Genomic DNA, 144179 nt, shown 5'->3' with positions numbered 1-144179 from the left:
GAAGCCTGGGATGCGTTTCCAGGCAACAGAAGCCTGAATGTGATTCGCCAGCCCAGCCCTGAAAGACAGCAGGGTGGCCGGGGCACTTACCTGTAAGCGGTTCGGTACCCCGTGATGGTGATCTTCAGGTTCTGGCCTTCCTGCACCTCGATCATCTGTGAGGATGGCTCAAACCGGAACTCCTTCATCATGGGTTTGAAGTAATACTGGCCAGGGCTCTGCCAAGATAATCACACTGAACCTCAGCAGCCACATCTAGGCATGGTTTAAAAGTGAGGGGTGAAGGTCATGGTGGACCAGAATTACACCAGAGGAGTGCCATGGCTTCCCAGGCAGCCAGAAATGGTAACCCTCTCTCTACAATCACCACTCACAGTCAGGTAACGGCAATCACAACTCTAACAATGGCAGCTGCCGGTATCACCTGCCTGCAATGACTCTGCGAGGTAGAAGTCATATTTTTTTTTTTTTTTTTTTTTTTTTTGAGACAGGGCCTGACTCTGTTCCCTAGGATGGAGTGCACGATCAAAGCACACCATAGCCTCTGGGCTCAAGAAAATCTCCCACCTCAGCCTCCTGAGTACCTGGGACCACAGGCATGTACTGCCATGTCCAGCTAATTTTTTTTATTTTTTGTAGAGACGGGGTCTTCCTATGTTGCTGGTCTCAAACTCCCAAGCTCAAGCGATCCTCCTGCCTCCCCCTCACCAAGCGGTGGGATTACAGGTGTGGGCCACCATGCCTGGCCTGTATTTGAATTTAATGAATAAAGAAACTGAGGCTCAGAGAGGCAAAGTAACTTGCCTGATAGGACACAGCAAGTAAGGAGCAGTCTGCATCACTGCAAAGTGGTGTCTTCAGATGCCCCCGCTGCCCGGTCTGCAACAGCCCCACCACAGCCACTTTGTTACCACGACTGACGAGATGACCAACTAACACACACTTCCTGAATCCCAGCAGTCAGGGCCTCCGACTGCATCTCCAAAGAAAAACTGCTGCTCTCTTTCCACTAGGTGGAATGTGCTTTTCAGAAGAAACGCAAGCTAACCACCAAACAAGACTCAGCATCATAAACATGATTCCGTAGCAAAACAAGAAGCTGCCAGAGAGAGGAGCCGTTGTGGCCAGGGAAATTAATTACACTGTCTTAGTGACAAGCGGGTGATCAGAAAACAAGAGGCGCGTGGGGAAGAGAACATGAATCAGCAGCATTAAGTGTGAGTAAGAGCAATACTCTAATGATTGTGGGCCCCCAAGAAACTGAAACCACTCCACATTGGTTTTCTTTTCTCACGTTGTCAAGCAACATGTAAGTCTTGCATGCTGCATCGTGGCTCTCTCTCGGGGAAGACAGGCAGGCGGTAAATTGCAGAAACACGTTACCAGGTTTGAGAACGTCAGAATGCCGTTGTCCTGGGTCAAGAGGTTGGAACGAAAGACGCCACCGCTCAGGGATAAGAGGACTCCCGGGAGGGGCTGGTCATCCTCAGCTTTTATCTGGGGATGAGAAGGTCAGACCAGAGCAAGGTTAAACTCCTACTAACCATGAAGATAACAATTCCACAAGTCAAGAGGTCATTCTTTTAAGGTATTTTTTCTTTTATTGTTACTCAAAGGAAGACAGGGGACCTAATCCTCCTCCCCACAGGTAACTAACGTTATAAGTTTTATAAGTTTGGTGTGTAGCCTTCTAGAACTTTTTTTTCTTTTTTTTTTTTGAGACAGGGTCTTGCTCTGTCACCCAGGCCAGAGAGCAGTGGCACAATATGGGCTCACTACAACCTTCACCTCCCAAGCTCAAGCAATCCTCCAGCTTTAACCTCCTGAGGAGATGGACTATAGGCACACACCACCGTGTCCAGCTAAATTTCTGCATTTTTTTATAGAGACAGGTCTTGCCATGTTGCCCAGGCTGATCTCAATCTACTGGGCTCAAGCAATCCACCTGCCTAGGTCTCCCAAAGTGCTGGGATTACAGGCATGAGCCACCATGCCCAGCCCAGAACTCCGTCTATGCCCACATAAATTTTATAAACATTATGTAGTACCGTTCACAGACTGGCAAGTTCATTGAGTGGGTGGAGGAGGTGAAATAAAAATGGCATGTTACGTGTACAGTTCTGCAACTTGCTCTCTTCCTCAACAATTTATCCTGGTTCTCTTCTGCCAGCCAATAGAAATCTGCCTATTTCTTAACTACCGCGTAGCATTCTAAGACAGGGGTTGACAAACCACAGCACCTATTTTTTTGGTACACAAGAGACAATCGGAATATCCCCAAATATATATCTTTATGCACTTAGGTTTCTTTTTTTTTCCCTGAACAATCAATTCCTAAAAGCAGAATTGCTGGATACATGCACTTTAAATTCAGAAAGATACTATCAAATCGCATTCCAAAGTGGCTATAACCACTTACCGTCCCATAAATTATTTATGCTTGGGAAAACCCATGCTTACCAAAAAACAGAGATTGTCTTAATTACGGCAAATCTAATCCCCCCAAAACAGTGTTTCGACTGTAATTTCCTTAGCACATTTCATCAGTAACTACGGAGGCTTCGTGTTTCTGTATTTATTAGTCACCTGCGTTACTTCCATGAATTTCCTTTTCATAATCTTTGTTCATTTTTTTTCTAGCGGGTTGTCTTTTTCCTACCGATTCTAAGAGCTCCTTGTAAAATGGGGATATTATTTATGATACAAACATTTCTTCCGAGTTTGAGTATCTTTCAGTTTGGTTCCAAATGTATTCAGCAATATAGAATTTTAAATTTTTATGCGATGTAATCTGTCCCTCTTTTCCTTTGGCCTACGGTTTATAAATATTCATTCTCAACAATCTCCAGACCCACTCTGTACAATCGCAGCACTCTTCTTCCCAGGAAGGACCGGTGGAAGGCAGCTAGGCGGCAAACGCCTCAGTAAGAACATTCTGTGTCCTTCAATATGGAGCAGTTATGGATAAGAGCTTCAACTACTTCCCAGAAGGTACACTAGCATGCTGAAGTCAACAGCTCTCCAAATTATGCTGCGTGAAAGAAGCCAGGCCAAAAAAACAAAACAAAAACAAAAACAGTATATCCCATATGATTCCATTTATATATAGGTTGGTGCAAAAGTGACTGCGGTTTCTGCCATTACTCTCGATGGCAAAAACTGCAATCACTTTTGCACCAACCTATAAAAACTCGAAAATGCAAACTAACCAATGGTCATGAAAAGCAGATCTTCAGCTCAGTGGAAGGGTGGGAGGGAGGGATTACCAAGGGGCAAAAGGAAACCTTGAAGGTCACGGATGTGCTCACTATTTTGACTGTGGAGGTGTTTTCGTGGGTGTTTTCATAGGTTAAGACTACCACACTGTACTCTTTTTGTGCAGTTTATTATATGTTAATTATACCTCAATATAACTATCTTTTGAAAATACAGTGTTAGTTACCTCAAAGCTTACACCTGCCAGGGCATAGGCCTTGAAGTCTCCAACAGTTCCTTCCACCGCAGTCAGAACATAGCCCTCCTTCTGTGAGGTCACCGTGTACTCCAGGTCACTGTGAAGGGGGCCAACACTGAAGAAGAGAAAGCAGAATGCTAAACGGCTTTGTTCACACCCTACAGGAAGCCTTACCAAGCCCAAGGAAATGTGGGTCCCAGTTTCTTCAGAGGACTCCCACACTGATCCCAGGCAAATGTGTCTCTATCCCAGGCTCACCTGTAGGCACCTTTGTCATCAGTAAAGACTGTGATCAGGGGCGAACTCGCCCCCTTTTCACTGATGACAATCTCAACTCCTTCCAACTCGGGGTGGATCTGGCCTTCTAAAAACAGGCCTGCCTTCCCATGGATCTCGATCAGCTTCCCTGGGCAGCTTTCTAAGAGGGGAAGAAATAAACACAAGGATGGGGCTTGGTTGCAGACAGACAGGAGCCTGTTCGTTGGGGTCTTCCCATGACAGAAGCAGCTAAAGCAGATATTAGAAGCTAGTTCCAAATGCGGTTATTTAATACCCCAGGGAGCTCAATAATTGGATACAGCCCAAGCCTCTTTTTATCCCTGAAAGGCCTTTCTCAGTGCAAAGGACTTCAGCAAGAGAATCAAAAAATGTTGAAGGCCGGGTTTTTACTACTACTCTTGCTAGGTTCACAGGAGGCCGCAGATCAGGAGGGATCCCTTTACAGCAGACAGGAGGCCGTACTACTCAACCTCCAGAGGACCCACTGAGAAAGACTGCCCCAAAGAGCCTGCCTGCTAGAAGTCACACTCTTCAACACACTCCACTTCCAAACACGAACCACGTAACACCCACAACTTAATGAAGCCATAGTGCTAGAAAAAAAGATAAGTAGCAAAAGACAAATACTCCACAAGTGATCACTTCAGTCATCCATTCCCCAAAAAAAGACCCTCCTATCATGCTCTGCCAAAGATCATCAAAGATCATCAATGGAGGCTTTGCGCTTCATCTACCTTCTGGTGTCGACCTGATAATGTCAAAGAAAACCAAGTCCTTTTCCAAAAACATCAACTCAATTCTAACAGCAAAAGTTACTTTTATTTGTCTAAATCATCCATCCATTCATCCATCCATCCATCCTTCCATCCAACAGTAACATCTGTGTGCCAGAGAGGATGTAAGGTGGCTTACAAAGATGGCTTCACTATAACATCACAAATCTACTTGTAAATGTAGGCAAGGGAACAATTGCAAAGGTGTGTGTGACATTCGCTCACTGAGTTGACATTTACCTCCACTGACGATGGCTTCCATCGAAGGCGGATAAAAGAGCAGCTCTTTAGATGATGGTGTAACGGTGATTTTCTCTCCAGACCTAAAATAATTAATACACTTCAGTTTGGCAGGTCCTGTCCCCCCAGAACAGAGGACACTGTAGGGAAATGCACAAGATGGCTTACCGTGCCCAGTAAGAGAAATCATACAAGAAGGGGCCTTGTAACTCATCTACCATCTCCTGCACGGGAGGCTTGGTCATTCTTTCTTCGCCTTCCTCTTTGCCGTTCTTCTCCCTCTCCTGCCTGCGGGCCTCGATCTCAGCCAGTTGCTGCTCCCTCCGCAGCTCCTGCACAGACTTCAGAGGGCCTAAGACCAAGGCGGGTTCACTGTCGATGGATGACCTGGAAGAAAGAAATGGTGGCTCCTAGGACATAATTGCGTATCCCTGTCGTCAGTGGGAATTTGACCTTTCTACAAGTACGGACTTGCAACTTAAAAATTAGACAGCTTATCATGACACCACAGTGGCCGAGTCTTCAGTTTTAAATAAACTAGTAGTTTCACAAAAAATAACAACTGAGCTTCGCAGTGATGGTGGCAGTATCTGGTAGATCTGGGCTGGAATGAAATACCATTGATTTTATGGCAACTGAATATAAACTTGTCAGTTTCCATGTAGGACATGGAGTTTTCTCCACACCACCATCTTCTGTTCCTTCAGTCTATCTGCACTGAGAACTGCTCTGATAGAGAACTAAGCACCAGGGATACAGCATCGACAAAACAGACCATACTTCCTACCTCTGTGGAATCCACGTTTCAGTGGGAAGGGGCAGAAAGTAAACAGATAAAACAGTACCTGAGGAAAAGTGCAATAAAGAAAAATAAAGCAGTGTGCGAAGACAGAGAGCCCGGAGCACTGTTTTACATTAAAGAATAGTCAAGACCTTTCTGATAAGGTGACACGGAGCAAAGGTCTGAAGGAAGGGAGAGAACGCGCCATGCAGCTCTCTGGGTAAACAGTAGCTCGGGCAAAGCGATGCCAAGTGCAAAGTCCTTGGAGAGAAAGCTCACTCAGATATTCGAGCAATGGCAAGACCAGCCCAGCCTGGGGCACAGGGGCCCACGGAAAAGTCATATCCATCGGAGAGGTCCAAGGGGCAGCAGGTGTCAGACTGAGGCTTCACAGGCTTGGTGCCAACCCGGAGCCACTACAGTTTTCAGTCGAGGAATGGTATGATCTCTGCCATAAAAGAAATTGCTCGCTGCTTCACAGGAAACACACAAAGCAATGGCGGAAACAGGAAAGCCAGCTGGGAAGCTGATGCAGTGATCCCAGAGCGGGTCAGACCAGGGCTGAGGGCCACGTGGTAAGAAGGGAAAGCCAGCTGGGAAGCTGCTGTAGTGATCCCAGAGGGGGTCGGATCAGGGCTGAGGGCCACGTGGTAAGAAGGGAAGGCCAGCTGGGAAGCTGTTGCAGTGATCCCGGAGAGGGTCAGACCAGGGCTGAGGGCCATGTGGTAAGAAGGAAAGGCCAGCTGGGAAGCTGCTGCAGTGACCCCAGAGTGGGGGTCAGACCAAGGCTGAGGGTCACATGGTAAGAAGGGACTAGATGACGGGTGTATTTTGACTGTAAAGCCAAGACTTTGTTGAGGAATTGGCTGGGCCTAGAGTACAAGGGAAAGAAGAATCAAGAAACAAAGAGAAAGCGAGAGCTGCCATCTCTGAATCAGAAAAGACCACAGAGGGGCTCTGTGGAGGGCAATTCTCAGCAGTCAGGTTTTGGGTCTGCGAAATACAAGATCCCCGGGGGGATCCGAGTATCTGTCTAGCTGGAAGATGCATTCCATACAACCTCCGGCACAAGGAAGCAACACAAACACCCTTGTCAAGTTACAAAAATGAATGTAATCAAGCTGCAAGGAGGTAATATGGAGTTACTTCTGGTAAGAAGGTAGATTGCTAGTCCTATCAGTAATTCATACTTTCCAAGCAGGAAGACAGTAAACGACAGGAAAAGACAGCAACAGGCGCCTTCTGGGCACACAACAGACCCTCAGCAAACCCACCCCCAGCTAAAAACCTGGCTCCCCATCACCCGGAACCAGGGCTAGCCCTGACATTTCTCCCGCCCTGACCCAGCGGTCACTTTAGCGCCATGTCTCATCAACTCAGTCTGTCAACTACTCTCTGACCAGTCCGTCGCTCTCCACCTCTGCAGCCACCAGTCTGGGGCCCCCATCACCTCTCCCTGCCTCCACCATCTCCCACTCTCAGGCCTCTTCTGTCTGTTCTCCACTCAGCCGATAGGGGGACCTTTCAGGAAGAAAAATCATTCCTCTACGTAAAACACGTCAATTGCATCATGGGACAAAGACTAAGGACCTTAATACGTCCTCGGCCCCAGCAGCCTACCTGTCCTGCATGCCCCCAAGGTCAAGCTCAAAGCACTCAGCATAGCTGTCATTTTACAGTTCTGGATGTGAGTCTCTGACCACTGTTCCCCGAGGAGACCGTCAATCCCATGAGTGTAGGGGTTGTGGCCTCATAAGCCCAGTGCCTAAACACCGAAGACTCTCAAGTTATTCAGTCATCATGTGCTCTGCAGGGATGATGGATGAATAAACAGATGGTGGACAGAAACATGGAAACATAGCTGGAAAGGCGACTTCAACCACGGGCAGCGGGGGAGACAGTGACTCCAATTCCCATTCTACTTGACAGAGAGGGTCATGTTGCCAAAACTCTTTCATTTCTCAAGAAAATTGGGGTGTCACAGGTACCTCACCACACTGCAAAAAATTCCCTGGAAGGCGACATTCACATGAACGTGACCCTCGGTGAGGGACTTGCCTTTCAAATACTTCCTCTCTCATGACCCTTCTTATACCAGGTGCCATCTCTATTTCCCAAGCCTTCAAGCAAAAGTCTAAAGAAAAATAGGCAATTTTTTTTTGAATTTGCTAAAACACTTGAAATACAATGCACAAACCGCAGATTTTTTTTTCCTTAGCAAAGACGAGAAGTACAAAAAGTTCAAAGAGAAACTGAAGACAATGAAACAGGCTGTCGCAACGCACTTCCTCACCCACTGGTAATTTCTGAATCAGAAAAGAAAGAACCAAGCATGCTGGGAATTGACAGCAATGTCCTATAAGAGAGGGAAGGCCATTTGTATATATGTCTAGAGATAAGAAATCAAAACTAATTTCCAGAGAGTCTATTAGAGACTCCTTAGGCCTCATCCACACCCTCCCCTGCCACTCTCAGCCCACCGCAGAATGCTCGTCTTACTTGATAGTCACAGTGACATCCATCATTTTGTCGGTGGTGATAGTTCCAAGGACATGGTGGCGAATGGCTGTCAATGTCAAGATACTAGGTGAAGACCTACAAATCAAAGGAGAGGAAACACTAGAACCCGCTCATTCTCGGAAGATCATCAGCAATACCCTTTTTGGGCATCCTTCCTCACCCTAAATATACAACAGAAAATTGCTCTTAGACTGGGGTAAAATAACTCTGGAGATCCAGAGAAGTATTTTAAAGAGTAAACTAATTCTCCACTCCAAAATTTTACACTTCCAATTCCCAGTGAAACCCACACACGTCTGTAAAAATATAAAAATGGTAGACTTGAGTTTGACAGATGCTCATCAGTGAGGGCTGGGAGATTTGACAATGCTTCTATTTAAGCCACTTCAAAAACACAGTCCTCTATCCTGGGGTTACAGAATTCTTGGGAAACGGATCCTATCCCTGGTTCCTCAGTAACCAATCCAAGTGTCTTAAAATTCTTATCTAGAAATTCTGTTGAAGGCCTAACCTTGCCTCTTTCAGAAAAAAATTAAAAACTCTTTCTGTTCTCTGAAGTAAATGAAGACTCCTCCATGGAATGTACACAAACACCAGAAAGCATTCAATTTCCAGGCTTACGTGTCATAGGTGTAGAACGCTTGCTCAAACCGGTGGCAGGAGCGAGGGGTCACTTTGTACACACCTACAGACAGGAAATCCAAAGTAATTTTCAGAGAACGCATCTATTACACTGAGCAATTCCGACATCTGAAATCGAGTGGCAGCTCTTTGCATGTGAAAACTCAAACGTATCACAGATCTGCAATAATGGGATCAGAAACACTGGGCAGGCATCGTTTTCACTGCCTATGAAGGCTTCTTACCAATGACCCAATCCATGCAAAGGCCCAATCACAGGCACACGGTTTTCATTTTCCACGATGTAACAACTCACAGTAGTTAAATCTGCACAGACCAAGGGAACGGACCCATGCACCAGAAGGAACAGAAAGTACATTTCTACTGCAAATTGGACTGAGGATAATTTTCTACCTAAAAGATTCCATTAAGGATCCAAGAGATAACCACAGCCTCAATTTCTTCCTATAGCTATTCCTAAAAAAGGAGGTAGGAGTAAGGGAAGCCCCAGAAAAGTATGAGTCTATGTGGGAGGACATTCCGAGCGGGGTACATTTTATCACTTGCCAGAGGAACACAGTCAATTTCAGGAAGATACAAGGAATAACAACGTATTTCCCCCAAATCATTATTAACCAATATTTTGGCCACACTTCCTACAAAAACCTGAAATTAGCTAAAACCACCCTGCTGTTTTCATTGCACTCAACAAGCCCCAGAGTAGTTACCATTAAAAAAAAAAAAAATCAGGTTTCTGTGTTCCTTTTGTTTGGTCTTTCATTGAACAAATATCAACAGAGCACCTCTATCCTGGCCAGGTATGGTGCTAGGTACGGGTACACAGTGGGATATGACAGAGCAGTGGTCCCTGTCTTCATGGAGTTTACCATCCACAGAGAGAGGGGGGCATTTGACAGTCACAAACATATCAATTGTGGCACATGCAAGAAGGAGGCAGAAGTGAGTGCTGACAGCAAGAGCATAGGAGGCAGGCCTAAGTGGTCCTGGAGGCCATTCTCCCCCAGGGAAGCAACTCTGAACTGATGGGTAAGAAGGCCCCAGACAAGACAGGCAGGAGGACACGTCCACAGAGAACAGGATCTGCCTCACAGGCTGGCCCACTGTTTCCTCGACAGGCATCCTTCCTGCCTTGAGAACAAACCCTGGTTATGTGGAGGGTGGCAACATGCTCAGCCTTGGGCAGCACATCCAACTGTCCCAGCCTCCCTTGCAGCTAGAAGTAACCATGTGATATGGTTCTGGCCAGTAATACAGACAAGTAGCTTACTGGAGGAGGGGGCACAAGGAAATCTTTGCCTGCCCCCTCCTTGATTTCCTCCTTTAAACATAAGCTTTCTAATCCTAGCTGTCGTGAAAATGAAAGGCAGAAAATACAAGGGAAAGGCCTAAAGAATCACAAAGACACCACAACTCTAACATCTACCAGCTGCTGAACCCATGCTGGCAGCTACACACTGCCACATTTCTTTATTGAGCCAAATAAACTACCACTTGCTGATGGCACTCCTGTATGAATTTTGTTACATGTAGCCAAAGGCAGCTGAACTGACACCCGGAAGGCCAGAGTGACTGGAGTAGAGAGAGTGGCAGACAGGGCTGGGTTACACAGGAGCTAAGGTCAGGTTAAGGACTTTGTATTTTATCTTGGGAACCAAAAGAAGGAGCCACTTAATTATTCATTAGGAAAACGCAAAACAAAACTGAGAGGTGACAGTGTGCTAGCACCCCTCACTCTCAGCGCCTCCTCAGCCTCAGCGTCCACTCTGGCGGCACTTAAGCAGCCCTTCAGCCAGCCACAGCACCGTGGGAGCCCCTCTCTGGGCTGGCTGAGGCAGAATCCGCCTTCCTCCACTTGCGGGGAGGTGTGGAGGGAGAGGTGCGGGTGGGAACTGGGGCTGCGCACCGCGCTCCCAGGCCAGTGTGAGTTCCGGCAGCCATGGGCATGAGCACTGGCTCTGCGGGCCCCGCACACGGAGCAGCCAGCCGGTGCCACAGGCCCAGGGCAGTGAGGGGCTTTCCGTAGCTGCTGGCCCGGGTGTGGCACTCAAATTCTTGCTGGGTTTAGCTGCCTCCCGGCGGGGCGGGGCAGGGCTCAAGACCTGCAGCCCACCATGTCTGAGCTCCTACCCCTGGAGGGGGCTCCCGCGCGGCCTGAGCCTCCCCAAGGAGCGCCGCCCACTGCTCCGTGGCGCCTGATCCCATGGACAGCCCAAGGGCTGAGGAGTGCAAGTACGGCTGGGGACTGGCGGGCAGCTCCACCTGCAGCCCAGGTACAAGATCCACTGGGTGAAACTAGCTGGGCTCCTGAACGGGATGGGGACTTGGAGAACTTTTAGATCTAGTCGGAGGATTGTATGTGCACCAATCAGCACTCTGTATCTAGCTCAGGGTTTGTAAATGCACCAATCAGCACTCTGTGTCTAGCTCAGGGTTTGTGAATATACCAATTGGTACTCTGTATCTAGCTAACCTAGTGGAGACTTGGAGGACTAGCACTCTGTGACTCTGTGTCTAGCTCAAGGATTGGAAATACACCAATCAGCACTCTGTGTCTAGCTTAAGGTTTGTAAATACACAATGAGACACGACTTCACATTCTAGCTTAAGGTTTGTAAATACACAATGAGACATGACTTCACATCCACCAGGATGGCTATAACAAAATAGGTGAAGGAGGTGAAGAAACAGGAACCCTGATGCATTGCTGGTGTGAATATCAAATGACACAGCCTCTGTGGAAAACAATTTGACAGTTTCTTAAAAGATTAAACATAAATTTATCACACAATGCAGCAATTCCATTCCTAGGTATCGAAACAAGAAAAATGAAAACATATGGACACAAAGACTTGTACAAGAATGTCCATAACATTAGTCATAACAGCTCCAACCTGGAAACTACTCAAATATCCACCAACTGGTAAATGGATACACAAAATGTGATATAACCACACACCGGAATACTATGCAGCAATGTAACGGAACAAACTACTGATATGTGTGCTATGATACAGATAAACTTCAAAAACATGTTAAATAAAAGCAGCCAGACAAAATACCAGCATCGTATGATAAACGTCCAAAAAAAGCCAATCCATGGGGACAGAAAATAGATCAGTGGCTGGCCATGGCTGAAAAACAGGGATTAACTGTCAACAGGCACAGAGGATCTTACGCTGTGGGTGACGAACAGGTCTAAAACTGGATTCTGGCCATAGTTGTGCAACTTGGTAAATTTACTACAAATCATTTTATTGTACATCTTAAAAAGGTGAGTTTTATGATGTGCAAATTCTGTCTCCAAAAAAAGCTATTATAAAAGAGAGAGAGGGCTGGGTACAGTGGCTCACACCTGTAATCCCAGCACTTTGGGAGGCCGAGGTGGGTGGATCACTTGATGTCAGGAGTTTGAGACCAGCCTGGACAAGTGGTGAAACCCATCTCTACTAAAAATACAAAAATTAGCTGGACGTGGTGGCGGGCACCTGTAATCCCAGCTACTCGAGAGGCTGAGGCAGGAGAATCGCTTGAACCCAGGAGGCAGAGGCTGCAGTGAGCCGAGATCGAGCCACTGCACTCCAGCCTGGGTGACATAGTGAGACTCCATCTCAAAAAAAAAAGAAAAAGAAAAAAAAAAAAAGAACGAGAAAGAGACAGAAGCCACTGAAAGATTTTAAGCAAAGTGGGAAATGATGCAAATTTTAAAACAGCACTATAAAGAGAGGTCATTGGCCAATGGTATATGTTTGGAGGTGAAGGGCCCAGTGGTCTCTGCCCAACTCAAACCCAAGAGAGACAGAAACACAAGCGCAGGTTGAACACACTGAAATTGAAAGCTTGATGCAAACAGAACCAAGATAGAAAAAACTGCCTTCAAAACCATCCTCTGGTGCCTTTCCATTTTTCTAATTCATGGCACATCCATCCTTCCAACCTTACCAGGCTTGGACAGGCAGAATCGGTTGACTCCTTTGGAGAGGTTATAAATCCCCACATTCTCACGTCCATTTCCATCCTGATAAAATTCCTAAGGGAGCAAAGCCAATACAATGACTTATTGGGAGAGATGGAGACACCAAGATGATTAATAATATTTCTCTTTCCAAACCAGTCATCTGTTTTGCCCATTAATCATCAGAGCAGTTGGGGGCCACAGGAAAATTAAAAACCTCCCAAAACTTCCAACGAAAGTGTGCTATTTTTCATTCAATCAACTAATATTTATTGAGCGCCTGCTATGTGACAGACACAAGGCTGGGCCTTGGGAGGCACGACCATGGCTCCTGCTCTCACGGGGCTTATGTTCTAATACAAGAAGACAAAATCAATGCGTCAACAAATAAATTAGTGATCTCAGCTGGTCAGTAAAGAAGCTGTGAAAATAAACAAGAAAGCAAGAAAAGAACAATCCCTGCCTAGGGGTCTTTAGCATGCTGGTCTCAGGGCACATCTCTCCTGAACACGGGCTACAGCCTGTATGAGAAGGAAAAACCAATGACACGTGTTTCTGGAGAAGACACAGCATTCCAGGCAGAGAGGAGAGTGTGTGCAAAGGCCCCGAGGAGGAAGTGAGCTTGGTGTGGGACTGGAGAGGACCACTGTGGCTGGGGCCTGGCGAGTGACGGGAGAGTGGGAGGAGATAAAGAAAAGGTTAAGGAAGTGTCAAAAAAAAAAGAAAAAAAAAAAAAAGATCGCCGGGCACGGTGGCTCACGCCTGTAATCCCAGCACTTTGGGAGGCCGAGACGGGCGGATCACGAGGTCAGAAGATCGAGACCATCCTGGCTAACACAGTGAAACCCCGTCTCTACTAAAAAAAAAAAAAAAAAAAAAAAAAAAATACAAAAATTAGCCAGGTGCGGTGGCGGGCACCTGTAGTCCCAGCTATATGGGAGGCTGAGGCAGGAGAATGGCTTGAACCTGGGAGGCAGAGCTTGCAGTGAGTGGAGATTGTGCCACTGCACTCCAGCCTTGGCGACAGAGTGAGACTCCGTCTCAAAAAAAAAAAAAAAAGAAAAAAAAAAGGTCTTATTACAAGGGAGTTGGAAATTCACTCCACTGCTGGAAGGGAAATGTTTCCTAAATATCTAAAACTTATTATGAACCGAATATTTATCTCCTATACAAATCAGCCTGTCGAGTTTTTGTAATTAAGCAGTTAGGGGAGGAAGCTGGCACATGAAACACCAGTTTCAATTCTTCTAGTTTCTCTACAAACAAACTAAGAGCTGACAATGACATCTGCCACTGCTTGACATCAAAACATTATAGAAAATTCATGACGGGATCAACATAGGTGCTCCTGAAGCCCATGTCACACTGCCTTTCAGGCCACAGAGACAACAGTCAACAAGATACTAAGATCCTGTTTACAGCTCCATCCTCTGTGCTGGAATAAATATACCAGAGAAGGTGAGGCACAGTGGCTCACACCTGTAATCCCAGCACTCTGGGAGGCCAAGGCGGGTGGATCCCCTAAGGTCAAGAGTTCAAGACCAGCCTGGCCAACATGGTGAAACTCTGTCTCTACTAAAAATACAAAAAAAAAAAAATTAGCTGGGCATGGTGGCACGCACCTGTAGTCCCAGCTATTCGGGAGGCTGAGGCAGGAGAATCGCTTGAACCCAGGAGGCAGAGGTTTCAGTGAGCCGAGATCATGCCACTGCACTCAGCCTGGGCAACAGAGCGAGACTCCATCTCAAAAAAAAACACAAATATATATATCAGAGAAACTCACTTGGCAGCATCTTAATAAACAAGAGCAGTGTACACCAAGGACACTTTGATACCTAAGAGGGTCACTTAAGCCCTGCCATAACCCTGAGAAGTAGGTATTAAGATCTCAATTTTCGGTGAAAACTGAGGCTGAGACGAAGTAAATGAATTTACCCAAACCTATTATTACTAATAATATAAAGCCAGCATGCTCTGTACTATACCAAAGGCCACCCCGAATCACCAGTCACATTTAATGTGTGGCCAGGACAAGGAAGTCTCCTAAATACAGGGGTCCTTCCACTGAGAGATTATAAATGCTTCCTGCTTATGCCTTGCATAAGAGGTGGGCGAGTGGAGAAGCAGAAAAGGAAATCTGACTTGACTACGTTTACAATATTCCTGGCATGTTAGGCTTTCTTGATATCCACAAGGCGAGCGTTCTTCCAAATAAGAGACTCCGTAAGTCGTACATACCAGAGTGATGGCGTGAGACAAGGAACATCTCAGCATGTAGCCCGTCTGCCTGAACTCAACTGCAGACACGTCATCCTCCAGCACTTCCACCTCCAGGCTCTTGTTCTTCCAGCACCAATCCTCATGCATGATGCTTACTGCAAAAGCAAACACCAAAAACAGACACATGGGCATCGAGCACACCACCTCCCTGCACACCACCAGAAACGATGATCATGAATTAACTAATTTTAAAAAGCGGTGTGTATGTAGACATAAAGATAGAAATATACACATATATATATATTTATAACTAGCAGTACTTGGAATAAATTACTGCTAAAGAAAACCCGGAACCGAGTGTGGTGGCTCACATCTGTAATTCCAGTACTTTGGGAGGCCAAGGCAAGTGGATGGCTTGAGGCCAGGAGTTCAAGACCAGCCTGACCAACATAGCAAAACCCCATCTCTACTAAAAATACAAAAATTATCCAGGTATGGTGGTGCACACCTGTAATCCCAGCAACTCGGGAGGCTGAGGCAAGAGAATCTCCTGCACCCAGAAGGCGGAGAGGTTGCGGTAAGCCAAGGTCGCACCACTGCACTCCAGCCTGGGTGACAGAGCAAGGCTAAATTTCAAAAAGAAAAAGAAAAACTGGAACCAATGTCCATTACATCAAGAAAGAAATCCAATGTGGCCTGTAAGATCAGGCTACAATAAGGTATTCAGGGATCCACAAACTGTTTCTGTAACTCTTTTCTGCTTTGCAGGCCACATGCTTTGTCGGTCTCAACCACTTGACTTGGCCGCTGTTACACAGGAGCAGCCATAGAGAATCCATAAACAAACGGGCAAGGCTGTGTTCTAAGGAAACTACGCTTATAAAAATAGGCAGTTTTTGGAGTCTGCCAAGCCCTGCCATAACAGAAAATATTAATATAATTTCAGAAAAAGCAGTCTGTTTTATAAGCTATCCACTGCCAGCAGCTCCAAGCTGATTTCTGAAAAAGCGGAAATACAGGCAAGAAGTGGTTGAGAAGGGCAAGGAAAAGGGAAGTAACATTTGTGGACACCAGCTACTTAGCTGGCTCTCTGCACAACGGGCTTTATAAACTTAACTTTAGTCTTGTATTCTGCAGAAAGGTTCTATTATGTCTATTTTACAGATGGGAAAACTGAGTTTCGGGGAGGTCAAGTACTTTGCCATGGTCAGTACTCAGCACCAGTACTGGTGCTAAGTTAGTAGAACACATCAGTGGAGCCATTTCACACTTCCTTTTTCTGGCCTTTAGAAATAAAATGCTGTACATCGAGCACCCTCCCTTAACAGAAGCAGCCAGTGGGCTGTGCAGACAAGGTGGCGGTCAGCTCAGGGCCTGGACTCCTCCATGCTTGTCCAATGCTAAATAATGCAGTCAAGGTCATGAGGCAGAGAAGACTTAAACAAGGAAAGGTACATGGTTGTGATACAATTTGAGACCTGGGTTTTAGAAAGTTTACAAAGACGAGAAGTGTGGGAGGGCCACAGGATGTTGCATTCCAATTCTTACTTTTGTATTTTCCAGGGAGCACGTTGTCAAAGGTGAAAGTCATGGAGTTGACCTTGCCGGAGAGCTGGAGGCTCCGCTTCTCACCCTGGCGGCTCAGGGACTGCAGAGTCACCAGCAGGTCACCACAGGTGTCTGCAGGAAAAAAAAGGGAGGGCCCCATGTGACCCCTCACAAGCTTCATCACAGGTTCGAATCCTAACCCTGTGTAATAGCTTCTTGCTACTGCTGAGCTCCTAAGAGGCAGTGGCGGGAGGGCTTCTTTCAAACTAACACATGTCCACTTGACCCCAAGAAGCCTCCCTCGCATGCAGGTGATCAGCAGCAAACAACAAAGGCAAAAGGAAAAGTTTCCCAAATCCCACCCCTACCTGCTGACTTCTTTGAAACTATGTGTTCTTACTTTCCAGTGATATCTTACCCAAACAAGAGACTTTCCCAGAAACTGATGCCAAGAACTGTACAAAGGCCACATCCATCACAGGCCTGTCGGTCACAGTAAGAGGAAACATCTGTGGTTTCAGTGTCAGCCCTGCTCTGGTCTCTGCCTCAGGAACCATCACCTGCAGAAACGTGGATGGAATGTTAGAGGCTGCATTCAGCGGAATCTTCCCCCTGACCTACAGGGCACTAGAACATTCATCTGGGTCCACAGCTAAAGAGATTTTGAAGGCCAAAAGTTCATTTCCAGGCCGATTTTACAGTCACAACAAATCCATGAATAACTCATGTGAAGGAAACACAGTTCTACCCAGATGAGAAATTAGCCTCAACAGACCCACGTGTATGAACAAAAGTCTATCTGGCCTAATTCTCCACAGGCACACAAAGCTGACCTGCCTCACTTATATACTAGAAACCAAACTACATCCCAGTCCCTTTTCCCGGCTTCAGATCACTTGTAACGTAAGCTCTGAACCTGTCAACACTATGTGGATGACACTTTGGTAGAATTAAGTCATTTTCTTCTTCCTGTTGTTCTGTGTGCCTTTCATGGGCTAAGGAGAGGAACAGATGAAGGGAGCAGCGGCCAACTCTTTCATCCCTAGTAAAGATGACACGGCCCTTCCTTGGAAAAGTCCATCACGCTTCCGAAAGGGCTTCCAAAGGCTTGTCAATGTGGACATCTTCACAAGAAGCCAGCTACCATCTAATAAAGGCAGCTGTCAACCCACACACCATGCTGTTCTGTGGAAGCAGGGAGAATGCAATCTCCTACCCTGTTTCCCACAGAGGGAGGGGCCCCACTCTGCCCTAGAGGAGAGCAGAGTCTAACAGGGAACCTTCCTGGCCCTCTCCCTTTGTGCTACTTTCTCTTCCACAGGGAGGAAGGGCAGCTGCTGATTTGATGGGTAAGAGCCCAGAGAAACAGTCTCTCCCCAAGGGCAGGGCCACTGCACTGAAAGGCATGGTGGGCTGACCTCTGCTCTGTTCTGTCTCTTGCTTGCTTGGGCCAGCTGTGGCTTGGGCCTTTACCATGGTGATGAGACCATAGGCCAGAGCGTCTCCCCCTTCTCGGCCTGCTTGAATGGGTAAGTTGCATGGTCCCTGCCCAGCCATCTTGAAGTCAGGGCAAAGCAGGAAATGGGAAGCTCCATTTTGGCCTGGGGTCCCAGAAGCCACACACTATGGCCATTTTTGAGCTGCCATTAGTGGAGTTCATTTTTGGTCTTCTCTTGGACTCACTGATATTCTACAGCAGCCAGAAGCCTGAAGATAGAGGAGTGACTGGCAGCCTGATACTAATAAACACCAAGACTAGGAAAAAGAGAGACAGATGGCATTATTTTGTAGCTGGATGCCTATCTGGCTCTACTCTACTGGTGCAGGATTGTAAAGACTTAGACACAAGAAGTTGGAAACTGGAATGTTCCTTCTCTAACCCCATTCTAGCTAATAACCCTTTAAAAATCACTGCTTTTTCTCAAAACATTTTAAATTTAAAACAATGCATCGCACCTGAACTTTGTAAGTCCCTGGTTTTGCTTTAAAACAAAATGATCCATGAGCATCCGTCTCCACGGTGACCAAAGACTTGTCCTTGTCTTGAGATGACAGGACAACTTTGTATTTACTCATCTGCTTGACGGTGTCAGGGAAGCGAATGATTGATATCTGACCACAGACACTAAACCTGCAAAGAGAAGACCATTTATTCCAGCATGAGGACTCAATTATAACAGGGAAGGCTCTTATCAACCAAAAAAGATGCAGCCCTCTCCCAGCCCTTGTTCCTGAGAACAGTTTAATCTTCATGAAGATACAGAATGTACTCCAGATGATTCTGGTTTTAAAAAGCAACCTTCATTCTGGTTTTAAAAAGCAACCTTCAGAAAGAAGACTGGACCTTTTTCTACAGAACAAGGGCCCGTAGTGGGGCTGTTTGTGCGTTCTGGGTGACATCTGGCAATCCTCCACTGCAGAGGCAATTTTAAGAAAATCTGTAGATAATAAAAACATTCCAGGTAATTGGATCATTGACAGTGGTGCGGCCTTGGACTGAGAATGTGGGCTAGCCCTTAAAAGCAAGAGCTCTAAGCTGCCTAAGAAACTGTGGCATTAACCAGGCCATCAAATAAGGCAGGATTATCAAAGACGTCTTCCTTACTTATGATTATATATAATACATGGATGAAAGCAAACTGGGCTATTGGAACAGAAAAGGTAATTAAATTAAAAAATACAGAGCTAAAATTGAACTCCTTGGGAGGTAGGAGCCACAAACGTAACTCATAACGGAAAATCCCTATTAAGGTAATGACTCAGATTTGAGATTCTAAATAAGGAGTAAGGTGTTGCAAGGCATCCCTCAAAAAACACATGAAAGGTCCCTCTGCGAAGACCACCATCCTTAGAGTGCTGGTCTTCATTTCTGAAGCAGACGGCGCGTTAAAGTGTAATAGTACATCCTAGCTGGAGGTCACAGTTGTCTTTTCAACTGTTCATTTTGAAGGCTCTTCAAGAATCATTTTAGATAAAAATTAGTTACTTTTGACATAAAGATAATCAAGAATGTTGGATTCTGACAATTGGGATACATTAAATGTTGGAACCACCACTCTGCCTCAAATAAAAAACAGTGAAAAACACAATGGAATGGTGGAAGACTGTGTATGTGAAATCCAGGAATCATGAAAAATAGTCATTCCTTCAGAGTGAAGGGACTGCCCAGCTCTATGAGTTCACTATCTCCAGCATGGGTCAACAAACTACGACCCAAGGACCAAGTCAGGGCCCCCTCCTGTTTGTGTATAAACTGCAAGCCAAGAAAAAGTTTTTTACACTCTTAAGTGGTTAAAATTAAAAAAAAAAAATCAAAAGGAAGATAATATTTCACGACATGTAAAAATTATATGAAATGCAAATTGTGGTGTCAAAAAATGTAGTTTTGTTGCACTCTACCCATTCATTTACAAATTGTCTGTCTCAGCTGTTGTCCTAGAGACCGTATGGCTCATGAAGCCTGAAATATTTATTCTCTGGCTCTCCACAGAGAAAGTGTCCCAATCCCAGACCTAGCATATGCGTTTTGGTTCTCACATTCCCCTGCTGTGAACTTTCAGAATAAAAGGATGGGAAGCAAACACTGACACAATCATTCCCAAGGACCTTTCCTATTCTCTTGATTTGTGTACCTGTTAGGGGCCCATTGCCTTGTCTATTTCCTATCAAATCTCTTTGCCTCCGTAAGTTGTAAATATTTGAATCATAAGCTCTGTTTTAGCTCATATTCTTATTAAAAAGAAGTGCCTGTTTCCCCTAAGCCTCAAATCCATACCGGTTTAGTTTGGAAAAATAAACCAAAAGGGTGGTAGAAAAAGGTTCCGTTATACTGAAGCGCTTAAAAATTGATTTGCATCAATAAATTCTTTCAACAGCGTTTAATATCTATATGGACAAAAACAGGTAATATTGGTGGATATTGAGGTAACTCTATTTTCACAGTCATTTGGACAGAAGCCAAAGAGTTTGTTTTTAAAATAAATTGAGTTTTTTTGTTTTTTTTTTTTTAAAGGAAGATTAGGCACCATGGTTCAGCCTATAATTCCAGCACTTTGAGAAGTCAAGGAGGGTAGGTCACTCGAGGTCAGGAGTTCGAGACCAGCCTAGCCAACGTGGCAAAACCCCATCTCTAGTAAAAAATGTAAAAATTAGCCAGGTGTGGTGGAACGTGCTTGTAATCCCAGCTACTCAGGAGGCTGGGGCAGGAGAATCGCTTGAACCCGAGAGGCGGAGGCTGCAGTGAGCTGAGATGGCACCACTTTGTACTCCAGCCCGGGCAATGGAGACTCTGTCTCAAAAAAAATAAAAAGGAAAAGAAATAGTAAGAAGTATCAGTGTGCTAAAAAGGCAAATGTACTATGTTGGCCAAAAAAAAAAAGAGATTTTCCAAAAATGTTCAACAAATGCAATCTTTCTTTCTTTGACCCAAATACTCTGCTTTAAAGGAGAAAATAAATATATTTCCTCCATCTCCGTGAACAGTGCCTCCTCCATCTACCCAGTGGCTCAAATAAGAAACCTGAAACCTCAACAGCACAGGCCTGTGGGTGTGTTCTCCACGTGACCTACCACATCCATCTACTCCTTGCTCCCTCGCCTGCCAGTCGCCTGGGCCCAGCCACCACCATATCTCCTCCAGACAACCACCACCGCCTCATATCTGTCCCCTCCATTCACACCATGGCTTTCCTCCAATCCATTCTCCACACAGCAGCCAGGAAAAAAAACAAACTTTTTAAAGTACCATGATCCCTATCACTCCCTTGCCAACTGACAACTATTTTTTTTCTTGAGACGGAGTCTCACTGTGTTGCTCAAGCTGGAGTGCAATGGCACAATCTCAGCTCACTGCAACCTCTGCCTCCCAGGTTCAAGCAATTCTCCTGCCTCAGCCTCCCGAGTTGCTGGGATTATAGGTGCACACCACCATGCCCCGCCAACCTTTTGTCTGTTTAGTAGAGACCGGGTTTCACCATGCTGGCCAGGCTGGTCTCGAACTCCAGACCTTGTGATCCGCCTGCCTCAGCCTCCCAAAGTGCTGGGATCACAGGCGTGAGCCACCGCGCCTGGCCAACCGACAACTCTTAACGGGTTTCCACTGCATTAGGGAGCAAAGCCCAACGCCAAAGCAGGGCTACAAGGCCCCAGAGCTCCCTGACCTCACCCACCTCCTCCAGCTGCACAGACTGCCTTTCAGGTCCTTCCTATCCTGTGCAGGCCTCTGAGCATGCTGCTCCTCTGCTAGAAAAGGTCCTTCTTTATCTACCTTTCAGTCTTTACTAAGGTCTCTGCAACCCAGAAAGCCTTGCAGAGCTCCCAGTCTAAATGAGCTCTTCTTGTATCACCCTGGTCTCTTCCCTGCACAACACCTGCCATAATTTAGCATCACAAATATATTGTCTTTTTTTAAATCTTGTTATTTTATTTGTTAATTTTTATCTCTTTATTTATTTATTGTTAGACCAGGTTATGAGACTAGCTAGTTTTTGTATTTTTGGTAGAGATGGTGTTTTGCCAAGTTGCCCAGGCTGGTCTCAAACTCCTGGGCTCAAGCGATCCACCCACCTCTGCCTCCCAAAGTGCTGGGATGGATTACAGGTGTGAGGCACCAAGCCTGGCCACAGATGTATTTGTCTTCAGTCTGTCTCCCTGGTAGGGTGAAAGCCCCATCTCTGGAACACTAGTTTGATTAATTATTAGGTACGAAGCATTTCTCAGTGCCTCATCTAGAGTAATTGCGTAAAGTGTTTATGGAAGGTGGGAAGGACTTAAATCCAAGAACTACTTTCTGAGGGTGAGTTGCTTCCTCGTCCCCCATTCACCACTGGACTCCTTGACCTCCACCTTCATCTGTCTACAGAAAAGAGTCACCAGTGGCCTCCTCAGTGATCGAGCCAGCAAACTGTTCACCAGGGCTCCGCTCCCTGGACCTTCCTGTTGGACACTAGCTCCTACCCCAAACTTAGCTTTCTTAGCTCCTATGACCTCACGCTCCCTAGGTCCCCCTTGGGTCACTTGGCACTCTGCTTTTGACCTACTGTTCTTCTAATTCTACCTGTACATATTTGTGGTCCTGGCTGCCACCTGCAGCCGAATCTTCAGGATTTACCATCCATCCAAGCACCTATTGAAGAGCTCCACCTACTGGTCCTAGACCAACGTGGCCAGAACGGAACCTCATCACCTAACTGGCTCCTCTTTCTGTCCCCAGCCATCGCAGCTCTCAAGCTGGGCACCCTAAAGTATCTCACCAATCTGTCCTTGAGTTCCCTACAAGGCAAGCCGTTGTCGCCTCTGCTTACAGACCTCCTGTGCCCAAGTCCTGACCGCTTCAAAGCCACTCTCCCCCATGCCATTGTTTTCAGAATGCCCTATTGAAAACAATGATCAAAGCTTGTTATCTTGATGCTCAAAACTGCTCATGGCCCCTTGGCCCCAGTGGGAGAAAGCCCCTATGCCCTGGTGGGGTGTGAGGAGGTGCTAGGGGGTTGGCCTCATCACCTCCTTCACTTGCCAGTACATTCTGCTCCGGCAGCACGCAGCTTTACATCCGTAGCCACCTCGTGCTGCTTTGAGACTGCCTGATTTTGCTCATGCCGCGCTTCTCCCAAGTAGACCCTGCATTCTCCTTCTAAGCTACTGTTTTGGGAGCACCTGTTGTGTCTAAAGCTGTTCTGCAGGTGACATGCAGGTGGATCTGGGATCTGACCCCAAAGCCCGAGTTCTTGGCACCACACAATCTTGCTTCAGATGATGGTAAAACCACACGAATTCAACCACAAGATGTCCCTGCCTGTACTTCTAGTATAATGAGTGACTACAAGCAGGAAGAACTACACCAATGACCTGAAGCATCTTCCAATAAGCTTTCTCAACCAACAATATCATCTTCTAAAATTTTCAAAGATTAAGCAAAAAGGGATCCTGTGAAAGATCATGAGAGTCAGACATGAAAGATTTTTTAATTTCACGAGCTCATTTTAACTTGAAGCAAGGGACTTTTCATTAAGCATCCAACATGTCAGTACCTTCAGTTTGTAAGATTTAGAACTAATCTTTCTTGGCCGGGTGCGGTGGCTCACACCTGTAATCCCAGCACTTTGGGAGGCTGAAGCAGGTGGATAGCCTGAGGTTAGGAGTTTGAGACTAGCCTGGCCAACATATAGTGAAACCCCGTCTCTACTAAAAAATACAAAAATTAGCTGGACGTGGTGGGGCACGCCTGCAGTCAAAGCTACTTGGGAAGCTGAGGCAGGAGAACTGCTTGAACCTGGGAGGCAGAGGTTGCAGTGAGTCAAGATGGCACCACCGCACTACAGCCTGGGCAACAGGGCAAGACTCTGTCTCTCAAAAAAAAAAAAAAAAGTACTAATCTTTCTTAAGTTCTTAAGCTCAGCAAAGACACACAGATCACAGGTCATTTTGTTTTACATTGGCTGCCAGCATAAACACTGGCGCTTCCAAATCCACACAATAAGCTTACCCTGTTGCAATAATGTCAGCCAGCTGAGGTGTGTTCGGTGCAATTTTGATGGTGACCGTTTCAAAGTAGAGGTGCTCTTTCTGAGCGTGGATGGTGTATGTCCCTGTGGTTATGTTCTCAAGGCGGAATGAGCCATCAGCTTTTGTTTTAACTGTAAAACAAAAACACACAAACAGAAGATAAGCCAAAAACAACTGTGTATCCTTACATGTACACCAGAATACTTGAGACCAAAAGCTGCCATGTTTTCATATAGTCATCGGTTCCTTTCCATTTCTCTCTGTGGTCCAGAAAGAGCTCTGGCCAGCAGCCCAGGGCTGCTGTGTCAGCCCACCTTTGATTTGGTTATTCAGGGTGACAACTGCTTCTGGAACACCATCTCCTTCGGGTCCGTTCAAGACCCTCCCAGTGACGGAGAATCCCATGACGTGGAACACGGGCTAGAAAACAAAGAACAGGAAGAAGGTGCTCAAAGGTGCTCCTGTGCCAGAGCCACGAAGCCTCCTTCTGCTGCGCCGGCCATCGCCCACCATGTCTGCTCCTGCCGCCCAACTCCCAACCCTCAGTCCCCCAGTCCTGTGTGCCAGCCGGGCTCCCTCTCACTTTACCCACATCTGTCTTCTCTGTTCTGTTCCCAACACACTGCTGAGTGTCAAACAACAGAACAGAAAAGGTCTAGAGACTTACTTTCCTAGTTAAAAGGTCACTGACTCAGGCTTCTAAAAGCCCTCCACCCTTAACCCTGTGCCCTCTCCTACCCTCCAGATGCCCCCATTTTGGTGAACCACGTCTTACTCCAGTCTCCCAGGCACACCCCAGCATCACTTTGGACGCCCCCTCCCTGCTCCTCCAGCATCCATTACTCCTGCGGATTCCACCTCTGCAAGGTCTGACATGCCCCCTCCTCTCTTTCCACCACGCCCTGAACACAGGTCCTTATGAAATCCACCTAGGCCGGGCGCAGTGGTTCACGCCTGTAATCCCAGCACTTTGGGAGGCCAAGGCAGGCGGATCACTTGAGGTCAAGAGTTCAAGACCAGCCTGGCCAACATGGTGAAGCACTGTCTCCACTAAAAATAACAAAAATTAGCCAGGTGTGGTGGCAGGAGCCTGTAAGCCCAGCTCCTTGGGAGGCTGAGGCAGGAGAATCACTTGAACTCGGGAGGCGGAGGTTGCAGCGAGCTGAGATCGCTCCAGCCTGTGTGACACAGCAAGACTCTGTCTCAAAAAAAAAAAAAAAAAAGAAAAAAAGAAAAAAAAGAAATCCACCTAGACCACCCTCCTCCACTCCCATCACTGACTCACACGTGGTCCCATGCTCCGTGTCTGTGTCTGTGCCCCACTTGCCTGTGAGCAGCACACCTGTGCTTTCTCTGCAGTTACTGAGTTCCAGCCCTGATCTGTGTATCCTCAAGGTCACCACTGCCAACCCAGTTTAATATCTTCATCAAATTTACTAGTATCTGAAATGTCCTTGTTCGATTTCTTAATTGTCTCCCTCCCACTAGCTTGTTACCTCATGAAGACAGGGACCTTTTCTGTCTTAGTCACCTGGTACACAGCAGGCACTCAATAACTGACTCATGCATGAGTGAATGTGTGCAACAGCATCTGAGATGAAGCTTTAAATAACGAAATGACTTCCTTTTTATGCCAGTAGCCCCTTCTTCTTTATTTTTATTTTTAATTTAGTGTTTCAGCCAATGGTTTCTTAGTGATGGTCTCACATGACAGATATTCCTTCTTGATCTTTCCAAAAAGACATGTTTCATTCCATCTAACACCTACTTATTAATTCACATATGTACTCAACAAATATTTTTACTGGGCACCTACTATGTGCCAGGTGCTGAATCACATGTTAGGAAAACAGTAAAGGGTAAGACACTCACAGTTCTGGACCTCAGGGAACTTACAGGGCCCCATTCCCTGAAATTCATCATTTTCAAAATCTGTATTTGGCTGTAATCTGGGAATAGCTGCCTATGCTCACCAGCCCCCATCCTTCTCTGCAAGCCACGTGAAGCAAACTAAAGGCTTCATCTTCTCACCCTTCTCTTTCCCCTCCAGGGTGCAGGAGAATGGTCAAATACTCCACTGAATCTGAAAAAGCAGAGTCTGCACCCCACTGTGCATGTGACCTGAAAGCCCGCTCCTGCCAGTTTAAGCTATTTTAACACAGTACTTTCAAATGTAATATAAAAAGAAAATGATTAAAATATAATTTCTTCAATAATTCTAACACTGGGTGGTCCACTTAGGAGAGACTGTTATTTTCTTTTGGGATTTGCTCTAGCTAGCCAATTTTCTGCAATAACCATTTTCTACTTCTGTAATGAAAGGAGACATAAGTGAGATGAAAAATACATTTACCATCTATGTAAAGGTCTAGGCAGTTTATCAAGCCATGTATCACACTGCCCATTCCTACCACCACGGTCCAAGCTCTGCCAGTTCTCACCTGGTTTACGGCCATGGCATCCCAACTAGTCCCCCACTTCCACCCTGACACCCTGCAAACTCTCCTCAAGACAGACACCAGAAGGAACCGCTCCTCTGCTAGGAACCTTTCAGTGGCACCAATTCTCACCCATAGTTATAGGCAAAGTGGCCCACCAGGCCCTGCACAATCTGCCCTGTCACCTCCCTGAACCTCGCTCCACCTCCTCCTTCCTTGCTCATTCCCTCCACTCCAGCCACCCTGGCCTCCTTGGGGTGCTCCAGACTCTTTGGCACACTCCTGCCTCAGGACCTTTGCACGTGCTGTTCCCTCAGTCTTACACACTCTTCCTGCAGGAGTGAAGTATGGTTCTCTCGTTCTTTCCCTTCAGGTTGTTGCTCAAATGTCACCTTCACAGGGAGGACTTCTCAAAAACACCCTATGTACAACTGCTACCCCTGTCTCCACCCTGATACTGCACGACCTCCTTTCTTCCTTTATTTTTCTAGAGAACACTTATCACCTTCTACTGTACTTTCTAACTTATTCATCTATACATGCATGGACCCTTCCTGTCATTAGAACATGAAGTCTAGCCAGGTGCGGCGGCTCACACCTGTAATCCCAACACTTTGGGAAGCCAAGGCGTGCAGATCACTTGAACCCAGGAGTTAGAGAACAGCCTTGGCAACATGGTGAAACCCCATCTCTACGAAAAATACAAAAATTAGCTGGGCATGGTGGTATGCGCCTGTGGTCCCAACTACTCAAGAGGCTGAGGTGGGAGGATCACTTGAGCCCTGGAGGCAATGGTTGCAGTGAGCTGAGATCATACGACTGTACTCCAGCCTGAGCCACACAGTGAAACCCTGTCTTAAAAAAAAAAAAAAAAAATGAGGTCCACAGGGACAAGAATTTTTGCCTCTTTTGGTCACGGCTGTATCCCCAGTCCTGGAATGGTGCCTGAAATATATGTCACCAGCACTCAATAAATATATTTCACTGAATGAGGAGATTTAACTAGGAATCCAGCTCTCTACAATAACGACATCATGTGCAAGAATATAATACCAGATTGCACTTTTTCCAACAGCCCTTCCAGAAAAAATAATCGATTTTTTTTTTTAAACATGTTTGCAACACCTGTGCCTAGGGATGGGAACTCAAACACCTGTCCCTCCAGAAGACAGGAAAGCCTTACCTCGATTTTCAGGCTGTCATGCTCCACTGTGAAGTCAAGTCTGGAAGGCGCCACATCAAAGGTAATCCTCTCCCCTCGATAGAACGGAATCTGGAAGGAAGAGTCTGTTAATCACTAAGAACCACGAACATGATCAATCAGCAATATTAATACTCGATCTAGCAGCCCACAAATGACAAGGGGTTCAAGACAAGCCAAGAGAAATGCTCATCATAACCATTGCAGATTTAAAAAGAGGAAGCCTTGCCCTTTTTGTAGCTATTACTAAGGGGTGAGTGTCTCATCTGAAGTTACTTCTTAACAGCGTTTACAGAGAACTGCAGGCCAACCATTTTTTCTTTTAACACCCAAACAGCATTGGCTTTTACTGTATCATGAGAGTCCCAGACATAAACAGAACAGAAATCTGCTTCACTCACCACTGTGTAGCCCCCACTTGGCAAGGAGTAGAAGGAGAACAAGCCATCTTCTCTGGAGACCGTGTAACACAAATACACCAGACTCTCGTCTTGGTGTTGGAACCCAGGCACTGGTGAGACATTGCAGCCCAGGACATCCTACGCCAGGGGGAAAAAAAGACAAGACTTCCTTTTCCATTTACATGTTCTGAATACCATCAATTAGCCACATCATAGGAAAATTTCTGTAAGTTTCACGTCAATATATGTATTTCTGAAATCTAAGACACATTAATACAGATAAAAGGAACAAAAATCTTGACATTCAAGTTATAAAGTTAAAAACTGCCACAGTCTTCTCAGGAAATATGACATGACTGTCCTTCCTTATAATGGGTCATCATTCTCCAAATAAGGAAACGGAGGCTCAGGAAGGTAATGTGACTGGCCCAGGGTCACACAGCTAGGAAGAGGCATTTGTTTAAACCTGAGATTTGTTTAAACCCAGGTCTGATTTCAAAGCCTGTGTACCTTCCATCACATACCACTGCCTCTCAGTGTAGATGTGCAATGTCTTGTGAGTCAACAGAGACACATGATATTCTTGATTTTTTTTTTTTTTTTTTTTTGAGGCAGTCTCACTCTGTCACCCAGGCTGGAGTGCAGTGGTGCGATCTCAGCTCACTATAACCTCCACCTCCCAGGTTCAAGCAATTCTACTGCCTCAGCCTCCCGCGCAGCTGGGACTACAGGCATGTGCCAACACGCCCGGCTAATTTTTTTGTATTTTTAGTAGAGACAGGGTTTCATAATGTTGGCCAGGCTGGTCTAAAACTCCTGACCTCAAGTGATTCACCCGCCTTGGCCTCCCAAAGTACTGGGATTACAGGCCTGAGCCATCACACCCGGCCTGAGACACATGATATTCTTAAGTGTTAAAATGATAAATCAACCCAGACCTGCATTTATTAAAACAGTATGTTCTGGTCTATAATCCCCCACCCTCCTACCCTTCACACCATCTCCTTTGTTCTTTTCTTTGCTTACCTCTTTAGTTACTAAAGAAGAAAAGAGAAGAAACTTCACCCCTTTCATGGGCTCCCCATCACTTCGGACAGAGCCAGACACATTGTAGCCAGCAACTATGAGGGGACTGGCCGCATTGGCATTGGAGTTGGTTACACGCACTGTGGTGCTTGCCTATAACAGAAAAAGATTTTAACTGGTGAAAAAATAAACACTTGCAAAGTGTCTAACAACATGAGGACATGCTGAAGCTAAAATATTAACTGGGAAACGTAATCCATAAAATTGCTTATTAGGATGATCACTTTTTTTTTTTGAGACGGAGTCTCTGTTGCACAGGCTTGAGTGCAATGGGGCAACCTCGGCTCACTGCAACCTCTGCCTCCTGGGTTCAAGCGATTCTCCCGCCTCAGCCTCCCAAATAGCAGGGATGACAAGCGCCCGCCACCACGCCTGGCTAATTTTTGTATTTTTAGTAGAGACGGGGTTTCACCATGTTGGCCAGGCTGGTCTCGAACTCCTGACCTCAGGTGATCCACCCGCCTCAGCCTCCCAAAGTGCTGGGATTGCAGGCGTGAGCCACCGCGCCTGGCCCATTACTATTTTTCAATGCCCAAAATGAAGTCAAAGGAAATGTGCCAAAATGTAAATGACAATGATTTTATCTATACGGTGGCATTTTACTTATATACTTTTCCACCTTCCAAAATTTCTAACTTTGTTTCCACCGCTTTATATTCCTCTACATGTTCCAATTTTTTTTAATGAGCGTATTTTGTTTTTCGATGTTTAATGATACACAGTGTTAATTGAAGATTAGCCTAAAGCTGCCTTCTTACATATTTTAAGTTTGGCCTAAAGGTTTCTCTGTACATAGTGCCAAGTCTCAACCAATTGCAGCAGCCATCCTTCAACTACTCACAGGCGGCCAGCTGTTCAAACCATGTGCAAATAAGACAAACGTCCAGCTGTAACCAATCCAACTGTTTCTGTCCCTCACTTCCGCTTTCTGTCCATCACTTTCTTTTTCTGTCCATAATCCCTTTGCAATCACACAACAGTGCCACAGTTGCTGTAAACCTATTCTGGCTCAGGAGGCTGCCCAATTGACAAACTGTTCTGTGCTCAATTAAACTCTGTTTAATTTGTCCTAAGTTGTTCTTTTCATAATACATGTATATTTTTAAACATTTTTGTTAAGGTACAATTTACACAAAGAAAAGTGCGCATATTCTAAGCACACGGCACAGGGCTTGTCACAAGCTGGGCACTGGTTACCCAGCAGAATAGCACCAGCAAGCCAGAAGTGCCCCCACACTTGCTTCCGGTCACTAACCCCCGGAGAAGGATAAACATTATCCCGACTTCTACCAACATGCTTTACTTTAAAATCCCAATCTCATATTAATAAACTCAGATTCTTCTATGCAGACAATTAACATACAATGTAAACCTTAAAATCTCTTCTATTTATAAATATGTAAGCCCTTTCATTTCGAATTTTTTTTTTTTTTTTTTTTTTTTTTTTTTTTGAGACAGAGTCTCACTCTGTCACCCAAGCTGAAGTGCAGTGGTGCAATCTTGGCTCACTGCTACCTCCACCGGGTCCCAGGTTGAAGGGATTCTCCCGCCTCAGCCACCCGAGTAGCTGGGATTACAGGCACATGCCACCATTCCCGGCTAATTTTTTTGTATTTTTAGTAGAGATGCGGTTTCACCATGTTGGCCAAGCTGGTCTCAAACTCCTGACCTCAAGTGATCTGCCCACCTCAGCCTCCCAAAGTGCTGGAATTAAAGGCATGAGTAACTGCGCCCAGCCTTGAATAAAATATTTTTAAATGTTGCTGCAGAAGAGAAAAACCCCCAAAACCAAAAGTCATAAACAGTAAGAAGAGACATCTAGGTGTGAAACTATCATCAATTATAAATGCATAAAACCTACAGAGTAAAAAAATAATAAAACCTATAGGGTAGAAGCTGAAATACTGATTCCAATGCTTCTTTAGCAAAAATGAGATACAGCCTCTATACTAACACAGAAGCTAACACGTCAAGATGTCCCTTAATCTTATTTTAATTTGGTCTTTCACAGCTATTACAGAACCTCACCTGGTAGGTGGAGTTCCTTTTTTGATCTTGGACTATAAACTATTTCAGTCAAATAAAACAAGATCTGCTAAAGAACACTTACATACCTTCTAACCAACTAAAGAAATTAAAAAAAAAAAAAATTCAAGATGATGGCATACCCCCAAGACCCCCTCCTCCCTCTTTCTCTAGAAGTCAGTATCATTTTGAACAGTGTCTGCTATTCCCATGTATGTCTTCATAATTTTTCTACATAAGACTGTATCCTCCCTATCCCTACTAAAAACAAAAAATTAACCGGACATGGTGGCAGGTACCTGTAATCCCAGCTACTCAGAAGGCTGAGGCAGGAGAATCGCTTGAACCTGGGAGGCAGAGGTTGCAATGAGCCGAGATCGCACCACTGCACTCCAGCCTGGGCAACAAGAGCAAGACTCCATCCATCTCAAAAAAAAAAAAGACTGTATCCTTAGCTAGGTAAAGTGGCACACGCCTGCAGTTCCAGATCCTTGGGAGGCCAAGGTGGAAGGATCGCTGAAGGCCAAGAACCAGAGGCTGTAATGAGCCACAAATATGTCACTGTACTCTAGACTGGGCAACAGAGCAAGATCCTGTTGCAAAAAAAAAAAAAAGACCGTATCTGGCCAAATGCACTGGTTTACACCTGTAATCCCACCATTTTGAGGGCCTGAGGCTAGTGGATCATTTGAGGCCAGGAGTTTGAGACCAGCCTGGCCGACATGGCAAAATCCCACCTATACTAAAAATACAAAAATTAGCTGGGCGTGGTGGTGCATCCCTGTAATTCAGCTGCTCAGGAGACTGAAGCAGGAGACTCGCTTGGACACAGGAGGCCGAGGATGCAATGAGCCAAGATCATACCACTGCACCCCAGCCTGGGCAACAGAGTAAGACTCCATCTTATAAAAAGAAAAAAAAAAAAAAAAAGACTGTATCCGTAAATGATGTTATCACAAGTATTTAAAATCATATTTCCTTCAACTCTATTTTTAAATGTAGTTACATTGATATATGTAGCTCTGGTTCATTCATTACTGCTGACATACAGCAGCCTACTGTATTATGGAACCCCAATCCATTCTTCTCTTAAAAGGCATTTAGGTTGTTTATAATATTTTGCTATTACAAACAAAGCTGCAATAAACATTCTCATACATTCTCCTTGGGCACATGTCCCACAGTTTCTAGAATGTTTAGTATATTTACAGATTTCTGTTTCAAGCTGAAAAAAGAACAAATAAATCTCATCAGGGCCTTCTGTTGTTGATTTAGTTTAAAATAGCTATAGTTAATAAAACAGATCTATTTCACAGCAGGAAGACAACACTGTCACCTAAAACTGAAACCAACACAAGCAACATCTGCTACAGTGAGGAGTTACACCTTATAAATAACCACCAAACTAATCAATGGCACCACTGGTTCTTCATCCAGCCCTGGAAAAACCATAAATTCTTTTCATATCCTAAATTGAAAAGCCCTGCATTTGTTCCAAGACCAGCATATTATTGGCATGGCTACAGACGTAGCTGTCACACTCACCTCTTTCAACGCCCAGGTTGGATGAGTCGCGAGGATTTCATAATCTCCAGGCAGAACTTTAAAAAATGCAAACCTAAGAAATACAAAATAACCATTTAGCTTTCTCCAAACCACCCAAGTATTTCTAATTTTAGGACTAATGTAATGTAATTTTATGACAAGAAAATAATGTTCGAATTATTGCAAGCTTGCCATTAGCTTGTTAAATGAGCATGAATGAAATTCAATCCTTCACTGTGCAAATCTGCATCAAAGAGCACTTATTGAGCACTTACTGTGTGCCAAGAGGGGTGCTCCATGTGCTGATAGGAAGCAGGAGGGCTTACATCTCCCTTAATCTCAAGGATTTCTGGCATAAAACCAGTCCTTGTAGCACAGCAGCGATCAGTCACAGAACATTCGACTGGGTTTGACAGAGGTGACAGGCATGAACTGACAAGGTGAAGGGGACAGAAGTGTCCAAGGGAACATGTGGGAAGGGAGAAGTAGGATGAAAAGAACAGAACAGATGCACAGGCTGAGGGGGATGCTGACACAAGATGATGCCAACGACACAGGGCAAGGTAAACCATGACAAACGTTGAATCCCACAGAAAAAGCCTTTAGAGAAACACAGATAAGCTATTCTGGGTTTCTGTACAAAGCAACTGAGATAAGAAACCAGCAGCTGATGAAAATTACTCTCCTAGCCATAGACAGACTAACACCAGAGTGAGCAGAGCTAAGGCTGGAAATGCTGCTGCCAGTATGCTAACATGTTTATCCCCTCAAATGTGTAAGGCAACTGACAAATTAGAAGGCTAATTTCAGTGAAATGAACTAGAAAATGCATTTCATTTCTTCTTCTGTGGTATTTTATTATATCAAATCTTGCCTGTAATAACTGGATAGGGCTTGGAAATCATGTTACTATAAAGTATTGTAGACTGAGCTTCTATTTCATTTTCATATCAGCCCAGTGCCACAAGTTTCACTGTTTCAGTCAGTGCAGTTGAAAGGTATTCAGAAGGCTCAAGACGCTATGTTTTTCTAGTAAGGTCAACACCAAACTACTAGCCCAGAAAAAAAAAATTACAGCTCCATATTCCTGCTACACACCAGGGCTGGAGAGGCACCAGTCAAGCAGAAGTAAATGTTATTTCAAAAATGAAAAGTAGTTTCAACAATAGTAACTTTAAAATTGAATAACCTACTGACAGACTCATTAACTTCTATTTTGCCATTTAGTCAGTTTGTATATTAACGGAGTTAGTAATGATTTGAACGCTTTCAGAATTATCAGTATGAACTATTCTGGCATTATTCTTGGCATGTCTGTTAACATTTACAACTCAACTATATACATCCATTAAATAAATGCTTTAAATCTGATTCAGCAAGATCCGTTAAGCATCAGTTCCGACTACAAAACAGTTTTGATATAATAATGATAATGATTTTTCTAATCATAACTAAGCTAACCTATTTGATCTAATATGCCAGGCAGCTTGAAGTAATAATATTAATTTCATCTTTCCAGTAACCTTAGGAGGTAGGTTCCACAATTATCTTCATTTACAAAAGAGGAAACTGAGGCACAGAAGGGTTAAGCATCTTGCCCCAGGTCAGCCAGCCAGCAAATGGGGGAGCTGGGATTTAAGCCCAGGCTAGCAGGCTCCAGAGCCAGGCTGAGCTCCTAAATGGAGACCCACTAAGCCCCAGGCCTTGAAGCAGGTGCTTTATGGGTATTAACTCTTTTTTTGTTAGTCTGAGACAGGGTCTTGCTCTGTTGACAAAGCTGGAGCACAGCGGCACATGATCACGACTCACTGTAGCCTCAACCTTCCAGGCTCAAGCAATCCTCCTGCCTCAGCCTCCTGAGTAGCTGGGACCAAAGGAGCATGCCACCACACCCAACTAATTTTTTTCCCCCATGGGACTCTGCTTGATATAATTTTTTAAATTATTTGTAGAGATCGAGTCTCCTTATGTTGTCCAGGCTGGTCTCAAACTCCTGAACTCAAGTGATCCTCCCACCCTGGCCTCCCAAAGTGCTGGGATTACAGGTGCAAGCCAATGTGCCTGGCCAGTATTAACTCATATTTAATCATCCCATCAATGCTAGGCCAGATGGGTCAAATGGCTTCCATTTCACACTTGCGGAATGCAGCACTCTGAGGGGCATGAACTCACCCAAAGTTAAGAGGATCGGAACCCAGGACTCCCTGAATCCAAACTCCCAAACCCAGCTCCATGACCCCTGTCACAGCCTGGCTCTAAGGCAAGACTGGGAGACAGGACGCTACTCACTTTCCGCCGGGCTGTGTAACTGTGGACTGGATCTTTGCTTCGGTCCCAGTGTTTCTCAGAGACACCTGAACTCCCGCAGGACCCAGGGGCTGCCCTTTGCTGAGGACCTGCCATGGAGAAGAAGGTTAGGGCCCACCCAGCAAAGTATCCTCCTCTCAAAGCACTGGCAATCCTGCTTACAACTCCCAGGTGGAGCCAGAAACCTTCTCATTGAATCCCATTGAAAAGATGATATAAATCATGGATATGTTTCCTGGGGATGAATAGAAGAGGGAACAGTAACAGTAAAATAAGACTCTCTGTTTCAATGAATCTAAGACATCATCAGTTATAGATATACCATTATTGGCCTGGCCAGGTGTGGTGGCACATGCCTGTAATCCCAGCACTTTGGGAGGCTGAGGCGGGCAGATCACCTGAGGTCAGGAGTTTGACACCAGCCTGGCCAACATGGTGAAACCCTGTCTCAACTAAAAATATAAGAATTAGCTGGGCGTCATGGCACATGCTTGTAATCCCAGCTACACGTGAGGCTGAGGCAGGAGAATCCCTTGAACCCAGGAGATGGAGGTTGCAGTAAGCTGAGATCACAACACTGCACTCCAGCCTGGGGACAGAGGGAGACTCCATCTTAAAAAAAATAAATAAGTAAATATACATAAAAATAAAAATATAAAAATTAGCTGGGTCTGGTGGCACATGCCTATAATCCCAGCTACTGGGAAGGCTGAGGCAGAACTGGTCGAACCCAGAAGGTAGAGGTTGCGGTGAGAGAGACTGCACTACTACTGCATTCCAGCTTAGGCTACAGAGTGAGACTCTGTCTCAAAAAAAAAAAAAAAAAAAAAAAGATTCACCATTATTGTGCAAACCATTGAGAAAGAAAAAGCTACCCAAGATCCCCATCTCAACAAGAAGCCCACATACAGCTGGGATGGAAGGGCCTCCCCTTCACCGCAAAGGCAGAGGAGAAACAAGCCCATCATGAAGAAAAGGACGGGAAGGAAGGAAGCACATCCCAACCTCAGGCACAGGGCGGGTGGAAGCAAAACGACTCTCCCCCGAGAATCTGACCCGTGGGAGCTGGGACACACACCCGTTAGCACTCTAAATTCATACCACCACGGCGGTCCAAAAAACTCTCAGAATTTAAATGATGGGAATCCTCCCAGGTGAGTGGCAGAAGCAGATGCACGCTGCCTCTGGAAGAAGCTGACTTCAGTTCACCCACAGGGACAGCAAGATGCCACAAGGCTTAGGGAGTGCATCCTTCCAACTCGGCATCCCTGTAAAAGGCCATCCCGGGCATAAACACTAACAGCGGCTGGGTGCATAGCACACACCTGTAATCCCAGCACTTTGGGAGGTGGAGGTGGGTGGATCACCTGAGGTCAGGAGTTTGAGACCAGCCTGGCCAACACAGCGAAAGCCAGTCTCTACTGAAAATACAAAAATTAGCTGAGCATGGTGGCGCATGCCTGTAATCCTAGCTACTCGGGAGGGTGAGGCAGGAGAATTATTTGACCCTGGGAGGTGGAGGCTGTAGTGAGTCAAGATTGCACCACTGCACACCAGCCTGGGCAATAGCTCTAGACCCTGTCTTAAAATAATAGACAAATAAATAAATAAATAAATAAATAAATAAATAAATAAATACACCAACAGCCTATGCTCTGGAAGCAGAGGGGATGACCAGCAACCTCAATCTCACTCCTAAGTACTCCTGCTGCGTTCTACACAGAATGAAGCACAGAGTTCACAGGCTCTCTTGCCGCTTTTCCATGGGTCCCCTATGGGATCAAAGTCCCCGGGTTAAAATATCCTGCATCTTTTAAAGAAAGGATTTACCATACATTATAGAGTGAACAGGAAAAATAATCAAGTTCCAAAGACAAACCTTGCCGTTCACAGAGAACCCAGTGAAGACAAAGTTGATGTCCCCGCCCTTTGTGCAGATGTCACTGACTCCATCCACATGGAGCTCCACGGTCATCGGCTCTGAGGGATGAAGCGGGGGAGGAAACAGGGGCACAAGACACAGAGGCAAGCTTAGTTGTGGGGTACAGTGAACCTAAGTAGAACTTAGGTTCTAAGTATTTTTATTGTTAAGTTTTCATTTTACTTTTGAACACTTAATACACTCGTGTTTCCAAATCCAAAGGTACAAAAAGGTATTCAGGGAAAAGTCTCTCTCTCACCCCTATCCCCCGAGCCTCCTGGTTTCCTGCCCCAGAAGGAACTCATGTTTAGAGTATGAAATAATTTTGCAACAGCCTTTCAGCCAAGTTGTATCTCAGAGTTCCAGTGAAAATTCAGTGAGCACCAAATAATTTTATTTATTGAATACTCATCACCAACCAGGCACTGAGCTAAGTGCCTTTAATCCTCACAATTATCTTAAGAGGCAGGCAGTAATAGCTGCAATTTAGTGAGGGGTAAATTAAGGCACAGGAAGGTTAAAGGAGCTCCCAAGATCACAGAGCTTCTGAGTGACAGAGCCCCAATTCAACCCTAAAAGTCTGGCTGTGGATTTGTTCCCTTACCAAGTGCATGAGCTCAGCCATGTTAAACCAGGACCACAAACTCCAAGGCCACAGGCGCCTCACAGGTTCAAAGTGAGCAGAGCATCCTCGGGGGGACTATGGCAAACTGAAAGGGGACAACCGCCACTCAAGTCTGCCAACCACTGCCATGCTTTGCCAGACCTTCCAACTTCTCCAAAAAACTGGAAATCTGGATTTGATATACTATCTCTTGATTTTTCAATATCAGCAATTAACTCCATTTTTTTTTTAACTGAAGAGTTCATCATAATAACGGTTAAGGTTGAGTTTTTGAAAGGTTAGGAAGAATGTGGAGTAATGAGTACAGAAAAAAATGAAAAACCATGAGATGAGATTTTCAGGTAAGATGAATTGCACACATGCTTGCACACGCATGTGCACACACACACATGCAAAGACTCCAATAAAAAATGGGCAAAAGACTTGAACAGGAACCTTACAAAAATAGCTAGCCCATGGCAAATAAACATAAACATACGAAAGTGTGCAACCTCATTGGCCATCAGAGGAATGTAAATCAAGGCTACAGTGAGATAATACCACACTCCCACCAGAAGGGCTAAAATTATAAAAGCTGACGATACCAAGTGTAGGCTAGGATGCAGAGCAATGGAAACCCTTGTACACTGCTGGGAAAGCACAAACTGGCGCATCCACTTTGGATGTTTGGAAACACCTAAAGCTGAACATGTATCAACTCTACGGCTCAGCAACTTTACGCCTGTGATACACTCAGCAAAAATGCAGACACACGTGTATCAAAATATACATACAAGAATATTCACAGGAGTGCTACTCTTCAGTGGCCAAAATTGGGAAGCAACCCAAATGGCCATTAACAGTAGAAGAGATCACTGATACAAAATATGAATATAAAATATAAATATAGGCCAGGCATGGTGGCTCACGCCTGTAATCCCAACACTTTGGGAGGCCAAAGCGGGCAGATCACTTGAGGTCAGGAGTTCGAGACCAGCCTGGGACAACATGGTGAAACCCTATCTCTACTAAAAATACAAAAATTAGCCAGGTGTGGTGGTGCACACCTGTAATCCCATCTACTCAGGAGGCTGAGGCACAAGAATTGCTTGAACCCGGGCAGAAGTTGCAGTGAACCGAGATCGCACTCCAGCCTGGGCAACGGAACGAGACTCAGTCTCAAAAAAATGAAAAAAAATAAATAAAATAAAATGTAAATATTTTATAAAATGTAAATCATTTTATATTTATGCATCAGAATTCTGAACAGCAAAGAGAATGAACTAGAGCTACAAATGATACAGATAATGCTCACAATGTTGAGTAAAAGAAACCAGATATTAAAAAGTACCCTGCATGATTGCATTTGTATAAAGTTCAAAACAGACCAAATGGACCTTTAATTTGTAGAAGGTCAGGGTGGTGGTCACCTGGGGGGGTGGGGCGGGATGGCTAATGAGCACCCAGGATGGGGACTTCTGGGGTGCTGGTGAAGTACTATCTCATCATCTGGATGGTGGATACATGGGTGTGTCCACTTAGTGAAAATTCATCCAGGGCACTTTTCTGAAAGTGTAATTCAATTAAAAAGCTTCTCAACAGCACCAGTTGTGGTGGGGGCGGTGGGATGTGGCAAACACAACACTCCTCCAGGCCACCAATCTGGACTTCTGCTTTGGCCATGAGCAGGGCTGCATTCCTCTCCAGCTTTCTGGAATGTACCAGCCAGGACCCCCCTCCCCGCCACCCCTGACTACAAACTGATAAAGAGATGCTCCCACAGAGCCAAATTAGCTGTCAAGCTGCCTAAGCTTCATTTTAGCCTTTGTGATGACAGGTGCTAAATTCTTCCTTGTCTAAGGCACAAGCAAGCCTGATATCAACAACGGTGGTCCCTACTCCTCTCCCCAGGCCATGGACTGGGGTCACTCACACCTGCTCTACTGAAACATCAAGAGTCTCTCCCTTTCAAAAATGTAAACTACATCAAAACAGACCCTCTCTTCTGATCTCAACCCTATCCCCAACTCTCCAGCTACGCTTGAAGGCAGTTATATGAAGAAAGTTTGCAGCTTTTGTTGGGAGGTGTGCAGAAAGGCTGTTTCTGAATACTGAGTGCTTGCTAATTACATGCCAGCCACTCTGAACACTCAGTATTGATGTATTAATCTTCCAAGTACAGTATAGTCCCTGTGGGGCAGGGAATATAACGACCCTAGCTCGACAGTGAGGAGCAAGGCTGACAGGGGGAAGTAACTTATCCAAGGTTACTTAACTGGTAAGGCTTAAGGCTGACAGTTTTCTCATCTCGTGGGACATAAATCTGGATTTTGATGACAAATCTCACCATGTTTAAATGTTTCAATTAATCCCATAAAAAATAAAAAAACTGAGGGGGCTGAAAAAAAAGCCATCCTGGGACAGGAACCAAGTCCCCACTCTTGGTTTCTGTACTGTTCTATAGTCACATAATGAGTGAAACCGCAAGGGAAGAGTTTCCAAAAAGGTACAAGAAAAGATGTCTATTTTTCAAAGGTGACAGAAAGCCTTAAGGTAGATTAAGGTATATCCAAACTCAACCAGAGTGATGGGGGCAGGGAGAGGAGGAATACAAACCCTCCTCCATACTGGAAATGATCCTTAATATTTTAATAGTTTATGCACTCTGCTAACCTAAATTAATATTTGGCATATCAGCTAATCTTTTACAAAGAATGTCTAGTCATTCAGTTAACTTACCAAAACTCCACCCGAGGGGAGGCTCAATCTTCAGAATGAAATCCCCCTAAAAGGAAAAAAAAGAAAATGTAATTTCAAGAAATGAGAATTGTGACTCTGGTTTAATTTATTTTAGTGTTATCATCCAAACTAAAATTTTTACACCGGAAATGAAATTCTAAGGGTAAGCCTTGTTCTTCTAAATGGTACTGAGCACTGCGATTCTCTTCAGATGCTACAAGCTGAAGTTGAACACCAGAAGTTTTCATCTGGACAATCAGAAGACAGTGCTGAAGCCCATTCATGAGTTCTAAAGACACTAGGTTCGGCCATTCACTGTCTTTTAATACTAAACATAAAGTCCCATTAAGCCCTCACATGCCTACAGTTGCAAAAGTTAGCATAGTTAGCATGTATCTTCAGGAACTAAAGTCACTTCTTAAAACTAGATTTGGCCAGGCACAGTACCTCATACCTATAATCCCAACACTGTGGAAGGCCAAGGCAGGAGGGTCACTTGAGGCCAGGAGTTCAAGACCAGCCTGAGCAACATATCAAGACCCTATCTGTACAAAAACATTCTTAAAAAATTAGCTGGGTGTGGTGGCAGGCGCCTAAAGTCTTAGCTACTTAGGAGGCAGAGGCAGGAGGATCACTTGAGCCCAGAGGTCAATGTTGCAGTGAACCATAATCACGCCACTGCACTCCAGCATGGGTAGCAGAGGCAGATCCTGTCTCTAAACAATACATTAACTTATTAATTCAATAAATAAAACAAAACTAGATTTTACTTATCAACCTGCTTTTTTTTTTTTTGAGACAGAATCTCGCTCTGTTGCCCAGGCTGGAGTGAAATGGTGCGATCTCGGCTCACTGTAACCTCCGTCTCCTAGGTTCAAGCGATTCTCCTGCCTCAGCCTCCCAAGTAGCTGGGACTACAGGCATGCATCACGACACCTGGCTAATTTTTTTGTATTTTAGTAGAGACGAGGTTTCACCATGTAGCCCAGGCTGGTTTCGCACTCCTGAGCTCAGGCGATCCGCCTGCCTCAACCTCCCAAAGTGCTAGGATTACAGGCATGAGCCACCACATCCGGCCTTCTGGTTTCTTGAGTCTGATACTGATACTATGTAAAAATTAAACAGATTTCAGGACAGACCCAGCTAGTCTACCTCTAGAAATCAATCCTATGCATTCTAGATGAATAGTTAAGTTCAAGAATATTTCCTGGTGTGTTATTTTAAAATTACCATTATTTTAAAATTGGGGAAAGTCTATATGCCCAAGTAGTTAAATAAATTACAGTTTGGGTTTGACTCTGACACACTATGCAGCGATTAAAAAGAAGGCAGTAGGCCGAGCATGGTGGCTCCTGCCTATAATCCCAGCACTCTGGGAGGCTGAGGTGGGCAGATCACCTGAGGTCAGAAGTTCAAAACCAGCCTGGCCAACATGGTGAAACCCCATCTCTACTAAAAATAAAAAAAAAAATTAGCTGGGTGTGCCGGTGGGTATCTGTAATCCCAGCTACTTAGGAGGCTGAGGCAGAAGAATCACTGGAACCCAGGAGGCAGAGGTTGCAGTGAGCCGAGATCACGCCACTGTACTCCAGCCTGGCTGACAGAGTGAGACTCCATTTCAAAAAACAAAAAACAGGCAGTAGATCTATCTATGCTAACGTTGAAAGCATGCAAGGGGAAAAAACCAAATATCCCTCTGGTGTTGAAAGCATTAACACAGGGGAAAAAATGAAACTGCAGAATAAATCCTATTGTTTGATTCTATTTGTATTAAAAACTATATCAAAATCAAAACTATGTATATTGACTTTTTGCAACTTCCTATGAATCTGTATTTCCAAATAAAAGGTTTATATGTGGGAGGATGGGATTATATAGATAGAGGTGTTTGTGGATACAAATCTATGTGCATGTGTGCTTGTGTGTATTTGCATATATGCATATGCATGTGTGTCCATGGATATCTGAATAACTAGAAAGCAAGTAGAAAGCAATCTGTTAGGATGCACATCAAAATGTTATAAGAGGGCCGGGAACAGTGGCTCACACCTGTAATCCCAGCACATTGGGAGGCTGAGGCAGGTGGTTCACTTGAGGTCAAGAGTTCGAGACCAGCCTGGCCAACATGTTAAAACCCCATCACTACTAAAAATACAAAAAAAATTAGCCAGGTGTGGTGGTATGCGCCTGTAATCCCAGATACTTGGGAGGCTAAGGAAGGCAAATGGTTAAACCTGCGAGGTAGGGGTTGGAGTGAGCCAAGATCACACCACTGCACTCCAGCCTGGGAGACAGAGTGAGACTCTACCTCAAAAGAAGAAAAAAAAAAAAAAAAAAAAAACTTTCTCAGAGGTTACCACTACAGAGGGAGGTAAAATTGGAGGGAAAAGGGTACAAATTTATTTCACATACTTCTAAAGACCTTGACTTTTTTTCACAAAGTTCATGAATTCATATACTACTTGTACAATTGTTTTAACAATACTTTAAGCTGCTTGCAAGTCACGGGTTCTATGAAATCAGAGTTTCTCAGCCCTGGCACTACTGACATCTGGGCTGTCGTGGGCAGCACTGTAGCACATTTAGCTCCATGCCTGGCCACTACTCACTGGGTAACTGTAGTGCACAGCCAGATGTCACAACAAAAACGTCTCTAGACATTGCCAAATGGCCCTAAAGACACAGAGAGCCACTGTATTCGTCAAGGCAGTTTGTAAGTTGTCTCCCTCCGAATGTGCCTAGGATTACCATATTCCACCAATAATTTACAAAACAGATGAGCATTTGCTAGTGTAGGAAAGGGTACAGTGAGTGCAGCCTGGTGAAGCACACTAGTGACTTCCCATCATAAGTGACAAGCAGTCGCCTCTTACCTTATCATACAAAGGGATCATAAAATAACCATTATTCGGGGCACAGTCTGTCTGGTATTTCAAAGTCCCATGCTTGGTGTACAGCTTTATCTGGAAAGGAAGGAAGGAAAACAGAAAACATAACATTGCCTTTGGGAATGAACTACACATGTTATACCTGAATATACTCAGTCAGTATGCATTTACTGAGGACCTATTATACGCCAGTTTTTAACACGGAGCATTACTGCGGACAGAGGGAAATCCGCAAAGTCTCTCCCAAATCATGTGACTCAATGTTTTTCAGATTAGAAATCACCTACAGCCTATTACAATGCCTTATTTTTCAATGCTTTTCTGTTTATTTTAGTGGCTGTCTCTAGGTTGCTCCTGTAAGTTTCTGGGTCTAAAACAAATTTGCAAACTTTGCCATTAGTAAGGTGCTTATTAACATGCAAATTCCTGGCTGGGTGTGGTGGCTCCTGCCTGTAATCCCAGCACTTCAGGAGGCTGAGGTGGGCGGAACACTTGAGGTCAGGAATTTGAGACCAGCCTGGCCAACAAGGTGTTGGCCTGTCTCTACTAAAAATACAAAAATAGTTACCAAGGCGTGGTGGCAGGCACCGATAGTCCCAGCTACTTGGGAGACTGAGGCAGGAAAATTGTTTGAACCCAGGAGGCGGAGGTTGCAGTGAGCCAAGATCATGCCACAGCACTCCAGCCTGGGAGACAGAGCAAGACCTCTGTCTCAAAAATAACAATAAAATAAAAGTAAAGTAAAATAAAATACAAATTCCTAAGGCCCACCACTGTTTCTCAACTAAAGGTCTGGAATGAGGGCCAGAGATCTTCCTTACTAGCTCTAAGTAATTTCAAACACATGGAGCAACGTTCATCTAGAAACTTAATTTTCTCATTACTTTCATTCTCAGAAGAAAAAGAGATTATTAAAATGACACAGATATTACGTGTCATTTTATTTAATATCTGTCCACTGCCCAAGGACTCTCTAAAACTCTTACATTCTGAGCATTACCAGACACAAAGTGTTAACCCAGTAAGATGCCCAAATACCGTCTGGGTCTTCCACGTGTCATGTGGCCTTGGGCAAGCTCATGTTTGGTTTCTTCAGGTGTTGACAGAGAGCCACTCCCTTTCATGTGGTTGTACAGATTCACATCAGCGCATACTAAACACCTGCTACAGAATATGGATTCAAAGAAAAATCAGTCTGTGGCCAGGCATGGTGGCTCATGCCTGTAATCCCAGCACTTTGGGAGGCCAAAGAAGGAGGATCACTTGAGCCCAGGAGTTCAAGACCAGCCTGGACAACATAGCCAGACCTCATCTCTACTTAAAAAAAAAAAAAAAGCTAGGCATGATGGCATGTGCTTGTAATCCCAGCTACTCAGGAGGCTGAGGCAGGAGGATCACTTAAGCCCAGGAGTTCAAGACCAGCCTGGACAACATAGCCAGACCTCATCTCTACTAAAAAAAAAAAAAAAAAATTAGCTAGGCATGATGGCATGTGCTTGTAGTCCCAGCCACTCAGGAGGCTGAGGCAGGAGGATTGCTTGAGGCCAGGAGTCAGAGGCTTTGGTGAGCTATGATGGTGCCACTGTACTCCAGCCTGAGCAACAGCATGAGACCCCATCTCAAAATAAAATAAAATAAAATAAAATAAATAGAAAAAGCAGCTTGTATTACTATTTAATATCTCTCTCTCTGAAGAAAAAGTCAACAGAGTGTAACAGGCAGGGAACACACTGGGCTCAAGGAAAATTTCCTAAATGTACCTGCATGGCTCAACCACTCTGAGGCTCAGTTTCCAAGCCTGTAAAAGGAAACAGTTGGATCTGATGCATCTAAAAGCCTCACCTCCAAAATGCTAACGCTCTGTGACCATGAAACAGACCATGACACAAGCTGCAATGAAACAGTCGAATCTTACCAGCTAAGAAGATGTACAAAGTGACTAACTCATAACACCAACATTTGGGAAAGGATTGGTGTGAAATAATGTGGAACCTGTATGTAAAGTTCTCTGAGGGCAGTGACCACAACTTACATTCCACAGCACCTGAGACAGTGTCTTGCTTACTCTAGGTACTCAGTGAATTTGTTACAGGTGACAAAGAGATTCAGCTGCATGCATTTAAGGCAGGGACAGGAAATTCACCAGCCTAGAGGGGTAAGGGAGTCAACATCAAGGGGCATTCATCCAAAGGGATTCGGATCACTACACAACCCAAGCCAGGTGTGGTAACCCAAAAGCTTAGCTGGTTTTCCAGAGAAATAAAGAACCCAGTTTTTCATGTGCAAACCTCCTGATTGTTAAAGTATTAGCAACCGGTATAATTTTTTTTTAAACAGTAAGGTCCCTGTTAGAGAACAAAATGTCAGTCTCATGAGAGTAGGGCGTTTTGTCTGTTCTGTTCACTGTACTGCTATATCCACAACAGGGACAAGGTTTCAGTATGCGCAGGGGCCCAGTAAATAGTTGTTGACTCAATGAACACGATATAAAAACACCCAGGAGGAGAGAAAGCTGGAGAAGAATGAAGGCAGTTGCACAGAAACACAAAAAACACAATCAAGAAATGACGGTGAAATATCTTGATTCTTTCTACATCTTTTTTTTTTTGAGACGGAGTCTCGCTCTGTCACCCAGGCTGGAGTGCAGTGGCCAGATCTCAGCTCACTGCAAGCTCCGCCTCCCGGGTTCACGCCACTCTCCTGCCTCAGCCTCCCGAGTAGCTGGGACTACAGGCCCCCGCCACCTCGCCCGGCTAGTTTTTTGTATTTCTGGTAGAGACGGGGTTTCACCGTGTTAGCCAGGATGGTCTACGATCTCCTGACCTCGTGATCTGCCCGTCTCGGCCTCCCAAAGTGCTGGGATTACAGGCTTGAGCCACCGCGCCCGGCCTATTTCTACGTCTTTCATAAAGTACCATCAGGACACAGGACAGCAATGTAATCTATATCAAGATGGCCAGTAGGAAATGTCTGATTTCAGAATCAGAATTACTAAAGAGTGTCCCAGACCATCTGGACAGGCGGCCCTCGGGCTTAAGGAACACACTTCATAATGCGTTACAAAACCTGCTCTCTGATCTCAAGGTCACTATTAGTATGAGGGTGGGGGTGGAGGGGGTTGTCTGTCTTTTCCTTCCTTCTAGAACCCCTGGAAACTACAAGTTGCAAGAGGCCTTAGCAGGCAGCTTCTGAAATGCCCTGTGCCATCTACGGTCATACCACCCTGAACGCGCCATGTCCCCAAGGCAGACCCAGAAGGTGGCATGGGCACCCAGAAACATGTACCCAGGAAATCCTAGGAGCCCTGCCACTGCCAGTGGGTAGATTCATTCAATGCCTGACCTCTGACCTCTTCAGAGTAAAAAAGCTGCAAACAAGGGGGCCTTGAAGATCACGGATCCGCTTGTTAAGGAAATACATCTGCTGGGTTCCACTGTTTCTCTCCCAACACCATCCTATAGGTACAAAAACTGAGACCTAGAGCAAGGGCAGGTCGCAGAGCTAGTGGGGTGTGGAAATGACTCCCTGCCCCTCCCCCAATCCTCAGCAACCCGCTTTGCAGAACACAGTGCTTCACCGTTCACTGCCAGCCCTGGAACAGCTCAAAGGTGCTTTCAGAGATCTTTGGGGTCTTATTTCCCAGTCCCTCTCTTCGGCATTTCCCAGGCTCTTCCTTCGTTTTCTCCTAAATTACCTCCGAGGCGCCTGCTCTTCTCCTCTTCCTTGTCCTACCCCAATATAAATCCCCTTCCAAAAATGAGGCCCAGGCCTTGCTCTGGTACCCTCCCAACTACCCGGACAAAGGACCTTCTGCCCCTACCTCCATCCATCCCTTTCCTCTTTACGGGAACCTTTCAGGGTCATAATCCCACCGGGCTGATAAACATTAACAGGACTACAACTTAACTGGCGGGGGGGGAGGGGAACTTCTGCACAAATCTCTAGGGTAATTCCAGTAACTACTCATTAAGGCAATCAGGGCAGCTGACAACTCTCCATTTTCAGAGGCGGAGGGGAGCCGGAGAAATAAAAAATAGCTCTCCGGCCCCAGGGTTTCCAATACTGATCTACTAGGTCAGAATCTAAGGGATGGGAATCGATGCTCTTTAAAATCATGCCGCAGGGTTTGAAGTAGCAGTGGATCAGAACTTCGGGAGGGGTCTGGGCTGTGGAGTTTGGGGGATAAGACTTGTGGTCTCGAGGTTCTAGAATACGGGTTTGGGGAAATCTGAGTTTCAGGGGGTCTGATTCGAGGAGATCTCGGGTCTAAGTTTTAAAGAAATAGGGTCTGGGCTCCAAGGAATTTGGGGTCTGGGTTCCGGGGATCTGGAGTCCAGCTTTTGAAGAACCTGAGGTCTGGCACCCCTCAGTCCTTACACAACCCCATGATAAAAACCTCTCCTCCAGCGCGACTGGGGAGGAGCTGCGGGGAGCCCGCGGACAGCATAGCCTCGGAAGAGGTAAGGGCTCCAAGGACTCCACGCCGCCCAGTGTCAGAGACGACGCCAGCGCGGCCCAGAGGGGCTGAACCACCGGCCCGGTGAGTCGACGCCGGGCCGCGGGGCGGGCGCTCACCTCGATGAGCGAGTAGTTGATTTCCACGTCCGACTTGACGAAGCCCCCGCAGCCCACCACGATGTCCTCCGAGCCATGCGCCGGCCCCACGCCGCTCAGCAGCAGCACCACCGCGGCGGCGACCACCGCGGGCCCCGGCGGTCCAGCGCCCTGGCCCGCCAGCATGGCCAGACCTCCCCCAGCTAGACCCTCCGCAGGCAGCCCGTTCCCGCCCCTCACACCCCACGCCGCAGACTCTTTCCTCCTCCTAGACCGGCTGACAGTCCAGGCCCCGCCCCACCGCCGCCGCCGCGCACGCGCGCTTCGACCCCACGCTTACCGCACCAGAAGAGAGAACTACGACGCATGCTCGGCAAGAAAACTAGACCATCTCTGCCTTCTAGAGGCCTGGAGGACTCGGCGCACAGTCTGGCAGGTGCAACGCAAGGTGCGGGCCTATGGGGAGAAGCTCCAAAGATGAATTCTACTTTAGAATTCACCATCACAGCTGGAAAGGACGGGAGATTTTGTTGGTCGAATTATCTAACAACTTTCTCAAATCTTTCTGACCCACATATTTCTCAGGTAAAATATATAATCCCACAAAAACCTTTAGGGCCGGGTGTGATGGTTCACGCCTGTAATCCCAACACTTTGGGAGGCTGAGGTGGGCGGATCTCTTGAGCACAGGAGTTCGAGACCAGCCTGGGCAATATGGCGAAACGCCGTCTCTGCAAACACACACACACACACAAACACACACGAAAAACGCTTTAGGAATTTGTGTAAGCTGGTGTATTTTTCCATAATAAATGATCGATTTTTTTTAAGCGAAACGTGTTGTTAGCATGTTAAGGAAGGTATGTAAGATTTATCTTAATCCTAGCTCTAATAGCATATGCCTAGAAACAAATTTTGGTGAGTTTTCTTCCCCTAAGCGAGAAGTGCGTGCAGTCAGTTTACTTTGAATTAGCTCTGTAAAATGAAACATTTGCCTGAAAATAAGTTCAAATCCAGCATATTTTGTCCCAAGAGTGAAATCATATGTACACTGAATTTAACTACCAGTCACCACATCAAAATACACACCAAAGAGGCTGGGCGCGTGTCTCCCGCCTGTAATCCCCGCACTTTGGGATGCCAAGGTGAGCAGATCACGAGGTCAAGAGATCGAGACCATCCTGGCTAACACAGTGAAACCACATCTCTACTAAAAATACAAAAAATTAGCCGGGCGTGGTGGCGGGCGCCTGTAGTCCCAGCTACTTGGGAGGCTGAGGCAGGAGAACGGCGTGAACCCGGGAGGCGGAGCTTAGAGCGAGCCGAGAAGGCGCCACTGCACTCCAGCCTGGGTGACAAAGCAAGACTCCGTATGAAAAAAAAAAAAAAAAAAAAAAATACACACCAAAAAATTTGCTTTTCTGACCTAATATTAGAAATTCTTCCATTTTGTCTCAAAAAAAAAAAAACCTAGTGCTTTATTTTGATAGGTTTTGTATTTTGTTTCTAAATGACAAAGTAAGACTGGATTTCCCACTGCAATTTGCCATTGTGGCTAAAACTTAAGCGACAAACAACTAAGAAACACAGGTTCAAACTGTATAGTAGTCAAACCTTCATGGGGGCAACCAGGGAACGAAGGGAATGACACATTGACCTCAGGGTCATAATCATGAATGCATCTGATTTCAGTTTCTCATGCTGCATTTTCACTCAAATGCAGTAGACTCTCAACTATTCAGTGATAATGAGACACCATTTAAATAATTAGTATATTTATTGGGGTTTGTTATGTATAACCACAATTGAAATAGATGCCTTTTATGCAAATCACCAGAGGATTGAAAACCACTAGGCTGGGCGCAGTGGCTCAAGCCTGTAATCCCAGCACTTTGGGAGGCCGAGATGGGTGGATCACAAGGTCAGGAGATCAAGACCATCCTGGCTAACACGGTGAAACCCCGTCTCTACTAAAAAATACAAAAAACTAGCCGGGCGAGGTGGCGGGGGCCTGTAGTCCCAGCTACTCGGGAGGCTGAGGCAGGAGAATGGTGTGAACCCGGGAGGCGGAGCTTGCAGTGAGCTGAGATCCGGCCACTGCACTCTGCACTCCAGCCTGGGCGTCAGAGCAAGACTCCGTCTCAAAAAAAAAAAAAAAAACCACTAGTTAGGAAGTGTTGGCCTGTGGAAACCTCTCATCTTACAGGATGGGAAACCGAGGCCTGGAGGCCTGGAGAGGAAAAGGAAGTTGTCTAAGACTCTCTGCAAGCAGCCATAGGTTTTCCAGGAACTAGAGAGCAAGAATTGGGGCCGGGAGCCATGGCTCACTACTGTAATACGAACATATTGGGAGTCTGAGGTGGGCAGATCATTTGAGGTCAGGAGTTCGAGACCAGCTTGGCCAACATGGTGAAACCCTGTCTCTACTAAAAACACAAAAATTAGTTAGGTGTGGTGGCTCAAGTCTCTAATCCCAGCTACTCAGGAGGCTGAGGCAGGAGAATCAGTTGAACTAGGGGGCCACAGGTTGCAGTGAACTGAGGTCTTGCCACTGCACTCCAGCCTAGGTGACTGAGTGAGACTCTGTCTTAAAAAAAATGAATAGAAAAGGAGAAATTGGGGTCCCCAGGTTTTGTTCTGGACTCACCCCAAATGATTTCCTCTGTGTTCTTCTTGACTTTCTGACTATTTCCCTCAAATTCATCTTCAAATATAGAAAGAAACGAAGCACCAGGACTGTGACAACGCCAATTCATGGGGGTGGGATTGGGGCGTGGCTTGCAGCGAGACAGGGATTTAGCTTCCCCATAATTTCCGTCAGTTTCCACCAAAACTGGCTCAGATAAACAGACATAATTAACATGGAAACAGTAGACCTGCCACACTGAGCTGCAGGACAAATCCTTGGGTTCTTTCTGTCCCAAAGCTTCCAGAAGACTCAGGCAGGAGGACAGCTGAAGGGCAGAGGAGGCGGTGCTCCCTGGGTCCAATACTGGATTTAGAGAGACTCAAAAAGACCGGGGAAAACATGCCGTGGGGTCCCCGCAGAAGGCAAGAGTAGAAGATGAGGACAGGACCCCGAGAATTAGCAACGCAGCATGGAGAGTGCAGAGGATTTTAATTCTTCTCCCAAACTGAGCACCTGTGCTTGTCTGTCTAAAAGAACTGAATATTTCATTCCTATCTTGAAATGAATGCTTGCTCACTGCAACAACAAAGAAATTGGAGAAGAAAACCAGGATTCCCCAAGATCACTGCATTACTGCATTTCCATCTTTTTATCGATGCATTTATGCTAATATGACATCGAGTCATTTCTAAGAAGTGGTGGCTGGGTCTTTGACACTTTGCTTTAAGACCCAAGAGAGGGCTGGGCATGGTGGCTCACACCTGTAATCGCAGCACTTTGGGAGGCCTTGGCAAGAGGATGGCTTGAGGGCAGGAATTCTAAAGCAGTTGGGGCAACAAAGTGAGACCAGTCTCCACAAAAAAATTAAAAATTAGCCAGGCGTGGTGGTATGTGCCTGTAGTCCCAGCTACTCGGGAGAGGCTGAGGTGGAAGGTCGCTTGAGACCAGGAGGTCAAGGCTGCAGTGAGCCATGATGGCACTACTACACTCCAGCCTGGCAGAGCAAGATCCTGACTCAGAAAAAGAAAGGAAGAGAAAAAAAAGACTCAAGAGAGGAAGGTAAATGCCTTGGCCTTCTTCTCCGAGTTCCCTAATTTAGGCATGTCCTTTTCTTTTTTTCTTTAAAAAAACCAAAGCCTATTTTATATTATAATTTCATTTATTCAATCATCATTTAGCAAACACCTTTTCATATTAATATATGTCTTCAATGGCATTTTGTTTGTTTTGAGACAGAGTCTCGCTCTGTCGCCCAGGCTGGAGTGCAGTGGCACAATCTTGGCTCACTCCAACCTTCACCTCCCATGTTCAAGCCATTCTCCTGCCTCAACCTCCTGAGAAGCTGAAACTACAGGCACGCACCAACACACCCGGGTAATTTTTGTGTTTTTAGTAGAAACGGGGTTTCACTATGTTGGCCAGGCTGATCTCAAACTCCTGACCTCAAATGATACTCCTTCATTAGCCTCCCAAAGTGCTGGGATTATAGGCGTGAGTCACCGCGCCCGGCTGCAATGGCATTTTAAGCCACTGGTTAGTAACCCATGGCCTAAATCGTAACAGTAATAATAAAAGCTAAGTCTTATGAGCATTTAATGTACATCCACTGTGATATTGCAAGTAATATCTCCCTCAGATATTATAAATAATGCCACAGGGTATAAACCCACTGTGATATTGGGAGTAATATCTCCCTTGGATATTACCAATAGTATCACAGGGTGTACAGGGTGTACACCCACTGTGATATTGGCAGTAATATCTCCCTCAGATATTATGAATAATCTCAGTGTTTAAAAACATGCTGTGGCCGGGCGCGGTGGCTCAAGCCTGTAATCCCAGTACTTTGGGAGGCCGAGACAGGCGGATCACGAGGTCAGGAGATCGAGACCATCCTGGCTAATACGGTGAAACCCTGTCTCTACTTAAAAATACAAAAAACTAGCCGGGCGACGAGGCGGGCGCCTGTAGTCCCAGCTACTTGGGAGGCTGAGGCAGGAGAATGGCGTGAACCCGGGAGGCGGAGCTTGCAGTGAGCTGAGAGCCGGCCACTGCACTCCAGCCTGGGTGGCAGAGCAAGACTCCGTCTCAAAAAAAAAATAAAATAAAATAAAAAATAAAAACATGCTGTACACCCACAATGTTATTAGGAGTAATATCTCCCTAAAATATTACAAATAATATCATAGGGTGTACAACACGGTATACACCCACTGTGATATTAGAAGTAATATCTCCCTAAAATATTATGAATAATATCACAGGGTGTAAACACAGGGGACACACCCAATGTGAAATTAGGAGTATTATCACCCCAAGATATAGTGAATACTGTCACAGTGGGTACACACACTGTGATATTATGGATAATAATATCTCCAGGAAATGTGACGAATAATATTACAGGGTGCACACCCACTGTGATATTAGGGGTAATAACATCTCTCTAGGATATAACAAATAATATGACAGGGTGTACATCCACTGTGATATTACGGGTAATGATATCTCCCTAGGATATACCGAATAATATCACAGGGTGTACACCCACTGTATTAGGGGAAAGAACATCTCTGCAGAATATGATGAGTAATATCACAGGTTGTACACCCATGGTGATAATAGGAAAAATAATGTCTCTCAAGGATATAACAAATAATATGACAGGGTGTACAAACACTGTGATATGGGTAATAATATTTCCCCAGTACATAACGAATAATATCACAGGGTGTACACCACTGTGATATTAGAGGTAATAACATCTTCCCCAAATATAACAAATAATATCACAGGGTGTTCACCCATTGTGATATTGAATGTAATAATATCTCCCCAGGATATAACACATAATATCACAGGGTATACACCCACTGTGATATTATGGGTAATAATATCTTCCCAGGATATAATGAATAATAGTACAGAATGTTCACCCACTGTGATATTAGGAATAATAATACCTCCCCAGGACATACTGAATAATATCACAGGGTGTACACCCACTGTGATATTAGGAGTAATATTATTTCCCCAGGATATTACAAATAATATTACAGGGCGTACACCCCCTGTGACAATATGGGTAATATTTCACAGGATATTATGAATAACATCACAGGGTATACATGAGGGGTAATAATATCTCCCCAGGATATAATGAATAATATCACAAGGTGTACAGCCACTGTGATACTAGGAGTAATATAGTATCTCCCCAGGATATAACAAATAATATCACAAGGTGTACATGCACTGTGATATTAAAGGAAATAATCTCTCTTCAGGATATAATGAATAATATCACAAAGTATACAACCACTGTGATATTAGGGGTAATAATATATCCCCAGAATATAACAAATAATATCACAGGGTGTACACCCACCGTGACAATATGGATAATATCTTCCAGGATGCTATGAATAGTGTCAAAGAGTATACATCCACTGTGATATTAGGGGCAATATCCCCACACAATATTACAAATAATATCACAAGATGTACACTTACTGTGACATTAGGAGTAATATCCTAAAATATTACAAATAATATCAAGCATGTACACACATGGTGTACATTCATTGTGATATTATGATATCCATAGGGTATTACAAATAATATCACAGGATGTATGCCCACTGTGATATTAGGAGTAATATCTTTCTGGGAGGTCACAGCGTGTACACGCATGGTGTAAATTCACTGGGATATTAGGAGTAATATCTCCCTGGGGTATTACGGATAATATCACAGGAGGTACACACATGGTGTACACAAACTGTGACATTAGGAGTAATATTTCCCTAGAATATTAAGAAAAATATCACAGGTTGTACACCCACTGTGATATTAGAAGTAATATCTCCCTGGGATATTATGGATAATATCACAAAGTGTACACCCACTGTAATATTAGGAGTAATATTTCCCTAAGATGTTATAAATAATATCACAGGGTGTACACCCACTGTGATATTAGAAGTAATAGCTCCCTAAGATATTAAGAATAACATCAGAGGGTGTACACCCACTGTGATATTACAAATAATATCTCCCTAGGATATTACAAATAATAGTACAGTGTGTGCACCCGCTGTGACATTAGCAGTAATATTGGTCTATGTTATTAGTAATAATATCACAGGGTGTACACTCGCTGTGATATTAGGAGTAATATCTCCCTAGGATATTAGAAATAATATAACAGGGTGTACACCCACTGTGATATTAGGAGTAATATCTCCCTAAAATATTAGGAATAATATCACAGGGTGTACACATACTCTGATATTAAGAGTAATGTCTTTCTAGGATATTAGGAATAACATCACAGGGTGTACACGCACTGATATTAGGAGCAATATCTTTCTAGGGTATTATGAAATATATCACAGGGTGTACACCCACTGTGACATTGGGGTAATATCTTCCAAGGATATTGGAAATAATACCACAGGGTGTACTCCAACTGCGATATCAGAAGTAATAATATCTCTTCACAATATAACAAATAATATCAGAGGGTGTACACCCACTGCGATATTAGAAGTAATATCCTTCCAGTATATAACAGACAATATCACATGGTGTACACCCAATGTGATTTCAGAGGTAATAATACCTCCCCAGGATATAACAAATAATATCACAAGGTGTACACCCACTGTGATATCACGGGTAATTATTTATTTCCAGGATCTGATTAATAATATCACAGGGTGTATCCCCACTGTGATGTTAGAAGTAATAATATCTCCCTAGGATATAACAAATACTATGACAGGGTGTACAGCCACTGTGACATTCGGAGTAATATCTTCCCAGGATATGACAAATAATACCACAGTGTGTACACCTACTGTAATATTAGGGGTAATTTCTCCCCAGGATATAATAAAAAATATCACAGGTTGTACACACACTGTGACATTAGGGGTAATGTCACCCCAGGATATTAGGAATGATATCACAGGGTGTACACCCACTTTGACATTGTTGGTAATATCTGACCCAGGATATTACTAATAATATCACAATGTGTACACCCACTGTGACATTAGGGATAATATCCCCTATAATATATCAAATAATATCACAGGATTTGCACCCACTGCGACAATAGGGATAATATCTCCCAAGGATACTATGAATAATATCACAGGGTGTACACCATCTATGACATTAGGGTTAATAACATCTCCCCAGAATAAAATGAATAATATCACAGGGTGTACCTCCATTTTGATATTAGAAGTAACAATATCTCCCGAGGAAACAAGGAATAATGATACAAGTTTTAAACACACTGGGATATTAAGAGTAATAATATCCCCTCAGTATATAACAAATAATATCATAGGGTGTACACCCACTGTGATATTAGTTATAATAATATCTTCTTGGGATATAAGTAATAATATCATAGGGTATACACTCACTGGGATATTAGGGGTAATAATAGCTACTTAGTACACAATGAATAATATGAGAGGGTGTACACCCACTGTGGTACTAGAGGAAGTAATATCTCCTCAGAATATAATGAATAACGTATCAGGGTTTACACTCACCTTCATATTTGTGGTAATATCTTCTTAGGCTATAACGAATAACATCACAAGGAACACATCCACTGTGACACATGGGGTAATATTATTTCAGGATATTATAAATAATATCACAGGGTGTACACCCACTGTGATATTAAGGGTAATATGTCCCCAGGGTATTAAGAATAATATCACAGGGTGTACACCCACTGGGATATTAAGGGTAATACCTCCCCAATATATTACAAATAATATCAAAGGGTGTTCCTCCACTGTGATGTTAGGGGTAATACCCCCTCAGGATATTACAAATAGTATCACAGGGTTACACTCATTGTGACGTTAGGGATAATAACCTCCCAGGATATTATGAATAATAATATTATGAATAATAATTCATAATATCCTGGGGAGATATTATAATTACATGATGTACACCAACTGTGATATTAGGGGTAATAGCTCCCCAGAATATTACAAATAATATCACAGGATATACACACATGGTGTACATCCACTGGGATATCAGAGGTAGTATTTCCGTAGGATATCAAAAATAAAACCACAAGGTGTACACCCACTGTGATATTAGGAGTAATCTATTCCTAGGATATTAAGAATAACATCACAGGGTGTACACTCACTGTAATATTAGGAGTAGTATCTCCCTAGGACACTACAAAAAATACCACACGGTGTACACCCTCTGTGATATTAAAGGTAATAGGATCTTATGAACAATATCAGGAGGTGTACACCCACTGTGATATTAGGAGTTATATCTCGCTAGGTTATTACAAATACTATCACAGGTTGTACACACGGTGTACACTCACTGTGATATAAGGTGTAATATTTCTGAGAGCTATTATGAATATCACATTAAGTACATACATGGCATACACCAACTGTGATATTAGGAGTATTAACTCTATGAAATATTATAGAAAATGTCATAGAATGTACACAAATGGTGTACACCCACTGTAATATTTGGAGTAATACTTCCATAGGATATTATGAATGGTATCACAGGGTGTACACTTACTGTGGAATTATAAGTAATATTTCCCTAGGATAGTACAAATAATATCACAGAGTGTACACACATGATATACACCCACTGTGATACTAGGAGAAATATCTCCTTAAGATATCACGAATACTATCACAGGGTGTACACTCATGGGGTACACCCATTGTGATATTTGGAGTAATATCTCCCTAAGATGTCACGAATACTATCACAGTGTGTACACACATGGTGTACTCCAACTGTGATGTTAGGAGTAATATTTCCCTAGGATATTACAAATAGTGTAACAGGGTGTACACACAGGGGCTACACCAGCTGTGATATTAGCAGTAATATCTCCCGAGGATATTACCAATACTATCACAGGGTAGGAGTGATATCTCCCGAGAATATGATGAACAACAACACTGGGGGCGTGATATAAGGAGTGGTATCTTCCTAGGATATAATGAATAATGTATATCACAAGGAATGTACACCCTCTCTGATACTAGGAGTAATGTGATATTAGGAGTAATGTCTTTCTAGGATATTACGAATACTATCACAGCATGTACACCCACTGTGATTTTAGGAGTAATATCTTTCTAGGATATTAATAATACTATCACAGGACATACACACATGGGGTACATGCACTGTGACATTAGGGGTAATATATCCCTAGGACATATTCCTCATATTCTAAGAAGATATTTCTCCTAATATCACAGTGGGCACCCTGTGATATTACTCATAATATCCTAGGAAAATATCACTCCTAATATCACGTTGGGTGTACACCCTGTGATATTATTTGTAATATTCTAGGGTGATATCACTCCTAATATCACAGTGGGTGTACATCATGTGATATTGCTTGTACATCCACTGTGATATTAGGAGAAATATCTCCCACGTATATTACAAATAATATCACAGGGTATACACATGTGGTGGTCACAAACTTTGATATTAGGAGTAATGTCTAACTAGGATATTACAAATAATATCACAAGTTTTACACCCACTGTGATATTAGGAGTAATGTCTAACTAGGATATTACAAATAATATCACAAGTTTTACACCCACTGTGATATTAGGAGTACTATCTCCCTAAGATATTAGGGATAATGTCACAGGGTGTACCCCCACTGTGACATTAGGTGTAATATCTACCAAGAATATTATGAATAATAGCACAGGGTGTATGCCCACTGTGATATTTGGAGTTATATCTTTTTAGGATATTATGAATAATATCACAGCATGTACACCCACTGTGGTATCAAGAGTGATATCTCCCTAGGATATTACAAATAGTATTACAGGTTGTACACCCACTGTCATATTAGGAGTAATTTTTCCCTAGGTCGTTACAAACAGTATCACATGGTTTACACCCACTGTGATATTAGGAGTGATATCACCCTAGAATATTACAAACAATATCACAAGGGGTACACCCACTGTGATACTAGGAGAGATATCTTCTTAGGATATGACGAATAATATCAGAAAGGCTGTACACCCTTTGTAATATTAGAAGTGATATCTCCCTAGGAAATGATGAATACTACCACAGAAGGTGTGATATTAGGAGTGATATCTCCCTAGGATATGATGAATAATATCACAAGGAAAGTACACCCCCGTGATATTAGGAGTGATATCTAGCTAAGATATGACAGATAATATCACAAGAGTTGTACACCTTGTTATATTAGGAGTGATATCTCCCTAGGATATCACGAATAGTATCACAATGAGTGTACACCACCTGTAATATTTGGAGTAGTGTGTCCCTAAGATATGACGCCTAATGTCACAGGGGTGTACACCTTCTGTGATATTAGGGGTGATATTTCCCTGGGAAATGATGAATAATATCACAGAAGGTGTATGCCCACTGTGATATTATGAGTAATATCTTCCTAAAATATGACAAATAGTATCAAAGTGGGGTACACCCCCTATGATATTAGGAGTGACATCTCTCTGCGATATGATGAATAATATCACAAAGTGTACACCCACTGTGATATTAGGAGTGATATCACCCTGGGATATGATGAATAATATCACAAAGTGTACACGCTTTGCGATGTTAGGAGTGATCCCTTTCTAGGATATGACGAATAATATCACTCACTGTGTACACCCACTGTGATATCAGAGGTAATATCACCCTAAAATATTACGAACAATACCAAACGGTGTACACCCACTGTGTTATTAGGAGGGAATATTAACTCTATAAAATATTATGAAAATTTCACAGAATGTACACGCATGGTATACACACACTGTAATATTTGGAGTAATATCTGCCTAGGATGTTATGAGTGATATCACAAGGTCTACACCCACTGTGATATTTGAAGTAGTATCTCCCTAGGATATTACAAATAATATCACATGGTGTACACCCACTGTGATATTAGGAGAAATATCTCTGTAAGATATTACGAATACTGTCACAGGGTATACACACATGGTGTACACTCACTGTGATATTAGGAGTAATATTTTCCTAGGATATTACAAATAGTATAACAGGGTGTACACACAGGGGCCACACCCACTGTGATATTAGGAGTAATAGCTCCCTAACATATTATGAATACTATTACAGGGTAGGAGTGATATCTCCCTAGAATATGATGAATAACAATGCAGGGGGTGTGATATAAGGAGTGGTATCTTCCTAGAATATGACAAATAATATCACAAGGAGTGTACACCCCCGTGATATTAGGAGTAATGTCTTTCTAGGATACCACGAATAATCTCACACATGTACACCCACTGTGATTTTAGGAGTAATATCTTCCTAGGATATGACAAATGATATCACAAGGAGTGTACATCCCCGTGATATTAGGAGCAATGTCTTTCTAGGATACCACAAATAATCTCACAGCATATACACCTACTGTGATTTTAGGAATAATATCTCCCTAGGATATGACAAATAATATAACAAGGGGTTTACAACCCCTGTGAAATTAAAAGTTATATCTCCCTAGGATATGACGCTCCTTGTGATATTGGGAGTGGTATCTCCCTAAAATATGACGAGTAATATCAAAAGGGATGTATGCCCCTGTGATATTAGGAGTGATACCTCCCCAGAATATAACAAATAATATTCACAGAGTGAATATTATTCACAGAGGTGTACACCACCTTTGATTTTAGGAGTGATATCTCCCTAGATTATAATGAGTAACATCACAGGGTGTACACACACTGTGATATAAGGAGTGGTGTCTCCCAAAGATATGGTGAATAATATCTTGATATGATTCATAATACCTGTGATATTAGGAGTGATATCTCCTCAGGATATTGCAAATAATATCATAGGGTATACGTCCACTGTGATACTAGAAGTCATATCTTGCTAGGATATTATGAATAATATCACAGGGTGTACACTCACGGTAATATTAAGAGTAATGTCTCCCTAGGATGTTACGAATAATATCACAGGGTGTACACTCATAGTGATATAGTAGTAATATCTCTGTACGATATTGTGAATAATGTCAAAGATTGTCCACACATGTTGTACACCCACTGTGATGTTAGAAGTAATATCTCCTTAGGATATTTCGAATGAATCACAGAGTGTACACCCACTGTATATTAATATCTCCCTAAAATGTTACAAATAATATCACACTGTGCACACTCACTGTGATATTAGGAATAACATCTGTCTAGGATACTACAAATAATATCACAGGGTGTACACCCACTGTTATATTAGGAGTAATATCTCCCTAGGATATTATGAATAGTATTACAGGCTTTACACCCACTGTGACATTTAAAGTTATATCTCACTAGAAAATTACGAATAACATCACAGGGTGTACACCCACTGTGATATTATGAGTAATATCTTCCTAGGATATTATGAATAATTACAGGGTGTAGACTCTCTGTGATATTAAAAGTAATATCTTTCTAGGATATTACGAATAATATCACAGGATGTAAATTCACGGTGATATTAGGAGTAATATTTTCCTAGAATACTACACCCACTGTGTACCCCCACTGTGATATTAGGAGTAATAACTTCCTAGGACATTACGAGTAACTTCTCAGGGTGTACACCCACAGGGATATTAGGAGAAATAGCTCCCTGGGATACTATGAATAACATTAGCGGGTGTAGACCCACTGTGAATAATAGGAGTATTACCTACCGAGAATATTACGAATAATATCAGAGGATGTACACCCACTAAGATATTATGAGTAATATCTCCCTAGGAAAGTACATACAATATCACAGTATGTACACCCACTGTCATATTAGTAGTTATATCTCCATAGAATATTACAAATAATATTGAAGGGTGTACACCCTTTTTTCTAGGATATTACTAATAATATCACGGGGTGTACTTTCACTGTGATATTAGCAGTAATATCTCCCTAGTATACTACAAATAATATAACAAGGTGTCCACACACTGCAATATTAGAAGTAATACTTTCCTAAGATATTACGAATAAAATCACAGGGTGTACACCCACTTTGAAATTAAAATTATATCTCTCTAAGGTATTTTTAATAATATCACAGAGAGTACACCGTATGTGATAGTAGGAGTAATATCTCCCCAGGATATTATGAATAATATCACAGAGTTTACACCCACAGTGATACTATGGGTAATATCTCTTTAAGATATCATGAATAACATCATAGAGTGTACACCCACTGTGATACTGGGAGTAATTATCTCCTTAAGATATTATGAATAAAATCACAGTGTGTACACCCATGGTGATATTAGGAGTAGTATCTTTCTATGATATTGCAAATAACATCACAGCATGTACACCCACTCTGATATTAGGAGAAATAGCTTCCTAGGATATTAAGAATATCATCACAGGGTGTACACCCACTGTGACATTTGGAGTAATAACTCCTGAGGATATTATGTATAACATCACAGGGTGTACATTCACTGTGATATTAGGAGTAATCGCTCCCTAGGATATTAGAAATAACATCACAGGGTGTACATCCACTGTGATATTAACAGTAATAACTCCCTAAGATATTATGAATAACATCACAGGGTGTACACCCACTGTGATATTAAGAGTAATAACTCCCTAAGATATTATGAATAACATCATAGAGTGTACACTCACAGTGATATTAGGGGTAATCGCTTTCTAGGTTATTACGAATAACATCACAGAGTGCACACCCACAGTGAAATTAGGAGTAATAGCTCCCTAGGGTATTACGAATAACATCACATGTTGTACACTGACTCTGATATTAGGAGTAATGGCTCTCTAGAATATTATGAATAACATCAAAGGGTGCAAACTCACTGTGATATTAGGAGTAATCACTCTCTAGGATATTAAAAATGACATCACAGGAAGTACACCTAATGTGATATTAGGAGTAATAGCCTCCTAGATTGTTACAAATAACATTGCAGGGTGTACAACCACTGTGATATTAGGAGTAATAGGTACCTAGGGTATTACAAATAACATCAAAGGGTTTACACCTGCTGTGACATTAGGAGTAATAGCTCCCAGGATATTATGAATAACAGCAGGGTGTACACTCACTGTGATATTAGGAGTAACAGTTTCTGAGGATTTTACAAATAGTGTCACAGGATATATTCCCACTGTGATATTAGGAGTAATAACTCCCTAGGATATTACAAATAATATCAGAGAGTGTATACCCGCTGTGATATTGGGGTAATAGCTCCCTAGAATATTATGAATAATACCACAGGGTGTACATTCACTGGGATATTAGGAGTAACAGTTTCTGAGGATTTTACAAATAGCATCACAGGATGTATTCCCACTGTGATATTAGGAGTAATAACTCCCTAGGATATTACAAATAATATCAGAGAGTGTACACCCGCTGTGATATTGGGGTAATAGCTCCCTAGGATATTACGAATAATATCACAGGGTATACACTCACTGGGATATTAGGAGTAATAGCTTCCTAGGATATTATGAATAATATCACAATGGGTTTACACACATGGTGTACATCTACTCTGTTGTTAGCATAATATCTCCCTAAGATATTATGAATAATATCACAGTGGATGTACACACATGTACATCCACTGTGATATTAGGAGTAATATCTTTCTAGTATATTAAATATAATATCTCAGGGTTTACACACATGGTGTACACTCACTGTGATATTAGGAGTCACATCATCCTGGGATATTACAAATGTTATCACAGAGTGTACACCCACTGTGAAATTAGGAGTAATATTTCTCTAGGATATTATGAATAATATCACAGGGTGTACACCCTCTGTGATATTAGGAGTAATATCTCCCTTGAATATTATGAATAACATCACACAGTGTACAACTACTCTGATATTAAAAGTAATATCTCCCTCGGTTATTACGAATAATATCACAGGGTGTACACCCAGTGTGATGTTAGAAGTAATATCTCCCTCAGATATTATGAATAATGTCACAGGGTATACATTCACTGTGATATTAGGAGTGATATTTCCCAAGGATATTATGAATGATATGACAGCGTGTACACCCACTGTGATATTAGAATTAACATCTCCCTAGAAATTTACAAATGATATCACAGGCTGTACACCCACTGTGATATTAGGAGTAATATCTCCCTAGGAAATTATGAATAATATCACAAGGTGTACACACGTTATGTACACCCACTGTGATTTTAGGAGCAATATCTCACTAGGATATTACAAATAATATCACAGAGTTTACACCCACTGTGATATTTGGAGATTTTTTCCCTAAAATATTACAAATCATATCACAGGTATACACTCACTATGATGTTATGAGTAATATCGCCCTAGGATATTTCGAATCATATCACAGGCTGCACACCCACTGTGATGTTAAAAGTAATATCTTTCTAGGACATTAAAAATAGTATCACAAGGTGTACACCCACTGTGAGATTAGGAGTGATATCTCCCTAGAATATTATGAATAATATCGCAGTGTGTACAGCCACTGTGATATTAGGAGTGATACCTTTCTAGGATATTACAAGTAATATCATAGGGTGCACACCCACTGTGAAATTAAAAGTAATAGCTCCCTATGATATTATGAATAATATCACATAGTGTACACTTACTGTGATATTAGGAGTTGTATCTCCCTAGGATATTATGAATATTATCACAGAGTGTATGCCCACTGTGATAGTAAAAGTATTATTTTTCTAGGATATTACGAATAATATTGCACAGTGTACTCCCTCCGTGATATTAGGAGTTATATCTCCCTAGGATATTACAAATAATATCACAGGGTGTACATCGTGATATTAGGAGTAATATCTCCATATGATATTATGAATAATATCACAGGGTGTACACCCACTGTGATATTAAAAGTATTATCTTTCTAGGATATTATGAATAATATCACAGGGTGTACACCCACTGTGATATTAGGAGTAATATATCCCTAGGATATTACAAATAATATGACAGCGTGTACACCCACTGTGAGATTTGGAGTAATATATCTGTAGCATATGATGAATAATATCACAGGGTGTACACCCACTGTGATATCAGGAGTAAAATCCCCCTTGGATATTACAAATAATATCACAGTGTGTACTCCCACTGTGATATCAGGAGTAAAATCTCCTTCGGATATTACGAATAATATCACAGGATGTACACCCACTGTGATATTAGGAGTAATATCTCCCTCGGATATTTCGAGTAATATCACAGGGTTTACACACATGGTGTTCACCCACTGGGATATTAGGACAGTATCTCCCTTGGATATTACGAATAATATCAGAGGCTGTACACAGGTGGTGTTCACCCAGCGTGTTATTCGGAGTAATGTCTCCCTCAGATATTAGGAACAGTCTCCCCCTGGGACTTAGCAGAGCGTAACCCCCCAGTGTTAAATAAGCGGCCACAGCAAGAGGCAGAGGCGCAGGGACTGAAATGAAGACAAAGATCTGACAAGTTTAAAAAACGTATTTAAAATAGAATTTATAAAATGCTTCATCTGCCGACTCAGGAGCCCCTGGTGCAGGGTGGGGTGGGAGTTGGCAGCTGCCCGCTACGCCAGCAGAGTGAGACTGCAGGAGTGCGGCCCTCCCTCCCGTGCCTCTCTATTCAGACACCCAAGGGGCCCACGTGCACTCCTGGGATCACACGACCCGAAAACAGGACCCCAGAGGTTTCTTGAGTCTCTGCTTACCAGGGCGACCGGGTACAGCCCTGCCAGCCCATTGCATAATCTTCTAAGTTCTCCCTACCACCCTCCATTCCAGCAGTGAGGTGACTGTGACGTGGTCTCCATCCTCTTGGCCTTGACCCAGTGGTCCCCGCGATTGGAAGCTTAGGCGGTCACCAGGCCTCCTTGTTACTAACGTGTGCACACCTTTCGGTTCTCTCATTGGGATGAACTCCTGGAAATTGCTGGGTCCAAAGTGTTTGGGAAGTTTGGAGTGATTCTTGTTGCAGGGGGAAGAGGGAACTATGGAGATGTCACTGAAATTTCAGGGGTTCCGGGACCCCCCAACCCGGTGCCTGTCCCAGCTCCCCGAGCGCCTCTCTCCTCCGCTCCTCCCTCCCCCACCTCGACTGTTTTCACCTCCCGTGACCTCACCCCCACCATGCATCTGGACCTTGCCCGGCGCCTCCCGATCCCAGAGCTCGAATCCCAGCCGGACCAGCCCAGCCCCGCCCCTTCCCTGGCAGGAGCGAGGCGGAGCAGTCTGCCCAGAGACTTAGCGGCAGACAGACGCTGGGACCCACGACGACAGAAGGCGCCGATGGCCGCGCCTGCTGAGCCCTGTGCGGGGCAGGGGGTGAGTGCCCCCCCATCGCGCCCCCCTCTCCTTTTCCAGGCTTGGTTTGGCTGCAGCGCTCTCGGGCTGCGATACTAGGGATTCCTGGACCCGGGAAGCGAGGAGACTTACTCCAGCACCCCTCACTGCAGCGGGTTGGACTCCTTTCACCAACCCAGCGCCCCCGACAGCCCAGCTCAGTCTAAGGGGCCACCAGACCTCCCAGCTACTAGGGGCTTTGACCCTTATTTGCATAAAGCTAGTGGGTGCTCCGAGCCCTCCTACCCCCAGAGAGCCTTACCTCTCTGGTTTCTTTCTCCATTGCTCTTAGCAAAGGACTCCAGAGAGTGGAGTTCATGGGGTGAGGGTGGGGGTTGCAAACTGCCAGCATTTCGAGGGCCAGGGAGATGAAGGGATAAGTTGGTATGAACTGAGGGCTTCCTCTGTGCCTAGCCTTGTGCCCAACCTTGTGCCATGCTGCTATGAACTTTGCTGCTATTAATCCATTTAATACAGCTCATAGAGGTAGAGTCTCATTATTCACCTTCTGCAGGGAAGGAAACTGAGACACAGAGAGGTTAAAGTTCGCACAGCCAGTAAGTTGTGAAACCAGGGGGAGTAAAAAGACAGGGGAGAGAGAATTGAAGAGGCCATGTCCACTAAACTTCAAATTTGTTCTAGGGTTAGATAGGACCAGCAGACCTGCTGATATGAAAATAACACATTAAGCTGGGCCAGTGGCTCTTGCCTGTAATCCCAGTACCTAGGAGGCTGAGGCAGGAGGATTGCTTGAGGCCAGGAGTTCGAGACCAGCACGGGCAACATTGAAAGACTCCCCATCTCTACAAAACATAAAAAAAAATATATATATATAGCCAGGCCTGGTGAGGCAGCTTATGCCTGTAATCCCAGCACTCTGGGAGGCCGAGGTTGGAGGATTGCTTGAGGCAGGAGTTCAAAGCTTTGGTGAGCTTTGGTTGTGCCACTTCAGCCTGGGCAACAGAGTGAGACTCTGTCTCTAAAACATAAATTAATTAATAAAAAATAAAAATAAATCACACATCAAGACCACCAGTCGAACAAGATTTGGGGTCAGATAAGCCTGGGTCAGAGTCAGCTCTGCTACTTCCCATTTATGTGGCCCTGAGGGAGGCAGTTCCCCGATTGGTGCCTCGGTCTGCTGGTCTCTGAAATGAGGACAGCACTGCCTATGTGCTGGAGTTGTTATAAGGATTAACTGATGGTCTGTGCCTAGCAATGATTATGGAGCTCAGGTCTCCTAGATCACATGGCCCAGTTCCCTGGGTTCAAATACCAGTCCTTCCACTCCTCAGCTGGGTAAAGTCAGCCAAGTTACTCAACCTTTCTGGTCCTCGGCTTCTTCACCTGTAAATCAATATGATAATTGCATCTACCTAGGGTTAATGTCAGGATGAAAGGAGTTGAGAATTATTAGGTATTCCAAAGAGTGCTCGGCACATTTTTGTATAAATGTTAAAGATTCAAAAAATTGCCTGGGCCCCCGGGCAGGTGAGTTGGGTACCCCGCCTTATACCATCCTAAGGGGCCTCCTGGTGTTCCCTCAGGTCTGGAACCAGACAGAGCCTGAACCTGCTGCCACCAGCCTGCTGAGCCTGTGTTTCCTGAGAACAGCAGGGGTCTGGGTGCCCCCCATGTACCTCTGGGTCCTTGGTCCCATCTACCTCCTCTTCATCCACCACCATGGCCGGGGCTACCTCCGGATGTCCCCACTCTTCAAAGCCAAGATGGTAGCTGCCATCCCTGGGAGCCTGGAACCAGGCAATGGTGGGGGGAGGCAGGGGAGAGGCTGGAACCTGGTGAAGTCTTAAAGCAGACTCCTCCTATCAGGGTGTAGAAGGGAATCTGTTAATCAAACAGAGCAATATTAGAGAGGTTACAGAGGTCAACTCGGTGGAACATGGTTCTCCCAAACAGATTTTGTAATTCCGAAAATACATGCATGCAAAAACACATACATGCACAAACACATACATACACTCCCATGTTCCCGGACAGTTTATAACTACCATAACCTGGCATTTTCCAAAACATACCATGTAGACTCTTGGGTACACAAGGTAATTTTAGGGCCACATTGGGATGAACCTTTTAAAAAGTTATGCATTTATTTTTATGTTCCCCCACTGGCTGTATGATAGGACAATTTTTATATGTGATATGTATTTAGTGTGTTAAATAAACACTGGCATTCCAAGTGTGAGCCTTTCTGCTCATCCATCCTCTTCTACTCCGTTCTTGTAGGCTTCTAAAGAATGTTCTTCAGAGTTCATTCATTCTTCTGCCATTGTGTCAATTTTTGCATAATCACCCACCAACAACCCAAGGGTTGGCAAACTTAAAGAGCCAAGCAGTACATAGTATTTGAGACTTTGTGAGCCAGATAATCTTCCTTCCGAACACTGAACTCTGCCATTCCAGAATGAATGCAATAGTCATAACCATAGACAATAGTCATGACTGTGTTACTTTTTTTTTTTTTTCTGAAATGCAGTTTTGCTCTTGTCACCCAGGCTAGAGTGCAATGGTGTGATGTCAGCTCACTGCAATGTCCGCCTCCTGGGTTCAAGTGATTCTCCTGCCTCAGCTTCCGAAGTAGCTGGGATTACAGGTGCCCACCACCATACCTCGCTTTTTTTTTTTTTTTTTTTTTTTGTATTTTTAGTAGAAACAGAGTTTCGCCATGTTGGCCAGGCTGGTCTCCAACTCCTGACCTCAGGTGATCTGCCTGCCTTGGCCTCCCAAAGTGCTGGGATTACAGGTACGAGCCATCACCCCCGGCGGACTGTGTTTCAATAAAACTTTATTTGTAGTCACTGAAATTTGGATTCCATGTAATTTTCACCTGTCATGACATATGCTTTTTATTTTTCTTTGATGATTGATAGTTTGCCAACTTCTGCTTTAAACTGAGGTTCTTTGAGCAGTTCCTCCAATATGCCTTAGCTCTGGCCTTCTCTCTGGTGTGTACATGTTCTCTCATTTTCTTCCTTTCTTTTATTCAATAGAGAAACCAATATATATTAGAGAGACCCTAGAGACTTACTGACTCCTTGATTTCATAGCAGGGATTGAAAATGACTTGGAGAGAGGATAGTTTTTTACCTGGTGAGTACATTTCATTTCCTGCTGTTTCTTCACACCCAAAGTCATCTGACATGTGCTTGATTGGAGCACTTCCTGCATTTCGGAAAACACTCGACTGGCTCAAGCCCTTGCTGTACATTATTTATATGACAATTACAGATCAGGACCGATCTGCAATGCCCTTTACACATCGTTCACGTTGGCACATTGCCAGCTGGTGATACTGGTTTGTTACAGGGCCCCAGCCAGGATGTTGCAGAACCAGCTCCCAGTTGGACATGGGGTCGCCCACCCGTTTGCTGTGACCTCTCTTATTGCCCCCCAAGCTTATCTAAGCCTGTACCCTCAGGTACTTGGGTTTGCCCTCATAGTCCTGTGTACCTCCAGTGTGGCTGTCGCTCTTTGGAAAATCCAACAAGGAACGTCTGAGGCCCCGGAATTCCTCATTCACCCTACCGTCTGGCTTACCACGATGGTAATGATGCCTTCTGTCTGGAGCCTGGCTTGCTCCCAGCTGCTGCTTTGCCTGCCACAGTGAAGAGCGAGGGGAAGAGAAGAGGCTCCCCTCAGCCTCCACCCTCCCCTAAGCGGCCTGCTCTGACTTTCCCGTCCAGAGCTTCGCAGTGTTCCTGATTCACACTGAGAGGAAAAAGGGAGTCCAGTCATCTGGAGTGCTGTTTGGGTACTGGCTTCTCTGCTTTGTCTTACCAGCTACCAGCGCTGCCCAGCAGGCCTCCGGAGCGGTAAGTGGGGGTGTGGGCCACCCCGGGAAACCAAAATGGTGGCTCTGGCCTTGGGTCCCATCTTTCCTCCTCCCGTTTCCACATATGACTTATTCTCTACACAGTGACACACATAAGCCAGTGACTTACACTCTAGAGACACAAAATCCACTCCCACAACTGTAAGTACCCACCATCCCATACATTTCTTATCAACACAATTTCCTGTCTTACATACCCACATCACACGTGCCACTTGCACATGACGCACACACTTATATGAACTGATTCATACATCACACAAGCACATGCATGCATGCACACACACACAACCTGGGCACAGGGCACAGACACACCTGTGTGCACACATACTTCTATGTGCACATTTCCCCTCATCTCATGGATTCACCCTCCCCACGTTCCTATACATCTTTATTTACACACTCATTCTGCACACCCACTCATATTTCTGTTGCTCAATCTGGGAAGCAGCCTTTTTTTTTTTTTTTTTTTTTTTTTTGAGAGGCTCTCTCTATCGCCCAGGCTGGAGTGAAGTGGCATGATCTTGGCTCACTGCAATTTCTGCCTCTCGGGTTCAAGCGATTCTCCTGCCTCAGCTTCCTGTGTAGCTGGGATTACAGGTGCGTGCCACTACACCTGGCTAATTTTTGTATTTTTAGCAGAGACGAGGTTTCACTATGTTGGCCAGGCTGGTCTCGAACTCCTGACCTCAAGTGATCCTGACCTCAAGTGATCCACCCGCCTTGGCCTCCCAAAATGTTGGGATTACAGGCATGAGCCACTGTGTCCGGCCAGAAGCAGCGTTTCTATATTAGGGAGACATGATGGGTCATTTTCTCCGCAAAGAGAAAAACATGTAGTCTAGACCAACTTCTCTCAACCTCAGCTTTAGTAACGTTGTGGCCAGATAAGTCTTTGCTGGGAGGACAGGGTTGTCCTGTTTGCTGTAGAGTGTGAAACAGCATCCCTGGCTTCCGCCGATAGATGCCAGTAGCATATCATCCAATTGCAGTAACTCAAAATGTCTCGCGATATTACCAAGTGCTCCTGGGGGTGAGGACAAAGTCACCCACCTACTGAGGAGCAGTGGCCTCGACAGAGTGCTTAGCCAAGGCTTCTGGGAGAGGGGGTTGTCTTAACACCAATGATCAGGCGGCAGCAGGTTTCAGATATTTTACTTTATTATTGTATTTTTGTGGAGACAATATCATGCTCTGTTGCCCAGGCTGATCTTGAACTCCTGGGCTCAAGCAATTCTCTGACCTCAGCCTCCTAAAGTGCTGGGATTATAGGCATGAGCCACCACGTCTGGACTCACAGATCATTTCTTGAGTCCAGTGGTTACTCCATCCTGCCCCTAAAGGAGAAAGTAGAGAAGCATCATCCTGTCTTTAAGGACAGGGTTTTTATTTTTCGTTTGTTTATTCTGAGACAGAGTCTTGCTCTGTCGCCCAGGCTGGAGTGCAGTGGCACGATCTTGGCTCACTGCAACCTCCGCCTCCTGGGTTCAATCGATTCTCATGCCTCAGCCTCCCGAGTAGCTGGGATTACAAGCATGTGCCACCACGCCCAGCTAATTTTTGCAGTTTTAGTAGAGACAGGGTTTCACCATGTTGGCCAGGCTCGTCTCAAATGCCTGACCTCAAGTGACTCACCCACCTTAGCCTCCCAAAATGCTGGGATTACAGGCGTGAGCCACAGCGCCTGACCGAGGACAGAGTTTTTAAAAGAGGAACCTTTGTAACTAAGGGGAAATTCCACAGGGTATTCAGTAATTTCTGAAAGGCTGGGCTCCCACAGTTGACATAAGTCAGGTTTTTGGGACACAGCACAGAAACAATAGTACTGGGACCATTTACACTCCGGGGTTCCAACCATGTGCAGGCACTGTGGCAGGCACTTACACAGCTATCCTCAATGGATTCTCACAATAGTTCACAGTGATGGATTCTTTTTTCTTTTTTCTTTTCTTTTTTATTTTTAATAGAAACAAAGTCTCATTATGTTCCCAAGGCTGGTCTCAAACTCCTAGGCTCAAGTGATCTTCCCACCTAAGCCTCCCAAAGTGCTGGGACTATAGGCTTGAGCCAATGTGCCCAGCCAGTGATGGATTCTAGCCGTCCCATTTTAAAGACAAGGGAGACTAAGGCTAGGAGAAGGGAATGACAGCCTCAGGGCCACAAAGCTTGGGAGTGCAGAGCCCAAGTTCATCTCAGGCAAATTCAGAACAAACTTTCTGAGAGAAACAGTGGGGAAAACAGTGGTAGTTTAGGGAAGATGGGCCATATTGTCATTGGAATATCCAGTTGTGTGCTATCTGAAAAAAAAAAAACAAAAAAAAAAACAAAAACCCAAAAAACTAGAAGAGTATAAAATCCAGTAGAGGAATTGTGATTTGAAACTAGGGATCTGATTTAAAGCCATAAAAACTCAGTTCACACTAGCTTAAGGAAAAGGGAAGGTCAGGGGGGTTATTAGCTCCTGTATTTATTAGCTCATACCCATGGGATCTCCCAGGCATGAATGATCCAGGCCTGGGACCAGGTACCAGATCTCCACTTCTGCCTCTTAGCTTTGCCATGTTAGCTTGATTCTCCAATGGAGGGGCAAGAAGAACCACCAATACCTTCAGACTTATGTTCTACCACGTAGCAAACCCGGCAGAATCTCCCAGTGGTTCCAGCTCTCAAGTACCCAGCATGGGATGCTATATGCATTCCTAACCCAGCCATGGTAGCCAAAAGACTAGAATGTATTCATTGGCCAAGCCTCAATCACCCACTCAGCCTTGGAGTAGAGTCAGTTCTGCACAAATCACATGCCTGAACACAAGCAAAAAGACTTAGGAAGAAAGAAAAATCAGTATATGGAAGATATCTCTGTATGATTATTACAGCACCATTCACAATAACCAAGATTTGGAAGCACCTTAAGTGTCCATCAACAGGTGAATTGATAAAGAAAATGTGGTGTAAAAACACAATGGAATACTAAGCAGCTACAAGAATGAGGTATTGTCATTTTCAACAACATGGATGTTAAGTGAAATAAGCCAGGCACAGAAAGACAAACTTTACGTGTTCTCACTTATTTCTGAAAGCTAAAAATTAAAACAATTTAACTCATGAATATACAGAGTAGACGGAAGGTTACTAGGGGCTAGGAAGGATAGTGCGTGGGGGACATGGGAATGGTTAATGGGTACAAAAAATAGAAAGAATAATACCTATTTGATGGCACAACAGGGTGACTATAGTCAATAATAATTTAATTGTTCATTTAAAAATAACTAAAAGAGTCTGGACACAGTGGCTCACACCTGTGGAGCACTTTTTCCAGCAGTTTGGAAAGCCGAAGCAGAAGGATCATCTGAGGTCAGGAGTTCAAGACCAGCCTGGGTAACATGGTGAAACCCCGTCTCTACTAAAAATACAAAAAAAATTAGCCAGGCGTGGTGGTGCACACCTGTAAGCTCAGATACTCAGAAGACTGAGGCAGGAGAATCGCTTGAACCCAGGAGACGGAGGTTGCAGTGAGCCAAAATTAAGCCACTGAACTCCAGCCTGGGCAACAGAGTGAGACTCCAACTCAATAATAGACTAAAAAATAAAATAACTAAAAGAGTAAAATCGATTGTTTATAACAGAAAGGATAAATGCTTGAGGGGATGGAGACCTCATTTACCCTGATGTGATTATTATGCATTGCGTGCCTGTATCAAAACATCTCACGTCACCCAGAAATATATATATCAGGCTGGGCGTGATCCCACACCTGTAATCCCAGCACTTTGGGAGGTCGAGGCAGGTGGATCACCTGAGGCCTACATGGTAAAACTCCATCTCTACTAAAATACAAAAATTAGCCAGGGGTCATGGCACATGCCTGTAATCCTAGCTACTCGGGAGGCTGAGGCAGGAGAATTGCTTGAACCCAGGAGGCAGAGGCTGCAGTGAGCCAAGATCGTGCCACTGCACTCCAGCCTGGGTGACAGAGCAAGACTCTGTCTCCAAAAAAAAAAGTATATATGTGTGTATATATACATATATGTATACATATACATATATACGTATACATATATACACACATATATATACACACACACATATATGTAAATTTTAAAATTTTTTTAAATTAAAAAAAAGAAAGAAAATTAGGGTGTTTCTGACCAGATGACAGGGCAGCAGATGCAAAAATCATTGTGGCGTGGCAGCAGGAGCATCGCAATTTTGGACCAGATCATCTGCGTGTCCCTGAACAAGGTGCTGTCACTTCTCTGAGCCTTGGTTTCCCCATGAGTCAAAGGAAGCAAGTAAACCCCAGCTGATGAGACTGTGTATGGCAAGAATGCTGCATGTGCCCAGGGCAGAGCCAGTGCTCAATAAAACCAGCTCCCGTCTCTGCACACCAGAGAACACTGGCCAAGGGGGAGCAGGGTTGAAGACTGGGGTAGAGGGTGGAATGGAGAAAGGATTTCCTTTGTGGCACAAAGAAGGTAAAGTGTTTCTTCATCTCATTGTCCCAGCAGCTGTGGCCAGTCATCACGTGGCTAAGGACAAACCCCCAGACACAGCCCTGGCCCACCATTTGTACAAACAGAATATCATAAATTGGGTATTTGAAAATTAGGACCTGCTGGGCATGGTGGCTCACACCTGTAATCCCAACACTTTGGGAGGCCAAGGCGGGCAGATCACTTGAGGTCAGGAGTCTGAGGCCAGCCTGACCAACATGGCAAAACCCCATCTCTACTAAAAATATTTTTAAAAAATTAGTCAGGCATGGTGGTAGGCACCTGTAATCCCAACTGCTCAAGAGGCGGAAGCAGGATAATCACTTGAACCCAGGAGGCAGAGGTTGCAGGGAGCCGAGATCACGCCACTGCACTTCAGCCTGGGCGACAGAGTGAGACTTTGTCTTAAAAAAAAAAAAAAAAAAAAAAAAAAGAAGAAGAAGAAGAGAAAATTAGAACCACTAGGAATGCCAGGGCTCTGGCTTTCAAATACTCTTGCCCTGGACCCCAGCATGGATACTGACCTCAGCATCAGAAACCTTTTCTCTCCTCTGAACACACTCCTCTGCCTCCATTCCTTACCTTCTGCTTTCCCTCCCACAGGGCTTCCAGAGTGACCCTGTCCGCCACCTGTCCACCTACCTATGCCTGTCTCTGGTGGTGGCACAGTTTGTGCTTTCCTGCTTGGCGGATCAACCCCCCTTCTTCCCTGAAGACCCCCAGCAGTCTGTAAGTCACCAAGTTCCAACCTCATTCCTATTCCACTTTGAGGTCTCAGTCACGCCCAAGTGACCAAAAGTCTCTAATTTTTTATTCATTTAGCCATCCAGCAAAATGTGTATTGCATTTCTACTCGGTGCCACAGTTGGCAGACTTTTTCTGTGTGGGCCAAGAGAAAATATTTTAGACTCTGTGAGTCATACAGTGATTTCGGTGACAACCACTCAACTCTGCCATTGAACACAAAAGCAGAATATGTCAACAAATATTCTGTTGCAATAAAATATTCTGCTGTGTTGCAATAAAATTTTATTTGCAGAAACGGGCAGTAGGCCAGATTTGGTCATAGTTTGCCAACCCCCCTCTATGCCCTAGCAAGGACTTAAGGATCTGTGGTGAACAAGCAGATAGAGTTTCTGTTCTCATGTAGCTACTGGTCAAGTAAGGGAACCAGATGTTGGTCACATAATTAAACAAATAAGTTGAAACTTGGCTGTGCACAGTGGCTCATGCCTGTAATCCCAACACTTTGGGAGGCCAAGGCAGGTGGATCACTTGAGGTCGAGAGTTCAAAATCAGCCTGGCCAACAGGGTATAGCCCCGTCTCTACTAAAATTACAAAAATTAGCCAGGCATGGTGGCGCACGCCTGTAATCCCAACTACTCGGGAGGCTGAGGCAGGAGAATCCCTTGAACCCAGGATGTGGAGGTTGCAGTGAGCCGAGCTTGTCCCATTGCACTCCAGCCTGGGTGACAAAGAGCAAAACTCCACCTTAAAAAAAAAAGAAGGAGAAAACAGAAAATTACCCCTGGGGTGCGTGCTCTGTAGGAGAAGTTCATGAGAGATTTATAATAGGTAACATTGAAGCAGTTTGTAAAACTAAGAAACAATTCTTTTGAGGAAGAGACTGATCTGACATGATATAAATAGATGTTCAAATGGGCTGGATGCAGTAGATCACACCTGTAATCTCAACACTTTGGGATGCTGAGGAAGGATGATTGTTTGTGCCCATGTGTTCTACATCAGACTACGTAATGCAGTGAGACCCCATCTCTACAAAAAGTTTTTTTAAAAATAGCCAAGTGTGGTGGTACATGGCTGTAGTCCCACTACAGAGTAGTTCTGTAGAGTCCCATAGAGCAGCTCTGTGGAGGCTGAAACAGGAGGATTGCTTGAGTCCAAGAGACAAAGGCTGCAGTGAGCTATGACTGCACCACTGCACTCCAACCTGGGTGACAGAGGGAGACCCTGTCTCAAAAAAAAAGAAAAAAAAAATTGCTGGAAGGCTTGAGAATAATTAAAACTATCATAGAAATCTTTTTTGCACCTACAAGAGTAGCAACAAAATTTAAAAGCTGATAAACTGTGATGGCAGAAATGTGAAATGGGCACCTTCACGCCTTATTGGTAAAGAGTACAGACTGTTGTAATCTTCCTGGAGCACCTGACAAAATCCCATGACAGGTCTCTCTTCACAACATTTGCCAAGGGATATTGTCAAGGATCCCATTGTCTTCGTTATGCAGGGTCCTTGCTTCTGAGATGCAAAGCAAGGTTTTGGTTTCAGTATAATCATAGTTGTTCTTCTGAGCCACTGTTAGTTCTTACCTTATGGACATTGCCAGGCCTGTGGCCCAACCTCTTTTTACCCTGCCTGTTGGGAAGCACCAAGCTCACTGGTGTGCACCTCTGGCAAGGAGACAGGGCACCTTGATGTGTACTTTCAGTACTAAATACACAGTCAGGGCTGGGTGCAGTGGCTCACGCCTGTAATCCCAGCATTTTGGGAGGCCAAGGTAGGCAGATCGCTTGAGGTCAGGAGTTTCAGGTCAGCCTGGCCAACATGGTGAAACCCTGTCTCTACTAAAAATACAAAAAATTAGCTGTGTGTGGTGGTGCACACCTGTCATCCCAGCTCTTTGGAAGGCTGAGGCAGAAGAATCGCTTGAACCCAGGAGGCAGAGGTAGTAGTGAGCCAAGATCACACCATTGTACTCTAGCCTGGGCAAAAGAGTGAACCCCTGTCTCAAAACAACAACAACAACAACAAAAAAAAAAAACACAGTCAGTTCACCCTATCTTCCTGCCCTTGCCACATACTTCCCTTCTCCATTTCTGTCTGTTGCAGAACACCTGTCCAGAGGCTGGGGCATCCTTCCCCTCCAAAGCCATGTTCTGGTGGGTTTCTGGGTAAGTAAAGTCACAAGAAAGGGTTGGGGTGGTACCTCACCCACCTGCATTTGCTGCTCTGATTCCCACCCATGGCCCTTCCTCTATGCTTACAAAGGCCAGCAAGGCTTTCTCCATCCCAGCCTTAGTGCTTTCTTCTTTGTGTTCAGTGTCCACCATCTGCATCCTGTTCCCATTCACTCACTGGCGTGAGATCTGGATTTGAATCCCGGTTCTGCCTTTTAGCAGGCCATGTCACAAACCCCCGGAGTCTCAGTTTTCCCCTCTGTAAAATGGGGACGATTCAACCTTCATGAGACAGAAAGTGCTTAGTGCTTGCACACAGCAGGTGCTTGATAGTAATAGAATTGTCTCCAATACTTGACTTGAGTCATTCCACCAACATTTAATAAGCACCTACTATGTTCTAAGCCCCAGGGGTGAGGAGATAAAGGAGCAAGTGTCTACTTTCTGGAGGGTTCCAGGCAGATAGAGAAAACAGCTGCTTTTTCTGGGCCAGCTCACCAGGCACTTGAGGATGTGCTCCCTCCTGACCACACTGCATTCAGACCTCAGTAGCACCTGACACGTGGATTTGAATCCTGGCCCTACCACTTCCTAGCTGTGTAGCTTTGGACAAGTTATTTAACCTCTCTGTGCCTCAGTCTCCACTCCTTCAAAATGGGATTAATAATAGCACCTACCTCATAGGGTTGTGAAGCTTAAATAAGGTCAGATCCGTAAAGCACTTAGAACAGGGCCTGGCACATAATGAGTGTAAGTGGTAATTTTTTTTTTTTTTTTTTTTTTTTGAGATGGAGTTCTGCTCCTGTTGCCCAGGCTGGAGTGCAATGGCACAATCTTGGCTCACTGCACCCTCCACCTCCCGGGTTCAAGCCATTTTCCTGCCTCAGCCTCCCGAGTAGCTGAGATTACAGGCATGCGCCACTACGCTCGACTAATTTTGTATTTTTATTACAGACGGTGTTTCTCCATGTTGGTCAGACTGATCTCAAACTCCCAACCTCAGGTGATCCACCCACCTTGGCCTCCCAAAGTGTTAGGATTACAGGCATGAGCCACTGTGCTTGGGCTTTTTTTTTTTTTTTCTTTTTTTTTGAGACAGTTTCACTCTTGTTGCCCAGGTGGCAGTGCAATGGCACGCTCTCAGCTCACTGTAACCTCCACCTCCCAGGTTCAAGCGATTCTCCTGCCCCAGCTTCCTGAGCAGCTGGGATTATAGGCGTCTGCCACCATGCCCAGCTAATTTTTGTAGTTGTTTGTAGAGACAGGGTTTCACCATGTTGGTCAGGCTGGTCTCAAACTCCTGACCTCAGGTGATCCACCCACTTTGACCTCCCAAAATGCTGGGATTACAGGCATGAACCACTGCACCTGGCCTAAGTGGCTACTAAATAAATGAAAAAAATCAGGCTTTGGGTGTATGAAATTGGTAGAAAGAGCTTAGAGGTTTTCTAAACAGCTCTACTAGCGCAGCCAGTCCCTGCTTCCCAAACTGAAGCACTTATGGACCGCTCTTGATGCTTTTTTGTCCTATTGGGGCAAATATAATTTAATTGAGTCACTTTTTCTACTCTAATAAACTGTTTTTTAAAAGAAACTTTCTATCACTGCTAAAACAGGAAAAATCTATAGCATCACTTGCCATATAGGAGAACTCCAAAAATAATTTCGGGGAAAATCAAGCACATTAATAATTTCTGTGTCAGAAAAGCTGCTTCCCCAAGTTGGCTCTGCATTAGAAAAGGGAAGTTGGTGGCCTGGCGCAGTGACTCATGCCAATAATCCCAACACCTTGGGAGGCTGAGGCGGGTGGATCACCTGAGGTCAGGAGTTCAAGACCAGCCTGACCAATATGGTGAAACCCCATCTCTACTAAAAATACAAAAATTAGCCAGATGTGGTGGCGCATGCCTGTAATCCCAGCCACTCGGGAGGCTGAGGCAGGAGAATCACTTGAACCCGGGAGGTGGAGGTTGCAGTGAGCTGAGATCATACAAGTGTGCTCCGGCCTGGGCAACAGAGTGAGACTCCATCTCAAAAAAATAAAAAGAATAAAAATAAAAAAGTAAAGGGAACTTGGTGAGGCTTAGAGAAGAGTCAGAGACGAGAACCAGGCAAGACCTTCTGGCTGGTGTCATCAGAAAGATTAAAGAGATCTGAGACCAGGCGCAGTGGCTCACACCCATAATCCCAACACTTTGGAAGGCCAACCCAGGCAGATCACTTGAGGCCAGGAGTTCGAGACCGGCCTGGCCAACATGGCGAAATCCTGTCCCTACTATAAACACAAAAATTAGCCAGGTGTGGTGGCTTACACCCGTAGTCCTAGCACTTTGGGAGGCTGAGGTGGGAGGACTGCTTGAGGCCAGTAGGTCAAGACCAGCCTGGCCAACATGGTGATATCCCATCTCTAACAAAAACACAAAAATTAGCCAAGTGTGATGGTGGGCACTTGTAATTTCAACTACTCGGGAGTCTGAGGCATGAGAATCGCTTGAGCCAGGGAGGTGGAGGTTGCAGTGAGCCCAGATCGCACCAATGCACTCCAGCCTAGGCAACAGAGTGAGACAGAATAATAATTTAAAAAATAAAGCTAAGGGAGGAGTTCAAGCTTCTTCTACAACGATAGTTTTGGACAATGGATTTCTCATTCCTAGGCAAATGTCTGTTTCCCTTGCCAAGCACTATCCCTTGGTTTAGCCACTTCATCTCTCTGCATTTCTATTTCCTTCCCCATCTGTAAAATAGATGTATAATAATATACTCATACACTTATACAATTATAAACTATCAATTTACAGGCCAGGTGTGGTGGCTTATGCCTGTAATCCCAGCACTTTGGGAGGCTGAGGCAGGTGGATCACCTGAGGCCAGGAGTTCCAGACCAGCCAGGCCAACATGGTGAAACCCCATCTCTACAAAAAATACAAAAATTAGCTGGGTATGGTGGTGGGTGCCTGTAATCCCAGCTACTCAGGAGGCTGAGGTGAGAGAATCACTTGAACCAGGAGGTGGAGGTTGCAGTGAGCCGAGATTGCACCATTGCACTCCAGCCTGGGAGACAGAGCAAGACTATCTGAAACAAACAAACAAACCATAATAATCTATCTTATGGGCTCACGTAAGAATTAATGAGACAATCTTTGTGAACTGAGAAGTGCCCTCTAAACGTTAGATGGGGTTAGTGAATTGCTTTATTTTTACCCAGGGGCCAGTAGAGGTACAGAGAGGTAAAGTGACTTACCCAGAATCACACAGCTACTTGCTTGGCCAGGATCCTGCAGAGGTGAATGGCAGGAAAAGCTCGTCCTGGTGCCCATCTTTTGCAGGCTGGTCTGGAGGGGCTACAGGAGGCCACTGAGACCAAAAGACCTCTGGTCGCTTGGGAGCGAAAACTCCTCAGAAGAACTTGTTTCCCGGCTTGAAAAGGCGTGGATGAGGAACCGCAGCGCAGCCCGGAGGTGAGTGAGTGGAGGTCGAGAACTCACCTGATGCTCCTTCAGAAAAGCTCATCATTGGCCAGGTGTGGTGACTCACACCTGTAATCCCAGCACTTTGGGAGGCCGAGGCAGGCGGATCACGAGGTCAGGAGTTCAAGACCAATCTGGCCAACATAGTGAAACCCCATCTCTACTAAAAATACAAAAATTAACTGGGCATGGTGGTGGACACCTGTAATCCCAGCTACTCAGGAGGCTGAGGCAGGAGAATCGTTTGAACCCAGGAGGCGGAGGTTGCAGTGAGTGGAGATCTCACCATTGCACTCTAGCCTGAGTGACAGGGCGAGACTCCGTCTCAAAAAAAAAAAAAAAAGAAGAAAAGAAAAGCTCATCATTTGACCCCCAGTCCAGCCCCCAATACTACTCTTGCTGCCCTGCCGCCTCCCCACCTTGCCTTCCAACTGATCCCACTAAGTAGTAACCGCCGATCAGGCTCAATATATGGTTCCTCCCAGAATGCATCACAGGTTCCTACAAACATGGAACTCATGGCAGAATGACAGGCAGGAAACAAAAGAGGTATTTTAAGGCCGGGGTGGAGGGTTGGGAGGTGACTCATAACATGCAGGCAGCTGCTCACTTACTGTATAACCTGAGCAATTCCTTTCCTGGGCCTCAGTTTTCTCATCTGTTCAGTGGGGATGTCGTTAGCCCCAGCTCATAGCTTATGGGGATGAAAAAAAGATGGTTTATGGAAAAGAACTTGCAAATGTCTTGCAAATGGGAAGTGCTCAAGCACTGTTAGTCATCCAGACGGTGTTAAGATCTTTGGAGTTATCCACTCTGTCCACTCCTGCCCTCAGTGGTATCTCTGGAAACTTCTCTGAAGCTGTTAGAGCCTGGGATGCCTCATTTGAGAAATTCTGGTCTAGCTTAATTAGCCTGCAACATAGGATTAGATAAAATTGGGTTAAATGCTGCCCTGCCTTCGAATAGTGATGACCCTGGACACATGGCTTAACCTCACCGGAGCTTGGTGTTTCAGGAGACAGAACAAAAAAGTAAGTTAGCTCTGTGGGAAGAGTAACTAGGTTTCCCTGCATACTCTGGGATTGTGTGGTAGTTGTTGCAGATGGCTGAATCCCACACATTAAGAGAGAGGAGAGCGAGGCTGATACTATAGGCCCACATAGTAAGAGGATCTAGCCTCAGGTGTTGCTGGATCCGGGGACTCACGTGATGTCAGGATTCTCTCCCTTCATCTCCCACCCCAACTATTATCTATGTGCTGGACTCTCCACACGGCCTATCCCTTCCCATGCAAGTTCAGCAAACCCCAGCGGAATGAGAGAGCATCTCTCTCTTAACGTCCATGTAGAAAATCCCAAGGAAGGCCTCTAATTGGCCTGGCTTGAGTCATGTGCCTGTCGGGGGCCAATCCCATATCCAGAGGGCTAGTTCCATGACTGGTGGTCCCTTCAGAGCCACAGAAGATGGTAGGGGCTGTTCCCACAAAGGAAGGGCATGTGTTTTTCCAAACAGAATAAGTAGTGTGAGTGAACCACAGCATCACTTCTGTCTGTCGCCCCAGGCATGGCTTGCTGGAACCCCTTCACTGGGTTGGTTGGTTGGTTGGATTTTTGAGACAGAGTCTCGCTCTGTCACCCAGGCTGGAGTGCAGTGGTATGATGTCGGCTCACTGCAACCTCCACCTCCTGGGTTCAAGTGATTCTCCTGTCTCAGCCTTCTGAGTAGCTAGGACCACAGGCGTGCACCACCACCCCTGGCTAATTTTTTAAATTTTTTTAGTAGAGACAGGGTCTCACCATGTTGGCAGGCTGATCTTGAACTCCTGACCTCAGCTGATCTGCCTGCCTTGGCCTGTCAAAGTGCTGGGATTACAGGTGTGAGCTACTGCGCCTGACTCACCCTCTACCTGTAAATGATTTTACAGAAGTGGCAGAATTCAGTTCACGGGGGCTCTGGGAGGAACCTCTGCCAAGTCCCGGCATCCCCAGCCAACATGAAAATTACAGGTCACCCACCACTAGAACTAAACAGTAGAAACAGTCTCCAGAACTGTTTGAGAATCTCCCATAAACAGTTGACAGAAAGAAAGGGGAAAGACGGGTTTATACAAAGACCAGGCTCCCTCAGCTTCTGAACCAACCAAATGCACCCACGGAGAACTTTGGTTTCCTTCTGAAGTATTTTGCAATCACTGGGGGAAGGGAGAGGGTGTCCTCCTAAGAGGCCACACAACAGCCACCTGCTGGTCAAGTCAGCTTCCCAAGGTATGTTGGGCGCACACGGGCCTTGGTGGTTGTTTGTATTGTTTTGTTTTTTTAATAAGTTGCCAATATTTAAAAATTTGGAGCGATCACAGAAAAATCTGGAATTCTAGACTGGGCACAGTGGCTCACACCTGAAATCCCAGCACTTCGGGAGGCCAAGGTGGGCAAATCACATGAGGCCAGGAGTTCCAGACCAGCCTGGCCAACATGGTGAAACCCCATCTCTGCTAAAAATACAAAAATTAGCTGGGTGTGGTGGCAAGCGCTGTAATCCCAGCTATTCGGCAGGCTGAGGCAGGAGAATCCCTTAAATCTGGGAGGCAGAGGTTGCAGTGAGTTGAGATCGCACCACGGCACTCCAGCCTGGGCAACAAAGTGAGACTCTGTCTCAAAAACTAAATACAAATACAATAAATACAAATACAAATAAATAAAAATAAAAATCTGGAATTTTGGTCTCGAAGTAGATCTGGCAAACCTAGGCCACATCTTCACAGGGCAATAGGAGATTGGATTTTGGTAGAGTCTACAGCATTGGACAACGTGTGCAGTCTTCAATTTGCTACAGTCCCTATCTCTCTCTCTCTCTCTTTTTTTTTTTTTTAAGAGTCTGTTTCTGTCACCCAGGCTGGCGTACAGTGGTGCGATCTCAGCTCACTGTAAGCTCTGCCTCCTGGGTTCAAGCGATTCTCCTGCCTCAGCCTCCCAAGTAGCTGGGACTACAAGTGCCTACCACCATGTCTGGCTAATTTATTAGAGGCAGGGTTTCTCCATGTTGCTCAGGCTATCAGGCTGGCCCTGAACTCCTGGCCTCAGGTGATTCGCGTGCCTCGGCCTCCCAAAGTGCTGGGATTACAGGTGTGAACCACCGTGCCCGGCCTCTACCACTCCCTTTTGTATTCCCCAACTCACACCTTGCCCATGTCACTCATGCATATGCCCATGCCTTGCCCCACCGTCATTTATGAGATCTGCACTAAATGGCCTTCAGTCCAGAGACCAGACATCAGACACTAATCTGGACGTCTTCCTTGATGGGAGGTGAGACCTGCAGGAGACGAAAACGCTTGCTAAGGAGCCTGCAGGCTAAACATACTGATTCTCTGGGGCGAAGAGCTTGAATAGAACTGAGCAAAAACTCCAGCCAGAAAGAAAACTTCACAGTCAACTCTTCCCCGACCCCACTTTACAGATGGAAACACTAAGGCTCAGAGGAGAGGAGACAGAGCGGGCATTGGAATCACAGTTTCCTGGCTCCAAAGCCAAGTTCTGTCCACCCAGCCAAGCTCCTTTCTTCCTTCTATAAATTTTTGTAACAGTATGTGCAGGGGGCACGCTCGTTAGGCCCTTTGCACACATCACTCAATCTGTTTTTCCCATTCATTTGACAAGTGTTTATTGAGCTCCTACTGTGTGCAGGAGCTGGACTTGATACTGGGGACATCTTGGTGGAAAACACAGGCAAAGTCTACCCACCTGGGGTTCTAACAAGACAAAGAGAGGGTTGGAGCCATGGGCATGGCTGTGAAGGCAATGAATTAAATGGCAGGATCAGAGAGGAGGGGGTGGCCAGGGATGCTCTCTGTATGGAAGGGGCACCTTCTTGGCTTTGAGACCCAAAAACCAAAATATTTGTGAGCAACAGGCCACACCCACTCAGTAACAGACCTGAACCACAACCCTCCATAGATGCCAAACCAAACATCAGATGAGACCAGCAATGTGGGACAAAGACCTTGGCCTTGAAGGGTCTGACCACCTGCGCTTACCAGAGGTTTTTCCTTGTGCTTCTTTTTTTATTTAATTTTATTATGGTGAGGTTGAGGGTCCTTAGTGCATAAGAAACATTCTACGAACCATAAATCAAGATCTAGGCTCGAATCCCGGCTCTGCCTTTGCTGTGTGACCTCAGGCGGGTGTCGCCACCTCTCAGAGCCTCAGCTTCCCCTTCTGTAAAATGGAGAGCCTAGTAATACCCACCTGGCAGGGGATCCAGGGGAGTCAGTGAGCTCCTTCATGTAAAGAGCTGATCCCAGCACGTGGCCCCGGGTCACAGATCTGTAATGGGGATTGAAATTACTGATAAGTGGCCGGGCGTGGTGGCTCACATCTGTAATCCCAGCACTTTGGGAGGCCAAGGCAGGTGGATCACCTGAGGTCAGGAGTTTAAGACCAGCCTAGCTAACATTGTGAAACCCTGTCTCTACTAAAAATACAAAAATTAGCCGGGCCTGGTGGTACACGCCTGTAATCCCAGCTACTCGGGAGGCTGAGGTAGGAGAATCGCTTGAACCCAGGACACAGAGGTTGCAGTGAGCCGAGATCGCCACACTGCACTCCAGCCTGGGGGACAAGAGCAAAACTCCGTGTCGAAGAAGAAGGAGGAGAAGGAGAAGGAGAAGGAGAAGGAGAAGGAGAAGGAGAAGGAGAAAGAGAAGGAGAAGAAGAAGAAGTAGGAAGGAAGAAGAAAGAATAAAAGAAAGAAGACAGAAGAAAAAAGAAAAAGAAATTACTGATAACCTTATCGGTTGTCAGAGCCACAGGGGACTCAGCGGGGGAACACACCCATCCTCTCACACACAGAGAGAGGAGCAGTCTGCCTGCCAGGACCACACAGCAACCCGGCTGTCAGCAGCTGCATCGCCCCAGCCTCTCCATATGGCTCAGAGCTTCTGACCTGCCTCGGAGAGACCCTTGGGCCTCCCCCTATCTCCTCCTCCCTCTCCCTCACCTTAGCTTTTCTCTGTGGCCCCTGGTTACGGCCAAAGCCTGGGGATCTTATTAGTTTGAGGCAGCCTGAGCTTCTGTCTGTGCTTTTACCCAGAGCCAGAGCACCAGCTCCCATGCACATCAGTCGTGATTCTCCACCAGCTCCAAACCACCTGGTTGTGTGTGCTGGGGGGATGGGCTGCTGTTCTGCCTCCAGGTTGACAATACAATAGTTTGAAAAGTACATGGGAGGCCAGGTGCGGTGGCTCACACCTGTAATTCCAGCACTTTGGGAGGCCGAAGCGGGCGGATCACCTGAGGTCCGGAGTTCAAAACCAGCCTGGCCAACATGGCAGAACCCCGTCTCTACTGAAAATACAAAAATTAGCTGGGTGTGGTGGCACTTGCCTGTAATCCAAGCTACTCAAGAGGCTGAGGTGGGAGAATCACTTGAACCTGGGAGGTGGAGGTTGCAGTGATCCGAGATCGCACCACTGCACTCCAGCCTGGGCAACAGAGCAAGACTTCGTCTCAAAAAAAAAAAAGGTGCATGGGCTCTGGAGGCAGCTGGAATCAAATTCCAGTTCTTTTACTTCTCAGCTGTGTGCCCTTGGGCAAGTTCGCTTCTCTGAGCCCCAGTTTTCTCATCTGTGAAATGGGAACAACATCTGGCTTCTCAGGGGTCTTAGGATGGCTGGGTAGTGCCTGGCACGTAGTAGGTGCTCAACACATGTGCTTTCCCATGGCCATCTAAGAGGCCTCAGAGTGCCCTCCTGCCATGCCCCTCAACTCCTGTGATTGTCTCTTAAGTGGGTACTCAGGGTGATAAGGAGGAACGGGTGAGGGAGCCAGCCTGGATCCACACCCACCCATCTCCATTGTTGGGAAAATAACCCTTTAATGCCTGGCCCTGCTGCTGGCAGCTGAGAGTATAAAATGGGACCCAGAGCCAATCTCTTCCCTCCCCTAAGGCACACCAAGGCAACAACATTTAAAAGGAAAGGCAGCAGTGACATGGAGGCTCCAGATACTGAGCCTTTCCTACGGCAAGAAGGGAGCCAGTGGGGCCCACTGCTGAAGGCCATCTGGCAGGTGTTCCATTCTACCTTCCTCCTGGGGACCCTCAGCCTCGTCATCAGTGATGTCTTCAGGTTCACTGTCCCCAAGCTGCTCAGGTGAGTCCCAGACTTCAAGTGCTCTGCTAAGGTGGGTGGTCTCTTAATGGCATCCTTCCAGGCCAGGGGGCTTCAGCTCTCCTGCCTCTGCTTATACATCTGGTGCTCGGGACACTGGAGGGTGGGTGAGAAGGGTACTGAAAAAGGGAAATGGTTAATGAGAAAGTGACTGACCCCCAGAAGGGCAAATAAGCAAGTTCTTACCTGACTACATCAATTAGCTTTTGCTGTAAAATGCCCCAAATGTGAGTGGCTTAAAATTACAAGCATTCATTTATTTAGTTCATGGTAATGTGGGTCAGTAATGTGGGCTGGGCTCAGCTGGGCGGTTCTTCTTTTCTTGGCTGGGTTTTCTCGTGTGCCTGCAGTTGTGTATCTGAGGCTGGGATGGCTGTCTATGCTCCATGTGGGTTCCCATCCTCCAAAAGGCTAGCTCAGACTTGTTCATGTGGCTGCTTGGGAGGGTTCTAAGAAATAGGCCAAAAGCCACATTATCTCTCGAGACCTAGGCTCAGAACCAGCATGGCTTTACCTCCATCGTACTCTGTTGGCCAAAGCTGGTTGAGCAGCCCAGATTCAAGTGGTGTCTGCTCAGCTGCCATAACAAAGCATCACAGACTGAGTGGCTTGAACAACAGAAATGTATTTTCTTATGATTCTGGAAGCTGGAAGTTCGAGATTAGGTATCTGTAAGGTGGTTCCATCTGAGGCTTTTGTCCTTGGCTTGCAGTTGGCCACCTCCTCCTTGTGTCCCCATGTGATCTTTCCTCTGTGTGTGCCCCCTGGTGTCTCCTTGTGTGTCTACCTTTTCTCTTCTTATAAGGACCCTAGTCAGGTTGGATTAGGGCCCAGCCTAACTGACCTCATTTTAACTTCATTGCCTCTTTCATGGCCCTATTTCCAAATACAGTCACATTCAGAGGTACTAGGGGTAGGGGCTTCCACATATACATTTTGTGAGGGCACAATTTAGCCCATAACAAGTGGGGACAACAACTCCACCTCTTGATCTTGAGGAGCTGTGGTCAGATTGAAAAGGAGTATTATGGACAGTGGGGGAAATAACAGAGACCATTATTGCAAAAAAGTCAACCACACTGACTGATCCTCCACACCTGACCTGGTTTGGGCAAAGGCCACACCCATGGGCACCTCCTCTCACCAGCTGTACCTTCTCCCTCCCTCCCCTGCAAGCCTTTTCCTGGAGTTTATTGGTGATCCCAAGCCTCCAGCCTGGAAGGGCTACCTCCTCGCCGTGCTGATGTTCCTCTCGGCCTGCCTGCAAACGCTGTTTGAGCAGCAGAACATGTACAGGCTCAAAGTGCTGCAGATGAGGCTGCGGTCGGCCATCACTGGCCTGGTGTACAGAAAGGTGAGCCCTGGGGGACAAGTGCTGTCCTCCTAGACCGGGAAAAGCAACATCACTGAGCTGATGATAATGCTACCAGCAGCTGAGAACGCAGTCAGTCCTTACTTATTAGAGTCACTCAGGATACATTCTCACTTCCTTAGTTATTTCTCTTTGTTTATATGTATTTATTTTTTTGAGACAGAGTCTCGCTCTGTCGCCCAGCCTGGAGTGCAGTGGTGTAATCTCAACTCACTGTAACTTCCGCCTCCCAGGTTCATGCGATTCTCCTGCCTCAGCCTCCTGAGTAGCTAGGACTACAAACACGTGTCACCACGCATAGCTCATTTTTGTATTTTTAGTAGATAAAAGGTTTTGCCATGTTGGTCAGGCTTGTTTCAAACTCCTGGCCTCAAGTGATTTGCCTCACCTCCTTAGTTATTTCTGTAAGGTTTTGTGTGATCTGCCCCTGGTACCTGGTACCTCTCTGACCTCATCCCGTCACACACATACCCGCCTCCTCCCATGTTCACTCTCCTCCAGTCACACAGGTCTCCTTTCAGTTCCTCAAATATTCCAGGCACCCACCCACCTTGGGGTCTTTGCAGTTGTTCTCACTGTCTAGACACCATTTCCACTCTCCCTAATCTAATTTTAATTTTTGAGCCTAATTTTAACTTCCACTTATTCCCCCTTGAGGATAAAGGGTTAACCTTCTGATAAGGTGGCCTGTCAGCTATGTTCCCAGACAATACTGCTTGTGGTAAAAATGACCCCTAGGCTGGGGTGCAGTGGTGCACACCTGTAATCCCAGCAATTTGGGAGGCTGAGGCAGGTGGATCACTTGAGGTCAGGAGTTCAAGACCAGCCTGGCCAACATGGCGAAACACCGTCTCTACTAAAAATACAAAAATTATCCAGGCATGGTGGCACATGCCTGTAATCCCAGCTACTCAGGAAGCTGAGAAAGGAGAATCCCTTGAACCCGGGAGGCGGAGGTTGCAGTGAGCTGAGGTCGTGCTACTGCACTGCAGCCTGGGTGACAGAGCGAGACCCCATCTGAAAAAAAAAAAAAAATTGCATCTGAGCTGGAAGTTCTGTCCATGGACTGTGAATACCTGATTGGAGGCCATAGCTTTAGACTTCTGTCGGTGCAGTGGCTCTTGTCCCTTCGGGGACTCTGGAAGCTAAGTCCCTAGACTGCTGCTGTAAGAGCTATTGATTGGTTTCTATGGGGTATGGAGCATCTGAGCCAGGGCAGGTCCCTTCCCATGTAAGTCTCGCTCCCCAACACCTGAGCTGTCACCTAGGGGAGGAGGGGACAGAGGGGACAGCCCCTGGATGGCCAAGAGGGCAGCTCTTGATGCTGTCCTGCCACAGTGCTGTGTCCCAGGCTCGTGTTGCCCTGAGCATGCCAGTGCTGGGTGTGTCCTATCCTGTCTTGAGAGTCCACATTTCCTTGAGCCTAAGAGGAAGGCCGCCTGAGCAGGCGAGCAGGCGTTGATCTTCCTTTTTCCCACCCACCCGCCAGGAGGCCTTCTTTGATCTCTCAATGAGATCAGATCCCTCCTCTCTAACCTCTGGGCTTTTTTTTTTTTTTTCTTTTTCTTTTTTTTCTTTTTTCTTTTTGTTTTTTTGACAGAGTTTTGCTCTCATTGCCCAGGTTGGAGTGCAATGGTACAGTCTGAGCTCAGTGCAGTCTCCACCCCCTGGGTTCAACCGATTCTTCTGTCTCAGCCTCCCGAGTAACTGGGATTACAGGTGTGTGCCACCATGTCCCGCTAATTTTGTATTTTTAGTAGAGACGGGGTTTCACCATGTTGGCCAGGCTAGTCTCGAACTCCTGACCTTAGGTGATTCACCCACCTCGGCCTCCCAAAGTGCTGGGATTACAGGCGTGAGCCACCGTGCCCGGCCTGGGCTGCTTTTTTTATGGTACTCATCGTAACTGCCATTAAAGCATGAGTGACATCAAGCAATCGTCCTGACTCAGCCTCCCAAGTAGCTGGGATTACAGGTGCCCAACAGCACCTGTATTTTTGTATTTTTGTATACACAATTTCTGTATTTTTACTAGAGACGGGGTTTCACCATATTGGCCAGGCTGATCTTGAACTCCCGGCCTCAAGCAATCCATCCGCCTCGGCCTCCCAAAGTGCTGGGATTACAGGTGTGAGCCACCATGCCCGGCCAGTAATATAAATCTTTATTATAGAGGCCTTGTTCCCCACCTCAAACTCCAGTCCCGGGACAGCAAGCCTGGTCTCTGTTGTTCACAGCTGTATTTTCAGTTCCCAGCTCAGTGTGAGTCACACAGTGGGCACTCTGCGAAGATTTGTTAAGTGGAGAATTTCTATGCCCAGTCATTCCCGGATCACTTCTTCACTCCCTCACACAGTCACAAAGAGAGGACTACATGTGGAATTTAGCATTCAACAGGCTGGAAGAGGTCCACTGTGACCCCAGGGTTAAGGCAGATGTGAGGCTGCCAGAGAACCAGGTTGGTGTCAGAGAAGCACATGAAAAGTCTCACCCTTGTCATGCCTTCATCACCCTGGGTTCCATTCCTTGTGCAGGAGCTTACAAGGCCTGTGACTTTGGGCAAGTTGCTCAACTTCTCTGTGCCTCAGTTTCTTTAGCCGTAGAATGGGGTTAGTAAATGTTCATTTCATTGATTCTGGTCTCACATTTTTTTTCACTCTAATGCTTCCAAAATTGAGGTGTCTCTTACATGTCTTAATTTAACTGGAAATGGTGTTTTCCTTGCTGAGAGAATAATAGAGAGCATTTTATCCATGGCATTTTTTTTAAAGACAAGGTCTTGCTCTGTTGCCCACGCTGGAGTCAGTGGCACCAACATGGCTCACTGCAGCCTCAACCTCCTGGACTCAAGCGATCCTCCCACCTCAGCCTCCCCAGTAGCTAGCTGGGACCACAGGCATACCACAACCATGCCTGAGTAATTTTTTTTTTTTCCCCTGAGACGGAGTTTTGCTCTTGTCGCCCAGACTGGAGTGCAATGGCTTGATCTTGGCTCTCTGCCACCTCCGCCTCCTGGGTTCAAGCGATTCTCCTGCCTCAGCCTCCCAAGTAACTGGGATTACAGGTGCCTGCCACCATGCCTGGCTAATTTTTGTGTTTTCAGTAGAGACAGAGTTTCACCATGTTGGCCAGGCTGGTCTCAAGCTCCTGACCTCAGGTGATCTGCCTGCCTCGGCCTCCCAAAGTGCTGGGATGACACACGTGAGGCACTGCGCCTGACCCCCTGGCTAATTTTTAAGTGTTTTTGTAGAGATTGGGTCTTACTATGTCGCCCAGGCTGGTCTCGAACTCCTAGGATCAAGCAATCCTCCCATCTCAGCCTCCCAGAGTGGTGGGATTACAGGCAGGGGCCACTGCGCCTGGCCTGGCATTAGATGCAGTGAATATGGTAGTGCCTGCTTGGTACCATTCATGGCTATGAGCACCCCAGACATGATGAAGCTGTTCCTTTAGCACAGTGCGTGGGACATGGTGAGCACTGGGCAGATGACCACCATATCCGTGTTCCTCTGGTGTTTCCTTGCATGTTATTCATTATTACATCTCCCGTGCTTTAGGGATCTTGGAGGATTTTCATTTTTGTCATCTCTGTGGATCCTCAAACAGCCCTGAGAGGTTGGCCTAAGAGACTTTACTTACCCACCTCGCAGACACGTGAAGTGGGGCTCAGTGGGCGGAGAAGCCGCCTGGGATGTCCCTCTGCCCCGGCCTCCCCTCTCTACTTCTCTCCTTCCACCCACCCACCAGGTCCTGGCTCTGTCCAGTGGCTCCAGAAAGGCCAGTGCAGTGGGTGACGTGGTCAACCTGGTGTCCGTGGACGTGCAGCGGCTGACTGAGAGCGTCCTCTACCTCAACGGGCTGTGGCTGCCTCTTGTCTGGATCGTGGTCTGCTTCGTCTATCTCTGGCAGGTGCACGAGGGGAGGAAGACGGGATTTGAACGGAGTCCCCCACCCCTCCTTCTCCCCCTCCTTCTCCCCCTCCTCCTCCCCCCTCCCACCCTTCCTCCTTCTCACTTAGCATTCAAGAGGCTGGAAGAGGTCCGTTGTGACCCCAGGATTAGGGCAAGTTTGAGGCTGTGGGAGAACCAGGTTGGTGTGAGAGAGGCACATGAAAGATCTCATTGTCCTGCCTTCATCACCCTGGATTCCATTCCTGGTGTAGAATCTTACAAACATTCCTCCCCACTCCCCCCTGCCCCGGCATCCTCCTCCTGCCCCCCTCCTCCTACACCCCTTCCCTCACCCTCCCTCTTCCTGCATCCCCCCACCTTCTGCCCACATACCCTCCTCCTCCTCCTATACCCCTTCCTTTTCCTCCTTCCCCCTCCTCCTCCTCTTCCTGTCTCCAGCTCCACCTTCTTCTTCCTTTCTGCTCCCTGTCATCTTCCCTCCCACTTCTTCCCTTCTCCCCTCTTCTCCTCTACCCTCCTCCCCTCCCCTCTCTTCCCTCTCCTCCTCCCTCTCCTTCTAGTCCCTTTCTTCCTCTTTCTCTCCTCCTTTTCCTCCTCTCCTTCCACCCCCATCTCCTCCTTCTCCTCCTCCTCCAATCCTGTCTCCATTTGCCTACTATTGGCTGATATAATGGGAAAAGTCTTCAATGAGGATGACCTTCACTTGACCTTGGGCAGGAAGCTCACCCTCTCGGGCCTCAGTTTCCTCTGTAGAATGATGGTGATGATGATGATGACATTGATACTTCCCCATGTGCTATTAGGGTACCCAGTAGGCAACTGAACCATATTTTGAAGTTACCAGTAATCCTGGGGCACCCCCACAGCCACCATCCACAAAACACAAGAGGAGAACATTTTACGGGGAAAAAAATGCTATTTAGTGTTCAAAAGACACAAAGCAGCCGCCATCAGGAACAACCAAACAAAACAAACAAAACATTCGCTTTCCAACTTCATTCCTTTAACTTTGTGGTATAGTGTTTTCTTTTTTTTAATTAAAATCAGACTCTGGGCTAGGCGCAGTGGCTCGTGCCTGTAATTTCAGCACTTTGGGGGGCTGAGGTGGGTGGATCACTTGAGGTCAGGAGTTGGAGACCAGCCTAGCCAACATGGTGAAACCCCTCCCTACTAAAAGATACAAAAATTAGCTGGGCATAGTGACGGGTGCCTATAATCCCAGCCACTGAGGAGGCTGAGGCAGGAGGATCGCTTGAGCCTTGGAGACGGTGGTTGCAGTGAGCCGAGATCATGCCACTGCACTCCAGCCTGGGCGACAGAGCGAGACTCTGTCTCAAAAAAATAAATAAAAATAAAAATAAAATAGACTCTGTATCGGGAACTGCCTAGGCTCAAATCCTGCTTCTGACCACTTACGAATCCGTGTGCAAGGAACCTACTCTCTCTCTGCCTCCTGTTCTTGTCTCGAATGTGAGGATCATAATTAACAGGAGCACCCCTGCCCCAGAGGTGCTGAGGCATTAACGAGCCATACATAGAAAGCACGTAAAACAGCGCCGGACACACAGCTGCACCCTGTAGGTATTTGTAATATTATCATTAGTTACTTTTCCATAAAGAACAAGACAGTAGATATTTTTTACGTTGGGGACCATACCGTCTCTCCTGCAAATATTCACCTCTGCCCATGGAGTGCAGAAGTGGCCATAGACCATACCAAGCAAACAGGCATGGTATTCCTCTAGTAAAACTCTATTTATGGATGCTGACATTTGAACTGCATATCATTTTCATATGTCATGAAATAGTATCCTTCTGATTTTTTTTTTTTTTTTTTGAGACAGAGTCTCACTGTGTTGCCCAGGCTTTAGTGAAATGGCGCAACTTTGGCTCACTGCAACCTCTGCCTCCCGGGTTCAAGTGATTCTCCTGCCTGAGCCTCCCGAGTAGCTGGGATTACAGGTGTTTGCCACCACTGCCTGGCTAATTTGTGTAGTTTCAGTAGGGATGGGGTTTTGCCATGTTGGCCAGGCTGGTCTCGAATTCCTGACCCCAAGTGATCCACCCACCTCGGCCTCTCAAAGTGCTGGGATTATAGGCATGAGCCACCATGCCCAGCCTGATTTTTTTCAACTATTTAAAAATATTAAAACTATTAAACATTTTTGTGCAGCTTATAGGCTCTATGAAAACAGGTGGAGGGATCCATATGTCTCCCATATAGATACTATATGCCATGGTTTACAGAGCCCTGGTTAGGTTTTTGTTTGTTTGTTTGTGTGTTTTGTTGAGGCGGAGTCTCACTCTGTTGCCCAGACTTGAGTGCAGTGGTGCAATTTCGGCTTGTTGCAACCTCCGCCTCCCAAGGTTAAGCAATTCTAGTGCCTCAGTCTCCCTAGTCTCTGGGATTACAGGTGTGCACCATCACACCCAGCTAATTTTTGTATTTTCAGTAGAGATGGGGTTTCGTCATTTTGGCCAGGCTGGTCTCGATCTCCTGGCCTCAAGTGATCCGCCTGCCTCAGCTTCCCAAAGTGCTGGGATTGCAGGCTTTAGCCACTGTGCCTGAATCCTGGCTAGGTACGTTTAAGGTATAATGGCTATCAAGCCTGAGGTGGGAGGATCACTTGAGGCCAGGAGTTTAAGACTAGCCTGGGCAACATACCAACTAGAAAAATCCTGTCTCTACAAAAAATTTTTTTCTGTTTCTTCTTTTTTTTTTTTTGAGACGGAGTCTCGCTCTGTCGCCCGGGCTGGAGTGCAGTGGCCAGATCTCAGCTCACTGCAAGCTCCGCCTCCCGGGTTCACACCATTCTCCTGCCTCAGCCTCCCGAGTAGTGCCCGCCACCTCGCCCGGCTAGTTTTTTTTTTTTTTTTTTTTTTTTTTTTGTATTTTTTAGTAGAGACGGGGTTTCACTGTGTTAGCCAGGATGGTCTCGATCTCCTGACCTCATGATCCGCCCATCTCGGCCTCCCAAAGTGCTGGGATTACAGGCTTGAGCCACCGCGCCTGGCCGCAAGACGCTCTTTCTAAAAATTGTAAAAGATGTTTTGCTTTGTTTTGAGACAGTTTCACTGTGTCGCGTAGGCTGGAGTGCAGTGGGGCCGTCTCGGCTCACTGCAACCTCCGCCTCCCAGGTTCAAGCGATTCTCCAGCCTCAGCCTCCTGAGTAGCTGGGATTACAGGCATGTGCCACTACATCTGGCTAATTTTTGTATTTATAAGAGAGAGACCAGGTTTCACCACGTTGGCCAGGCTGGTCTCAAACTCCTGACCTCAGGTGATCTGCTCACCTCAGCCTCCCAACGTGCTAGGATTACAGGCATGAGCCACCGTGCCTGGCCTTGTAAAAACTGTTAATGGCATTTTGATCATAATTGTTGAATACTCCAAAAAAAATTGAATGCTTATACATATGGTTGTTTTTGCTAGGACTAGGGGCCAGGACCTTTTCCAATGCCTTCACCTTGTATTCCAGGGCCTTGCAAACAATAGGTAGGTGCTTAGCAGTTACAACATAAGGCAATCAGTGCTTGATGAGCAGTACATAAATGTCATCATTAGGAAGAAAGAGAGGGAGAGAGGAAGAACATGGGAAAATTCAGGGCAATTGATCAGGTTGACCCCACCGCTGCTAAAAATCAGACGAGACCAGGCGGGGCACGGTGGCTCACACCTGTAATCCCAGCACTTTGGGAGGTCAAGGCCGGCAGATCACTTGAGGTCAGGAGTTCAAGACCAGCCTGGCCAACATGGCAAAACCCTGTCTCTACTGAAAATACAAAAATTAGCCAGGTGTGGTGGCATGTGCCTGTAATCCCAGCTACTAGGGAGGCTGAGGCAGGAGAATCACTTGAACCTGGGAGGCGGAGGTTGCAGTGGGCCAAGATCACACCACTGCACTACAGCCTGGGCAACCAAGCGAGACTCTGTTAAAAAAAAAAATTAGATGAGACCAACAAGACATCCATAGGTAATGCACCATGTTACTTTGCATGTTACTTTGCATATTACTTTTCCTGCCTCTTGGTAGACAGTTCCTAACATCACGGTGAGATCTCGGTGAAGGAGGAGTGGACATTGGGGTTGCTACAGTTTAATGATACCATTCTTCCCCCAGACAGAGATGTTCATCTTCCGCTCACATTCCTTTGAGTGTTTTTCCAACCCCTGCTGTGGGCTGCTGTTTACCCTCTGGGCACTTCTCCACTGAGCCACTAGGTAGCGCCATTGCTGCATACATGAAACAAACTGGCCCAAGGTTAGAAAATAGTGTTCCCGGCCGGGCGCGGTGGCTCAAGCCTGTAATCCCAGCACTTTGGGAGGCCGAGACGGGTGGATCACGAGGTGAGGAGATCGAGACCATCCTGGCTAACACGGTGAAACCCCATCTCTACTAAAAATACAAAAACTAGCCGGGCGAGGTGGCGGGCGCCTGTAGTCCCAGCTACTCGGGAGGCTGAGGCAGGAGAATGGCATAAACCCGGGAGGCGGAGCTTGCAGTGAGCTGAGATCTGGCCACTGCACTCCAGCCCGGGCGACACAGCGAGACTCTGCCTCAAAAAAAAAAAAAAAAAAAAAAGAAAGAAAAAGAAAATAGTGTTCCCAGGCCAGGCGGGGTGGCTCAAACCTGTAATCCCAGCACTTCGGGAGGCTGAGGCGGGTGGATCACTTGAGGTCAGGAGTTCGAGACCAGCCTGGGCAACATGGTGAAACCCCGTCTCTACTAAAAATACAAAAATTAGCCAGGCAGGGTGACACCCGCCTGTAATCCCAGCTACTCAGGAGGCTAAGACAGGAGAATTGCTTGGGAAGCGGAGGTTGCAGTGAGCCAAGATCACGACACTGCACTCCAGCCCAGGTCACAGAGTGAGACTCCATCTCAAAAAAAAAAAGAAAAAAAAGTAAATAGTGTTCCTAAGGACTGAGGGGGAAACTGAGGCACACAGACTGGAGTTGGGGTGTGGTTCGTCAAGAGAATGGGTCCAAATAATCTGTGAAGGAATCTCAGAAAGTCACAGCAAGTTATTATTATTATTATTATTAAAATTACTTATTCTAGCCCCACTTCCACATTTTCCACATACAGAAACCAAAGCTGAGAGGGGGAAGGTAACTATCCCAAAATCACCACGTTGGTTGGGGAGCAGCGTTGCCAGGGAAAACACAGGACATCCAGTGAAGTGTGAGTTTCAGACAAACGGGAGAATTTCTCAGTGTATGTCCCAAATATTGCACGAGACTTAGACTAAAACCTTATTCACTCTTTATCTTCAAATGTAACTGGGCATCCTGTATGATGATTTGCTAAATCTGACAACCCTCATGAGGGGTGAAATGAAGATTAGGAAAATAATTAAACGTAATTAAGAGAAAATGCCAAATGAAAACAACTCTATTCCCATTTTGCAGACAAGGGAATTACACCTTAAGGAGGTGACTTGCCCCAAGGCCACACTCACAAGTGGCAGGGTCAGGATTTGAACCAGGTCCTGATTCCATAGGTCTCAACTTTACCGTTGTGGCTGGGAACACCCCCCAGTCCCACTCGTGTGTGTGCATGATCTGTCTTGAATATAACCCTCTCCCCGTCATGTCAGAGGGCCATTCCCCTCGCTGACATTGAAGGATCCCACCTTCAGCAGGCATCTCCTGTCACAGCAGACCCCCATGAGCCCAGATCCCTGGGACCTGGTGGCTGCCCTTATCAGATTCCCTGACATCCCCATCTTAAGACCCAAGTCTCACCGCCCTCGGGATCTGCAGTTGTGTTACAGGAAACGGGTCCTGATCCAGATCCAATGAGAGGGTTCTTGGATCTTGTGCAAGAAAGAATTCAGGGCGAGTCCATAAAGTGAAGGCGAGCTTTTTGTTTTGTTTTTTCTTTTTTCTTTTTTTGAAATGGAGTCTCATTCTGGCACACAGGCTGGAGTGCAGTGGCACGATTATGGCTCATTGCAACCTCCGCCTCCCGGGTTCAAGCTATTCTCCTGCCTCAGCCTCTTGAGTAGCTGGGATCACAGATGCCCACCACACCCAGCTAATTTTTATATTTTTAGTACAGACGGGGTTTTACCATGTTGGTGAGGCTGGTCTTGAACTCCTGACCTCAGGTAATCTGCCCACCTCGGCCTCCCAAAGTGCTGGATTACAGGCATGAGCCACCGCGCCAGGCCAAAAGCAAGTTCTTCAGGGAAGTAAAGATTTAAAAGAATGGCTACTCCATAGACAGAGCAGCCCCGAGGGCTGCTGGTTGCCATTTTTATGGTTATTTCTTGATGATATGCTCAACAAGGGGTGGATTGTTCATGCCTTTCCTTTTTAGACCATATTAGGTAACTTGCTGATGTTGCCATGGCACTGGTAAACTGTCATGGCGCTGGTGGGAGTGTAGTAGTGAGAACAATCAGAGGTCACTCTGGTAGCCATCTTGGTTTTGGTGGGATTTGGCCGGCTACTTTACTGCAACCTGTTTTATCAGGAAGGTCTTTGTGACCTGTGTCTTGTGCCGACCTCCTGTCTCATCCTGTGACTTAGAATACCTTAACCATCTGGGCATGCAGCCCAGTAGGTCTCAGCCTCATTTTACCCAGCCCCTATTCAAGATGGAGTCGCTCTGGTTCACATGCCTCTGAGAGCTGTGCTCCTCGGGATCTCCTGACATCCTGCCCCCTCTGTCCCCAGCTCCTGGGCCCCTCTGCCCTCACTGCCATCGCTGTCTTCCTGAGCCTCCTCCCTCTGAATTTCTTCATCACCAAGAAGAGGAACCACCATCAGGTTCGGCTTTGGGGAAAGGGACGGACCAGGCAGGAAGTAGGGAGGAAGCCACAGGTCCTGGTGTGGGAGATGGGGAGGGGAGAGTTGAGTGTGAGCCCACATGTCTGGCTTTGTTCTTGTCGTCTATGAGCTGCCCATCACGCAGACCTGCACCACCCCCCCATCACCATCTCCGTGGACGGTGGCTCTGTCCCTCTGGTGTTCAGGCCACAGGCCCTGGGTCAGTTCAATGCCTGTTTCTCCCACATCCCATCTGTCAGCTGATTTGTTTGGTGTCACCTTCAGAATGCATCCAGAATGTCACCCTTCCCAGCGCAGGCTCTCCAAACCCCATGGTCTCTAACCCAGGTCATAGCAGCAAGCCCCCGGCGCACTCCCCGCTTCTGCCCTCAGCCTCTCTCCACTCCCAGCCAGAGCAGACCTGTGCAAACGAAATATGTTGCACCCCTCCTCTACTCAGACCCACAGTGGCCCCGTTTTCCTCAGACTGAGCCAAAAACCCACAGCGGCCCACCAGGTCCACCCTGAACTGCCCTCATTGCTTCCAACCTCACCTTCCACCCTTCTCCCTCCATTCCCTACCTTCTCCCCCACATCCCCCATCCTCAAACCTGCCGGATTTCACACATCCCTCCAGGCCTTCGCTTTAGCTGTTCCCGCTGCCTGGATCACCCTCACTCCCAAAGACCCTCAGTCAACTCCCTCGCCAGGAAACAGCACGTCCCTCCCTCTCCTCCCAGCAGCAGCCTCTCCTTTGTCTGCCCTGGGTTCATTTTTGCTTTTTTTTCCCGGCACAGCACTTCCCACATCCTACAGGGCCCCGCAGGAAGCACCTGGCAGGGGTTGATTGCCTTGTTCTCCTTAGGCTGGAAGCTTTGCAACAGCACAGGCCACTCTCTGTGGCAGACTCAGCTTCTAGTTAGTGCTTGGCAGGCAGAAGGTTCTCAATAAGTTTTGTGAACTATGGAAGAAAGGAGGGAGGGAAGAAGGGGAGGAGAGAGGAAGGGAAGAAGGAAAGGAGGGGAGGAAGGAGGGAGGGGAAGAAGAGAAAAGAAGGGAAGGAAGGAAAGATAGGAAAGGGGAGGAAGGACAGAGGGAAGGAGGGAAGGAAAGAATTGAGGGAGGAAAAGAAGGAATGAGGGAGAGAAGGAAGAAAGGAGGAGGGAGGGAAGGAAAGAAAAGGAAAGAGGGAAGGAAGAAAGGGAAGGACAGAAGAAAGGAGATAGGGAAGAAAGGAAAGAAAGGCGGGAAAGAGAGAGGGAGGGATGGGGGATGGAGGGAAGGAACTTATTTCATCTCTTGGCCCAGCTGTCCCAACGTCCGTCTGTCACCTGGGCTGTTTCTCCATCTTCCTGCGTGGCCTCCTCTGAAACACTCTAGGCTGGGCGCGGTGGCTCACGCCTGTAATCCCAATACTTTGGGAAGTCGAGGCAGGCAGATCACCTGAGGTCAGGAGTTCAAAACCAGCCTGGCCAGCATGGCATAACCCTGTCTCCACTAAAAAATACAAAAATTAGCCACATGTGGTGGTGTGCACCTATAATCCCAGCTACTCAGGAGGCTCACGCAGGAGAATCGCTTGAACCCAGGAGGCGGAGGTTACAGTGAGCCAAGATTGCACCACTTCTCTCCAGCCTGGGCGACAGAGCGAGACTCTGTCTCAAAAAGAAAAACCTTCTCCAGGCAGCTGCCCCTCTGATGACATCCCCCGCCCCTGGCCCATGGTGAAGCACAGGAGATCCTGAATTCCTCTGCCTGACCGTAAAGCGCCAAGTGACCCTGCTCACGTGCTCCTCTGGCCACACTGAGTGTCCTCTGAGTCATGCTATTCCCTGTGCCTGAGTTTTTGCTGCCCCCCTTTCTCAAATCCCTTCCCTCCCTCTTCAGCTCCATCCCCCCATCCTCTGCCTGCTCAGCACCCACCTCCTGGTCATTTAAGATATAGCTCAGGCTGTAATCCCAGCACTTTAGGAGGCTGAGGGCAGAGGATCACTTGAGCTCAGGAGCTCGAGGCCAGCCTGGGCAACATAGTGAGACCCCAACTCCACCAAAAATGTAAAAGGTTAAAAAAACAGATGTAACTTGGGCATCAACCACCTCCAGGTAGCCTTCCTGACAGTGCCATACCCAGGTGGGCTCAGGCTGCCTCTGTTCTCCGGGCATCAGAGGCTTCCTCCGTGGGGCGCATTGTCTTGGGGGCAGATCCTGCAGAAATCCAGGTACAGGATGATGGTGATTGGACCAGGACTGAGGGACTGAAACGCTGAGAGGCAGACAGGTTTGCGACGCAGCTTGGCAAGATGAATGGGATTTGCTGAAGGGTGGCTGTCAGGGTGCACGGAAGAATTCTCATCTGTCCCTGTCTTCATCTCTCTTTTTCCCTCTGATCCCAGGAAGAGCAAATGAGGCAGAAGGACTTGCGGGCACGGCTCACCAGCTCCATCCTCAGGAACTCGAAGACCATCAAGTTCCATGGCTGGGAGGGAGCTTTTCTGGACAGAGTCCTGGGCATCCGAGGCCAGGAGCTGGGCGCCTTGCGGACCTCCGGCCTCCTCTTCTCTGTGTCACTGGTGTCCTTCCAAGTGTCTACGTTTCTGGTGACGTCACTCTAGTCTCTATCTGAGCAGCACTGGGGAAGGAGTGCAGGGTTGGGGACAGGGTGAGATAGATGGAGCTCCCCAGATCCTACCACCCTGTCCGTCAAAACCCACTCATTCTGGATCCTGTTCTCTGAGGGTCCCTGCTGTCTTCTGCAAGAACGAATTAATCACATTATTCTAGCAAAGGTGGCAGTGGCTGATAAAGTCTGCTGAACTCTCAGAGAATTCCAGGCTTCTACCGATGCGGGCAGGAGGGTGCAGGAGGGGCGGCAGAGTTAGAATCCTGGGTCTGAGTGTCTTCCCTGATGCTGGCCAGCAGATGTCCATAGCCACCCTGTCACTGGACGTGATCCTTGTCCTGCCATTCTGTAATTTACATCAGATTGCTGTCAGAACAACCTTCCTAAACCACAACTTTAAAAATTTTGATATATAGGCTAGGCACGGTGGCTCATGCCTGTCATCCCAATACTTTGGGAGGCCGAGGTGGGTGGATCACCCGAGGTCAGGAGTTCGAGACCAGCCTGGCCAACATGGCGAAACCCTGTCTCTACTAAAAATACAAAAATTAGCCGGTTGTGGTGGTGGGCGCCTGTAATCCAGCTACCTGGGAGGCTGAGGCAGGAGAATCACTTGAACTCGGGAGGCAGAGGTTGCAGTGAGCCAAGATCATGCCACTGCACTCCAGCCTGGGCCACAGAGCAAGACTTCATCTTAAAAATAAAAGGACTACAAATGGCACCAACACCTAGAGCCCTCAAGTGCTGCTCCTGCTGCAATTGTAGAGTCATCTTACAGGGACTCTAGAATCATAAGTTCCACCATGTCTAGAATAACAACAGTGCTGCCAAGATCAGAATCTCTGCTGTCTCCCAATGCCTGGAACCTAGAGGCATTAGGTTCTCCCCTAGGCTCTAGTGATGCCTAGAGCCACAGGGCTGCACACTCATTGCCTTTAGCAATGCACTGTGTCTTTGGAAGGACCTTGCGTAGCCTATGACTGAGGAGAGGACGTGTGTTAGCAGGATTGGGAGTGGAATCTATGGAGGGAAGCACATGGCGGATATGGCAGGTGGGCCACATGGACGCTGCAGGCACCACAGCTTGCCTGGGCTGCCTTATCCATGCTTGCGTGTCTCACTGTGGCCCCATGTGTTCCCCCCCTGAACCCCCAGGTCGCACTGGTGGTGTTTGCTGTCCACACTCTGGTGGCCGAGAATGCTATGGATGCAGAGAAAGCCTTTGTGACTCTCACAGGTTCTCAACATCCTCAACAAGGCCCAGGCTTTCCTGCCCTTCTCCATCCACTCCCTTGTCCAGGTGAGGTGGGTGCAGGGGCTGGAGCCATCCTGGGAGAGTGCGTGGGCTACACCTGGCTCCAGCTTCCCTACGCCTGCCATTTGCAGAGGAGAGGGAAGACAGAGTGGGAGGGAGACGGTTGGTGTGGAGCGGGAAAAGAGGCAAGTAGGGGCAAGAACAGAGGTAAATAAGTAAATAAATAAATATTTATTTATTTAGGATGGAGTCTCACTCTATCACCCAGGCTGGAGTGCAGTGGCATGATCTCGGCTCACTGCAACCTCCACCTCCCGGGTTCAAGTGATTCTCCTGCCTCAGTCAACCAAGTAGCTGGGACTACAGGTGTATGCCACCATGCCAAGCTAATTTATTTTTTTGTATTTTTAGTAGAGACGAGTTTTCACTGTGTTGGCCAGGCTGGTCTTGAACTGCTGACCTCAGGTGATCTGCCCACCTTGGCCTCCCAAAGTGCTGTGATTACAATGAGCCACTGTGCCCAGCCTTGTTTGTTTGTTTGTTTGTTTGTTTGTTTGTTTGTTTGTTGAGACAGGGGCATCTGACTCTGTCACCCAGGCTGGAGTACAGTGGTGCGATCTCAGCTCACTGCATTCTCAAACTGCTAGACTCATGTGATCCTTCCACCTCCCAGCCTCCTGAGTAGCTGGGACTACAGGCATGGGCCACCACATACAGCTCATTTTTTAATTTTTTGTAGAGATGAGTCTTGCTATGTTCCCCAGGTCTTGAACTCCTGGCCTCAAGTGATCCTCCTGCACTTGGCCTCCCAAAGTGCTGGGATTACAGGCATGAGCCGCTGCACCTGACCTAATCTCTATTTTAACAACTGGTCTCTTTCTTCCCCAAAGATGGGTTTGTGACTGGGAGAGCGCCCCCAGGTGGACAACATTTGAAATTGTTCCACATAATGACTTGATAATCTTATTGGATAAAGCCACCATCCTTTTCCCAGATCTTGTCTACAGAATGGCGGCAGCTGGCTTGTTCCAGTGTCACTGATTAGTAGGAGTGAGGAGATGGGAGATCACCACCATCAAGGTCACCACTGGGGTTGCATCGTTTCCCACGAACTAGAAAGCTTTGTCCTCACACCTCCTGTGCACAGAGCTATGTGCAGAGAGCTTGGTAGATAGGAAACTGTTGCCACACATCTTGAGACACCGACACCCAAAGCTGGAGTTCTTTGCTCTTCTTGCTGGGTGACCTGGGGCTTCGGTTTTCCTAGGCCCGGGTGTCCTTTGACCGCCTGGTCGCCTTCCTCTGCCTGGAAGAAGTTGACCCTGATGCCGTGGACTCAAGTTCCTCTGGAGGCTGTGAGTGCTGAGTCTGGCAGGAGGGGTGTGGGAGGGATGGGGGATGTGGGGGCTGCCCCAGCCCATAATGGCAAGCCAGCATCAGCACTGGGGGGAGATGGGGGCTGCGCGCAATGGATGGCACGTGCAGATCACGCCATCTGCGTGTCACTTGGAAGCAGGCGCCGTGCTTCCATTCTTTCTGCTAGCCATTCAGCGGCCACTCATCAAGCACCCACTTGGTGCCATCCTGGGTGTACAACAGGGAACACTCTAACACAGTAGTCCCCAAGCTTTTTGGCACCAGGGACTGGTTTTGTGGAAGACAGTTTTTCCATGGACCAGGGTGAGGCGCGTGGTTTGGGGATGATTCAAATACATTCCAATTGTACACTTTATTATGATTACATTATAATATAAAATGAAATAATTACACAACTCACCGTAATGTAGAACCAGTGGGAGCCCTGAGCTTGTTTTCCTGCAACTAGATGGTCCCATCTGGGGGTGATGGGAGAATGCGAGAGATCATCAGGTATTAGATTCTCATCAGGAACACGCAACCCAGATTCCTCACGTGCACAGTTCGCAAGTGTTCACGCTCCTATGAGAATCTATTGCTGCTGCTGATTTGGCAGGAGGCGGAGCTCAGGCGGTGATGGGAGTGATGGGGCATGGCTGTAAACACAGATGACACTCTACTCACCTGCCCTGCACTCACCTCCTGCTGTGTGGTCCAGTTCCTAAGAGGCCACAGACTGGTACCAGTCTGTGGCTGGGGGTTGGGGACTCCTGTAACAGACCAGGTCCGTGTCCTCATGCAGAAAGTCCAAGGTGATAAGCACGGCAACATTCTGATCAAGCTAGAAAATAGCAACATTTCAAGCACCATTGCATGATGAGACTCACCAAGCTCAAGTTACCTGGGCTTCCCCCTCCACCCCATCCTTTTGTTACCCCACAGGCCAAGCCACCCTCCCCCTTATACTGAAAAACCTGAGCAAACTGTGTACCTGGAAAACACCCACACAGTGGTTAGAAGCCTAGCCTGTGGCATTGAACTGCCCAGGTCCAAATCCCAGCCCCAGCACTGACTAGCTGGGTGATCCTGACAAGTAGATCGTCTCTCTGAGCCTCAGTGTTCCCATCTCCAAAATGGGCATGTTAATCATCGTAGCAGCTAATTGTGAGGATGGATTTAATTGATCTGGGCTAAGCCATGAGAGCTTTGATTTTCAGAAAATCTTTCAGGCGATTCTAACTATGTGTTAAGGATCAAGAACCACTAATCTAATTACACTTGTTGTCACGGTGAAATAATAATAATTAATAATAATATATATTTTTTTGAGACGGAGTCTCGCTCTGTCATCCAGACTGGAGTGCAGTGGCGCAATCTCAGCTCACTGCAACCTCCGCATCCCGGGTTCAAGCAATTCTCCTGCCTCAGCCTCTCAAGTAGCTGTGATTACAGATGCCCGCCACCACGCCTGGCTAATTTTTGTATTTTTTGCTAGAGACAGGGTTTTGCCATGTTGACCAGGCTGGTCTTGAACTCCTGACCTCAAGTGATCCCCCCGACCTCTGCTTCCCAAAGTGCTGGGATTACAGGCATGAGATACTGTGCCTGCCACAGTGAAATGGATAACACCCCCCTTCACTCTGGGAAGTGAAATTGGTAACACCCCCTTCACTCTGGGAAGCTGGGGTTCGATGATAATTTATGTCAGAAGTCCACTAACTTTTTCCATCAATGACCAGATTGTGCATATTTTAGGCTTGGGGGCCACACAGTCTCTGTCACAACTGCTCAAAGCAATATAGAAATGAATGGATGTGGCTGTGTTCCAATAAAACTTTATTTACAAGAATAGGCAGCAGGCAGGATTTGGTCTCTGGGCTACGGTTTGCCTCCCCCTGGATTATATAGCCATGGGACACAGAGAGAATAAGAACCCTGCAGGGTCACACACAAGCCAGTGAGTAGCAGGAAAATTTGTTCACTGGGAGAGATTTCTTCCTGCAGCCTCTGTCCCTGGTGGGGATAGTGCCTGGGGGCCTCTCCAACGCAGAGGCCAGCCAGATCAGGGGTCTCCTGTAACTGGCCTCTTGTGCTCCGCAGCTGCCGGGAAGGATTGCATCACCATACGCAATGCCACCTTCGCCTGGTCCCAGGAGAGCCCTCCTTGCCTCCACAGGTACAGAACAACACCCGTGGTAACCGGCCTCATGATTTCAGGGAGAAGATGTGTGGGGCTCCTGCCACCTTCTGAGAGGTGGTGCAGGTTTCCAGCCTGGGACTGGAGGGTGGGTTAGGCTGGGCTGGGGCTCTGCCGGGGAAGGTTCCCAGGATGCACCTATACCTCCTGCAGGTGGGGACCTGCACAGCATAGACCAGTATCTCCTGCAGATGGAGACCAGTGCATCTGAGCCTCCCCTATCACGGGGAGACACCCCTCTGCTCCCAGGCTGACCAAGATGATGCCAAGGGAGGGCTGGCCAAGAGGAGCCCCAAGGTTCAGCCCCATCAGCTGTGCTCACTTCTGTGCCTTCTATATCAGTCCGAGGCCATGATCACCTAGAGCCCCCAACTCTATGGCTTGGTCTGTGTGGCCAAAAGTCTCAGCCAGCCCTGAAACTCCCTGAGAAGGAAGGAATATGCCGTGGACAGTGTTCATATTGGTTGTCATTCACTCCCTTCGTTGACAGAGCGCTACCTATCAGCCCCGCTCTGTTCTAGGTATTGGGGATAGGGTGAAGGAAACAGACAAGGGTCCTGCTCTCTTGGGGTGACATGCTGATAGAGGTGAGGCCCAAACAGGAAGCCAGAGCAAGGGGACACAGCACGATGCCATGTCTGGTGACGGAAGACTTGGCATTCAAGCCAAGATCATAAGGAAGGAGCATCTGGGAGAAGAGCTGTCTTTTTTTTTTTTTTTTTTTTTTTTTTTTTGGAAACAGAGTCTTGCTCTGTGACGCAGGCTGGAGTGCAGTGGCGTGATCTCGGCTCACGGCAACCTCCACCTTCCGGGTTCAAGCAATTATCCTGCCTCAGCCTCCCGAGTAGCTGGGATTACAGGCGCATGTTACCACACCCAGCTAATTTTTGTATTTTTAGTAGAGATGGATTTTACTAAAACCCATGTTGGTCAGGCTGGTCTCCAGCTCCTGACCTCAAGTGATCCACCCGCCTCAGTTCCCAAAGGACTAGGATTACAGGCATGAGCCACCATGCCCGGCCTGGGAGAAGAGCCTTCTAGGTGGAGGTAATGGCGTTTACAAAGGTCCTGGGGCAGGAGGGTGCCTGGACCTGGGTTTCTCAACCTCAGCACGGTTGATACGTTGGGCTGAAACTTCTTTGTTGGGGGCTGTCCTGTGCATTGTGGGATGTTTAGCAGACCCCCAGTCTCTACCCACTAGATGCCAGCAGCACCCCCTACCAGTTGTGACATCCAAAAATATCTCTAGATCTTGCCAAATGACTCCTGAGGGATGCAGTCACCCCCAGGTGAGAACCACTGACCTATTGTGTTCAAGAAACAGCAAGGAGGTCAGCATGGTCTAGGCCGAACAGGAGGTGGGAGACGTCGTTCATGATCGTCAGGACTTTGGCTTTGACCCTCAGTGAAATGGGAGAGCTGGCAGTTTAGCTGGGAAGTGTCATGATCTGACTTGGGTTTTAACAGATCCCTCTGGTCACTGGGTGGAGGATGGGCTGCAGACACGGACAGGAGTGGGGTGGGACCAAGAGCAAGGGGAGGGAGGGAGGGAAGAGGCTATTTATTACAAGAGCCAAAGCAGGAGGCCAGGCTGGTGAAACCCTCAGGCTATAGTCAATTCTGTGTGTGTTTGAATGTGGGTTGACATGCAGGCGTGTGTGTGCATGGTGTGCATGTGTGCACACCTGTACGCGTGTGAGTATGGATTGGGTATGTGCATGCACTTGTGTGTGTGTGTGTGTGGATGTGTGCCCACATTGTGTGTGTTGCTGTGCACGCTAGCATGCTTGTATGAGTGTGCAAATGTGCATGCATATGTGCACACTTTGTGTGCATGTGTGCGTGTGTACATGCAGAGATGTGCACAGGATGGTTGCTCGAATAGCTAGACAAGGACTGGGAAAAGGAATGGTCCCCACAGGTCCTCTTGGAGACTCCCAGAGCAGGAAAGCCCGGCTGCATCTGGGGCTCATCCTTCCTCACAGAGGCGGGTCGAACCCTAACCAAGGTCATGTCATGTCTCCCCTCTTGCGTGACCAGAATAAACCTCACCGTGCCCCAGGGCTGTCTGCTGGCTGTTGTCGGTCCCGTGGGGGCAGGGAAGTCCTCCCTGCTGTCCGCCCTCCTTGGGGAGCTGTCAAAGGTAGACGGATTCATGAGCATCAAGGTGAGACCAACCCCCACCCGTCGGCTAGGATGTCCCCGTTCTGAAAGTCCCCCTTCCTCGCTGCCTTCCCATCCATCCCCATTCCAGCCAAGCTCACTTTCACCGATTCTCTCCACCTCCCACCCACCACTGAGAGCCCAGCTCTCACTGCTCCCCAAAAGCTATCCCACCTCTGTCCCCATCATCCTCCTGTGACCAAAGTAAGTTGTGTTTTAGGGTGCTGTGGCCTACGTGCCCCAGGAGGCCTGGGTGCAGAACACCTCCGTGGTCGAGAATGTGTGCTTCGGGCAGGAGCTGGAGCCAGCCTGGCTGGAGAGAGTCCTAGAGGCCTGTGCCCTGCGGCCAGATGTGGACAGCTTCCCCGAGGGAGTCCACACTTCAATTGGGGAGCAGGTGAGAGTTTCGAGGTCTTTTTGTGACAGGGAAACATTGCAGTTGGGGGTCATTTGGTTTCCTAACTCATTGTGGGCAGTATGATGGAGAAATGGGGGCAGTGGTCCGGGAAGCGGGGGAGAAAAGGGCTCAGCTCAGGATCAAGCACATGGTGGGTGCTCAATATATAATCATTAATCAATACGTAGAAGTAGACACAAAGAAAGAGGCAGGGAGTTGTGCCAGGGATTGGCGGTGAGGGGCTCTCTGACAGCTGAGAGTGAGAAGACCTAGACTTCTGTCTTACTCGGCCCTGCCTTGCTGGGTGACATTGGTCTAATTGCTTCCCCTCTCTGGGCCTCACCAAAGGGTCTGGAGAGAGAAGTTCAAGAAACAGGATATATGCATCTGGAGCTATGGATTGGACAGGGGTTGGCAAACTGTGACCCCCAGCCAAATCCAGCCCACCACTTGTAGTGTTTTGTCTTGTTTTGTTTTGGAGATGGAGTCTCGCTCTGTTGTGCAGGCTAGAGTGCAGTGCTGCAATCTCGGCTCACTGCAACTCCACCTCCACGTTCAAGCAATTCTCGCACCTCAGCCTACTGAGTAGCTGGGATTACAGGCGCATGCCGCCACACCTGGCTAATTTTTGTATCTGTAGTAGAGACAGGGTTTCACCATGTTGGCCAGGCTGGTCTCGAACTCCGGACCTCAGGTGATCTCCCCATTTACCTCACAGTCAAAGCCCAAGTCGTGATAATCTCTAGCGAGGTCCCTGTGACCTGGCTCTGGTATCCATTAGCCCCATCTTCCGTCATCATCTCCCAGCTTTACTCCAGCCACCTGAGTCTCTGTGATATTTCCTGATCCCCCGCAGCACACTCTGACCCCAGGGCCTTTGCACCTGCTGTTCCCTCTGCTAGAAAGCTCTTCCCAGGAGTCCCCAGGGTTCATCCCTCTCTTCTGTCACAGAGAGGCCTTTTCTGACCACCTTATCTACCACCACAGCAACCCTGCTAATGCTAGTGTACCCTACACCTGCACCTGCTTTTTCCTTTTTTTTTTTTTTTTTTTTTTTCCTGAGATGGAGTCTCACTCTGTTGCCCAGGCTGGAGTGCAGTGGCACAATCTCAGTTCACTGCAACCTCCACCTCCTGAGTTCAAGCAATCCTCCCACCTCAGCCTCATGAGTAGCTAGGATTACAGGCATGTGCCACCACACCTGGCTAATTTTTTTTCTTTTTTTTTGTACTTTTAGTAGAGACGGGGTTTCACCATGTTGGCCAGGCTGGTCTTGAACTCCTAACCTCAAGGGATCCACCCACCTCAGCCTCCCAAAGTGCTGGGATTACAGGCGTGAGCCACCACACCTGGCTAATTTTTTTTCTTTTTTTTTTGTGCTTTTAGTAGAGATGGGGTTTCACCATGTTGGCCAGGCTGGTCTTGAACTCCTAACCTCAAGGGATCCACCCACCTCAGCCTCCCAAAGTGCTGGGATTACAGGCGTGAGCCACCACACCTGGCCCCACCTGCTTTAGTATTTATTCCTCATAGCACTTTCTACCTGATGTTACTTGTTTACAAACTGCCTGTCTCTCCCCACTTCATTAGAATGATGGATCCATTAAGAGAGCAGCAACTTTGTTTTGCTCATTGCTGTTTCCCCAGAACCTAGAACCCTACCAAGTATATGATAACCAGGCAGTAGTTATTAGTGGAATGAATGAATGTAAGAATGAATGAATGGCTGGGCGCAGTGGCTCACGCCTGTAATGCCAGCACTTTGGGAGGCCAAGGCGGGTGGATTGCTTGAGGTCAGGAGTTCGACACCAGCCTGGCCAACATGGTGAAACCCTGTCTCTACTAAAAGTACAAAAATTAGCCAGGCGTGGTGGCACACCTGTAATCTCAGCTTCTTGGGAGGCTGAGGTAGGAGAATCACTTGAACCCAGGAGGTGGAAGTTGCAGTGAGCCGAGGTCAAGCCATTGCACTCCAGCCTGGGTGACAGAGTGGAACTCTGTCTCAAAAATAAATAAAAATAATTTTAAAAAGAATGAATGAAGACAAGAAGGCCTAGATAGAATGAATGAGTTATAGTAATCAATAGTGCACAAGGGAAATTATAGTTAATGATCATTTATTTGTGTATTTCAAGATAGCTAGAAGAGAAGGATTGTTGTGTTCACAATACAAAAGATAAATATTTGAGGGGATGACTATTTCAGTTACCCTGATTTGATCATTACATATTGTCTACAGCAGGGGTCCCCAATCCCCCTGGCCATGGATCAGCACCAGTCTGTGGCCTATTAGGAACTGGGCAGGCAGCACAGCAGGAGGTGGACAGAGGGCAGGCAAGTGAGGTTTCATCTGTATTTACAGCCACTCCTTATTGTTCGCATCACTGCCTGAGCTCTGCCTCTTGTCAGATCAGTGGCAACATTAGATTCTCACAGGAGCACAAACCCTACTGTAACCTGCACATGTGAGGGATCTAGGCTGCGTGCTCCTTATGAGAATCTAATGCCTGATGATCCGTCACTGCCTCCCATCGCCCCCAGAAGGGACTGTCTAGTTTCAGGAAAATAAGCTCAGGGGTCCCACTGATTCTACAGGATGGTGAGTTGTGTATTTCATTATACATTACAATGTAATAATAATACAAGTAGGCTGGGCGCAGTGGCTCATGCCTGTAATCCCAGGACTTTGGGAGGCTGAGGCTGGGCGGATCACCTGAGATCAGGAGTTCGAGACCAGCCTGGCCGAACATGGTGAAATCCCGTCCCTACTAAAAATACAGAAACTAGCCAGGCATGGTGGCGGGCGCCTGTAATTCCAGCTACTCAGGAGGCTGAGGCAGGAGAATCGCTTGAACCCAGGAGGCAGAGGTTGCAGTGAGCCAAGATCACGCCATTGCACTCCAGCCTGCATGACAAGAGCGAAACTCCATCTTGAAAATAATAATAGTAGGCCGGGCGCGGTGGCTCAAGCCTGTAATCCCAGCACTTTGGGAGGCCGAGACAGGCGGATCACGAGGTCAGGAGATCGAGACCATCCTGGCTAACACGGTGAAACCCCGTCTCTACTAAAAATTACAAAAAAACTAGCCGGGCGAGGTGGCGGGCGCCTGTAGTCCCAGCTACTCGGGAGGCTGAGGCAGGAGAATGGCATAAAACCCGGAGGGCGGAGCTTGCAGTGAGCTGAGATCCGGCCACTGCACTCCAGCCTGGGCGACAGAGCGAGACTCCGTCTCAAAAAAAAAAAAAGAAAGAAAGAAAATAATAATAGTAATAGTAATAATAATAATAATAATAGAAGTAAAGTGCGCAGTAAACGTAATGTGCTTGAATCACCCTGAAACCATCCCCCGGACCATCCCCCTGCCCCCAGGTCCATGGAAAAATTGTCTTCTGCAAAACCGGTCCCTGGTGCCAAAAAGGTTGGGGACCACTGCCCTAGAGGTATCAAAATATCACTTGTGCCCCTCAAAGAGTTACAACTATTACATATCAATAAAAGCTAAAATAAAACAATTAAAATTTAAAATAAAAAAGTAGGACTGAAAAGCTACCACTGGATGAGGGAATAGGGAAATGAATGGTGTCCTCAGTGAAGGTGGTCTCCATGGAGACGGGGAAACAGAAGTTGGACTCAAAGGGATACAGAGAGTGAGAAGGAGGAGACAGAGTGGATTGGGAAGTGTGGGTAACTCCCCCAGGAAGCATGCCGGGGAAGGGGAGAAGTGACATCAGGTAAGGATGGAGGCATTGTTGGCTTGAGAGCGAGTGCCTTTGATGCTGGGCGTGTCCCCAGGTAATAGGCATGTTGAGCTGCACCTCACTCTGATGGGCAGGTGTGCCCTGACCTGCGCCAGCCTGGGCACCTCAGGTTCACCCTGTAGATGCTGACTTAGGCCACTGTTCCTTTTGTGGCCACAGGGCATGAATCTCTCTGGAGGCCAGAAGCAGCGCCTGAGCCTGGCCCGGGCTGTGTACAGAAAGGCAGCTGTGTACCTGCTGGATGACCCCCTGGCAGCCCTGGATGCCCACGTTGGCCAGCATGTCTTCAACCAGGTCATCGGACCTGGTGGGCTACTCCAGGGAACAGTAAGTTTGGGAATATGTGTCAGAGGGCACAAGGCAAAGGCAGAGGAAGCCCTTAGCATCCAGTCCTGACCCAAATTTATCTCACCTCCCCCTTCCACTTGAGTCCAATTTTCCTTTTCATATTGGTCAGCTTTTGCTGTGACAATGCTGTGTAACAAACAACCCCCAGATCCCAGCAGCTTACAACAGCAGGGGTTTCTTGCTCATGGATCTGTGGTTTAACTAGTACAGTTTTGCCTTGGATGACTGACCAGGGTCAGATGGACTCCCTGACTTCTTGTTTTGAGACACAGGCTAAAGGAGTCCCCTCTGTTTCTCTATTTGGACATGCTGTTTATAAGAAAGGTGGCAGGAGCACAAGAAGGGGAGTTGTCCCCACTCTGAGTCTGGGGACAACACCCCCACCCCAACCCCCAGCTCAGGAGGCTGGCCAAGCACATATGTGTAATTTCCTTCCTTCCTTCCTTCCCTCCTTCCTTCCTTCCTTCCTTCCTTCCTTCCTTCCTTCCTTCCTTCCTTCCTTCCTTCCTCTTTCTTTCTCTCTTTCTCTTTCTTTCTTTCTTTCTTTCTTTCTTTCTTTCTTTCTTTCTTTCTTTCTTTCTTTCTTTCTTTCTTTCTTTCTTTCTTTCTTTCTCTCTCTTTCTCTCTTCCTTTCCTTTCCTTTCCTTTCCTTTCCTTTCCTTTCCTTTTCTTTTTTCTTTTCTTTCTCTCCTTTCTTGACAGAGTCTTGCTCTGTCACCCAGGATGGAGTGCAGTGGTGCAATCTCACCTCACTGCAACCTCCACCTCCCAGGTTCAAGTGCTTCTCTTGCCTCAGCCTCCAAAGTAGCTGGGAATACAGGTGTGCACCACCATACCTAGCTAATTTTTATATTTTTGGTAGAGACAGGGCTTAGGCCTGTCAGCCAGGCTGGTCTCGAACTCCTGGCCTAAAGTGATCCACCTGCTTTGGCTTCCCAAAGTGTTGGGATTACAGGCATGAGCCATTGTGCCCAGCCACATGTGTGTAACTTCTACCCCTTCCCTGCCCAGACACGGATTCTCGTGACCCACGCACTCCACATCCTGCCCCAGGCTGACTGGATCGTGGTGCTGGCAGATGGGGCCATCGCAGAGATGGGTTCCTACCAGGAGCTTCTGCAAAGGAAGGGGGCCCTCATGGGTCTTCTGGATCAAGCCAGACAGCCAGGAGATACAGGAGAAGGAGGTACTAGGTGGGCTTTGCTGATTCTCCATGCCTGGCTTCTGCCATCCTTGGGGAAAAGGCTCAAAGGGTCCTACTGGCATGAATGGAGTGCTCTGGTCGTACTCTCCCTGCAGGCCGAGGCCTGGAAGCAGACAGCTCTCCCAGTAGGTCACCTCTCTCAAGGAATAACCAATAACACCGTTTATGAGCCGGGGGGTGTGCTAAGTGCTTCTGTAAAAACACACTATTTCATTTGATTCTCACAGTACCCCCAGAGGCCTGTGAAGTTATTGCTGTCGTTTTACAGATGAGCCAACTGAGGCAAAGAGAGTGAAATCACTTGCCCGAGGTCACAAGATTAGAACTTGAATGTGTCCAACTCTGGAGTCTATGCTTGCAGTTGCTATGGAGACAGCCCAAGAAGGATTTTGATGCCTAGAAAGCTACACCATGCTAGCTAGGCTTTCTAAGAATCCAAAGAACACAGAGTGTGCTGGATACATGACAAGTTTCTGGAAGTAAAGTTGCCAAGCCAAGCTCACCCGCAATGACTGAAAAGTAGCAACTAATAGCACATCACATACATTAGCTCATTTAATCAACATAATGCCCCTGTGAGGCTGGTACTAGAATCATTTCCATTTCACAGATGAGAAAACTGAGGCCCAGAAGTTAAGGAACTAGTCCCAGGTTACATGGCTTATAAGTGGCAGCACTGGGATTTGAACCCCAAGCAACTTGATTCCAGAGAATGTGTTTTTTAATCATTACACTTTATACTATCCCTTCATGACAAAGCAAGGACTCACACCCAGGTCTCCCTCAATCTCAGGCTTTGCTTCTTCTGAGTACATCTGCTTAGCACTGGCCCACCCTGGTAAAAACCTTAAGTGTTGATTCACAGTGTCACAGTCCTAAAGCTCGAAGATAGAACTTGCCTGCTTGTATTGGTTAGCTTTTGCTGTGATCATGCTGTGTAACAAATAGCCCCCAAATCTTAGCAGCTTACAGTAGCAGTTATTTCTTGCTTACAGGTCTGTAGTTAAACTACTACAGATCTGCTTTCATTGACTGGCCACACCTGTGGGATGGTGGTGGGGAGGTGTCCTTCCTAGGGGAGATGGTACCTGAGAGTAGGTGAGAGCCAGAAAAGAGCATTCCAGACACAAGGAACTGCTTGAGCAAGGCTATTGGGAGAAACAGAGATAACTTGACTTTGAACAGTATTTAAATGCTGTTTTTCCAACCTCAAGTTCATAGCAGGTGCTCAGTTATATTCACTGATTGAAGAAACGAATGTGAGTGAATGCCTGAAGGATGTTCCTGGAAGAGCTCAGAGTGGGGTGTTGAGGGAGGTTGCTGGCGTGGTGGCAGGAGCCAGATCAGGGGAAATGGATGGTCAGAGCAGTTAAGGACACATAGTCAGTGGGTATCAAAGTGGGTATCTGGGCCATGTTGTGTGACAGGACTCTCTTGACCTTGCAGAAACAGAACCTGGGACCAGCACCAAGGACCCCAGAGGCTCCTCTGCAGGCAGGAGGCCCGAGCGTAGACCCGAGAGGTGAGTCCACCATGGTGCCACACGTAGAAGGGCACAGGCTGAAGCTGAAGTAGTAGCTGAAGGAACCACCCGCATCTCAGGCAGTTAGGGGGACAACCAAAACCATTATGGACAGACAACCTGCTGAAGTCCCCCCATGGTGCCCTGCTGAGGGATAAGTCACCAAAATTGGTCCAGTTAGCCAAGATGATTAGGTCCCCATAGGGCCAGTTCATGGAATGAACAATATGCCTTGCAGTGTGATGGATGTCTTCAAGTGGGCCGAGGCCAGCTTGCTGGAGTTGTCTCAGTGCTGCAATAGGGCAGGACTGGTTCCTCCCCATAGTTGTAAACCACCATGCCAGGCCTGGTCACCTATGCTTTGACAGGTTGGCTATGCACAGGGTTTGGGTCTGTATGCACAGCATCACTTGACGCTGTGGGCAAGGAGCCAGGAGGAGGCCTGTGGTCCCCTCTTCTCTCAGCTCCCTCCAGCTGGGACACAGCTGGGCTCACTGTGGGGCTGTCTGCAGCAGAAGGACCTGCTGCCTGATACTCTCCCCTCTTAATGAGAGGGGTCTTGGGAAGCAGAACAACAGTAGCAGCTTACAGTAGCAGTTATTTCTTGCTTACAGGTCTGTAGTTAAACTACTACAGATCTGCTTTCATTGACTGGCCACACCTGTGGGATGGTGGTGGGGAGGTGTCCTTCCTAGGGGAGATGGTACCTGAGAGTAGGTGAGAGCCAGAAAAGAGCATTCCAGACACAAGGAGCATTCCAAAGCGGGTGGATCACTTGAGGCCACTGGTACCAGGTGGCCCGAGCTTAAGTGCCTGCTATACTGGGGTGGGGGGTGGCAGCGATCCTGAGGGGCCTCCATCCCTGGGGACCACAGGGGCTGATCCCCATCCCAGCTAGCCACCCTAAAGGCACTTCTCAATCACACGCACACTGAGCAATCTCACCATCTTCACAGCGCACAAGAGTCTGAAGTAAGATCAGATGGATAGCTAGTCACGTTAAAAGAAAACCAGTAGACACATTAAGGCTGGGCACGGTGGCTCACACCTGTAAATCCCAGCACTTTGGGAGGCCAAAGCGGGTGGATCACTTGAGGTCAGGAGTTCAAGATCACCCTGGCCAACATGGTGAAACCCCGTCTCTACTAAAAATAAAAAATTTTTTAAAATTAAAAATTAAAAAAAAGCCGGTGTGGTGGCGTGTGCCTGTAGTCCCAGCTACTCAGGAGGCTGAGGCAGGAGAATCACTTGAACCCAGGATGCGGAGGTTGCAGTGCGCCGAGATTGTGCCAAATTAACCTCTAGCAAATTTAATGTGTCTGAGGCTTTTTGTTTTTTGGGGTTGTTTTTTGAGACGGAATCTTGCTCTGTCGCCCAGGCTGGAGTGCAATGGTACGATCTCGGCTCACTGCCATCCCCGCCTCCTGGCTTCAAGTGATTCTTATGCCTCAGTCTCTTGAGTAGCTGGGATTACAGGCACATGCCACCAGGCCCAGCTAAATTTTGCATTTTTATTAGAGACAGGGTGTTGCCGTGTTGTCCAGCTGGTCTCAAACTCCTGACCTCAGGTGTTCCACCTGCCTCAGCCTCCCAGAGTGCTGGGATTACAGGTGTGAGCCACTGCACCTCGCTGAAAGAGGTTAATTGAGCAAAGAATGATCTGCACATCGGGCAGCCTCTGAACCAGAATATGTCCAGAGAGGCTCTGAAACACCCATGGGATTAAAGATTAATGGACAGAAAAAGGAAGGTGAAGGACAGAAAACGGAAGTGAGGTACAGAAACAGCCAGATTGGTTACAGCTCAGCATCTGCTTTATTGGAACATGGTTTGCACCATTGGCTGCCTTTGATTGGCTGAAACTCAGTGATTGACACAGGAGTAGGTTGCAGTCTGTTTGAGTCCAGTTAGGTTACAGTTCACTATGTACAGGAAAACCTTTTAGGCCAAAGTTAAAATATGTAAGGAGGCAGCTTTGCGCTAAACTTAATTTAATAGTAGGTAGGTAGACATGTATATGTAGATATAAATATATATAGATGAATGGATCAGTGGATGGATGGATAGATAATATTCCTATTTTTATAGCTGAGGAAACTGAGGTGCAGAGGTTAAGTCAGCCCACTTAACCACGGATAAAACATTCAAAAAGTCTTTAGCATCTGAATTGTTCATAATTTATATTCTGCCAGTTGGACTGACAAATCTGATGGTAAACAGTAGGAACAAAACAATTGCACCAAAGCTTAAGCCAAAATAAAAATTCTGAGAACAGGCTGGGCGTGGCAGCTCATGCCTGTAATCCCAGCACTTTGGGAGGCTGAGGCAGGCAGACTGCTTGAGCTCAGGAGTTTGAGACCAACCTGGGCAACGTAGCAAGACCCTGTCTCAAAAAAAAAAAAAAAGAAAAAGAAAATAAAATTCTGAGAACGGAGTTCCAATGGTGGGCAACTTAAGTTCATCCTGTGAAATGGCATCAGAAGAATGGGCTTGCTTGACCCTGGGATAATAGATGGCATTTAGCTGGGTACCACACAGAAAGAAGGGAAGTGTGATATCTGGTCAGTATTTTGTTAGATGAATGAATGAATGAATGAATGAATGAATGAATGAATGAGTAGAGAGTGTATCCAGAGCTCAGTGGCTGTCAGTGGGCCTGAGGGTTGGGCACATACACCCCACCATTGGGAGAGACACTGACTTTGTCTTCATTTCCTCTAAATGACAGGTCCATCAAGTCAGTCCCTGAGAAGGACCGTACCACTTCAGAAGCCCAGACAGAGGTTCCTCTAGATGACCCTGACAGGGCAGGATGGCCAACAGGAAAGGACAGCATGCAATATGGCAGGGTAACCACCAATTCACCTACCCCTCCCCACCCGCTGCTGCCGCCTCCAGGGTCCCAAGTCCTCCCAACAAATGTAGCACTTGCAGTGAGGCGGCACTGATACTTACTCACCTTTCTTGAGCACCTACTATGTGCCAGTAGCATTCTAGACCTTCATTTTCTTAATCCTCACAACCGCCCTAAAAAATAGATATGATATGCTGAACTTTCTATATTATGTTCCTTCTTGTCATTCAGTTATCAGATTAAATATCATCTCCAGCCTCCCAGACTAAAAAAAAAAAAAAAAAAAAAAAAAAAATGTATGATAGCTCTATTTCAGATGTAAAGAAACTGAAGTCTTTTAAAATTTATTTTATTTTGCTTTTGAGAAAGTGGCTCTCTCACTCACCTAGGCTGGACTGCAATGATGTAATCATAGCTCACTGCATCCTCGACCTCCTGGGCTCAAGCAATCCTCCTACCTCAGTCTCTCAAGTAGCTGGGACTGCAAGTGTGTGCCACCATGCCCAGCTAATGTCTGTATTTTTAATAGAGATGGGGTTTTGCTATGTTGCCCAGGTTGGTCTCGAACTCCTGGGCTCAAGTGATCCTCTGGCCTCTGCCTCCCAAAGTGCAGGGGTTACAGGTGTGAGCCACTGTGCCTGGCCAAGAAACTGAAGTCTTAAAGAGTTAAGAGACTTGTCTGTGTTTTCACAGCTATCCTGGGACTCAACCTGGTACTCAAATCTGGGACTCAAGTCTAGGCCAGTCTGAGTCTGAAGCTTATACTGTTTCTCCTCTTCTATACTGCTGTGTATCTCCACCCCCGCTACTTATCCACCATCCCACCTAGATGATCATCCATCCACCCACCCATCCATCCCACCCGCTCATTTATCCATCCCATTCATTCACCCACCTACTCATTTATCCATCCTACCTACTCATTCATCCATCCATCCCACCCACTCATTCATCCATACCACCCACTCATTTATCTGTCCATCCCATCCACTCACCCACCTACTCATTTATCCATCCCATTCACTTACCCATCCATCTATCCCACCTAACAATACAACCATTCCCTCACCTATGCATCTGTCTGTTCAGTTGTTCATCCATTCATTGATCTTTCCGTCCATTCATCCACTCATTCATTCACACACCTACCTACCTACCCACCCACTCATTTATTCACCCACCTACCCTCTCATCCATCCAGCAAACGTGTACATGGTACCCACTGTGTGCCAGGCTAAGTCTGGTGGAGATTAGATACTAGTGAAGATAAATGGAGAGCAAATAATTATGCTAATAAGCAAGCTATATCCAATAGCAATAAGTGCTATAAATAAGAATGATTGGGCGCAGTGGCTCATGTCTGTAATCCCAACACTTTTGGACGCTGAGGCAGGTGGATTGCTTGAGACCAGGAGTTCGAGGCTGCAGTGAGCTATGATCATGTCACGGCAATCCAGCCTGGGTGACAGAGTGAGACCCTGCCATGGAGACCAACTGAGGGTCATGGTTGCTATGGATAGGATGCTCTGAGAAGTGCCATTTGAGCTTCCCCGAAGAACATGTGAAGGAACCAGTCATACAAAGGTCAGGAGAAAGAGCGCTCCAGGCAAAAGGAGCAGCAGGTACAATGACTCCGAGGTGGGAAGTAGCTTAGGGTGCCAGAGAAAGGGGTCCCATGAGGCTGGCAGGCAGTGAGTGGGGGCAAGGTAAGAAGCTTGGAATTTATTTTTATTTTTATTTCTATTTTTGAGACGGAGTTTCGCTTTTGTCGCCCAGGCAGGAGTGTAATGGTGCAATCTCAGCTCACTGCAACCTCTGTCTCCCAGGTTCAAGTGATTCTCCTGCAGCTTCCCAAGTATCTGGGATTACAGGCGCCCGCCAGCACACCTGGCTAATTTTTGTATTTTTAGTGGAGACAGGGTTTCACCGTGTTGGTCCAGGCTGGTCTCAAATTCCTGAGCTCAGGTGACCCACCCGCCTCGGCCTCCCAAAGTGCTTACAGGTATGAGCCACCTCGCCTGGCTGGAATTTCTTCTAAGAGCAAGAGATAGCCATGGACAGGCCAGCAACAAGATATAATTAGATTAATGTTTTCAACAGTCCTGTCTGGCTGCAGCTGTGCAGAGAACTTCAGATTTGTAGGAGCAGGACGTTAAGCCAGTGGCTGAACCGTTCTGTGCCTCAGTTTCCTTATCTGTGAAATTGAGGTTATTATGAGCAGAGACACATGCCTGACCCATGGTGGGTGTTCAAGAAAACCCTTCTGGCTGGGTGTGATGGCTCACACCTGTAATCCAAGCACTTTGGGAGGCCGAGGAGGGAGGATCGCTTGAGGCCAGGAGTTTGAGACCAGCCTGGGCAATATAGCGAGACTCCATGTCTTTAAAACTATGAACATTAACAAAGCATGATGGTACAAACCTATAGTCCTGACTACTTGGGAGGCTGAGGCGGGGGGATTACTTAAGCCTGGAGTTCAAGGCTGCAGTGAGACATGATTGCGCCAGTGTACTCCAGCCTGGGTGACGTGGGTGACACAGTGCAAGACCCTGTCCTCAAAAAAATAAATAAAATAAAGAAAAACAGGCTGGGCGCGGTGGCTCAAGCCTGTAATCCCAGCACTTTGGGAGGCCGAGACGGGCGGATCACGAGGTCAGGAGATCGAGACCATCCTGGCTAACACGGTGAAACCCCGTCTCTACTAAAAAAATACAAAAAATTAGCCGGGCGAGATGGCGGGCGCCTGTAGTCCCAGCTACTCGGGAGGCTGAGGCAGGAGAATGGCGTAAACTCGGGAGGCGGAGCTTGCAGTGAGCTGAGATCCCGCCACTGCACTCCAGCCTGGGCGACAGAGCGAGACTCCGTCTCAAAAAAAAAAAAAAAAAGAAAAAAAAAAAATATTAATACTAGCTCACTGGGGATTGTGTAGGAGATGGGGGTTCTAAGGCTGGCTGGGGCCTGTCTGTGGGAGGCATGGCGGAAGAACCTGTGAGGTCTGTGCGGCGCTTCCATCTGCCCATGGGCATGTTTTCTGGGAGCCTCGCCTGGCCTTGCCTCAACTCACCTCTCCCGCTGGGGGCTCTCTCTGCCTCCCTCTCCCTCATGTGTGCTATAGGTGAAGGCCACAGTGCACCTGGCCTACCTGCGTGCGGTGGGCACCCCCCTCTGCCTCTATGCACTCTTCCTCTTCCTCTGCCAGCAAGTGGCGTCCTTCTGCCGGGGCTACTGGCTGAGCCTGTGGGCGGACGACCCCACAGTGGGTGGGCAGCAGACGCAGGCAGCCCTGCGTGGTGGGATCTTCGGGCTCCTCGGCTGTCTCCAAGGTATGCCTCACCTGCCCTCCTCATCCCCCTCCTCCCAGCTCCACCGAGGGGTGCTCAGGCTCCTTTTCCTCACCTCTCCCTGGGTCACCCTGTGCCCCCTGGAACAACTGTGCAAAATGTCTGGGGGCCAGGCAAAGATCTCTGTCCTTCAGATGAGGCTGGAGGGAATGGGGAGGACAGGGCACATCCCTCCTTTTCTGGAAGCTTCAGAACTTCTCCCAGTTCCTCCCCGCTAGCGGAAGGCAGCTCCAAGGCTTGCGTGCTGGTGACTTTCAGTGCCTGCCCCCAAACCTCCAGACAGAACCAGACCCTCCCTAACAGATGCATTACCGCCGTCACTCCAGCTTCTTCTTATTAAAGATGGAAATACGGCCGGGCGCAGTGGCTCACGCCTGTAATCCCAGCACTTTGGGAGGCCAAGGCGGGTGGATCATGAGGTCAGGAGATCGAGATCATCCTGGCTAACACATTAAAACCCTGTCTCTACTAAAAATACAAAATATTAGTTGGGGGTGGTGGCAGGCACCTGTAGTCCCAGCTACCCGGGAGGCTGAGGCAGGAGAATGGCGTGAACCCGGGAGGCGGAGCTTGCAGTGACCACGACTGCACCACTGCACTCCAGCCTGGGAGACAGAGCGAGACTCCGTCTCAAAAAAATAAAACAAATAAATAAAATAAAATAGATGGAACTACTTCCCGAAATAATTGTAGACTCACATGCAGTTCTAGGAAATAAGGCAGCCAGCTACCTTATACAGTCTGCCCAGTTTCTCCCAGTGGTGATATTTTGCAAAATGATAGTAAAGTATCACAAAGGGTACTGACACCCATCAATCCATGGATCTCATTTGTTTATTTATTTGTTTGTTTATTTAATTTATTTTGAGACAGAGTCTTGCTCTGTCGCCCAGGCTATAGTGTAGTGCTGCATTCTCAGCTCACTGCAACCCCCATCTCCCAGGTTCAAGCAGTTCTCCTGCCTCAGCTTCCCGAGCAGCTGGAAGCTGGGATTATAAGTGTGCAGCCTGGTTAATTTTTGTGTTTTTGGTAGAGATGGGGTTTCACCATGTTGGCCAAGCTGGTCTCAAACTCCTGACCTCAAATGATCTGCCCACCTCGGCCTCCCAAAGTGTTGGGATTACAGTTAGGTGTCAGCCCCCGCGCCCGGCCCTATGGATCTCATTGTGATTTCCCCAGTTTTGATTGCACGTATGTGTGCGCATGTTTGCCTCTGTGCAGTTGTGTCCCCCGTTCAGGCTCTCGCATCCATCACAGTGGTTAATGGTTGAGATACTGAACAATCCCCTCATCTTGAGGCACTCTCTTGTTGCCCTTTTGCAACCACACCCACCCTCCTCCTGCCTCGCCCACCCAGTCCCTAACCCCTGGTTCTTCTCCTTTTAATACATGGCCTGGCTGAAGGGAGGAACAGGAGTGCACACGTGAGTTTGGCTGCTTCTTTAGACACACACCCACGTATATATAGACTGGATCTGGCTTTGTCACCCAGGCTGGAATGCAGTGGCACGAACCCGGCTCACTGCAACCTCTGCCTCCTGGGCTCAAGCGATCCTCCGACCTCAGCCTCCCGAGTAGCTGGGACTACATGCACACGCCACCATGCCTGGCTAATTTTTGTTTGTTTGTTTTTGATGGAAACAGGGTTTTGCTGTGTTGCCCAGGCTGGTCTCAAACTTCTGGGTTCAGGCAATCCTCCGCCTCAGCCTCCCAAAGTGTTGGGATCACAGGCATGAGCCACCACGCCTGGCCTGGCCTCCTCTTTAAAGGACAGTTGCCTCGTTTCCATGTTGATTCGTCTTCATTCACTGGGTGACCTTGACCACATCACCCAAATGCTGTGAGCCTGTTCCCTCCTCTGTGAAATGGGGCGCACCAGGCCTGAATTTGAGGACTCTTCTAGTCCTAAGAATCTGTACCCCTACTCACCACAACTGCATGTACAGTGGAATACTCAAGGCGAATGGTTACTTAACCAAGAGGAAATTAGGAATTGTCAGAGTCAGCTGAGTCCTGGAATTAACCCACATCCTCATTTGGGTGGCAAATAGCCCCTTCAAAATCCTTCCACTTCCATCCCTCATTTGATAGCTAAGGGCAAGTCTTACTCTCCCCTAAAGATGGAGAGACGGGAGCTGAGAGAGAGAAACTGGTTATGACTCTTGAATACAAACAATAAAAAATTCAGCTCCAGGACAGACACGGTGGCTCATGCCTGTAATCCCAGCACTTTGGGAGGCCAAGGTGGGTAGATCACTTGAGGTCAGGAGTTCAAGACCAGCCTGGCCAACATGGTGAAACCCCGTCTCTATTAAAAATATAAAAATTGGCTGGGCGCGGTGGCTCAAGCCTGTAATCCCAGCACTTTGGGAGGCCGAGACGGGCGGATCACGAGGTCAGGAGATCATGACCATCCTGGCTAACACAGTGAAACCCCGTCTCTACTAAAAAAAATACAAAAAACTAGCCGGGCGAGGTGACGAGCGCCTGTAGTCCCAGCTGCTCTGGAGGCTGAGGCAGGAGAATGGCGTAAACCTGGGAGGCGGAGCTTGCAGTGAGCTGAGATCCGGCCACCGCACTCCAGCCTGGGCGACAGAGCGAGACTCCGTCTCAAAAAATATATATATATAAATTAGCCAGGCGTGGTGTCAATGCCTATAATCCCAGCTACTTGGGAGGATGAGGCAGGAGAATCGCTTGAACCTGGGAGGTGGAGGTTGCAGTGAGCAGAGATTGTGCCACTGCACTCCAGCCTGGGTGACACAGCAAGACTCTGTCTGAAAATAAACAAATTCAGCTCCAATTCAAAGTGGTTTAAGCAACAAGAGAATTGATTGACTCTTAGGACCAGCATCCATAGATTTCTGGCTTCAGGTATGCCTGGATGCAGTGGTCCAAACAAGAAATGGCTTCATTTCCCTCCTCTGGGACAGCTTCCTGTCCAGTTCAGCTGCTCCCCCTGGCGGTAAGATGATATTCCACAGCTCCAGCCTGGCCACCTCCGACCACCCAGTACCACTTTTCCAAAAGTTCTAGTGAAGTCCCAGGTCTCCCTGTCACTGGTCTGACTTGGGTTATGCGTTCATCCCTGAACCTATTGCAGTGGTTTGGATTGGCCATGGGTGAAATTTGCCCCTCCCCAGAGGAGAAGTTAGCCCCACCCCAGGCGTATAGATTAGCATTGGGAGGAAGGATGTACATTTCTCTCATAGGGCTACTGCCAAACAAGTTTCCACAAACTTGGAAACCTAGCACTATTGAAATTTGTTCTGTCGCAGTTCTGAGGCCTGAAGTCTAAAATGAAGGTGTCAGCAGCATTCACTCATTGTGGAGGGTTTTTTTTTTTTTTTTTCGTTTGTTTGTTTGTTTGAGATGGCGTCTTGCTCTGTCACCCAGGCTGGAGTGCAATGGCACGATCTTGGCTCATGGCTCACTGCAACCTCCGCCTCCCAGGTTCAAGTATTTCTCCTGCCTCAGCCTCCTGAGTAGCTGGGACTATAGGTGCCTGACAACACGCCCAGTTAATTTTTGTATTTTTAGTAGAGAGTAGGGTTTAGTAGGGTTTCACCATGTTGGTCAGGTTGGTCTCAAACTCCTGACTTCAGGTGATCCACCTGCCTTGGCCTCCCAAAGTGCTGGGATTACAGGCATGAGCCACTGTGCCCAGCCCCTTGTGGAGATTCTGAGGGAGAAAACGTCCCATGCTTTTCTCCTGGTTTGCAGTGGTTGCCGGCAGTCTCTGGCATTCCTTGGCTTGTATATGTGCCCTCCCATCTGTGTCACCATCTTCATGTCTCCTGCTGTGTCTCTGAGTATCCTCTAGTAGTCTTATATAAATGGCAGTCACAGAATTTAGGACCCATCCCAAATTAATTTGGGAGGACACTCTTCAACCCATTACATCAAGAAACAAGCAGGGTACAGGTGCAGTGGCTCATACCTGTAATCTCAGCACTTTGGGAGACCAAGGCAGGCAGATCACTTGATCTCAGGAGTTCGAGACCAGCCTGGGCAGCATAGCAAGATCCCATCTCTACAAAAAAATACCCAAAACTAGCCGGCATGGTGGCGTACACCTGTGGTCCCAGCTACTCAGAGGCTGAGGCGGGAGGATCGCCTGAGTGCAGGAGGTCAAGGCTGCAATGAGCCATCATCATGCTACTGTACTTCAACATGGGTGACAGAGTGAGACCCTGTCTCAAAAAAAAAATAACAATCAGGGTGGCCAAGCCATAAGATGTCCACCATGGGGTAGCGGGAGAGACCTGCGCAAGGCCCCACAGGGCGGTCCTGAGGGTCTCCCGCCTTTATGCTCTTACCTCCTCTCCCTCCCCAGCCATTGGGCTGTTTGCGTCCATGGCTGCGGTGCTCCTAGGTGGGGTCCGGGCATCCAGGTTGCTCTTCCAGAGGCTCCTGTGGGATGTGGTGCGATCGCCCATCAGCTTCTTTGAGCGGACGCCCATCGGCAACCTGCTGAACCGCTTCTCCAAGGAGACAGACACGGTTGATGTGGACATTCCAGACAAACTCCGGTCCCTGCTGATGTATGCCTTCGGACTCCTGGAGGTCAGCCTGGTGGTGGCAGTGACTACTCCACTGGCCATTGTGGCCATCCTGCCACTGTTTCTCCTCTACGCTGGGTTTCAGGTATGGAGAGGTCAGGGAGGCTTCTGGGACCAGCTGGGGTCAACTCAGCCAGTCCCCTGTCTCTGGGGAAGACTCCATATATGAGGTTTCACCCAGCTGGACATCTAGGGGATGTTCCTAGAATTCCCAGGGACAGACACACTACAGTCTTTCTGATATCTCCACTAGTCTCTGTCTCTAAATGTTCACATCAAAGTTCTCTTTTTTTAGAGAGACAGAATCTTGCTCTCCTGCCAAGGCTGAAGTGCAATAGGTTATCATAGCTCACTGCAGCCTTGAACTCCTGGGCTTAAGTGATCCGCCTACCTCAGCCTCTCCAGTAGCTGGGACTACAGGCAGTGCCACGATGCCTGGCTAATTTTTAAATTTATTTTTTTTGATACACGTGTCTCGCCGTGTTGCCCAGGCTGGTCTCAAATTCCCAGCCTTAAGTGATCCTCCCACTTTGGCCTCCCAAAGTTCTGGGATTACAGGGCATGAGCCACTCACTGTGCCTCATGGTGCAGTTAAATATTAAGGGTCAGAGTTCTTCATGTGTAATGTTTTTATCCTGCTGTAATTTCTTCCTCTCCAATTATCTGGAAGCCAAAGAGGCATTGCAACTTCTCAAAGGCTATTATATAAAGCTAGATTCATTCAATTGCTGGGATCAGAGACCAGCTAAAATTAGCTTAACCAGAAGAAGAGAATTTAATGGCTTACATTTCCTAGGGGGCATGGGCCCAGCTGTCATCAGGACACAGTGACTCTCTCCATATCTTCACTCAGTGCTTCTCAAAGTGTGGCCCCAGGACCAGCAGTAGTATCACCTGGGGACTAGTTAGCAATGTACGTTCTTAGGCCTCAGCCCAAGACTACTGACTCAGATACTATGTGGTTCGGCCCATGAATCTAGGTTTTTATTACCCCTCCAAGTAATTCTGATGCACACAAATGTTTAGGAACCACTGGCTTACCTCTGTTTGGTCTAATTTTGTATATGCTCTCTTTCCAGGGCAGGTCTGATGGCCACTAGCCATCATATCATCTCACCTTAGCAACTCAACATGCAAAAAACATTTCTCCAGCTCAGTAGACATATATTAATCCCAGGGAAGGTTCTGATTGGCCCTCTGTGGATCATGTGTCCATCTCTGAACTCATCACAGTAACTGAATGGATAGTAGACTCTGATAGGCTAGGATGCATCATGTGACCATCTCTCTGATCAGGTCCCATGATTGACAGCACCTCAACACAGCCCTTTCCTACAGGAAACTAGAAGTAGAGCAGAAGAAAACATGGTAGTCAGATAAAAAACCATGGCTAGGGCTAGGCATGGTGGCTCACACCTCTAATCACAGCACTTTGGGAGGCTGAGGTGGGCAGATCACTTGAGGTCAGGAGTTCGAGACCAGCATGGTCAACATGGCAAAACCCCATCTCTACTAAAAATACAAAAAATTAGCCAGTGTGGTGGTGCATGCTTGTAATCCCACCTTCTTGGGAGGCTGAGGTAGGAGGATTGCTTGAGCGCGGGAGGCAGAGGTTGCAGTGAGCTGAGATTGTGCCACTGTACTCCAGCCTGGGCGACAGAGTGAGACTCCATCTCAAACAACAAAAACCAACACCCATGGCTACCACGTCCCCGACAACTGTCCCAGGTCTTCTCTAAGTTCACTTGACTCCGAGGATGGGCTGTTTCAGTCTCAAGCTTTATAGTCAAGAGAAATCCAGGCTCTGTCACTTACTGTGGCGCTCAGGACAGCTGCTGAATCCCCCGAGCCTCGGATGTTCTCACCACTAACTGGTGAATGACGCGAATGCTCACTCTGCAATGAATGAGACACTGTGTAAAAAGCCTGGCACACACAGTTGGGTGTTCAGCAAATTCAGTTCCTCCCTGCCTGCCTGTCTGCCAGCTGCGCCCAACCTGCAGCTGCAAACCAAATAACACACGTTTCCTGTGCATCACCTGGCACGTAACTCTTGGGTTACATGAGTGAAACTGACTTGGCCAACTGCCTTCATTGCACCTTTCAGTTTTGTTCTCCCAATGACCATCCCTAAATGAAGGAGTCGACCTCAGTGCTGGGAAGTGAGACACTTAAACTGAATTGGTGGTTTCTCAACCCTGGCTGTCCATTGGAATCATATGGAAGGCTATTTAAACAGCATCAAAGTCAAGGTGACTTTGCCAGAGATTCTGATTCAGTCATTCTGGGGTGGGGCATTAGAGGTTTTTGAAGTTTCCCAGGTGATTTTCAAAAAAACCATAGAACTCTGATTCTGCAAGGACATGAGAACCCAGAGAGGTCAGGCAACTAGCCCAAGGTCACTCAGCAAGCTGGTAACAGACCCTGGTCTGGAATCCTGTACTTGGGGCTCTCCGTGCTTCTGGAAACTACCTTTCTATGTCTGTGGCTTCTCCTCTCCCCTCTCCCATCCATCCTTCTCAGAGCCTGTATGTGGTTAGCTCATGCCAGCTGAGACGCTTGGAGTCAGCCAGCTACTCATCTGTCTGCTCGCACATGGCTGAGACGTTCCAGGGCAGCACAGTGGTCCGGGCGTTCCGAACCCAGGCCCCTTTTGTGGCTCAGAACAATGCTCGCGTAGATGAAAGCCAGAGGATCAGTTTCCCGCGACTGGTGGCTGACAGGTAGGAAGAGCCAGGGCAGAGAAGACCTTGCAATTCATCCATATCCTTACAGGGTGAGACCTGAGGTCGTATTATATGGCTAGAGAGGTCACCCAGAGAGTCAGGGACATAGTTGAGGCTAGATCCCACAGGCAGTCTATCGGTTCTCACTGTGGGCAGATGGAACATGGCCGAGAGATTCTCAACAGCAGGTAGGCGGGGGGTATAGGAAGAAGCTTCTGTTGCCAGGCAACTGGATCAGCCTCTTTTGCCTTGGTGATAAAGCAGCCATATAAGCATCCTCAGCCATCTTTAGGTACTAAGCAAGAACAAGAACATAAGCTTTAAGCACAAATAGACACAGATTCAAATCCCAGCTCTGCCACTTACCAGCTGGTTGATTTCAGGCAAGTTACATAACCTCTCTGAGCTTCATTTGTCAAACTGGGATCATGTTAATGTAGTGGATATGAGGATTAAATACAGATACTCATAGGTAAGACTTGCAACGTGCTTATTGCATGCCTGGCACTGTTCTGAGCAATCTATGTAGATTAATGTATTTAATTCTGCTAACAGCTTTGCCAGGCAGAAACTGTTTTATAGATGATAAATCCTAGGCACAGAGAGGTTTGGAAACTTGTTCAAGTTCACCCAGCTGATGCTGGCAGAGCCAGGATTTGAATCCAAGCATTGTGGTACCAGAGTGTGGAGAGGGTTAAGTACAAACTAGGCACTCAATACACGTGAAGTCCTTTTTCCTTTCATCTCAGGTCCCCAGCCACCTGGGGCTGTGTATTAGTCCGTCTTCACACTGCTATAAAGAACTACCTGAGACTGGGTCATTTATAAGGAAAGGAGGGTTTAATTGACTCACAGTTTCACGTGGCTGGAGAGGCCTCAGGAAACTTACAATCATGGTGGAAAGGGAAGCAAGGCACATCTTACATGGCAGCAGGAGAGAGAGAGTGCGAGGTGGGAACTGCCGCCCCCTTTTATGCCATATGATCTCGTGAGAACTCACTATCAAGAGAACAACATGGGGAAAACTGCCCCCGTGATCCAGTCACCTCCCACCAGATCCCTCCCTCCACATGTGGGGATTACAATTCGAGATGAGATGTGGGTGGGGACACAGAGCCAAACCATGGAGGCCATGGGTCAGGGCAGGGGAATGGCAGGTGGACATGGCTTGGCAAATTCCAGGGACAGAAAAGCAGCCACATAGGGAAGCTCTACGGAACACCAATTGTACCCCAGACCCTAAGCTGGGCTCAGTTGAGACAGGACAGTGTCATCGTCCTCTACTCCCTGAGCCTGCGTGGGGCCTTGCATGTGGAGCCCACTGCTGGGACCCCTGTGGGTACGAAGCGGGTGTGATGACCAGTCCTTGTGCCCAGAGAAGCATCTCCCTGCAGATGAGAGTACCCACTCACCCTGCTGTCGCCTCCCTTTGCAGGTGGCTTGCGGCCAATGTGGAGCTCCTGGGAAATGGCCTGGTGTTTGCGGCTGCCACGTGTGCTGTGCTGAGCAAAGCCCACCTCAGCGCCGGCCTCGTGGGCTTCTCTGTCTCTGCTGCCCTCCAGGTACTCCCCATACCCCCAAACTGGGCTTGAGGGACAGACAGAGGCAGAGAGCATCAGACCCCTGCTAGTAGGACCTTCGAAGACCCTGTGTCCAAACCACCAAGGTGTCTGGAGTCCCTCCACCGAGGGACTCAGCTGAAGTGAACTTGCAACCCTGGGCAAGAGTCTTTCCTCGTGGAGTCTCAGCGTGCTTCTTGGAAAAACAGGCCAGTAATCCCATCACTTCTGATGTTATAAAGACTAGTTGAGACAAAGCATATCCTGTGGAGGACATTTCTAGTGCATTGTTAACTTTTGTTTTGTTTTGAAGACAGTCTCTCTTTCACTCTGGCTGGAGTGCAGTGGTGCAATCTCAGCTCACTGCAACCTCTGCCTCCTGGGTTCAGGCAGTTCTTATGTCTCAACCTCCCAAGTTGCTGGAATTACAGGTGTGAGCCACTATGCCTGGCTAATTTTTAATATTTTTAGTAGAGACGGGGTTTTGCCATGTTGGCCAGGCTGGTCTCCAACTCCTGAGCTCAACTGATCCACCCACCTTAGCCTCCCACAGTGCTGGGATTACAGGCATGAGCCACCACACCTGGCCACTTTTTGTTAACTATTAATAACAGTATGTAATGTCAGTTCATGATATCTATGAATATATATATATATATATATACACATTCATAAGCATTTGTTATGGAGGAGGCATTATTCTAAGAGCTCTATACATTTTTGTTCATTTTGGTTTGTTGTTGCTGCTGTTTGAGACAGGATCTCATTTTGTTACCCAGGCTTGAGTGCAGTGGCATGATCTTGACTCACTTCAGCCTCCATCTCCAGGCTCAAAGGATTCTCCCACCTCACTTTCCCAATTAGCTGGGCCTATAGGCATGCACCACCATGCCTGGCTAATTTCTTTTTTTTTTTTTTTTTTTTTTTGGTGGAAACAGTTTCGTCATGTTGCCCAACCTGGTCTCAAACTCTAGGTTCAAGTGGTCTACCTGCCTCAGCCTCCCAAAATGCTGAGATTATAGGTGTGAGCCACCATGCCCGGCTGTTTTGTTTTGAGACAAGGTCTCACTCCTTGACCCAGACTGGAGTGCAGTGGTGTGATCACAGCCCACTGCAGCCTCCAACTCCTGGGTTCAAACAATCTTCCCACCTTCACCTTCAAAAAAGCTGGGATTACAGGCATGAGCCACTGTGCATGAGAACTTTATAAATATTAACTCACTCAATACTGCCCACAAACCCCATCAGAGAGGCACTGTTATTATCCTCATTTTACAGTCAAGGCTTCTAAGCTTCAGGATGAAGCAAGAGGCCGGAGCATGTTGGGTGGCGGTTGAGGCATTTTCCTCCTGCATCCAGGAAAGCCTCTCTGAGGAGGTGACTTAGGAGGAAGTGAGGCCTGGGAGTTGAAGGTTCATCCCTGGTGTGTTAGAGGAACAGCAGGAAGGCGGGTGTGGCCAGAGAGGGTGGGTGAAGGCAAGGATGCTGGGAGACAAGGTTGGGGATGGGATGGCAGGACTAGAGCCGGTCATGGTTCATAGGGAGGAGCGTGGAGTGGTTCCAAGTGTCATGGGAAATTGGTGGCCAACGGTTGCTGTGGGGAAGCTGTCAGAAAGGCATCAGCGGGCCTCGGTCCTGCTGGATGTCCTCGGGAGGGCCACACACTGTCTCTGATCCTGTCTCACCTGCATCAAGCCAGTTTGTACAGGCTGATGTCTGAGGGCTGCTCTTTGCTTTGCATGCTCTGGTTCTACTGAAGGAAGGGAGGGACCAGCTGGTTGCATCCAAATCCCAGTCCCCTGGGCCCAGGTCCTCAGACTGCCCCATTCCTGCCTCCCTTCTTTACTCCCCTGTGTCTGGCCTCGCAGCAAAGGTTGGGAAACCAGCGGGGCTGTTGCAAGCCCTCAAGTGGCCTTGCCGAACCCAGCCAGAGATGCTTTCTTGCACCAGGTGACCCAGACGCTGCAGTGGGTTGTTCGCAACTGGACAGACCTAGAGAACAGCATCGTGTCAGTGGAGCGGATGCAGGACTATGCCTGGACGCCCAAGGAGGTGATGGGCGGGAGGTGGGGAGGGGTTCCCAGCAGGGACATATTGTTGATGGTGGGGGGCGGCAATGAGTCCCTGTTGACATCTGCTACAGGCTTTGGAGTTTGTATCCTCTTCTCCCCTGACTCAACCCCTACCTCTATAGGTCAGAGTCACAGACTCGGTGGCAGCAATGGTTAGGAGCATAAGGTCTGGAGCCAGGCCAAATCTTGGTTCCTTTGCCTCTGAGCCTGAGGAAAGCAGGTCACCTATGGGAGTGGCAGGGGACCATGAGGAACAGCACTGCAATAGCAGCATAGCTGCAACACCATAGTAACACAATGGCAATATTCCAGAACATGACAGTAACACAACAGCAATGTAATAGTAATGTAACAGCAACATAACCACAACATTGCAGTACCAGAATAGCAACATAGCAGTGTAATAGTAATATAACACAGACATGATAGCAACATGATGGTAACATTCCGGCAATACAACCACAACATAGCAATGTAATAGTAACATAATAGCAACATTTTAGTAACATGATAGAAACAGAACAGCAACATGACAATGTAGTAGAAACACAACAGCAACATCATAACAGGCAGCAACATCCCAGCAACATGGTTTTAATATAGTAATGGAATAGCAACATGGCAATGTAACAGTAACAAAACAGCAACATTATAGTAACATGATGGCAACATTCCAGCAAAATAACCGAAATTACGGTAACAGAATAGCAACGTGGCAATGTCACAGTAACAAAACAGCAACAGTATAGTAGCATTGTAAGGACAGAACAGCAACACAGAAATGCAACGGTAACAAAACAGCAACATGATATAGTGTGATAGCAACATAACAGTAACATTACAGTAATAGAATAGGGAAGAACTGATTGATGAATAGGGTAGAAGAAATGATGAGAGATAGATGGATAGATGGACGGATGGATGGATGGATGGATGGATGGATGGATGGATAGATGGATGGATGGATGGATGGATGGACGGACGGACGGACGGACGGACGGACGGACGGACGGATGGATAGATGGAGATGAATGGATTGATGGTATGGATGGATGATGGATGGATGGATGGATTGGATGGATGGATGGATGGATGGCTGATAGATGGCTGGATGGATGGATGGATGGTGGTGGATGGATGGATGGATGGATGGATGATGGATGATAGATGGATGGATGGATGATGGGATGGATGGATGGATGGATGGATGATGGACTGGATGGATGAATGGTGGATGGAGGAGATGGATGTGGATGGATTGGATGGATTGGAATGGATGGATGGCTGATGGATGGGGATGGATGGGATGGATGTGGATGGATGGATGGATGGTGGTGAAGATGGAGATGGATGGATGGGATGGATTGGATGATGGATGGATGGATGCAGTGATGGATGGATGGATGGATGGATTGATGAATGACTGGACGGATGCTGAATGGAGGATGGATGATGGATGGATGGTGGATGGTGGCTGGATGGATGGAATGGTGGGGTGGATGGTGGAATGAGAGATGGAGGGATGGGATTGGAGATGGACAGACAGACAGATGGACGGATGGATGGATGGATGGATAGATGAATGGACGGATGAATGGATGGACGGATGAATGGATGGATGGATGGATGGATGGATGGATGGATGGATGGATGGAATGGGGTGGAAGAATGAGAGATGAAGGGATGGGATTGGAGATGGACGGACAGACAGATGGACAGATGGATGGATGGGTGGGATGGGGTGGAAAAAGGATAAGAGATGGATGGATGAATGGATGGATGGGATGGGGTGGAAGAAAGGATGAGAACAGCAGTATAGCAGTAACCAACATAACAGCATTGAGTTTACTGGGAGGATCAAATGAGATCCTGCAAATAAATGATTTAGTAGAGTCTCTGGTCCATTGCAGACACTCAATACATGTTCACTGCTCTTATTAACTCTGTTTCCCAGATTGGAAAACCAAGACTCAAGAGGGTAGAATGATCTGTTCAAGGTGACAGGAATAGCAAAAGGCAGCATTGGTCTTCCTACTGCACCGCCATGTCCTTTCGCAAAGACAGAGAGAAATGTCTGCTCCCACTATAGAAAAATAGATGATTTTATAATAAACAGTGGCTAACAATAGCAATAAAATAGACTAAAAGTAGCCACCACCATTTTTAGCATTGACATAGTCCATACCCTCTCTTGTTGGATTCCCATAACAACCCTGTAAAATTGCAATAACTATGTCCATTTCGCAGAAGAGAAAACTGAAGCTGAGAAAGGTGGGCCATCTTGTGCAAAGTCTTAGAGGAAGGCTCCTCTGACTCAGTTCCCCCTCCTGCTCCAGGCTCCCTGGAGGCTGCCCACATGTGCAGCTCAGCCCCCCTGGCCTCATGGCGGGCAGATTGAGTTCCGGGACTTTGGGCTGAGATACCGACCTGAGCTCCCACTGGCTGTGCAGGGCGTGTCCTTCAAGATCCACGCAGGAGAGAAGGTGAGTGGTTCTCTCACAATGTCCTCTTCATGGAGTTCAGGCCAAAGGACTCCAGGAGCAAGGCCCTAAACCCTGGACACCAGCTACCTTCACAATGTCCCCACCTCAGGTCCCCTAGCTTTCAGAACCATTACCCCCTAAAATGAACTCCTTGCCTTCCCCAAACCTGCTTCCATCTGGTGACTGCCTCATCCACCTTGGTGTCCCCAGATGAGGAAGCAACTCCCTGACTTCCTTCTTCCTTTAATGTTAACCCAGCTCCTAATATGTGCTGGGCAGTGTGTTAAATGCTCCAAGTACATTTTCCAGTTTGCACAAATGGGGTATTTGCTTTGGGGTGGGAGACGTTGGGAAAAGCACTTCATAGATCAGTCTCAGTTTTCCCATCTGTAAATTGGGACTGGTAATATTGATCTTTGAGTTGTTGTGAAGTTTAACACATAGAACATGCTTAGCTCATGCAAAGTGCTCCAGAAATGTTTACTAATGCTTTTACTATTTGCATTTTCACTCTCACAACAACCCCATAAGGGAGGTGCTAATACTATCCCATTTTACAGATGCCTCATCAAGCCCCTTCACTGATCCCTTTCCTCCCTCTCTCTGAACCTACAGAGGCTTCCTCCCTGTCCCCTCCTTGTCCCCTAATAAACAGTGGATCCTGTCTCACCAGCTCCAATCTGCTCTCCTGTGAGAAAGAGAGAGATATAAATTTTTTTTTTTTTTTTTTTTTTTTTTTTTTTTTTTTTTTGAGACAGTCTCACTCTGTTGCCCAGGCTGGAGTGCAGTTAGCTCACTGCAACCTCCGCCTCCCAGATTCAAGTGATTCTCCTGCCTCAGGCTCCTGAGTAGCTAGGATTACAGGTGCGCACCACTATACCTGGCTAATTTTTGTATTTTTAGTAGAGACAGGGTTTCACCATGTTGGCCAGGCTGGTCTCAAACTCCTGACCTCAATCACTCCCCTCGGCCTTCCAAAGTGCTGAGACTACAGGCATGAACCGCCACGCCCAGCCATCCTGACCTTTATCAGCATGAATGACACTGCATGTCATTCCCCTGCTCAAAACCTTCTACTAGTTCCAGCTTCCCTTGGGGTAAAGTCTGAATTTCTGAGCTTGGCATTCAAGGCTCTGCCCACCCCAGACCCTGCCCATCACCCCCCCATCACTCATTGCTCTGCCAGGGCTTAGCCAACATTGTGGAGCAGCTGCCTCTTGTCCAGGGGGACACATGGTGCTGTGAGTTCCATGAGCTTCCAGTTCTGGAAACCCACTTAGTGTGGTTCACCTGGAGTGTTCCCCTTCCTTGAACTCCTATTCATCCTTCAGGCTTCCATGCAAGTATCCCTTCCTCCATGAGGTCTTCTCTTATTACTTCTATCAAATCCCAGGCAGCATGAGCAGCACCACCTTGCTTCCCTGAATTGCCAGAGGTCCAGAGCTGGTAACAAACAGCATTGTTGGTTGGGTGCCATGGTTTATACCTGCAATCCCAGAACTTTGGGAGGCCAAGGTGGGTGGATCACTTGAGGCCAGGAGTTTGAGACCAGCCTGGCCAACATGGTGTAAACACTGTCTCTACTAAATATACAAAAATTAGCCGAGGGTGGTGGCAGGCACCTGTAGTCCCAGCTACTTGGGAGGCTGAAGCAGGACAACTGCTTGACCCTGGGAGGTGGAGGCTGCAGTGAATCGAAATCGCGCCACTGAACTCCAGCCTGGGTGATAGAGCAAGACTCTATCTCAAAAATAAGTAAATAAATAAAACAAATAGCATTGTTCATCACACTGTATTACATTTACTCAACTGCACTGTTTCCTAGACCAGATGGTGGGCACACTGGAGCAAGGACTCTTTAATTTCTATACTTCCAGTGCCTAAACATGTGCCTGGCATACAGTGAGGTGACCCACATGTTTCAGTCATGAATTAAACAAATCATGTTGAACCCACAGCATGTGTCAGACACTGAGGATGCAACAGTAGCAAGAGAGAGAAGAATGGAGGGTGGATAACAGAATGGGAGATGGATAAGAGAATGAACACACGGATAGGATGGAGGATGAATGGAGGGATGGATGAGGGAAGGAGGGACTGGATGGATGGATGGGAGAAAAAATAAATGAATGAAAGGATTAGTGAATTGATGGATGAATAGGGAAGAAGAAATGAGAGATGGATAGACAGATGAATGGATGGATGAATGGAATGGAAGAATGAGAGATGGAGGGATGGGATTGAGGCGGGATGATGGATGGATGGATGGATGGATGGATGGATGGATGGATGGGTGGATGGATGGGTAGGTCAATAGGGGAATGGGGTGGAAAAAAGGATAAGAGATGGATGGATGGATGGACAGACAGATGGACAGGATACAGTGGAAGAAAGGACAAGAGATGATGGAGAGGTGTAAATAGAAGGATGAGGAAAGATGGAGGAACTAAAGGAAGGGTGGGGAGAAAGATGGGAGAGAGACATCAGGGTAAGGGGAAGATAGAGAATAACACAGATGGAAAACTGGATGGACTGATGGGTGGATATATAGAAAGGTAGACAAATGAAAAGATAGAGAGATGGAAGGTGGACCTTTACACAATGAGGGATGGACAGACAGATCTCGGGTACAGTGGAAACGTCTCCCCCAAAAATGCCCAGGAGCCCTCTGGTCAGAGCAGGCCTTTCCTCCCAACCCCGGGCAGGTGGGCATCGTTGGCAGGACAGGGGCCGGGAAGTCCTCCCTGGCCAGTGGGCTGTTGCGGCTCCAGGAGGCAGCTGAGGGCGGGATCTGGATCGACGGGGTCCCCATTGCCCACGTGGGGCTGCACACACTGCGCTCCAGGATCAGCGTCATCCCCCAGGTGAGGATGGTGGAGGGGGTGGGCAAAGGTGGGAGGCATGGTGGGGCCCTGCTCTGACCCACCGCCCCTCCCCACCAGGACCCCATCCTGTTCCCTGGCTCTCTACGGATGAACCTTGACCTGCTGCAGGAGCACTCAGACGAGGCTATCTGGGCAGCCCTGGAGACTGTGCAGCTCAAAGCCTTGGTGGCCAGCCTGCCCGGCCAGCTGCAGTACAAGTGTGCCGACCGAGGCGAGGACCTGAGGTATGGTCTTCCCACTGTGGCCGGGACCTGCAGGCGGGAGAGGAGGGGATGGCCATGCCTTCCCCAGTAGGATTATCAATTATATTAATAACCACATGTCTGTTATGTGCAATTCCAAGCTCTGACACAGTCTCTGAATACTAAGATTTCCCCCGCTAAATTAAATTAGCCTTCTATATTTATTTGGTGGCAAAACCCAACCTCAACTGACACAGGGCTACTGATAGCCTTTATTACTCTTGCTCAGTATTTATTTTGCTATGAAAATATTGTTTGATATCGGGTGGTCACCCCACCACTCACTGGGGCTATAAGTAACAGGAATTTTTCTTTTTTTCTTTTTTTTTGGTAAATGTCAAGTGTGGGCTGGATGCAGTGACTCATGCCTGTAATCCCAGCACTCTGGGAGGCTGAGGGAGGAGGATTGCTTAAGTCCAGGAGTTAGAGACTAGTCTGGGCAACACAGCAAGAGCTTATCTCTATGGAAAACAGTATTAGCCGGGTATGGTGGCACGCGCCTGTAGTCCTAGTTACTTGGGAGGCTGAGGTGGGAGGAAAGCTTGAGCCAGGGAGGCAAAGGTTGCAGTGAGCCTATACTGCGCCTCTGCACTCCAGCCTGGGCTCCATCTCAACAACAACAAAAAGTTGTGTGGAAAAATACACACAAAATTTACTATCTCAAACTTTTTTTTTTTTTTTTTTTGGAGACAGGGTCTGCCTCTGTCATTCAGGCTGGAGTGCAGTGGTGAGGTCTCAGCTCACTGCAACCTCCACCTCCCAGGCTCAAGCATTCCTCCCACCTCAGCCTCCCGAGTAGCTGGGATTACAGGTGTGAGCCGCCACGGCCAGCTAATCTTTTTATTTTTTGTAGAGACAGGGTTTCACCATGTTGCCCAGGCTACACTTGAACTTGCATAGGCCTCCGAAAGTGCTGGGATTACAGGTGTGGGCTGCCACGCCGGGCCCATCTCACCCATTTTTCAGTGCATAGTTTCTATAGTGTTAGATACGTTCACACTGTTACGTAACAAAACTAAAACTCTGTTCCCATGCAACCCTAACCCTCCTTGTCCCCCTCCCCTAGCCGCTGGTCACCAGCATTCTCCTTTCTGTCTCTATGAGTGTGACTACTCTCTGCATAGAAGCAGAATCACAGTATCTGTCCTTTTGTGACTGGCTTATTTCACATAGCATCATGTCCTCAAGGGTCATCCGCATTGTAGCATGTGTCAGATTCTCTACCTTTTTAAGACTGAATAACTTTCCACTCCATGGATAGACCACATTTTGCTTATCCAGTTATCTGCCAGTAGATATCCAGGCTGTTTCCACCTCTTAGCCATTTTGAACAATGCCACTATGAACATAGGTGTACAGGTATATGCCTTTTAAAAAAAACAAGGTGGCCGGGCACAGTGAATCCCAGCACTATGGGAAGCCGAGGCGGGTGGGTCACCTGAGGTCAGGAGTTCGAGACCAGCCTGGCCAATATGGTGAAGCCCTGTTTCTACTAAAAATACAAAAATTAGCCAGGTGTGGTGGTACATGCCTGTAATCCCAGGTACTCGGGAGGCTGAGACACTGAGAATTACTTGAACCGGGGAGGCAGAAGTTGCAGTGAGCTGAGATGGTGCTACCGAAGTCCAGCTTGGGTGACAGAGCAAGACTCTGTCTCAAACCCCCCCCCCCCCCAAAACAAAACCAAACCAAGGTGTTCTGGGTTTATAAACCCCTCTGACCCTGAGGGTGTCAGAAGTGCTTGTGGTAGCAAATAATTTCAAGCACTAGAGAAGCAGCATTCCTTGGTGGGTGAGAGTATACACAGGTGACAGACTGCCTGGGCTCAAATCCAGGCCCCCCTGTAGGATCTTGGGCAACTTACTCATCTCCTGTGCCTCAGTTTCCTCATCCGTAAAGTGGGAGTAATAGCACCTACCTACCTTGCAAGGATTGAATTATATGCACAAAGTTGTTGAAACAGTGGCAGGCATAGAGGAAACAGTTCATACTCATTTTAGTCCTGAGTCACAGTCCTGAAAACGTCATTTCACAGAGTTGGAATTGGAGGCCTGGGGCTTGCCTGGGGTCACACAGCTTGTAAGTAGGGAGGTCGGGACAAAACCCAGGCACTCTAACGCCTGCATGACCATAGTAGGTTCTAATCCTCTAAAGGGATGCTGTGTCATGGAAGGGCTTACGGTGCAAGACAGACATGCTGGGCCCCCAGGGACCCCTTCCCACCTGAGTCAGGGGCTCACTGGCCTCACGACCTGGAATCTCAACTTCTCCACCTGTAATTAGACGGTGCTACTTCGTGCCAAGGGCTTACTCTGTGACAACCCCACACACTTTTATGTGCCGTGTCTTCACAATTCAATGAGGACGGACCCATTAGGAGCGCAGACTCTGCGGTCAGAGGACTTGGGTTCAAATTATGCACCCACCTGAAGACCCGCCTTGAGACCTTGGTCAAGCCACTGAGCTTCCGTGTATCTGCGTCCTCTCTCAAAAGAGAACAATAATATCTGCTTTGTGGACATTATGAGGATTGAGTCAATATATACACAAGCACTTATGTGTTTGGCACAAGGTAAAGACGTAGAACTAGAAATAGCCATACACAGGCCAGGCGTGGTGGATCATGCCTGGAATCCCACCCGGGTGTTGTACACTCTAGATTTAAGGCCCACTCAACACCGGCCTTGAATGTCTTGGGAAGACTGTACATTTCATTCTTGAAGCAGTGGGGAGTCATTGTAGGTTTGTTTGCAAGGGCATGACTGAAGTCAAAGCTGTGCTTTCGCTGATGAAGGAAATGTAAATTAGTACCGTCACTATGGAAAATAGCACGAGGATTTCTCAAAAAACTAGAAATAGAACTACTAGGGCGCAGTGGCTCATGCCTGTAATCCCAGCACTTTGGGAGACCGAGGTGGGTGGATCACCTGAGGTCAGGAGTTCGAGACCAGCCAGACCAACATGGTGAGACCCCATCTCTACTTAAAAAATACAAAAAATTAGCCGGGTATGGTGGCGCATGACTGTAATTCCAGCTACTTGGGAGGCTGAGGCAGAAAAATCGCTTGAACCGGGAGGCGGAGGTTGCAGTGAGCTGAGATCATGCCGTTAAAACGCCAGCCTGGGTGATAGAGCAAGACTTCATCTCAAAAAAAAAAAAAAAAAAAAAGAAAAGAAAAGAAAAGAATAGAAAAAAAGACATAACCATAAACAGAAAAAAGAAAATAGCCATTTCACAGGTGGGAATCTGAGGCACAAAAGGTTTGAATGAGCTGCCTACAGTCAGCCTGCTCAAAGACGGCAGGAAGCGGCCGCAGAGCCCATGTGTGGGGAAGCCTGAACACAGCCACCTCGCTCCTGCACTGTTTCAGGGACCTGTTTCTGGGCACACCCACACATGCCCACAAACGCACATCCCACCTCATTGTCCCAATCATTTCCAGCGTGGGCCAGAAACAGCTCCTGTGTCTGGCACGTGCTCTTCTCCGGAAGACCCAGATCCTCATCCTGGACGAGGCTACGGCTGCCGTGGACCCGGGCACGGAGCTGCAGATGCAGGCCATGCTTGGGAGCTGGTTTGCACAGTGCACCGTGCTGCTGATCGCGCACCGCCTGCGCTCCGTGATGGACTGTGCCCGGTAAGGCCCCCGCCCCGGCCGGCCCTTCACAGCAGCACTGCCGCGGTGGGGGAAGTGAGCGGAGGCAGCCCTGGTTAGAACTGGAAGGGACCTGAGTGGGGCCAGAGTGGGAGGGATGCCCGGGAACACATGCCAAGCGGGAAGGCTGCCCAAGGACATGCGCCCAGCACACGCCTCCAACCCAGCTGTGAGGGCCAGGTTGCTGCACGGAAAGCAGGACTTCTATGGAGAAAACCTCAGTGCAGACACACTGGGCTCTCACAGCTGCCGAGAGCCTGGGCTGGTGTCCAAAGAGCCTCTTTGTCTCCCTCTCCCCCACAGGGTTCTGGTCATGGACAAGGGGCAGGTGGCAGAGAGCGGCAGCCCGGCCCAGCTGCTGGCCCAGAAGGGCCTGTTTTACAGGCTGGCCCAGGAGTCAGGCCTGGTCTGAGCCAAGACCCTCACCTGTACCCCCGTCGGGCCAGCTGGCAGAGCCTGCAGTGCTGGAGATGGAAGTGACCCGGGGTCATTGATAGCTCCACGCGACGTTCAGTCTAGACCTGTGTTTGCTCTCTGGGAGGAAAATGGCAGAGAAAGTGGCGGATTATCACAGAGCATCAGAGCCGGAAGGACCCAGCAACACACAGGTCTGCCCGGGCAGGGCCCATCTCGCCCTGTCCACCCTGCAGCCCATGTCAACAGTGACTCTCAGCCCCGCTGTACCCTGGACTCACGTCGGGGACTCAAGCACATGCCCAGGCTCCCCGCTAGACCCTTAAATCAGAATCCCTGGGATGGGGGACTGCCATGCTGTGTGTACTTTTTAGAAATTAGCACTTTTATTTTGGGATAATCCCAGACTCACATGCAGTTAAAGAAACAATAATATAGATTCGTGTACTCGCTACCCCATTTCTCCCAATGGTAACATCTTACAAAACTCTAGTATAGAGCATCACGGCAGGGTATTGACATTGACGCAACCATCTTGCTCCATTTCCCGTTTTACTTGTACTTGTGTGTGTTTATTTTGTCCCGTGCAGTTTTATCACACATGCAGGCTCGTGAATCCACACTATGTTGAGGATACGGAATAGCCACCACCATTTTCTGATCACACCTCGGCCTCCCAAAGTGCTGGGATTACAGGCGTGAGCCACCATGCCCAGCCTCCTCACACCTGTTTCTGACAGTGGTCAGAATATTAATGCTGGACTCACCAAACCAGCTTCAGGCACCAGAAAAGAGGAACTAAGTCTAAAGTAGCTAAGCTTAAGGCCACACATAGATCGCTGGGAAGGGCAGTGTGAGACATCAGACACCTCCCTTGATCCTAACTTTATGCTCGCCAGGGAGTCTCAGCAGCAAGGATAACATAATACACGGATATGTGTTCGTGGAAGCAGAGAAGGCGATCCCCCAGGCTTTCTGAACCTTACTGACATGTGGGGCCAGATAGTTCTGTGCTGTGGGGACATGTCCTGCACATCGTAGGACACTCAGCAGCGGCCCTGGCCTCTTCTTCACTAGATGCCAATAACATCCTCCCTCTACCACCACCAGACTTGTGACAAAGTATCTTCAGACACTGCCATACGTCCCCCGAGGGGTCAAAACCACCTGGTTGGGCCGGGCGCGGTGGCTCATGTCTGTAATCCCAGCGCTTTGGGAGGCCGAGGCAGGTGAATCACTTGAGGTCAGGAGTTCCAAACCAGCCTGGCCAATATGGTGAAACCCTGGCTCTACCAAACATACAAAAATTAGCCAGGCATGGTGGCGGGAGCCTATAATCCCAGCTATTCCGGAGGCTGAGGCAGGAGAATCGCCTGAACCCAGGCAGAGAAGGTTGCAATGAGCCGAGATCACACCACTGCACTCCAGCCTGGGTGACAGAGCGAGACTGTCTGTAAAAACCCCAAACAAAAAGACCCACTTGGTTGAAAATCCCCGGTCTAACCTGCCCCGCTGCCATCCATCATCCACAGATACTTGGGCAGTGGCTTTGCCGGTGTCAAGGGTGACGGGGCAAGGACTCCACATTTTCTTAAGGACATAGGGCCAGCTCCGCCTATCAGGTCATGGGACTTTCTGATGCCCATCCTGACAGAGGGTTTTGTGATGCCCCTTTTGGCTTGGAGTAAACTAAATCTAGATCTAATTGCAGCTTCTACCACCTTCAATGTGAGGCAGGGAGTCCGCAGTCTTCACCTGCCCCTAGTCATGCCTGCAAAGCTGTGGACCCACTACCTATGTCTAGCTCCATTTCACAGGTGAGGAAACTGAGGCTCAAGGAGTTGACATGACTTGCCAAGGTGACCCAGTAAGGACAGA

General features: G+C 47.0%; 2 protein-coding genes across 3 annotated transcripts in view; one reads left to right on the top strand and one right to left on the bottom strand.

Moving 5' to 3' along the window:
* The window catches only part of LOC104668194 (nodal modulator 1), a 64246-nt gene extending 16277 nt beyond the window's left edge, over positions 1 to 47969 (bottom strand). For both annotated transcript variants that reach the window (XM_010370846.2, XM_030924560.1), the window contains exons 1-24: positions 47643 to 47969; positions 43053 to 43142; positions 40180 to 40225; positions 36795 to 36895; positions 34898 to 35004; positions 32609 to 32681; positions 28979 to 29131; positions 27953 to 28090; positions 27534 to 27623; positions 24227 to 24332; positions 23893 to 24043; positions 18366 to 18540; positions 16828 to 16969; positions 16410 to 16541; positions 14880 to 15016; positions 12629 to 12716; positions 8669 to 8732; positions 8027 to 8122; positions 4915 to 5133; positions 4747 to 4829; positions 3713 to 3872; positions 3443 to 3569; positions 1384 to 1497; positions 91 to 218 (exon numbers count right to left, since the gene is read on the bottom strand). In XM_010370846.2, the coding sequence (XP_010369148.2) occupies positions 91 to 218; positions 1384 to 1497; positions 3443 to 3569; positions 3713 to 3872; positions 4747 to 4829; positions 4915 to 5133; positions 8027 to 8122; positions 8669 to 8732; positions 12629 to 12716; positions 14880 to 15016; positions 16410 to 16541; positions 16828 to 16969; positions 18366 to 18540; positions 23893 to 24043; positions 24227 to 24332; positions 27534 to 27623; positions 27953 to 28090; positions 28979 to 29131; positions 32609 to 32681; positions 34898 to 35004; positions 36795 to 36895; positions 40180 to 40225; positions 43053 to 43142; positions 47643 to 47807 (2885 nt within the window). In that variant the 5' untranslated portion in view covers positions 47808 to 47969. The remainder of the gene's footprint in view (positions 1 to 90; positions 219 to 1383; positions 1498 to 3442; positions 3570 to 3712; positions 3873 to 4746; positions 4830 to 4914; positions 5134 to 8026; positions 8123 to 8668; positions 8733 to 12628; positions 12717 to 14879; positions 15017 to 16409; positions 16542 to 16827; positions 16970 to 18365; positions 18541 to 23892; positions 24044 to 24226; positions 24333 to 27533; positions 27624 to 27952; positions 28091 to 28978; positions 29132 to 32608; positions 32682 to 34897; positions 35005 to 36794; positions 36896 to 40179; positions 40226 to 43052; positions 43143 to 47642) is intronic.
* A 17666-nt stretch (positions 47970 to 65635) lies between these two features.
* Positions 65636 to 142862, top strand: ABCC6 (ATP binding cassette subfamily C member 6). The gene is given in 32 exon segments (XM_010370858.2): positions 65636 to 65711; positions 67277 to 67459; positions 69166 to 69291; positions 69431 to 69559; positions 74676 to 74801; positions 76925 to 76986; positions 80319 to 80450; positions 86404 to 86607; positions 87802 to 87979; positions 91745 to 91906; positions 98594 to 98686; positions 101080 to 101283; positions 102462 to 102542; positions 102544 to 102606; positions 103829 to 103916; positions 106018 to 106093; positions 108155 to 108281; positions 108498 to 108674; positions 112593 to 112760; positions 113793 to 113967; positions 115432 to 115507; positions 118236 to 118356; positions 121477 to 121684; positions 126039 to 126349; positions 128788 to 128987; positions 130426 to 130552; positions 132500 to 132601; positions 134958 to 135104; positions 137810 to 137968; positions 138047 to 138213; positions 141675 to 141869; positions 142191 to 142862. Coding segments are annotated over 32 exon segments (4512 nt in total). The 5' UTR covers positions 65636 to 65675; the 3' UTR covers positions 142300 to 142862.
* The last annotated feature ends 1317 nt before the right edge of the window (positions 142863 to 144179 follow it).

Source organism: Rhinopithecus roxellana, chromosome 20, assembly GCF_007565055.1.
Source record: "Rhinopithecus roxellana isolate Shanxi Qingling chromosome 20, ASM756505v1, whole genome shotgun sequence".
Lineage (NCBI taxonomy): Eukaryota > Metazoa > Chordata > Mammalia > Primates > Cercopithecidae > Rhinopithecus > Rhinopithecus roxellana.
This window is presented reverse-complemented; position numbering and strand designations above follow the sequence as displayed.